Raw genomic sequence first — 139,019 nt, forward strand, 5'->3', positions numbered from 1 at the left:
GCCAGAGTAAAGTGTAGCTTCCACCGAAGTCCCAGTCAGCATCCGTGGCTGTGACAATATTGAAGTTGCTGGGGTATGGGTAGTGCTGAGTAATGACATTCAGAGCATGACTGGTGCATCTGAGTGTTATGAAAGGTGCTGCTCATAGGGTCAGTCGTGCTGCAATAGCACTTTCTGACCCAGTGAGGAAAGCAATGGCAAACTACCTCACTCCTCATCTTGCCTATACTGCTAATAACAAGAGTTGGTGTCTGACATTTCTTAGAGGGAGGTCCGTTTACTGCCTGCCGAGGCGGGATAAAGGGAGTGGCTGTTTGGTTGCCATGGAAACGAGGGTGGGGCGACTGCGGTTGCCATGGAAATAACACTTCAGGGCAGCTCGTCTTGCTAGGAGTTGCCAAACCTGTCACTGTCACTGATAAGAACCTGATTGTTTGTATAAGAGTGATCGCAAATAGGACGACACCGCCTGGCCAGGTAGTCTACAACAGATCACAGCGGTCAGAATGAAGGAGGGAACAAGTGAGCCGGAAGCCAGGGGTAAGAGTATGTAGAAAGGAATGCTGGAATGTGGCAACATCGTGAAATGGCACGTTCAGTGCTCCTCCCTCCAATCTTACCTGTCAGACACCAACTCTTATTATTAGCAGTATAGTGCGCCTCATTTTGGTGCTGGCATTGGTTTTTTGGATTTCCTTATAACTGCATAACCTTTGGTGGTGCTATTTGAGAATCCAACCAGCCTCTGGGCTGATGACTTAACAGACAGACGTACATACATGACAAAAGTAACATATCTTCAAGCAAACATGTTGATACAAAAGAGAGTACTAACAAGTTAATGTGTCAATCCTTATTCCACAGCCTATGCAGCTGAACGTTTCAACCATTACTTGTATTAGATCAAAACAGGTAACTGGAGCCTGTACACAACCCTGAGTCAGCGACGTGGAGAAGTACAAGCCGACTGAGGGAAAGTGACTTGAGCCCTCCTGCACAAGTTATCCTAGTAGGGCCACTGCGCTTACGGCGAGCAAGCCTTGACACACGTGCTAGAAATTAAATTTTTAGTACTGTATGAAGTTTACGAAAATTGTAATTTTGTTTGACTTCAAGTCATGTAAAAACCTTGTAGACTACCAGTTCAATTTTTGTTAGATATGTATGCCTGTATGCTTGCTTGTTTGTTTATCGAGTAAAACGACAGGACATACTCTTATAAAACTTGGCATAATCATTATCTTTCTTTGTTTACCGTCCGGGGTTGGTTTTCCCCTCGGGATCCCACCTCTATCGCCTCGAGGACAGTGTCTTGGAGCGTGATGACCAGTATCTCGCCCAGGCGGCCTCACTTGCTACGCTGAACAGGGGTCTAATTGGGGATGGGAAGATTTGAAGCTATAGACAGGGAAGAGGGAAGGGAGCGGCAGTGGTTTTAAGTACCATCCCGGCATTTGCCTTTAGGAGAATTCAGAAACCACGGAAAACCACTCTAAGGAGGGATCCCCTCCTCCTTCCCCCCTCTCCATCTCTACTCGGTGCACCTCCCGAGGTGGAGTGGACCACGTTCCAGTCCTCGTACCACTTTTCAAATTTCGTAACAGAGCCGGGAATCGAACCCAGGCCTCCGGGGTTGGCAGCTAATCACACGAATCACTACACCACAGAAATGGCGTATGGCTTTTAGTGCCGGCAGTGTCCGAGGACATGTCCGGCTTGCCAGGTGCAGGTCTTTTTTGATTTGACACCCGTAGGTGATCAGCCCCCGTGCCAGCGAAATTAACCAATGATGGTTAAAATTCCCGACCCTGCCGGGAATCGAACCCGGGACCCCTGTGACCAAAGGCCAGCACGCTAACCATTTAGCCATGGAGCCGGACACTACACCACCACAGAGAACTTGGCATACATATGCTTTAAAATACTGTCAAAATTCAGACGCTGGACTAATTGACAATAAGGAGAAAGGGGATCTAAAATGAGTGTTGAAATTTTGAAAACGGCCAGCTTCATTTATAAATGTTTCAAAACAAAACATAATTTAGATTTAATTTTGAACATTTGAAGTTATAGTGGTTTTTATTAATTGAACCAGGGGGGAAAATCCATTTGTTTACATTGGCGGAGAGAAAATAGATTCGTCTTGGGGCGGGGTTTGTCCTCAGATCAGATAAGAAACTCGCCTCTTCGCTACTTTAATTTAGGATAGTAACAAGGGTCATTTTGAGAGAAGTGAAACGAATTTTAAATTTGTTACTAAAATTGAGGTAGTAATTTAGAAAATGCCAAAATGTTAGCATTCAAGCAGGTGGTAAGTAAGCCATGTTTAAATTTTGTGTTCGGCTTATTGGTCCTTATAACGTGTTGTACGGCTAGGATGTCCAGGTTGGTACTCTGGATACAGAGTATCCTATATTTGGTCATCTTAGCTATTTTATTTATCTCAAATCTGATAGTCGGAGTACGAAGTCCGCGAGGTATCGTTCTATTAGATTTCGACAGTGTAGCTATTGTCATCATTCTTAAAGAAATGGAATCACAGATAAGGCATTTTCGGACGATGTTATGCTCTATTGAGCAGAAGTTTACAAAGTGGGTGCCGCAAAACCTAGGAGTGTTGAAACGTGAAGCGTGTTGCGAAGTCGATGCAGAATTTGTGACAAAACAAGTAGAATGCTTCCTTGATTTTCATAGTATTAGCAATACACTGACATTACTTCAAACAGTCATTTTCTACCGATATGTAGGCCTACTAACAGCACACCGTCATCTTAAATCACAGCATTGTGCCACCCGTGTAGTTACGGTATCTTTAAAAAAACACAACACCTCATATCCATAATATCATTTGGAAAGTAATACATAGCATTGCATTTCAATAAATAATAATTTAATGAATTTCGTGTGGCTATTTCTAGCCGAGTGTAGCCCTTGTAAGGCAGACCCTCCGATGATGGTAGGCGGCATCTGCCATGTATAGGTAACTGCATGTTATTGTGGTGGAGGATAGTGTTATGTGTGGTGTTGAATTGCAGAGATGTTGGGGACAGCACAAATACCCAGCCCCCGGGTCATTAGATTTAACCAATTAAGGTTAAAATCCCCGATCCGGCTGGGAATCGAACCCGGGACCCTCTGAACCGAAGACCAGTACGCTGACCATTCAGCCAACGAGTCGAGTAATAATAATAATAATAATAATAATAATAATAATAATAATAATAATAATAATGTTATTAGCTTTACGTCCCACTACTGTCTTCGGAGACGCCCAGATGCCAGAATTTAGTCCCGCAAGAGTTCTTTTACGTGCCAGTAAATCTACCGACACTGGGTTAATGTATTTGAGCACCTTCAAATTCCACCGGACTGAGTCAGGATCGAACCTGCCAAGTTGGGGTCAGAAAGCCAGTGCCTCAACCGTCTGAGCCACTCAGCTCGGTAATATTGTTTCATATTATTATTATCATTATTATCATTCTGCCACTTTTCTCACACCTGTGAGGTCGCGGGTGCGAACTGCGTCGCACATGTAGATTTGGCCCTGTTTTATGGTCGGATGCCCTTCCTGACGCCTAGCCTGTGTCCAGGGATGTAATCACTATTGCGTGTTTTTGTGGTGGTTGGTAGTGTAATGTGTTGTGTGAATATGAAGAGGAAAGTGTTGGGACAAACACCCAGTCCCCGAGCCAGAAGAATTAATCTGACGCGATTCAAATCCCCGACCCGGCCGGGAATCCGACATATGTTTCATATAAGGGCATAACATAATTAAATGTGTTCATCACGGCGTTTTATAAACTTATACAAAAGAAAATAGGCTATGATAAAAGTAACATCTCTTCAAGCAACAATGTTGATACAGAAGTATGCAAACGCACACTAACAAATTAATGTGCCCTCAACCACAGCCGATGCAGCTGAATGCTTCAACTATTACTTGTAGCCTATCACTGGTGGGCGTGCGCCGTGCACAGAACTGAGTCAGCAACGTGGGGAAATCAAGTCGATTGAGGGCAAACGATTTGCGCCCTCGTGCACAGATATTTCTGCGCTTACGGCGGGCAAGCTTTGACACCCGTGCCTTGACACTTTAAGACAATTACGCCCCTGCTTGAGAATTGGGGGGGGGGGGGGGGAGGGTTATGAGCAGTAGAAAAAGACTGCTCTGTAACTAAGATAGTAAAATTGGCTAAGGAAACACAATTGTGAAAGAATGATTATCCTCACGAATATTCAGAAATGGGTACCCACAACGGGGTATACGACTACCACCAAATGCCGAAGTACGGGAGCTCAGTAGCATAAGATACATACCTCTTTAGCACACAGTTAGCACTGAGTCTTAAAAGACAACCTTGACTGATACAGTTCAGTTTCTTAGGCTCCTATAACAACCCCAAGTACTTAGCAATGTACTATTCTATAAGAGTTTTAGATCCATTCCTCTTTCTGCTTCAGTAACTACACGGTTATGAATGGTAATGCTAACACTCCAGTTCGTAGTGTAATGTAGTGTCTTTGAAATAACCCAAGTTCAAAACAGGAAATATATGGCACAATTAAATCACCAATTATAAAGAGCGTTCGAAAGAACTGGGGCAAGAGACGTGCTAATGTTGATCAACGGGAGATGTGACGAAACTTTCTCACGCTATTGTGGAACACCACCATTAAATAAAAATTATTTCTGTGTGAATGGTTGAACGGGGACAGTTCGAGACAGCGAACAAGTCTCACGAAACAAACACGCGCAAATAACGCATAATACTGGATAAATACATGTTCCTCGATAAAAAGGGCTTGCCCCGTGACAAGACACACAGTCACACTCACATAAATGACTTAATTTATTTTAGGAAGTCCAAGTTTGTGAAGGTTAAAGGCCTACCTTGCTGCAGCAACCGCTGAAACTCACCCCATCAGAACTACACTAACACAACACCGGAGCAAAGAGTATAAACTGGAAAGCAATACCTGGCGAGGAGCTTTATAGTTCCGATGACGTCAGGTTCACGGCCCTAACGTGCTGCACTAGAACATGTTCATTTGTAAGCATGAATGATCCACAAGCGGATGAAGGATAATTAAATTATCCAAACAGTGCTGCTGACCGCCACATTAGCCTTATGCAATTTTACAATTTACTTGAAGCCGCACCGACACACATACGTCTTATGGCGACCATGAGATAGGAAAGAGCTAACAATGGGATGGAAGCGACCGTGGTCCTAATTAATGTACAGCATAGTGTGAAAATGGGAAACCAAGGGGACCATCTTCAAGGCTGCCGACAGTTGGGTTCGAACCCACAATCTTCTGACTGCAAGCTGACGGTTACTGTGCGTTACCCAAACCACGTATCCCCCCATTGGTCGCGGCGGTAGAATAACACCCACGGTATTCCCTGCCGGTCGCAAGAGGTGACTAAAAGGGGCCGCCGGGGTTCTCAAATTGGGAGCGTGGAGTTGGCGACCACCGGGCCCTTATCTGACTCTTGGCATTGCTTCCACTTACTTGTGCCAGGCTCCTCACTTTCATCTGTCCTATCCAACCTCTCTTGGTCAACGCTCGCTCTTCTCAGCCGGGCTGAGTGGCTCAGACTGTTGAGCCGCTGGCCTTCTGACCCCAACTTGGTAGGTTCGATCCAAATTCAGTCTGATGATATGTGAAAGTGCTCAAATACGCCAGCCTCGTGTCGTTAGATTTACTGGCACGTAAAAGAAGTGCTGAGATACTAAATTCGGACACCTCGGCGTCTCCGTAAACCGTAAAAGTAGTTAGTGGGACGAAAAGCAAATTACATTATTATAATAATATTAACTCTTGTTGTCCGACTCATTGGCTGAATGGTCAGCGTTGAGGCCTTCGGTTCAGAGGGTACCGGGTTCGATTCCCGGCCGGGTCGGGGATTTTAATCGCCTCTGATTAATTCTTCTGGCTCGGGGACTGGGTGTTTGTGTTTGTCCCAACACTTTCCTCTTCATATTCACACAACACACTACACTACCAACCACCACAGAAACACGCAATAGTGTTTACATCCCTCCATATAGGATTGGCGCCAGGAAGGGCATCCGGCCGTAAAACACATATGTGTGTGTGTGTGTGTGTGTGTGTGTGTGTGTGTGTGTGTGTGTGTGTGACACAGTTCGCACCCGCGACCCCACAGGTGTGGGAAAAGCGGTAGAAAAAGAAGAAGATTATTATTAACTCTTGTTCTTTTCCGACTTTGACGGTATTAGAGCACTCGAGGCCTAGGGAGTCTTTCATTTTCACGCCCTCCGTGGCCCTTGTCTTTCTTTAGCCGATACTTTCATTTTTCGAAGTGTCGGATCCCTTCCATGTTTTGTCTGATTAGTGTTATAGAGGATGGTTGCCCAATTGTACTTCCTTTTAAAACAATAATCACCACCACCCACCCAAACAGCGTAGCGGCTCTCCCGGCCGAGCGAGTATTTTTTTTTTTTTTTTTTTTTTTGCTAGGGGTTTTACGTCGCACCGACACAGTTAGGTCTTATGGAGACGATAGGATAGGAAAGACCTAGGAGTTGGAAGGAAGCGGCCGTGGCCTTAATAAAGGTACAGCCCCAGCACTTGCCTGGTGTGAAAATGGGAAACCACGGAAAACCATTTTCAGGGCTGCCGATAGTGGGATTCGAACCTACTATCTCCCGGAGCGAGTATTATGCCTCTTTTGCAAAAGGCATGTTGACATTTAGTGAAAAAGGTAGACCTAAGTCGCGTAATTTGAACTGAAGGTTGCCTAAGCACATGGCGCGCATTGATAACGCAAGACAGTAAAAGTAGTAGTCTTTTATAAGTTGGTGACTCTATGATTGTTTATTAATTAATTTATTTAGATAAACTCAGTCTCCCTTACCTAACAACACACCACCACCAATGTCTAGTTTTTTCTATAATTGACGTTTCAAGAGGATCAGCGGCTGATGATTGATTTGGCAGTATAAAAGTGTATATTGGCGGTTGTTTACGGGGTTATTCACCGAGGATGTTACACAGAAATAACGTCTAAACAATTAAAGATATCAGTATTCTGTTTTCATATTTGTAAATAATACCCAGGGGCTTGTAAAATAATGTGCCTACTTATTCTCATGGGGTGATTAATAATCGAGATATTGATACTAATTCCATATTCTTTAAATGAAACTGCTCAAATACATACAGCTGACCTAAAAGTCCAACTGCGTAGAAGTTCAAATATGTAAGTTTCATTCAAAATCGGACAGTTACGTTTTGAGACAACAATAAAAATAGCATTTGGGCTTTTGCGTGCCGCATCAGACGGCCAAGGACGTATTGGCACGCAAGTTGTTTCCTGGCATTGATTCCAGCCACAGAACGGATACCATGCATGTATTGTAAACTATCGTACACATCATGTGATGTACCGTACTGGGAGTGCAACGTTATTGTATGATTGGCGAACACACAAGGGGGAAGGGAGATTAAAGTTTTTTGTTTTGTTTTGTTTTGAAATTCATGTGTAACAGGTTGCGCTCAGTTTGGCGTTTTTCCCCATGGATGGGAATGGGAAGGATTTAGAAAGGACGTCGGCCGTGGCCTATCTCAAAGGTACCAAAGCATTTATTTTATACCTTAAACGTGTTCGGTCCACCTCCGTGGTGTAGTGGTTAGTGTGATTAGCTGCCACCCGCGGAGGCCTGCGTTCGATTCCCGGCTCTGCGACGAAATTTGAAAAGGGGTACGAGGACTGGAACGGGGTCCGCTCAGCTTCGGGAGGTCAGCCGAGTAGAGAGGGTTCAATTCCCACCTCAGCCATCCTTGAAGTGGTCTTCCGTGTTTCCCCACTTCTCCAGGGAAATGCCTGGATTGTACCTAACTAAAGGCCACGGCTTCTTCCTCCCTCTTCCTTGCCTATCCCATTCCAATCTTCCCATTCCCCACAAGACCATGTTAAGTACAGCAGGCGAGGGGGCCTGGACAAGGTACTGGTTGTCTAAAATATCTCACGCTCCAGGACACTGGCCTTGTGGCGGTAGAGGTGGGATCCCTCGCTGAGTCAGACAGGGAAAAAGTAACCCTGGACGATCATCATCATCATCATCATCTATAAAAACAGCTATAAAACTAACGGGCCAACGGCTTAGGGCGGATGAACGCCTGTAGGAAGGAAAGATATCCCGCAGTCGAGGAAATGCTACTGAAAATCCTCTAACCTGTAGCGTCTGTACTCCAGTGGAGAGGCTACAAAAGGTGTCTGTTCTGCATGTTAGGACCTTTGGTGCTTAGGATATTTTTTATATGGTTGCTACGGAGTGAGTAACGAGATATTATTTAACGTTTTTATATGAAATTTTCTGTAACAGTATTTTTTTATCAGTTTTGGATTAAATGGGTTAAATAATAATAATAATAATAATAATAATAATAATAATAATAATAATAATAATAATAAGTTCGAATAAATACTGAGAGATCCGACGCATTTTACAATTCATCTATTTATTCGGCAAATACACTACCTTTAACATTCTGAAATTTTCCAGTGTGATTGTTGAGTGTATTTTTGATGTGGCGATTTTCTGGCTACGTTGTAGCACTGGCCCGACTGTTGCGCTAGATAAACACCCGGTCACACAAGTGACCTTCATATATCTTATAGTTTGCCCGAAGGTGTGTGTGTGTGTGTGTGAAAGTGTGAAAGGTTGGGGGGGGGGGGGGGAACTCCTGGGGCTGGTCCTGGTTGTGGATAAAGGTTTCAGACAGTGTGTGTTATATGTTTTCTGGATATCTTGCTGTTATGTTTCTGGTTAATATGTTTTGTAACGGTGAAGTCTAGGAAGTTATTGATCTGTTGGAGTAATATTCTGCTGTTTGTGTGAGGTCTGTTGATGTTAGTGAGTAATTGTTGATATTGGCTGAAGTTTCCTTTCTGCAGGAGAAAGTTGTCATCAACATGCCAATGCCCGTATATTGTTTTCTTGTAAGCATGTTTGCAGTTGCTATTTTTATTACCTACCTACCATTGATAGGTCGACTATGCAGGTAGTTCAGGTAAATGGAAAATAGACGTTCGATTCACGGCTGGAGTGGAAGTATGATCGAATGCTGCGGCTAAAGGCAATGGCATCTTGTGAAATGTTTGATGAAATATAGCGGTACAGATTTTCACTTTCCACGAACGGTTCTAGCCTACTGTACGCTTGCGTTTTACCAACGCCAAGTTCAAGTACTGTATTATTATTATTATTATTATTATTATTATTATTATTATTATTTAATAATTTAATAATTTGGAAAAATCACGAGAAATAAGGAAACAAACACACCAAACACTGAGAAGAGTCAGAAGAGAACACCTTAGAGCAGAAGTCACAGAAATGGATGAGAACTTCAAGAAAAACAATACCAGATTATTCCATAGGGCCTTTAAAAATAGAATCAAAGGCTATATAGCACCGAGCCTGCATTTCAAGAAAACAGATACGAACTCTTGCCCTGAACAATAAAGATAATTGTGAGATCCTTGCAAAGTACTTTGAAGACCTCCTTAACTGTGAATCGCCACGGGAAAAATTGGAGATTGAGAAGGACATAATCCAGAACCCAGATTCCGAACCACCAGACGAGGAAGAAGTAAGGGAAGTAATAAACTCTCCAAAGAGCAACAAAGCACCTGGTGAGGATGGAGTAATAGCAGAACTGTGGAAGATAGCCAATGACGCCTTTATCACTGAAGCGACAGAACTGTTCCGGAATATTTGGAGAAATGAAAAAATACCAGAAGACGGGCTAGTGGCATTAATAGACCCGCTACAAAAAAGGGACCGAAAACAGACGTCAACAACTACCGCGGAATATCACTTTTATCTGTCACGTATAAGATTTTTTCTAAACTCCTATTGAACAGACTGACACCGCAAATTGAGCATAAGTTGGGAGAGTATCAGGGTGGCTTCAGGAGAGGGCGCTCTTGCCAGGATCAAATCTTGATTCTAAAAATGATAATCAGATAAGTATTACAATGCGCGACCAAAGAATATCTTCATATCTTTCGTTGACTTTCAAAAAGCATACGATTCAATAGATAGAGACACACTGATGGACATTCTGAGAGAATATGGCATCGATCAAAAAACACTCAACTTGCTTAAGTTAACACTAACAAACACCATATCCAAAGTGAAATTTCGAGCAGAGATCAGCAAACCCTTCCAGATAAAAGCAGGTCTGAGACAGGGTGACAGCTTATCAGCAACACTGTTCAACGTGGTTCTAGATAAGGTCACGAAAACACTATGGAAACATAATGACTCAGGTGCTATAATAGGTAGTAAAAATAAACATGTCAAACCCAAGTGTTTGGCCTTTGCTGATGATTTGGCAGTCTTCGCTGAGACAGAACAGGAAGCAATAACACAGATACAGTAAATGAACTACAGGAGATAGCCGAGAAAACAAGTTTAAATATCTCCTTCACAAAAACAGAGATGATGAGCACGGACAGGAATTATGTGAAAAGAACAATGAAGAGGAAATATGGCGAAGTGAAGGTCACCAAGCAGTTTAAATACCTGGAAGAGATTATCAGTAGCAACGAGGTGGATAAAGAGGCCATGGAAAATAGGAGACTTAAGTTGGAAAGGCTAAACACTGCCACCAAAGCCATTTACAACAAAAATAATCTTTCGATTAATGCCAAACTAAGACATTATGATGCTGTGGTAAAACCAGTGATTCTGTATGGGGTGGAAACAGCAACACTAACGAACCTGGAAAAACTACTAAAGACTGAAAGGGGAATATTAATAATAGGGCCTAATAATAATAATAATAATAATAATAATAATAATAATAATAATAATAATAATAATAATAATAATGTTATTTGCTTTACGTCCCACTAACTACTTTTTAAGGTCTTCGGAGACGCCGAGGTGCCGGAATTTAGTCCCGCAGGAGTTCTTTTAAGTGCCAGTAAATCTACCGACACGGGGCTGTCGTATTTGAGCACCTTCAAATACCACCGGACTGAGCCAGGATCGAACCTGCCAAGTTGGGGTTAGAAGGCCAGCGCCTTAACCGTCTGAGCCACTCAGCCCGGCGAAAGGAGAATATTAAGGAGAATTTACGGCCCAAGGGTGGTAGAGGAAAACTACAGATTACGATCAAATAAGGAGATATACTGTACAAAAGAACAGAAGACCTGGAAATAACAATACGGTAAGGAAAAGACGGTTGCGATTCTATGGACACGTGGTCAGAATGGATCCAGCAAGGTTAAATAAACAAATTTTTAATAAAATATACTACTTGAAGTGCCAGGGGGGATATGCCAAGCAGAAGAAGGAAGAAGTCAAGAGGTTAGGAATTGCAGATGAAGAATGTCGTGATGGAGACCAATTCAGGAAAAGACTTTCCAACATAAAAGTTCTTGTGGAAGAAAAGGAAGAGCGCAGAGGGGGAAGATGGACTGAAGAGAGAAGAGTGCAACATTCTGAAAGTATGAAGGCACTGTGGAGAAAGAGGAAGGAAGAAGGTATGATAAGAAGGAAGTGGAGTGATATTGGCGTGGTCGTAAGTTTGGCCGGTTCGCAAGAAAGAAAGAAATACCTAATAATAATAAGTTATTTGACGCTGGCTGTGCAAAAGATCTGGAGAAATTATTGAATGGTATGGACAGAGTCTTGGGGAAGGAATACAAGACAAAAATAAATAAGTAATGGAGTGCGGTCGAACAAGGACAGGTGATGCAGGAAGTATTAGATTAGGAATGAAGTCTTAAAGGAAGTAGATGACCGTTGTTATTTGGGTAGTAAAATAACTAATGACGGCAGAAGTAAGGAGGACATAAAATGCAGACTAGCACAAGGAAGGAAGGCCTTTCTTAAGAAAAGAATTTTGTTCACCACGAACATTGATATAGGAATTAGAAAGATGTTTTCGAAGACTTTCGTGTGGAGCGTGGCATTGTATGGAAGTGAAACATGGACGATAACTCGCTCAGAAAGAAAGAGAATGGAAGCTTTTGAAATGTGGTGTTACAGAAGAATGCTGAAGGTGAGATGGGTAGATAGAAATCGCGAATGAAGAGATACTGAATCGAATTGGTGAGAGGAGATCGATTTTGCTAAATTTGACCAGAAGAAGAAATAGAATGATAGGACACATATTAAGACACCCAGTACTTGTTCAGTTGGTTTTTGAAGGAAGTGTAGGTGGTAAGAACGGTAGGGGATAGACCAAGGTACGAATATGACAAGCAGATTAGAGCAGATATAGGATGTAGTAGATATGTAGAAATGAAAAGGTTAGCACAGGATAGGGTGGAGGCTGTATCAAACCAGTCTATGGACTGATGACTCAAACAAAAACAATAATATTATTTGCTTTGTATCCCACTAACTACTTTTTTACGGTTTTCGGAGACGCAGAGGTGCCGAAATTTTGTACCGCAGGAGTTCTTTGACGTGCCAGTAAATCTACCGACACGAGGCTACCGTGTTTGAGCACCTTCAACTGAACTAGGATCGAAGTTGCCAAGTTGGGGTCAGAAGACCAGAGCCTCAACCGTCTGAGCCACTCAGGCCGGCTCTATAGTTATCAGAATATGTTTGGTCCAGAGGAATGTCATGATGAAATAAAGTTATCTAACTCCCCGCCAATATTAAAACAGAGACTGTTTCACTCGATGAGGTAACACCCTTAGATCCTGCTCACGCCCGCTTTGGAAAACACATTACTTTCAAGTAGGCCTACCAAATACCAGTAACTCTTGTACTACGATAAACATGTGAAGACTAAGAGAGTGACTGCCTGGTTTGGGTCACTTAGCTGTCAGCTTGCATTCGGGAGATGGTGGGTTCGAATCCCAGTGTCGGCAGTCTTGAATATGGTTTTCCATGGTTTCACGTTTTCACTTCCTATTCATAGTCCGCAGCCGCTTCCTTCCACCCAGTTCCATTCCCCGCGGTGTAGATGTAGATGTACACGGAGGCCCCGGGTTCGATTCTCGGCCAGGTCAGGAATTTTTACCTGGATCTGAGGGCTGGTTCGAGGTCCACTCAGTCTACGTGATTACAATGGGGGAGCTATCTGACGGTGAGGTAGCGGTTCCGGTCTAGAATGCCATAAATAACGGCCGAGAGGATTCGTCATGCCGACCACACGACACCTCGTAATCTACAGGCCTTCGGGCTGAGCAGCAGTCGCTTGGTAGGCCATGGCCCTTCGGGGTTGTTGCGCCATGGGATTTGGGGTTGGGCTCGGGATCATTCACTTCATCTTCAATAGCTCCTTATTCAAGGTTCGCGTCAGGAAGGGCATCCGGCGTAAAACATGCGCTATCAATTCATCTCGCCTCATCCCCGATCTCGTATCAAGACCACAAACCTACTACGCTGCCGTAGCAGGGGGGAGAGGTGATACTCCCACGTGACGCGTCCCAGGTGGCGGATAGGGGAGTCCTAACCGGCTTGCCGGCGGACTTGAGGGAAATAGGCTAAAATAGCTCTCGTGGACCAAACACACAACCCCCTGTGGGTGGGGTACGCAGACGAAGCATACACCCACGGTAACCCCTGCCTGTCGTACGAGGCGACTAAAAGGGGCGACCAAGAGATGATCAAATTAGAACCATGATACTACTTGTAATTAGTATCACCACGCAGAGAACAACATGGGTCGCTTTTACTTGCGCTTATACCACTATGTTAGGTACAAAAGAGGTTTGTAATTAGTAGCGACAGTGTATGGCTCAAGATGCATTTTACAGTACCTGTGATTCGTATTCCTATATGAGCAACATCATGGTTCTGCCTTGCCTATGCTTAGTGCTCACTATGTGAGGAACACCACGGGATAGTGCGGGTCCCTGTGGTTAGTCCACTTATGTGAGGAACGCCATAGGTTTGCGTTGCCTGTAAATAGCGCCGCAGTGTGCGAAACACCAGGTCTGTGTTACGTGTGCGAATTTCATTACCTGTGAGTGGTACCACAATGTGTGGAATACTGCGAGTCTACGCTACTTTCGATTAGTACCGCAACATGACAAACACCATGATTCTACTTTCTTAGCGATAAGTACCATTATGAGGGGATTTTGGACCCGTTTCGACTACAAGCATCATCGATTCAGTATTATGCTTTAGAAGCAGTCCCTTGGTAAGTAATACTATTGTTTAACGCTAGTTTCTGAGAATGGGGGCATTGCGGGTCGGATCCACCGATTCGTTTAATTTCATATCTATCCATTCATTCTTCGTCCTCACGTTTTCGAATTTTGGTCAGTGGAGGATTATGGATTTTTAAATTGTCATAACATTTCGTACCATTGTAGGCCGATGACCTTGATATTAGGCCCCTTTAAACAACAAGCATCATCATCGTATCAAGAAACGGGACTAAAGGTGTATCAGTGGGTAGACATACAATGTACTGTACATACATACATACATAGTGACAATTTAAAAAATGCATTCTTATTTTTATCCTGGACATGACGACTCAAAAATACCTACTTAAAATCCCGTTATTTTATTTGTATAAATGGCCGATAATCATGATAGTACCCCAAGTTATTAAAACAAGGAGGTCTTTAAAATTAACGTATTAACTCCAGAGTCTTCCTGAAATATTTCGATTTTAAACATTTCTATTTCACTGTAAGTGCGAAAATTATGTCTCTAGTTCAATAAGCCAAATAATTCAAGGAGAGTTCCACATAAATATATATTTCCAACTAACATTGTGTCCGAAACCTCAAGAATCAACTACAGTATGCTTTCTTCATAGTTAGATGCAGTACGGCTGCGTTTAATTGGGAGTATATACACCACGCTCTTTTTCTCCGGCTGCTTTTTTCACATGCACTGTTGGGGTCGCAGGTGCAAACTATGACGCACATATGCATTTGATCAAGTTTTACGACCGGATACCCTTCTCGACGTCAGTAGTGGCGATTGGGAATTGGAAGTGGTGAGAGGGGGATATGTACTGACAACAAAAAATACTGAAAAATATCTACAAAGTAGTTAAGTTTTTTTATGCCCTCTGAGTGAATTTTAAGAGAGAGGTAAAGGTTGACAATTTACCAACTTAAGTGCGGTAATAATAGATTTTTGAGATTTTGATTCAATACTACACAACAAGGAGAGCCTCCGTGGCTCAGAAGGCAGCGCGTCGGCCTCTCACCGCTGGAGACCGTGGTTCAAATCCCGGTCACTCCATGTGAGATTTGCGCTGGACAAAGGGAGGTGGGACAGGTTTTTCTTCAGGTACTCCGGTTTTCTCTGTTGTCTGTCATTCCAGCAACACTCTCCATTCTCATTTCAGAGCATCTATCATTCATAAATTAATCACTTTGGGAGTGGCGACCCCATCGTACTAACAGCCTATGTCTCCTTCATTCATTACATTCCTGACCCGGTCAATGACAGGAAAACAGGTTGTAGGTTTTCATTTTCACTATACAACAAAACTGTCCGACTCGTTGGCCGAATGATCAGCGTACTGGCCTTCGGTTCAGAGGGTCCCGAGTTCGATTCCCGGCCGAAAATCGAACGCGGGATCCTTTGAATCGAAGGCTGCAGAGCTATTTAACCACAGATGGTGGTAGTGATAACTGTTTTAAAAGGAAGTACAAGTGGGCAACCATCCTCTATGAACACTAATGAAAATCCACAGCCTGTTTCCAGTCATTCGACTGGGTCAGGAATGGAACGAATGAAGCCCCCACGTAGCGGCGAGGGCAGGAATTATGCCGGCTGCCGAAGCCTGTCGCACTCCTCTGGGGCACTGATTAATGAATTACTGATGAAATGAAATTGGAGAGTGTTGCTGGAATTAAATATGACAGGGAAATCCGGAGTACCCGGAGAAAAACCTGTCCCACCTCCGCTTTGTCCAGCACAAACCTCAAATGGAGTGACCGGGATTTGAACCACGGAACCCAGCGGTGAGAGGCCGGCGCGCTGCTGCCTGAGCCACGGAGGCTCTTATGAACACTATTCAGAGGAAAAATCTAAGGGATCCGACAATTAGAACAATTAAGAAATCGGCCAAAGAAAGACAATGGCCACGAGGGGCGTGAAAATGAAAGACTCCCTAGCCCTCGGAACCTAATAGTGTCGGGTTCGGTAAAGAACAAGAGTTGACCAAGGGAGGTCGGATATTACAGATGAAAGTGATGAGCCTGGCACAAGTGGAAGCAATGCCAGGACGGCTAAGGGCCCCGTGGTCGATAACCCACGCTCCCAAGTTAAGAGTACCTGGGGCCCTTTTAGTCGCCTTTTACGACAGGCAGATGATACTGTCGGTGTTTTCTACCGTCCCCACCCACAGGGGGTTTAACACTCTCACTGCCAGACCATATTTATGGACCGATACATGTCATTGGAAACCAGGTATTTTCTACGATAATTACATTTATTTTGTGTTGTAATTATGCTATACACTATAATTAAACTGATATCATTTCGAACGTCTATTCTTCTGCAATAACACGTAAATAAATTTAAAAAACACAATTATTTCCAGTAACTATCAACATTTACGGGGAATTTTCAACTAAGTAAATGTCACAAAAATGTTCAACAGAGGATCACTGTTCAAGAATTGTATTTCACTTATTATCACTAAACCCATGGCGCAACAACACTGAAGGGCCATGACCTACGAAGTGACTGCTGCTCAGCCCGAAAGCCTGCAGATTACGAGGTGACGTGTGGTCAACACGACGAAACCTCTCGGCCGTTATTATTGGCTTTCTAGACCGGAGCCGCCTCATCACTGTCAGAAAGCTCCTCAACTGTAATCACGTAGGCTGAGTGGACCTCGAACCAGTCCTCAGATCCAGGTAAAAATCCATGACCTGTCCAGGAATCGAACCCGGGGCCTCAGAGTAAGAGGCAGCACATCGCGGGGCGGGCACACTTATTATGCGTATGGATTGAATTTACAGTATGTTTTACAACCATTATTATTAGTTTTAGGTACATTACTATACGGACTCATATTGCTTCTTCGTGTGATAAATTTTGAAGCAGGGCTCTATTCACAGCGCTACACCGCACTGCCCGCACTTGGGCGCGTCTCCTTTACGAGAAGCTTTCCCGCTTGATTTCTTACTTCTCCCGCTGTAAACGTGGTATATCCTAGCAGCATACTTCTTGGTTGTAGAAGAAAGTTTGATAATTTGTAATACCGTGCTTATTGTATATTTTTCTCAAGTATATACCTTCAAATACACCAGCATCTAATTCCTCATATTCCAAATTATCCACATTGTCTTGTATATTAGCGAAACAATTCTCAGTATCATGCCGCGATAAACTTTAGCGAGCATCCATTTCCACTCACGCGCGCTGTGGCGATAACACTGTCATGACAGAAGCGTAGCCTTGAAAATAACAGTGAGTTTCTCTCATGGGTTGGCCGACAGGCGCGTCCAGCTTATCTGCCTCCCGCTGACTCATCACTTCCCGTTACACAGCGCAGCGACAGCACGAGAATGCGCACAGTTGGCAGTTCAGGTTCGTGCTTAGAACGTGTATTAAGTGTTGATCTGTCGTTCCAACTGTTCTCGAGTTGTGAAGTGTTACTTCGGGTATAATTCTCATAATGCCTCCACATGTGTACACGGTAGAGGAAAGGGTATTTATGTACGATAATTATGTGAAAACAGAGTCTTGTAGGGAAGTTGTTAAGCGATTTGTAACACAATTTCCAGGTGTACGCCCTCCACACAGAGAGACCGTGCGGAAACTCGTAAAGAAATTGAGAGAAACGGGTTCTTTACTCGATAAGAAGCGAAGGCCAAAAAAACGTGTGCTTAATGAAGAGAAAGTAAACGAAATCGCAGAAAAATTAGAACATACGCCTACAAAATCCCTACAACAAATTGGACAAGAAACCGGGGTTTCGAAGAGCTCAGCATGGAGAGCTACGAAGCATATCAGGAGAGAAAAATAGCTTCAATTACCGAAGACGAACTTATGAGCGTAAATCGGAGTTTCCTGAGACGATGCCAGAAATGTGTGGATGCAGGAGGAGAACATTTCCAACACCTCTGTCATAAGGTACGAGCTTATTTTTAAATTTTTTATTGTTATCTCATGTCCTGCATAGATAAAGTGAGCAAAGTACTGTCCTTGTTGGTATGCCGCGGAGCGGGGAATGATGAGTCAACGGAGGGAGGTAAGCCTAGGCGCGCCTGCCGGCCAACCCATGAGAGAAACTCACAGGAGTGTCATGTCTTGCTCGGTATCGTTACTGACAGTATGGAGCATAATCCCCGATGTCCAGACCTGTAGAAACACTGCTTAACAATATAACATTCGTTTAAATGAGTGACCCCGTAGAAACTACGGGCTTGGCTCTTTTCGGGAGGAAGGTGGCCCATAAAATCTACGACCTTGGTAGCGAGAGTGTTAACGAGAAACGACAGAGCTGGACTAACGAAAGTACGTTCCTATGTACTGTAACTTATGGAGACAAGTGCAATTTGCATAATCACTGGGCCTATTAATTATACTAGGCCAGCAGCGTTACAAATAACAGATTAACATGACTGCTACTGTGTAATCTGTTCTGCAGAAGATGACATTGTTTCATAGTATACTTACTTGGCCAAGCGGGAAAAAATAATTACATCATGTATGACATACTCCAGTAAGCCAACCGGTTTCGCGGCGCGATACCTATCATAATGAACAAAGAGGACTGATAATGAAGTAGTGCAGACCGCTGCAAACGCGGGCACCATCTGTTGAGGGAACTTCGTAACAAGCTGGCAGTTGGGAATTGGTAGTGTTTCAGACATGGATCAATGTTTCTGGTTGTCGGCGGCAGTGCACACACATTTCCTTATTATGTGTTCGTAGTACGACTTCAATTGTGCGTGAATGGTAAAGAGAGAGGGGAGTGGAGTGGATATAAACACATTAATGTACTTCCCATCAGGTAGGCGTGAACAGTGATATTGATGTCATTGAGTGTGTGACGGGAAACCGAATCGTTATCTGTGGAGAGCCAATAAGCTGTCAGATTGATATCGTTTAACAACTGCGTGGTCTGAGAGGTTATATTCATTAGCTCATATTCCTAAGCCCCGAGATTTATTACTTATTTTGAATATTAATATAATTTTGAAGAGTTCTGACAATGATAGAAACATCAAATCCCTATCTCCTTACTATGAATTATTTAGTAAATTTCATGTATACATTCAGCTTTCCAATCATTTCACTGTCATATTCCGCTAATATGTTTTGTCGTAATGTTGTAATATAGGATATTTATCGCATACCTTCACCGTGTCATTATGTGATTCACTTCTTTTCACTGAAGTCTGACAAGCTCCTAACCGTGTTCTGACGAATCATAAGTATTTCAGGTGTTGAAATTAATTTATTGTGTTGCATATTGGAGGTTTGTAATCTCATTTAGGGTAATATAACTGTGCGTATTCTTTGTGTACGGATTTGTTTGGGTATATTTTGTATAAAAGGGGAAATATAAAGCTACGGTACTCATATCATTTGTGCTTTCCTGTCACCTCCCTGTTATTTATCCATTCATTTTAAACTTGTCAGTTTTGCAGAGCGAACGGTAGGCTTAATAAAGCCAGTGTTTTTCTAGATCCAGCGAATGTAAAGTACAAGTTTGTACAGTTGACAATATTTTTTCTTTTTTAAATATTTGACTATTGAGCACATGTGAGTAACTTTCAATGCAATATGATTATTTTCAGTCCCAAACTTCTTTACCACTGCCTATATCTGCTGTCAATGGGATGGGACAGGGCTAGCACTGGGAAGAAGTAACCGTGGTGTTACCGGTAATTAAAGCACAGCCCCAGCATTTGCTTGGTGTAAAAAAGGGAAATAACTGAAAACCATCTTCATGGCTGTCGACCTTGAGGTTCAGACCCACCATCTCCCCAATGCAAGCTCACAGCTATGTGACCCAGACTGTGTGGCCAACAGTTCGGTATTGAAAATACCATTATAATTTTATCTTCCGCAGCCCAACACTCGCTACATTCCGCTGCACGCTGTACGACTGTCGTTTGTTTGCACGCTCGGGTAGAATGTTGTCGATTCCTAAACATCCCTAGGTCCACTGTTTCTGATGTGATAGTGAAGTGGAAACGTGAAGGGACACGTACAGCATAAAAGCGTACAGGCCGACCTCGCCTGTTGACTGAGAGAGACCGTCGACTCTTGGAGAGGTTCGTCAAGTGTAACAGGCAGGCATCTATCCAGACCATCACACAGGAATTCCATACTGCATCAGGATCCACTCCAAGTACTATGACAGTTCGGCAGAAGGTGAGAAAACTTGGATTTCATGGTCGAGCGGCTGCCCATAAGCCACACATCACGTAGGTCAATGCCAAACGACGCCTCGCTTGGTGTAAGGAGCGTAAACGTTGGACGATTGAACAGTGGAAAAACGTTGTGTGGAGTGCTGAATCACGGTACACAATGTGGCGATCCGATGGCAGGGTGTGAGTATGGCGAATGCCCGGTGAACGTCATCTGCCATCGTGTGTAGTGCCAACAGTAAAATTCGGAGGTGGTGGTGTTATGGTGTGGTCGTGCTTTTCATGGAGGGGGTTTGCAGCCCTTGTTGTTTTGCGTGGCACTATCACAGCACAGGCCTACATTGATGTTTTAAGTATCTTCTTGCTTCCCACTGTTGAAGAGCACTTTGGGGATGGTGATTGCATCTTTCAACACGATCGAGCACCTATTCATAATGCACAGCCTGTGGCGAAGTGGTTACACGACAATAACATCTCTGTACTGGACTGGCCTGCACAGAGTCCCGACCTGAATCCTATAGAACACCTTTGGGATGTTTTGGAACGCTGACTTCGTGCCAGGCCCCACCGACCGACATCACTACCTCTCCTCAATTCAGCACTCCGTGAAGAATGGGCTGCCATTTCCCAAGCAACCTTCCAGCACCTGATTGAACATATGCCTGCGAGAGTGGAAGCTGTCATCAAGGCTAAGGGTGGGCCAACACCATATTGAAGTCCAGCATTACCGATGGAGGGTACCATGAACTTGTAGGTCATGTTCAGCCAGGTGTCCGGATACTTCTGATCACATAGTGTACGTAATGCCTGCCCACCAAGCTCGATAGCTGCAGTCACTTAAGTGTGGCCAGTATCCAGTATTCAGGAGATAGTTGGTTCGAACCCCACTGTCGGCAGTCCTGAAGATGGTTTTCTGTTTCCCATTTTCACTCCATGTAAATGCTAGGGCTGTACCTTAATTAAGGCCACGGCGGCTTCCTTCCCACTCCAAGCCCTTTCCTGTCCCATTATTGCCATAAGACCTATCTATGTCGGTGCAACGTAAGACTACAATTGTGTTGAAAGAAAAAGTGACACAAAAGTGTTTGACATGTGCAAGAGACATCAATTTTAATGGCCTCATGTGTAACCACAACATATTTCATCAATGCTTCAAGACGTGCTAATAGTTATATTAGGTGTTGGTGTTTTCAAGTTACATTTAATATTCTTTTCCATTTAGGCCTGTAGGCTAATTTAAGGCTAAAGATGACCCAATACAAGGGTTGAAACTAGTCCCGATGTAATAAATAACATTAACATATTATATACAGTGTTGAATAGGTGGACCTTTTCATCCTTGTTGATAGGGATGAATCATCAATACAGACCAGCATGAAATTAATTTCATATGAGGTGATTGTGTAGGTTTTGTAATTTTTCTCTGCAGGTTTTGTTGGCTACTCTTTTGTTGGCAATGCTTCCGATAATTTTTTATATTATTATTATTATTATTATTCACTACCAAAGGATTTGACCTCTTGAAGAATGATGGTACAAAGTAAGAATGTGTAAGGCATTGTTGGTGAGGGAGGTCATAGTTGACAAAGGAAGGTTGCGTGCAAGAGAAACAATGGACATATTTACTAGAAATTGGTCATAGGACTACGTATTTGGAATCTTTGATGGCCCTACCAATTTTTCAGAATTTGGGAGTCTCTGGGCAGGGGTTTATATAGACATATAACCATTCCTTTCCTCTCTCTTTGATAGCAATTTGTTTTTGTAGCTTTTATTTCTTTTCAGTATTTTTTTTTTGTGGGGGGGGGGGGGGGGGAGGGGCTTTGAAGAATTCTAAATTTTGTAACTGAGCTAACATCATATATGTACTGTTACTTGTAAGACCTTGGTTGTTGTGGGAATTGATAATTTGTAAAGGCCTTGTCCTAGTTACACTTGCAACCTGCAACATATTATCAGCACGTCCTACCGTAATGTTTTGAAGGTTGTTTTCAGGCATTGGTGCGAGTCCATGTAGGTGGTGAACACTTTATATGTCACAGTATACTTACATGAATTTTGACCTCAAAGTTTTTAGTTGCCACAGGAGGAGCTTTAAGTCCTAATACAGTTTTCTTCCTCTACCACTTTTCCCATACCTGTAGGGTCGCGGGTGCGGTTGTGTCACACATGTGGATTTGGCCGTGATTTACGGCCGAATGCCTTTCCTGACACCAACCCAATTTGGAGGGATGTAATCATTATTGTGAGTTTCTGCAGTGGTGGTTGGTGTGGTGTGTTGTCTGAATATGAAGAGGAGAGTGGTGGGACAAACACCCCATCCCCAAGCCAGAAGAATTAATCTTTGCAATTAAAATCCCCGACCCAGCCAGGAATTGAACTTGGGACCTTCTGAACCGAAGGCCTCAATGCGGACCATTCAGCCAAAGAGTCAGACTGAGTCTTGATATGACTCTTGGATAAAATTAGAAAACTAGTTACTTGGTGGGACAGTATTTCAGTGAAGTGAGGAATCAATTTGTTAAGACAGAAGGGAACTCGGAATGAGGAGATGAAGTCTCACATTGAAAAGGATCAACATCAGGCATCTGAAGTCAACCAGGAGAAGAACACCATTTATGAACCCTGTCTACTGTACCTCTCTGATCACTACCATGTCCCTTTGAAAAACTGGTGTGTGATAGGACTACCGTTTGGAAGTAGGGGTGCTGTGCCACTGTTGACCTGGAAAAATATTGAAAGCCTCGGATTGTCTTTAACTTGTCTAAATGACACTACTTTAAATTTCATATTAGAGCCCGTATTGTCAAAGTATCAACTTGTGAAAATTTAGATTTTATAATTCCACCTTTACAATACTGTAATTTTCACAAGTTGACTACTTTAAACATTATTAAGGATTCACTAAAAAATCTCCCATCATTTGTATTTCACTTGTTAGGGAGGCAGTCCTCTATTAAATCATGGATAATTGTATTTAACAATGCAAGAAATTGTCATGTACTACTGTATTAGTAAGCTGATATCTTTCTTGGAGAATAAATAAAATTAGGAACAAATTTGATGGATGAAACTGTACGCTTGAACCAGCTTTGGTGGTGGGGTGTTGTGACATGAGTGGAGGAGGATAGCTAGGAGAATAATAGACTTTGCCATGGAGGGTAAGAGAAATAAAGGAAGACTAAGGCGATGATGTTTAGGCTCGGTTTTTATTGCTAACAAGTGTAGAACTAAATGAGGCCACAAATTTAGTTGCAAATGGATGATTGTGAAGTCACTTAAGTAATTTACAGAGACTTGCAGACTGAACGCTGCAAGGCATAATAGTCTATAATGAAGATGCATGTTTTGTTCTTCAATAAAGTAAGCAAACCCTCTGTGGGTGGTGGGGGACGCAGACGAAGAATTCACCCTGCCTGTCGTAAGAGGCGACCAAGGGATGAACAGATTAGGACCATGAAACTACTTGTGATTAGTACTACCACGCGAGGAATACCATGAGTCGCTTTTACTTGCGCGTAGTACCACTATGTTGGGTACCAAATAGGTTTGTGATTAGTAGCAAACAAGAGCGCGACGCCTTTTACGGTACCTGCGATTAGTCGTAATCTATAATCTTCATTTCTGTATTGACAAAGTACACAATTAGAAATAGGAAAGAATTTCCACCTATCAATACTTGTTTATTGCACTTATTTTGCTACAGGACCGGTTTCGACCCTTTACATAAGGTCATCCTCAGCTGAACCATGCATACATATCAATGTGATGAAGCTATGATTAAGATAGTATTGTCAAAGGAATGCCATACAATAATAAAGGTGACATCCAAATGGGGCATGTCGTAACGTGAACTGGCATATATGTCACTATGTACAACAATGCATTGTATGTCTGTTTAAGATCTTAAAATTAGTTGATAAAACATATCTCACTTAAAACTAACATATATATATGTACAAGATGAATACAATATATGGGAGCACTTCATGCACATGAACGTCTTGCTTGTTGGCTAACTCCCGTGTTCAAGTCTTGTTTACACAGTTATACACTCAGCTGCTGTTCCTGGAGTTTAAATGATATGGTTTGCTAGTAAAATTGTATGAGTAAAACATTTTGTCTTCTTGTATGTACATAGAGTAAAACACTTTCCAATTTTAAAAAGGTGCCAGACGTATGGTTAAAATTAGGCTAAAATATGTTCAGCTCTGCTGTGTGTGTTGCCTTATGTTAAAATCAAAGATGTCCTGTGCACAGAAAGTTACGGAACCAACTAGAGGGAAGAAAATTTTAGATATGGTGCTGATAAAACCACACGAGTTTTACAGCAAAACTCAAGTCATACATGCTATACGTGATCACAAAGCAGTTTGTCATATTTAAAAATAAATGTGATAGAAAGGAAGGCTCTTAAAGCAGTTGTTGAGGAGTGTGTGAAAAAAAAGTATGTTATATTTAAAAGTGGTAAGGATGGGTGAAGACCATTATGTTATAACAGAGAAATAGAGAGGAAAGAGGAAATTGCATGAAGTTTAAGAGGAAATTGCATGAAGAAATTGAATTTAGCAAAAAAAAAAAAAAAAAAACTGAAAGGATAACATAATGGCAAGTATGAATTTTAGTGATTAAAAGAAAGGGTGTTTATAGTTACTTTAAGGTAGAAATGGGTTCTAATGACATTCCAGATTTTATAAATGGCCAAGGGGAGTGTATTATGTGAGGATTTACAGAAGACAGAAGTATTTAGTCAGCAGAGCAGAATGATAAAATAGTTAGCCTTGAGGATAATCTCCAAGTAGAGGAGGTGCCTAATACTAGTTAAGTACTGAAATTTGCCTAAATGATACAAAATTTGAAAGCCAGAAAAGCATCTTGGATTGATAAAATTAGTGGGAATATACTAACGGCAGTAGGGTTGGGATGTATTTATTTTATTACTGTTTGTGAAAGAAGCTATACCAAACGAATGGGGAGTTGCTGTAGTAGCTCCCAGTTTACAAAGGGAAGCGAATAACAACAGTCCAGTCAGCTTGACATGTGTTGCCAAGCAAGTTGACCATGCCGTTAGGGGTGTGTAGCTGTGAGGTTGCATTCAGGAGAAAGTGGGTTCGAATCAGATTCCTGGCAGCCCTAAATATGATATCCATGGTTTCCCATTTTCATACCAGGCAAATGCTGGCATTGTACCTTAATTAAGGCCACAGCCAATACCGTCCTAGTCCTTTCCCATCCTTGTGTTGCCAAAAACATTCAATGTGTTCATTGTTGTGTTGCATGTAAGTTCTGGCAAAGCAGTTTTTCTGATTATATCAGACACGTTTCAAAATTACCTACTGGTTTGATAGAAGGCAGTTTGGGTTTAGAAAAGATTAATTCAGTGAGGCTCAACTTTGTGGATTCCAGCAAGATATAGCAAGTATTTTAGATAAAGGAGGTCAAGTGGACTGTATTGCTATTGACCTCTCCAAGGCTTTTGATTTGCTAGATCATTGGAGACTACTGACAAAAGTAAGGCCTATTGGATTAGACCAGAAGTGCTCAGCTGGGTGCCTGTTGAGACTAGCCCAGGGTGGCCAAGCTGGCCTGACATAAATGCGGGCAGCTTACGTAGCATGCATACGTCACAGTGAAGTGAGAGAGCAAACACACTTGGCAGGGAAGTGAAGCAGTATCACTAAGTTTACACAAGGAGTAATTTATTATACCACCTATTCAATACAATTTATTCCACTATTGTGTGGTCAAATGAACATAGAAATTACCAGATTTTTAAGGTACATGTTTCGCCCATTTTTTATTGTTCAGTCTTAAAACAAACATTGGTCTGAGGACCTTATCAAATTACATAAATCATATTGATGAACTCTGACGCTGCAGATACATTACGACTCCTGTGGCCAAAGGCCAGCACGCTAACCATTTAGCCATGGAGCCGGACTGTATATAAATGAATAATGAGTAAAGAACTGGAATCACGGTTAAGGCTTTTTTTGTCGATGATTCTATTCTGTGAGGCGTAATATTCTTTCTTTATTCTTTATTATTTTTCTCCAGATCTACAGTAAATTACCCAATTGATCTGTTAAGTGAGAAAAATAACCTGTATAACCTAAAAGCCTAAAAACACTAAAATGAACAACACTGAATAAATAACATTCTTTCTTCCCATACATTGGCATATGGCCTCTGATCAACCCTTATTGGTGATCCCATAGGCCATGGCAATAGGCAAAAAATTAGTGTAAAATAATAATAATAATAATAATAATAATAATAATAATAGAACGGCATAGTCGGCACTTTGAGGTTTACAGGCCTCTACATTCCCTTCCGGCAGAGCTCGCGTAACTGGCACATTTCATGACTTCTATTTTCCATTCTCATTGACCTAGTCCAGTATGCTGATTCAGCCATAACATAACATCACGGTCCCGTTTGTGTGTCATTTCCTCTCACTCCAATCACATTATCTTAATTACATAATCAAACAGCCGGCCTCATCCTTTCATCACACCGTATTTACAATTACTCTCTTGCCATGATCCACTCATATAGTAATTAAATCTACTTATCATAATATTCATATACTCACAATATACCCTCGCCTTTTACCATTAACTGTCAACCACATCATCACTACATCACATATCCTTCAGACTTATAAACTTAGATCCCTCTATGACCAACCCTCGTACCATGCCAATCATCCTCTTATAAATACAACACATTTGTTCCAAAACAATTGATCCAACAATGACTTAAACTCTTAGCCACCATCACTCCCATCACATCATCTTCATATGACACTACCTCTCTTTTAATCTATCTCTCTTTCCTTCCAATCTTCACTTGCTAACTCTTAGCCATCATTATCTCTTTTATCAGCACTAATATCCTTCATATTATACGTTTAAACAATCAAGACACCACTGCATCCACTTCATGGCAATACCTCACTTGTCATCTACCTCTCTTTCCTTCCATCCTTCACTTGCTTACTCTTAGCCATCATACCTCACTTATCCTCGCTCATACCTTTCATATCACACGTTTAACAACCAAGATACTGCTCCACCATTCACTTACATTTCACTAATAATTACCCACACTTCATTCTCTATCAATACAGCTCTCTTACCATCATAACACACTTTACCAATATATCCAATACACTAATTTTACTCAGTATAATTTCAACACTCGCAATACACTTCAATATAGAAACTGTGATATCTAAACAACTCCAATTCGGCCACCGTATACATTTCCCTAATAATTACCCACACTTCAGTATCTATCAATACAACTCTCTTGCCATAAATACAGCTGCAAAACACCTTCAACCAATAATTTCATCATACCAACACGCTATCAATAAAGAAAAAAAAATCATTGGTTTATATCTGCCTAATAGAACACTTACCGTCATAACACACTTAAACCGCACATTTTTACACAACTAATAACACTTCTAACTCATCATCTACAGATTTTACAATACATCTTGACCATGATTACACCAATTCCACCTCCTCCATGATACATTTACTGTTAATAGCATTACACCACTCACTATACATTTCAATATAACAACTGTGATAGCTAGAGACATTGCGTTTCATAAATCACATACTTTTACATAACTAACTTAAAAACACCTCTCTCACTTTAAGTTTCCACCCTGTTTTCACCATTATTCCCTTATTTATCATTAATTTTTTTTAACGTTTTTACTTCGTGTTACGGTACCCTCGTCCTTGCTTATCATTCCCCACATATCTCTTAAACTCTTGCTCCTCCTTCTGGGCATATTCTGCTCTAGCTTCTTACAGGCTGCCTCTTCCAGTTCTCTTTTACTCTGTGTCTCCATTTCTTCCCTGTATTCACTTCTCTGCCTTTCCTCTTCTCTGGCTGTCTCAATAGCTGCACCTCTGGTCCTTCTTAATCTCGTCCCCTTATCCACTACTCCTTCCTTATCACTGTTTATGATCCCGCTTTCACTTTGCACCTCTCCCTGCCTTTCCTCATTCATCTTACCATTTCCCTTTGACTTTTCCTTATCACCTTCTCCGTCTTCTCTAGCAATGCTGTCTTCAACTTGTCTTACTTCCAAGCTATTGACCATACTCCTCTCCGTTACTTCCTCTTGTTTCAACTTCTCTTCTAGATCCAATAATTTATTCTCAGTCCAAATTCTACTCCAGAAGCCGTTTGTCACTACTAGCTCCTGTCCCCGTATGAATGCTCTCAATCCTTGAAGTCTAGCTCGTATAATATGTTTTTTGAGGATGTTTTCTTTCCTTATCCCTTCACTTCCCATATCTCTCTTGATCCATATTTTCTCCCTCTGAATGTTACACACATTTCCAACCACAATATCGGCCATCAGCGTGGAAAACAGTTGAACCTTAATAGGCCTGTTGCCTTTAAATTTCCCTATTCTCTCCACATTGTCTATGTCAACTTCGCTAAAATTAATTTTCATTTTCCCTTGAATTAAGTCAAGCACTTTGTCCTCTCTCTTCTCCTCAGGCACACCATATATAAACAGGCATTTCCTTCTCCTATATTGTGTACTGGCTTCCAATTCTGCTTTAAGTTGCAGCGTTTCCTCTTCTAATTGTCCTATCTTTTTTTTCAGTTGTGCAACTTCTTCATCATTGTTCCTCACTTGGGATGTTGTGTCTTCAGCATTTTCCCGAAAGCATTTCTTCATTCTGTTGAACTCCCTCGTTTGCTCCTGTATCATATTCTTGAGTTGCTCGAATGGGCAGACTTCTTCAACCACCTCTCTAACTACCCTCTTGATCACTTCAATGTCTTCCCAACTCATGTTTCCACTGCCAGTCGGACCGGGGTTTAGTTCAACACCCCCGATCCATAACATTACAATAATCACTGCTGCTGCCAGCATCACATCTCCCTTCTTTCCCATTTCGGTTTTACATCCTCCTAATTTCACTAATTCTTGCTTCCTTCTTCCCTGCTTAGTTTAGGTTATACTGGTGAGGCGTAATAAATAAGTTACAGGATTTTGAGCCACTGCAAAAAAAAACACCTCAAAATGTTACTAGATGGACAGCAAACAATGACATGATGATAAGTGGGGGTGAAAAGTTGGATTGTAAGTTTCACCAAGAGAAAAGGTCCTCTTAATTTTAATTACTGTGATGATGGGGTGAAAGTACCTTGTGGGAATCATTGTATGTACCCGTTGGTTAATATAAGGAAAGTTTTTCATTGGGGTAGGGTCAAATCAAATTAATGAGGTTGTAAATTAAGGTTACAGATCTTTTGATATGGTTTTGTTATTAGAGTAGTTAGGGGTAGTAAGGATGTAAAGGAGAGGACATGTTAGTCACTGATAGGACTCCAATTGGAATATGGTTACAGTGTATGGGACACTCACAAGGATTTGAGAACTGGAAATGATCCAAAGGAAAGCAGCACAATTTGTTCTGGGTGATTACTTTTCAAAATTGTTGCAAATTTTGGGCTGGGAAGACTTGGGAGTATGTTCGGAGATGCTGGTTGTGAGGTGACGTGGGATGTTATTAGAAGACCAATAAGCTTGAATGGAAGGTTTAAAAGTTGGAATTCAAGAGGACAAATTGGGGTAAATATTTGTGTATTGGAAGAGGAATTAGGGATTGGAATAATTCACTAAGGGAGATGTTTGATACATTTCCAACTTCTTTCCAACCATAAATTCAGGTCAAATGTGATTAATTGAATGATTGATTGATGATTTATTATAGGGTCTTCCAACAGCAAGATGTGTTACGTTAATTTATGGTCTGTGCATTTCATTGCTTCTATAGTTTCCTGTATGCTCAGTGTGTGATACTGATACTGACAACATAGATGCTGTAGTAGGCCTAGTTTTTCCTTGGTTGGTGGTATACCTTCAATGTTAACAGAGTTAATATAATGTTAACTATGATCTTGAAAAGTACTGGGATGTTTCTTTTATGAAAGTTTGAGCCACCATACTGCTGTTGTCCAGGGAATGCCGGTTTCTTACTAGTTGTTAACAAGTTAAAATCTTTGGGAAAGTAACTTTTGTGTTCAGTTATCCGAGGTGCCATCGGCCCACATTATCACATATAATCATGGTTCTACTGTATGTGGTCCTGTTCATGTTCCCGTTGTTCTATATATTATTTGATTTGTCACTTGTTTGTCCCTTTCCATTACTTAGTTTTCTAGTTTTGTTAATATTAAGATGTGCTTGAACTTTATTTCTTTTCTGTATAACTGGAAGACAGTTCATTCAATTCATTCAAGTGTAGTTGAACCGTATCTGTGATCTAATCTTTTACATTTGAAGAGAAGTATTGTAACTCTGTGTATGACGAGAAAGTAAACATACCTCCAGATTGATTGATTAATTGATTGATTTTTATTTTTTAGGTTTCCCTAGTCATTGAAGAGCGAGCTGGTGCTAGTGGAGCAATGTCTAACATTGACCAGCAAGGAATTGTCCAGGCCAAGCTGGGATCTGGAGAAAATGCTGTTGCAGAATCCTTTAAAAAATAAATATAAAAAAGGGTAAAACTCTTGAGGGGTGAGGATCAGCCAAGGTAACATTTGTTGAAACATTCTTGCCACGAATTAGTGATCTTTTATCACGAACCCTTTATCTTATAATTATATTGCTCATGAAACCTACACCATAACCCAAGGATATCTTGCTGGCACTGTGCAAATATCCAAACACGATGCCTCTGTAGAAACACTCACTTCATGCATTTTCTGTATTGTGGCATCTGAAATCAGGATTTTGCAATTGTTATGGTAGTATATTAGTTAGTCCCCAAAGTTGAAATGATGCGCATCTCCTCCAACTCTATTCAAGTACAAGTCTTTAATATTTACCCTTTATCAGTGTCACTTTGAGTGGGTTCTCATCCATGAAGAGTTTTGCTGAATCAAATTTTCATGTGCTTGCTGTTTATGACAAATCTTTATATCTTGCATTTTTTCATTCATTTTGATTGCTTTTATTTTTTCTTGTGGCAAAGATGAAACTCGCTGTACACTGGTATGGTATATAAATTATATTTTGTTAGAATATCAAGAGAAATGTATCAATGACCTTTATTGTATCTGTCTTTAGCTACTGTACTGTAAGCTTCCTCTATTGATTTATATTTGTTTATCTGATTGTTCTATTTCTAATACTTATAATAAAACTGTTGTTTCTTTTTCTACTTCTGAGTTTTATCTTGTGTTCCTAGTTCTCTACTATTTTTATATACTGGGTGTCCACAATTAAACTGACGGTGTTCAGCGTGGCACAGCATGGGCTGTTATGATCATAGGAGTCTGAAATTTCATAGATAAGCTAAGCAATGCAGTCGCAAATCATACCACAAAAGTTATTAGTTCAAAGTCTTGACTCCAGGCAAAAGTATGGCAATGCAAGCAGTCAGAACATGCAATTTTCCATAACTGACGTCAGAATGTTCTTCCGGTGGAATTGCGTTGTGTCAGTTCCTTGGTTGTTGCAGGAACAACCATTGTATTCAGCTTACATGAATGTTTGGTGCGGTTTTACAAGCTCTGTCATTCTTGGTCCGTGTTTCTTTGAGGAGATGACCCCTCGTGGGCCTGTTAATTATATAGGGACATCTGTATGTTATAGGGACCTCCTTATGCAACATGTAATTCCAGCTTTGCAAGAACACAACTGTGACCAAAAGATAATTTTCATGCAAGATCTGGAAACACCACACGTCGCTCACCAGACGAGAGATTTGCTGTGAGAAACCTTCGGTAATGACCACATAATCTCTGGGCATTTTCCAGATGCATGTCCTTTAATATCCCTCAACATGAATCCATGTGACTTCTGGTTGTGGGGATAATTAAAGGATCATATGTATCAGGATCATATCCGATCTCTGCCTGATCTAAAGACTCTTTATTTCACCTGACATGCTGCGGGCAACTGTCGACGATGCTGTGTTATGGATGCAGCACATTTCTAAGTTGGGAGGTCATATCAAACAGTGTTTGTAACCATAAATCCTAATAAAAGTGCCAGAACCATTGTTATCATACGTGTTTCATATTTCCTGCGTTTTGTGCGACCCTACACTGCTTGCAGCGCCATATTTTCACCTGGAGTTAAGGAACTAATAATTTTTGTGGCATAATTCACAAGCTCATTGCTTAATTAGCATATCTACAAAATTTCAAACTCCTATCATCATTAATGGTTACGAATTTCATGTTTTTGGTCCGTATTGAACTGAGAATAATATATAAGTAATAATAATAACAACGTAAACGTTTCCAAAACGTTTTCAAAAGGTGGAAACGTTTACGTTGTTATTATTATTACTTATATATTATTCCTATCATCATTACAGCCCATGCTATGCCGCGCTGAACACAGTCAGTTTAATTGTGGACACCTGGTACTTTTCTTCTCTCTCTCTCTCCTGCTTTCTTCTTGTATTTTATCTGGCTTTCTTTTTATCCAAGCCGGTCCCGCAGTGTAGGAGTAGCATGCCTGTCTCTTATTCTCACTCAGAGGCCCCGGGTTCAATTCCCGGCCAGGTCAGGGATTTTTACCTGGACCTGAGGCCTGGTTCAAGGTGCACTTAGTTTATGTGTTTACAATTGAGGAGCTATCTGACGGTCTAGGAAGCCAAGAATAACAGCCAAGAGGATTCTTCGTGCTGACCACACGACTCTTCTCAATCTGCAGACCTTCGGGCTGTGCGGCGGTCGCTTGGTAGGCCAAGGCCCTTCAGGGCTCTTGTGCCGCGGGGTTGATTTGGTTGTTTGTTTCTTCTTGTCCATTAATTCCCTCTTTGGAAAGAAGATTTCTTAAGAACATTCCTCATAACCATTCAGTTGGATCCATTCTCCAAGATGCTTAAATCAGTTATCTTGACTTTTACAAATCTTGTTTTCAGATGCATTTCTCTCTCATGTTTGTATCCCATGTATTTTGTTTTTTTGTAGGAGATCTTGAGTCCTCGTTTAAAAAAAATGTAATTTCATGTAGTTTTTCAAGCATTTTTTGAGTTTCTTACTTTCTGGTAGCAGTACCAAATTGTTAGCGAACACTAAACACTCCCCCATTGAAACCATGCTTATTCATTACTAAGCAAATCCCTTCTATTCCTTCATTTATAAATTCTGCCATGTATCCCTTCTCATTTTTTTTTTTCCAGGACGATGTTAAAATAATATTATTTCTCATGTAGGGTGGGGCAGAATTGAGCTGTGTTAATACTTGTAGACTAGAAACCTTAACCTATTTTTTCATTGGATGAATCTCCTTAACTCATGACATGTCCACGAGGCTAGCCTCATGCAGGGCTGGGTTCGCACGTCACGGATACTCGCCCTAGTAGAACATGACAACAACCACGTGTTGTTTGTGTTCTTAAGTTCTCGGGTACCTCCTCAGACCTTCTCGGATCTTACCATCGAGAGGATTCTACCCATCGATTCAGAATTCCGGTGCGAGATTGGTGAGTAGTTGTAATCTTACTTTATTTTAAAATGCTATTTAAGTATGTTGGATTCTTACTGATCTGGGAGATATAGTTCTTCAGGAATTGGATTGAATATTTCAAGGCAGTCACTACAACTTCTCTTATCAATTTCTGATCGAGGTTAAAAGATTTGCAGAACTTTACGATACTTGTCAGCGCCCACCAATAATCCGATGACTTTGATATCAACCAACGGGTATTCTTGTTGATAGAATGGCATGATTGGTTCATATGTTGTTTTCGTTTCCTCCTGTTCCTCATTGGGTTGTGTTTCAGATATTTTGAATCTGATCTTTGGATCTACTATAAAGCCCTTACTATGGTCTTTGAAGGCTATCATGTCAGTTCAACGGGTACTGCCTGTAACAGAGAGACCGTGAACTTCCTTAAAGAGTGTAAAGCTTGAATCCCTTAATGCTTGAGCAATGGCAGATCGTATTTTAAGATCCCTTGTATTTCGTAGAGCTTCCCCGTGCGAGTAGTAATTGAGGATGTGAGAAAGTGTTTCTACCATGTTGTAGTACTGACAACTAGCCTACTACTGTTACTACCATTGGACTCTGCTGACACTTCTCGGGCTATTTCATGCATTTCTCATCCTCCATTGGTGTATTTCTTTAGTGTGGAGATGAAAGTTGTGGTAGTTTTGTTGAGACACCAGGCAAATGCTGGGGCTGTACCTTAATTAAGGCCATGGCCGCTTCCTTCCAACTCCCAGGCCTTTCCTATCCCATCGTCGCCATAAGACCTATCTGTGTCAGTGCGACGTGAAGCCCCTAGCAAAAAAAAAAAAAAAAGTTTTGTTGAGAGCTATATTGCCTTAACAGTATTTGTTTTTACTAGTTATAAGGTTATAACCAACCATACATTTTTGTGAAATTACAATTTAGTTTAAGAGATTTGCTTTGGGACAGTATATTTATCTGTCTCTGCTGGACCGTAATGTGACTTTTCAGGTCCTCATGAGTAATTTTTAGCCCGAAAATAGTGTAACCATGATGAAAATGAAGGAAAACGGTTTTGTTTACTTGTTATGTACGTTAGATTTTTCTCATACATTTTGCGTGTGCCTTAAAGTTGATTTAATCGTGTCAGAAACATACATTATAACGTACAATAATGTTGTTGTTTGAGTCATCAGTCCATAGACTGGTTTGATGCAGCTCGCCATGCCACCCTATCCTGTGCTAACCTTTTCATTTCTACGTAACTATTGCATCCTACATCTGCTCTAATCTGTTTGTCATATTCATACCTTGGTCTACCCCTACCGTTCTTGCCACCTACACTTCCTTCAAAAACCAACTGAACAAGTCCTGGGTGTCTTAAGATGTGTCCTATCATTCTATCTCTTCTTCTCATCAAATTTAGCCAAATCGATCTCCTCTCACCAATTCGATTCAGTATCTCTTCATTCGTGATTCGATCTATCCATCGGGACAATAACAAATCTGGTACTATAACCATTAATCATTTCTGATGATGGCAGGTAACAATGTGATTAACCTCTACATAAATACAAATTTAATTAACTGTGGTGTGACCAATACGCGGCTAATTCACATGTTTCCTTGGTAGCGTTGATCACATTCTGGAGAGAGCAAGTAGTTGGATACAAGTTACGAACAAGAAGATTGCTCATTGTCTGTTCTTCACCACATTCACATAGAATGGAGTCACAGACAAAACCCCTTAAAGTAATTTGAGTGTATTGGGCTGCTGTTGAATCTTGTCAGCTGCTTCATGGGATATTTCTCAAAGGGATGCTGTGAGTTGGTGTGCAAGAATTAGTGAGGCCAGTTGTAAATATATACATCTAAGAAAACTTCAAATGAAGAAAAGGCATCTTATTGAGAAGGCAAATAAGTAGCTATGATTCTAAATGCCAGTATTGCAGGTGTTTTCGGGATAATAGTTCTTTTGAAACCTAACAAGCCAAGTGATAGACCTGAGTTACTGCTCGATTGCACTCCTAAACTGCTGTTTTGAAATTTTTGAGAGACTACTGTACAGTCATATTGCCCCTACAATAATGGATGTAATACCTCTGGAACACACAGACTTTCAGTCCGGCCAAAGCTGCCAAGATTGAGTACTAGCATTGATTACCCTCATTGAGCATGACTTCAAAAGAAGCTAAAAACATCAACAGCATTTATAGAGCAAAGAACAGTTTGAAACTGTGTGAATAAAAGGACTCATTTACTGTATTAACTACCATTAAAGTGGACCAATAACTCGCTGTTGGCAAGTCTGCTGTTCAGATAGAAGCAACATACTTCCGATTAAACCATGCTAAGAAAAAGTTTCTATTTTCTGAAGTAATCTCTTAATGTCAACAAGACCAAATACACTAGAGACAGTACTGGACACTTCCATATTCCCCCGTACTAAACTGAGAGATATGTTGACAGAGGTGCACCTGGCGGCTCGACCTTAAACATCAGGCGGCAAGATTGAAACTATAAAATTTGCATGTTAAAATTGATATAAATAATGAAACTCAATAATGATTTCGTTTTGTTTGAATCCTTGGCCGAATGATCAGCGTTAAGGCCTTCTGTTCAGAAGGTTACAGATTCGATTCCCGGCGGGATCGGGGATTTCAGTTGCGTCTAATTCTTTTGTATTGGGGACTGGGTATTTGTGTTTGTTCCAGCACTTTCTCTTCATATTCAGACAACATACTACACGTTCAACCACCACAGAAACAAGCAGCAGTGATTACTAGTCTTTGGATTTTTAGGTGATTAAATGTTATTTTAGCTGTCTAAAGTAGACTCTCAAATAGATTCTAAAATATTTTTATACAGCTTCAGTTTTATGTATTTTAATAGGCATCAATTAAAAACCATGTTTACTTTGCTAAATTGATAATAACTCGTTAGGGGGAAATATGAAACAAGTTTCACTCTCCTCTTTGCTGCAGACGTCACAGGATATAATTTTACCATCCAATGTAAAATGGGGAAACTCCTGTAACCACTTTTTAATTAACGACAACTTGGAACCTGACACTTTCCACATAATTCATAGTGTATAGTGTATTGTTACACTCAATTTTAAGGTCATCCCGCTAGGTGCGCTGGTAATCAATGTCTTGCGATATCTCGCAAAGTGTCACGTATTCTCTATAGTGTATTTGACAAGACTACTTACTATCGTGCAGTAAGATAGTAAATATAATTAATAACTTTCTGGGTAACAGATGGTACATCTAAGTAACAAAACCAGCAGGAAGTTCAGGCTGAACAATGGACTGCCCCAAGGATCAGTACTTGCTCCACTCCTTTTTAATTTATACTTGTATAACATACCACCAACATCTAACAGGGAATTTGGATATGGGACACATCAGTTTATTGCAGTGACCGAGGATACTTTGAGAGATGACCTGTCTACGTTAGATTACTTCGAGAAATGGAGACTTTGTCCAGCCTGGCTAAATCTGAAGTATGTTGCTTCTATCTGAATAGTATACTTGCCAACAGGGAGCTATCGGTCCACTTTAATGGTATGCAGCTTCATCATAACTGACATCCTAAATACCTGGGTGTAACTCTGGGCAGATCGCTGACATTTTGTCAACACCTTTCTAGAACAGGAGCTAAAGTGAATTAAAGAATGGTCCTCCAAGGCACCTCCACAGTGGTAGGCCATCAGAAAGCCGGAAGTTAGGCCCACAGAATTTCACCTACCCAGTCATCTTTGGGCTTGTCGTAATAGGGTGTGAACCAGTCATGGACGCTGTGCTGTGTCGGCATTAAAGTGGAGTTTGAAGCAGTCAGATGCCTGTGACTGTGGAAATGACAACCGGTCCATCAGTCATATTGCGTTTGAATATCCTGTGAGGACTTTGTCACCACTAAGGTAGTTCACTGGCTGAAAAATCCTGATTGGAGGGTGGCTGCACCATGGCCCACTGAATGATCTCCTTTTCATTTGTAAAACATGTATCTTCTTTAATTTTATTTTATCTGTATGCTTTGTACATCATGCAATTAATAAATAATAAATAATCAGGATGCTTAGTATCTAACTCGTGCAAATTGACTTAAAACAGCTTTTGTTTTCAAAGTTACTTATTCAGAGCCTATCCATGTCCCATGCACAACAACTGTCAGGCATAATTGGTCCATGCATCAGCCACTGTAAACTTACCTATTAAACTGTATGAATCAATTAAATTGAAATGATAATAGGCAGCTCATTATATGCGCCATGCTTGAGTTTGCAGTAAACTCTTGTTTGGTGGCTACTGTATTTATAATTTTCCTTCCCTTTGTGTTTTGAAGCAGTCAGATGCCTGTAACTGTGGAAATGGCAACCAGTCCATCAGCCATATTGCATTTAAATATCCTGTCAGGACTTTGTCACCATTAAGGTAGTTCACTGGCTGAAAAATCCTGATTGGAGGGCTGCTGCACCATGGCCCACTGAATGATCTCTTTTTCATTTGTAAAACACGTATCTTCTTTAATTTAATTTTATCTGTATGCTTTGGACATTATGAAATAAATAAATAAATAAATAAATAAATAAATAAATAAATAATCAGGATGCTTAGAATCTAACTTGTGCAAATTGACTTAAAATAGCTTTTGTTTGCAAAGTTAGGTATTCAGAGCCTATCCATGTCCCATGCACAACAGCTGTCAGGCATAATTGGTCCAGGCGTCAGCCACTGTAAACTTACATATTAAACTGTATGAATCAATGAAATTGAAATGATAATAGTCAGTTCATTATATGTGCCATGCTTGAGTTGCAGTAAACTCTTGTTTGGTGGCTACTGTATTTATGGTAATTTTCCTTCCCTTTGTGTCCTTTTTAAATATGTAAAATACAGGGTTTAAGTTACAGCAGATTTGTATAGTTTATTTTATTTATATTTGTGTCCTGTTGTGTATTTCCCCAGTTTAGATGAATTGTTGTAGATATTGTACACAAGAGATTAATTACGGATCCCTGTAATTTGGCACTATGCAATTTCTGATTCTGAATGTGTGTCCAGACGTTGTCCCGTTTCTGTATGAGGTCAGGTATGAAGAAGATGAATCTTTGTAGTGAGTTTTTACAATCGCCGTTCCTAACGTCAACCTCATCAGAGGAGTTTATCTGATCCTGAATGAATTAATAAAAACATTTTTTTATTTTCCCAAAGACATTAATTTATTAGCAGACACAGACCATGCCTCAACTGCTTAGGATCAGACAGGTGTAACTATCTTTTTAACCTTTTGTAGATACTATAATCATTTTGATCAGGAAATGCATATCTATCTTTGAATCAGACTCCATGATAGAATATTGCAGGAAGATATATGTTTGACTGATTCAAAGATAAAAATATGCATTTCCTGATCAAAACTATGATGGCCACAAAGAATATAGTTAGTCTGTCTGATCCTAAGTAGTTTTCATGGCTTGCCAGTCAACACCTTGGCTACTTCTGTAATAAACATTCAGCACGAAAGAAATTGATAATTTACTGGCATTGTAGTATGAGTCATAAGTGGACACTTTCATGTTGCCAAGCAAAACTTATTCCTCTTTTTTCTGATGAGGCCTGCTAAGGACCAGTTTCAATTCTTTCATACCTTCATGGATACTCTTTTGAATATTGTCCTGTATAATCTGTGTGTTTGTGTCATAAAATGTTAAGTTATCAGAATTTTCATGTTCATTGTTATAATATATTTTCCTGTTCTCTGGTTTCAGATCCAGACTGTAAACACCAAGATGGAGTTGACGTATACGTCAATATCTCTTCCCGCAAGGTGAAGCTTCTCTTTGAAATGATGCCTGGAGTCAAGACAAGTAGTTTTGTTGGAGAAATTTTCAGAGTGATTGAAGGTAATTTTCCTTTTTTTTTTTTTTTTTTTTTTTTTTTTGTTACTTTTTTTCCTTAAATCTTTCAGTTTGAAGATGCTTTTCTTTGAAACAGTCAGAGTAATGTAGTGAGGGAGAGGGGATTGTTGATTTGGAATATTTTCCTCCCAGTATGAATTGACATGCATGTGGTCTACAAGGCTGCTAACCTGTCTACTTAGGAGCTTAGAAACTAAGATAAGCACTAATTCGAATAGTGAATTACAACTTTTTTCCTTGCCATGTGGACAGTATGCACTGCAGCCACTTGAAGAGAGTGTAGCCCCAAAAGGGCCACTGTTCTCATGACGGAGATTGACTTAGGGCGATAGCAGCGTATTATTTATTTGTTCTTTTATTCTTCTGGGGTTGGAAACAGAATCTAATTATAATCATTGATGAGAATTACGTAACATCACATTTTACGAAGGCCAATAGGAATGCAAGTACAGTAGAAGGCCGTTATAACGAGAATTCATAACGGCGAAAAATTTACTCGCTATAGCGGATTATCATTATATCCAATTTTTCATAAAAGTTGGGAGAAACCCCATACACGCTAAAATCGGTATGAAACAGCAATAAGTTTGTTCAAAACTTGCGTTTTCGCGGATAATATCCACATTACGGCTTACTTGTTTGTTATTTTTCGAAATCTGATACTACGTGAGGGTTTGTACTTAATTTCATTCTGTAGCAAACGTCTCAGTTTTCTTCTCTAAACAGTGTCACCTAACCTAACCGTATATGTATTATGAAAACATATTTCAAGCGCACGTAGAGAAATGATAACTTCCTCGCTACAAATTTACATGGGAATAGCCTTTCCAAAATTTAACTAGATGCAGGAAAATATAAACTATCCTATGAAATCAGTGATGTACTCTGCCATATCTGGAGGTGTATCACATTCTTACTTAATTTCAGTATATAACATTAAAATTAAACATCGTTTACTTCAGCCTTTATTTCTAATGAGTTAACTACTGCTATTGGCCATGTCATTTATTATGACAACATGTTATGCTCTTTCATTTTGAATTTTCCTTTAGAGAACAGGTGTCGACAGAGAGCTTGCTAGTTGATTTAGCGAGGAAACAATACCAAAGATGATTGATCGCATGCAATATAATAGCTGGGTGCATAAATATCGGTAAAAGAAATAATCGCGCACCCTTAATCGCTCGTAAAAGTGGAAGTGTCAGTGATAGGGCTCTCGCTGTAAACGAAGGATAATACACAGTCTAATATAGGAATTTTGAAGGGACAGAAAAAAAGCTGATGATGTAAAAGGGTTCTCGTTATATCCGACACTTGCAAATAGCGGACTTCTACTGTAGCTATTTCAGCAATGGAGAATGGTGGGTGTTGCTCTTTATTAGGTTATAAAAGTAAATGTACTTCTGTGGGCGGACTGGTGGGTTCCTGGACATCTCAATGAATTCCAAGTAAGATTTGCATAACTTCTACTTCCTCTTCTTGTTCGAGAACACCATCATCTACTTGTTTCCCCTGATACAGTTGTTTAATATGTTCCTGCTATCTTTGTGCCTTGTCTTATTTTCCTAGAAGTGATTTTCCATATGAGTATAACATATATTTAGAAAATACCTTAAAAATAAAGCATTTATTAGCATATTTTGGTATTTTTTTTCAGGCATAATGTATTAATTTTTTCTTTTCAAGGTATTTTCTATATTTATGTTGTACTGAATTTGACAGACTGAAGAACTTCACTGTAATAAATTAACTAAGTCTAAACTGAAGAAAAATGACGTCCAGTTTAAAAAAAAAGAAGAAAAAATATAATGGATAATCGGATATTAAAACAGTAAAACTTACTTTATTATGGAAAGTGTTGAAAATGCTCCCCCTCAGCCTGTAGGCAAATGCTGTAGTATGTGATGATATTCCAGTTCTCTCTCTGCAATTTAGCTTCATAAATCTCCAAAATTTGGTGCAAATTTCATTTTAAAATGTACAGCAAAGGTGTTCAACACTTCAGTTCGAAGACATGATCAATTACTGCTATACAGAAGCTTATCCCAGAGGAGCTGAGACCATGACAATGCTGGGTCAGGTGGCTATTGCATTATCCTCTCACCCAGACACGACGCAGGGAAATAACTGTCAATTTTATTTTAGTTGTACATAAAATGTTAGACTGGTAGAGTGAAAAGAAGTACGGTATGTGGATGAATGGGTCATTCACTGTTGATAGAGAGAATGAATGAGCAGTGAGAAATTATGTATACATGTATATTTTGTGTAGTATTTTGTAAATCATGTATTGAAAATAATATCTAGGAAACATTTTATATGTATATGGGGGATCACCCCTTTTCATTAGACCTTCCATATTTTTGTTTAGAATTGTGGTAAATGAAATAATAGTAACTCGATTGAGGCTCGCACTTTGTAAAGCTTGATAACAAAAGGGTGTCGAGAGATCAGCATGAGAATTATATGACCAACTTCTGATTAGGTATATTGAAGTCCATCCTGTACAGCTGTGTTGATGCTCACTAGTCGCTCTTTAATTTCAGTATTCACAAAGCGCCGCGGCCCACCCCCAGACTTCCAGTGGTTACAAAAATATACTGGCCACAGTAACCGCGACAGCAGTGGGAGTTACGGCTCTCTCGATGGTGACTCGATAACAAATGATAAAGGAGAGGATGGCTTACAACAAGATGACTCTCCTGGAACTTCCGTGAGTTGTGCTGTTTCCTATGTTGTATTTTATTTTGCTGGTGTGTATTAATAAAATCCGTAACTAGCATTACCTGAGATTCCGCTCAAATTGAGGTCTGAATTCAGTTGGCAGTGGTGCACAGTCCAGTAATAAGTTCTGATCAACCTCTGTCATGTTTCCTCTCCCTCGACACCGTCTACATCAATTAGCATGTCACTTCCGAAAGCCAAAGAACATTACTTGTATTTGTAACAGTTCAGGCAATATATTCTATTTCAAAGGTTCCGGTCAGACATTTCCTTTCACCACTTCCACTTAACAAAGTTTCTCTCATACTTACTTACTTACAGCGATCAAGGACCTTGGAAATCATTCGTTGTCCCCACAGTTTGCCTCCAGATCTTTTGGTTTTGCACTGTTTGTATCCAGGTGTCGTGGACTTTTGAGGTCTTATTAGAGACTTGTATCTTTTGCATCCTTACTCCTCATCATCATCATCATTGTTGACCATCTCCAGTTAATCTTCTCCCAATCTTGTCATTTCTCCTCTACATCTTTCTTCACCAGATCGGTCCATTTTCCTCTGGGTCTACCCGCTGGTCTTTTTACTTCTCTTTCATATTCTCTTCTTGCATTTACTTGCATTTTATTAGTCATATTTTACTAGAATAACTTAATGTAAACATGATTACACGCCATAAACCATCAATCACTGGTCGTTTATCTTTACAAAGTCTGTTAGTTTATTTTGCCGTAGTGATTGGAACCTACTCGAAGATGCAGTGTTAAACCAGTGTCTCATAAACATCACATCAGTGGGTGTAGCAGCGGAGTGTTGCTCGACGTAGCGTATGGCAAATTCTAAGGCGGCCGCTGCAACTGAATGTGACACTAGTTGTTCAATGTGGTCTTCTTCATCGTCACTCTGTTCCTCATCAACTCCAGATTCTTTCTCCACCATAGCTACAATTTCTTGGTCTGTTTGTAATTGATGACAGTCAGCTTCCATCCACTCGCTAATTCCATTCGATCCTGGTTCAGTCCGGTGGTATTTGAAGGTGCTCAAATACGTCAGCCTCGTGTAAGTAGATTTACTGGCACATAAAAGAACTCCTGCGGTAGAAAATCTCGGCACCTAGGCGTCTCCGGAAACCATAAAAGTAGTTAGTGGGACGTGAGAACAATAACATTATTAGAAAATATTTTCCGGTTAATCCGAAAATTTCGTAATCCAAACAGACTCCGGTTCCAATTAGTTCGGATTAACAAGACTCTACTGTATATAAGAAAACATGAAGGTCCAATAATACTGACTTGCAAGACCTTCTCCCCCACCCCCCTCCCTCTTAAATCATTACAGGATCCGAGTTCTGTTTCCTAGGAGTTTAGCCACCCTTAAAACAACTTCTTTTTCTGGTCCAGTAGCTCTCATTTTCATCAGGACTATCCAAGGATCTACCCTGTCAAAAGCTTTGGACAGGTCGGTGGTGATACAGTCCCTTTGACTTCCTGAATCCAAAATATCTGCTACATCTTGCTTTAATCCTACAAGTTGAGCTTCACTGGAATAGCCTTTCCTAAACCCAAACTGCCTTTTATCAAACCAGTTGGTAATTTTGCAAACGTGCTTAATATAATTGGAAAGAATACTTTCCCATATCTTACAAATAACCCGTCAAGCTGACTGTCCTGTAATTATCCGCTTTGTCACACTTTCCGTTGTCCACTGGACTACAGCTGCAACTCTCCATTCATTTGGAATAGCTTCTTTATGCAAACATTATAATCAAATAAATATTTTAGATTGTGACGCTCATAGTAGTATTAGTTTTGGTGAGAGCTCTGTTAGCAAAGGTAAATTGCAATTAGCGATGAGCTCTGGTATAATCAGTACAGTTGCACTATTACTTTCACCAGTTTACAACAAAATAACAAAAAGGAGAGAAGTCTGGTATTATCATTGTCAGAATACAAATTTATCCTAGTTACGGACTCAATAGTTAGTAGCAGCCAACAGCAGTAATAATAATAATAATAATAATAATAATTCATTAACGTGCGAGCTAGGGAAGCGGCTGGGAATGAAGAGTCATCTGTGGTAGGTACACGGGCAACACAAGAAAAGTTGAGCAATAATCTCAATACAGCAAGCAGGGAAAATAACATGTACGGTAAAACCTTGATAATTCAAAGTGATTAGGACCAAAAAAATCAGACTTCGAATTATGTAGCTTCAAATTAAACGAATTTCTGCATAACAAAAAAATACTGAAAATATGTAAGTTATTGTTGTATTCATGACTCGAACCGGGATACCTCCAGTCCTCAGGGCGAATAAAGCAGAATTTGTAAGAAGGATAATAATTCCCATTTTTTCAGTCTAGAATACAACAAGAATAAAAGGAAGCTGAAAAAATTGTTGTACAGAGACTTACATAACAATAAAGAAGTCCAGGGTTCATCAGTCCTAAAATAGGCTGGCCCACTGTACCTGAATGTTTAGAACACACCTATCCATTATTTTGATTACATTTTCGTAAATACGAAACGATAAACTGAAGCAACAAGACTATTGTCAATCACCTGCTATCGGCAGAAATGGTGTGCGATTGTAGCAAATTCCATTAGACAACTGGAAACAATTCACAGGCGGTGTCTACATTCATGAAAAAAATACAGTAATAAAATGCAGACACAACAAGAACTTTGAAATTGACGAGTTATGCATGGTTGACAGGCCAGAAATTGGGTTAAGTGCGCCACCAAATCGTCGCCAGCGGGCGCGTGAGAAGAGACTTTGTTTCCGATGTTTAGTCCGCTTGCGATTCCATTATAAACAAGTTTAGACTCTACGAAACTTGAATAAAGATAACTCCGCAACTGTACCGTACGTGTACCTCACGACAATAATAAGGCTCGTTGACAATGTGATAAGAAAAAGTAACAAAGAAGCAGTAATATGAACTTTAATTCCTAAAAAACCTGAAGTAGGGCGTACGCGACAATGAGGGATACGAGATATTCGGTCATAGTCATTAATAGTTGTCTACAATGACTTTATTTGTTAGCTGCTCTGCAGCAACCAGATTACAGTACTGATTTCGAATTACATATTTTAGGGGTCTGATGAGAACTTCGAATTACATATTAACTGTGTTTTGAATTAACCGGCCAAAATAACACATGAAGGCCTATGTTTGAATTTGGGGAATGGCATTTACTTTGAAATATGCGTATTTCCAATTAACCAACTTTGAATTAATGAGTTTTCACTGTATTTAGAATTAGCAAGAAATAACCATAATATTAACGAGGAGGACAAAGCTTCAAAGTCTGTTCTGAGCATTAAACACGTGAATCAAGTTATTAGTGAACTAATGTTAAGATAAACCAGACACATATTGAAACGATTATTAAACCTGTATGTTCCAGTAGAGAAGAGTCAAATAACAAAGACTGAAAAGCCGAAGACAGTTCAACAGAGCACTGAACCGTAGAGTAAAGAAAGGGGAGGGAAATAGGATGGTTGTGTGATAAGAGAAATCGTACTGTAAAGGAATCTATAAGTTTATAAACGAATGGATGCTAAGCACTTCAATTCTCATTACAAAATCATCGTAAAGAATTACTCGGGAAGTTCCTAGCCACATGTCATGGGAAGGTCCACAGTTTATGTCCAAGACTTGCAAAGAACACGCGCCACACTCGCAGATAGTTTATCCCTTTCAGACCTGAAAGAAAACTGGCGGTGTGAATTTTAGTTTGTATGCCGAAAACTGACTAAAATGCTCTTAAATACATATATTTTTAGTTTATTCTATAAAATAAAAATTAACATCTGAAAAAAAAGCACCCGCACAATTGTGCGTGTCAGGACTTACTTCACTACTTACAAAAAATAAAAATTACCTCAGTGCAGGTGAATATACATATGTACATGATCAAATGTTCTATTTTACAGTGGGGAATAATTGAAAACAATTAAGTCTTCGTTCAAACACAAGTAAAAGTTACATTTTCCACATTGAGGAGGAGTTTTGCTATTACTGCCTTTTTGGCAGCAGCAGCTTGTCGTCAGACCTGAAGGAAATCTGGAGGTGTCTAAACGTCAAAAACTTACTAAAGTGCTCTTAAATACATGTTTTTACAGTTTATTTTACAAAATAAGAACTATCGGCTGAAAAACAGAACCCACACAATTGTGCTTGTCAGGACTTCATTCACTACTTGCAAAAAATAAAAAAATTCAACTCAGTACACGTGAATATGCACATGTACATGATCAAAGGTTCTATTTTACAGTGTGGAACGATTTTAAACAATTAAAATCTTATACATTACATATCTCATGTAGAGTATGAGTTTTTCTTTCACAGTCCTTTTTGTGACAGCACCCAGCACTCCTGCATGCATTGGCTGTAAGGAAACCTAGCTCGCACATTTGTGCGTATCAACATTCAAGACCTCATGGTATTACGTAAGATGTTGTAAGTTCACAATTTGCGTTTGCTACACAATCTACACACTTCATTGATTATATTCTAATATTCAGTAAAGCTTCTAGATTAATATGAATGCAATAAATAACTAAATAAATACTTACTTTAGGCATTACTGCTTCCTGCCCCCTGGTGGTCAAGTACTAAATAAAAACAGCTGAAGTACATGCTACGTGTCCCGCACAAGCACTGCAGTCCGGTCTAGCGCCAAGAAAACGTCAAATAACCTCAAACATAAATAAAATACGAACCCGCACAATTGTGTGTACACAGTCTGAAAGGGCTATGGGCACATTAATACTTAAAGGTGGCCCAAGTAAACTCAAAACTTGGAGCCTGAAGGACTCGGGAATCAAAGTCCCATATTTTATGGCTTTGCTCACCCAGTGTCACGATATAGCAGGAGCCCTCCATGCCACACAGGAGTCGAAACTGGACTGAGGTGCAAATGGAGCGGCTTCTTTTATGTAGTGACACTGAAGGAAAGCACTAGAATATGTCGAAGAATAAAATCTTTTCAAGAACATGCCATGACATCAGGATGACGTAGCAAGGAGCTGAGTAGAGAAGTGGAGCATTCAGTTGATTGCTGGCGGCCGATGATAGCAGTGGTGCGATGCGTAGATGACAAGGTAATTGAAGTAAATTAGCATATTCTTCTGGATGTGGTGGGGAAATGTTACAAGATATAGCACTGTATTCCAACCTATTGCCATTAGTATAACCCCTGAATACTTACCAATCCCAGTTGCTTTTGTAGCTTTCAGTATTTGTGCCTTATCTTCATTATTATATGTAAATTTCTGTACTTTGTCATTATTAGTCCCCTCCTGGAGCTGGACATTATCCTTATACCAAACTATATTGGCATACTGCTGACAATATATCTGCCTTCTGTAAATCCTCGCCTATACACTCCCCTTGTTCATTAATGATCCCTGGAATGTTGTTCCTGGAATCTGTTTCTGTCTAAGCATATCCTTCCATTTTTCCCTAAAATTCATTTGACTGCCAATTACCTTTGTTTGCCATTATGTTATCCTTAGCTGGAGTTTTTGCTAAATTCAATTTCCTAGCAAATTCCTTCAATCTGTCCTTATGTCCACAACAATTCCAAACTCTTGTTTCATTCCAATGTGCAGCTCCTTTGTAATCTCTTTATTTCCTGTTAAAATATAGAAGGTCTGTACCATTCCCTACCCTGTGTTTTCATACTCTTCAACAATGGCTTTAAACCCATCCCATAGGCTGTTTTATTTCTTCATAATTTCCCACTGATTATAATTGCTTTTTAAAATCTCCGCCATGGCTCTCTCTCATCAACCATAATCCTAATATATATCATAATTGTATGTTATCAGAGCACTTCTGTGCGTATATATAATCTTGTTTAATGCTAGCATCATGAATACTGGAGATAAGATAACTCTTTATCTTATGTACCTTTCAATATATCCTTGTTATGATTTCATGATAAACTGCAGGGTCCATCCTTGTTTACATTTCCCACCTCAATCCGTTTAAGCTTGCATGGAGTGAAGTAAAGTATTTGTTGTGTTGTGAGTTTCCCTGTGTTTTTAAATATGCACCATTTACCCTATTTGATTTTCCTTTGGTAGCCAGCATCCTCCAGCTCCAATCTTCCCATCCTTTCTGTGCCTCCATCACCTGAGAAAACCAGGGAAATCATGACCTTCTATATGAAATCATCACAAGGAGTGAGTATTGTCCACAGGTCTTAATTTTGTTTTTTTTAAATACTAATTTAAAAGGTTATGTATCGGGGTGTCTACCAGTGAAGGAAGTCAAAAATTTTTGCTATCACATTGATTGTTGAATTGTATTCCTCGTCTTAATTTATGAGGATAATTTCATCATCGAAATGAAAAGCTGCACTGAAAAAAAAACTGGATGTTGAGAAGCAAAATGAACAAAACAGAGTAGCCTGAAGACCTTACTGTAGCCATTGAAACTGTTTTTGTTTCAGAGAATATGAGATTGAAAATAACCTAAATATTTTTTGAGTAATTGTACTGAGTTCCAATCAAGATTTATTCACATTCGTTTCTTAAGGATTATGTGTGAAGTTTTGCAAGAATGTAATGGCCATTTACTAGTGGAGGTGGTGATTTTCCAGGATGAGGTCTGAAACATTAGTTTTTAATTATTTTTTTAAATTAATTATAGTTTGAACATTATAGTTTCTAAATTGACGTTTTGGCCGATTTTGGCTCCATCTGGTAGTTGTCCATGGAAACACAGACATCCAGTCTGATTTATATCAGTTGAACGCGATCTCAAAACCTACTTGCCAACTGTATTGTGTACATTCGCCAAATGGGTAAGCTACCTCGGTGTGTATGGTATTCGGCACGGTTTGCTATCTTTTGTATTTTCTTCAGTAATTTGTGTTTTCCATACTCCTATATTTAGGGGCTGCGTGGCCGAGGCGGTAAAGGCGTGCTCGGTTCACCCGGAAGGATGTGGGTTCGATTCCCCGTTAGGAATGAAGTCGAAAAATTTAAGAAACAAGATTTCCACTTCCGGAGGTGCACATGGCCCTGAGGTTCACTCAGCCTATACTAAAAAAGAGTACCAGGTTAATTCCTGGGGGCAAAGGCAGCCTGGCATAGAGCTGACTACTCTACCCCATGAAGTGCCGCGGTTACTGATGGTGGAAGCCTTTACCTTCCACCTCTCCAAGGGCCTTCATGGCCTGTACGGAGATGCTTTGCATTTTTATTCTCCTATATTTAGTCTTTATCTTCAATATAGTACAATAAAATGCAGTTTTACTGTACAGCAGAGCATTGATATAGATTTTTGTAGGTTTAACAGTTCATTGTAGCTGTGGTTTTATTTACATCCGTTTGTTGGTTTGTGTATAGGTCGTCTGTGTATGCCATGTCTAGTTCGGGAAAGACAAGCCCTAAGAATGTGAATCTGAGACAGTGGAGTGATGTTCCATTTGTAGGCCATAACCTCCTTGCTGTGTCAGCCATTAGCTGAGAGTAATTTGTTATTTCTTTTATTCCTTTTTTTTTTTTCTTATTTATTTATTTTTTTTGACTAGGGGCTTTACGTCACACCGACACAGATAGGTCTTATGGTGACGATGGGGTAGGAAAGGCCTAGGAGTTGGAAGGAAGCGGCCGTGGCCTTAATTAAGGTACAGCCCCAGCATTTGCCTGGTGTGAAAATGGGAAACCACGGAAAACCATCTTCAGGGCTGCCGATAGTGGGATTCGAACCTACTATCTCCCGGATGCAAGCTCACAGCCGCGCGCCTCTACGCGCACGGCCCACTCGCCCGGTCTTTTATTCTTAATAATGTATTCTCGTTTTAGTGCCGGATGCTGTTAGTAAGGTGCATAGAGCACCTTTTGAAGTTTTGATGAATTTGTTATCACTCATGATTCATTAACTTTTCTGAGTACGGTATTACGTTTTACAAGGGCTGTGTGCCGTGCTCGTATTGCATCAGCTGTTCTCGCAGCAGCAGAGCACTGGCAACATAGCTAAGGTGATGCTCGTGTGTTTTGCAAACTGTCGATTTAGAATTAAAGCTGTGCAGAGCATGGGCAAAGCAAGTCTGCTGTTTTTGTTAAAGTACAACTTCAGTTTTCATCTTAACCAGCCTTGTGATGTGGGTTTTCCATTTAAAAAATGTTCAGTTTCATAATTGTTCATTTTGAACTATACCTAGGTAGGAGCTGATTTAGAACAAAGGTCAAGAAAGGAAAAGTCAAGTATTTTGGTTTTGTTATAATATTCTTCTCTTCTTCATCCATTCCCTTTTTCAGATTCTCTCTGGGTAGGGTAGTGTACCTTACTCGATCTTTCCACCACTCCTCTTCCAGTACTTTGTTATCGACTCCTCTATTTGCAATACAGTCCACAACAGAGCTCCTCCATCTTATTCTAGGCCGTCCCCTAGGCTTCTTTGCAGTCTCTGTATCCATGAAAGTTCTCTTTGGTATTCTCTCTCCTGGCATTCTCATCGTGTGTCTAAACCATTTTAGCTTTGCTATATCAATCCCTTCTTGAAGTTTACACACTCCCACACTTCTCCTTATTTCCTTATTTCGTACTCTATCTCGTCTTGTCTTTCCCTGTATGCTCCTTAAGAACCTCATTATATTGGTGTACGTAAATCTGATAGCGGATACATTTTTTTTTTTTGCTAGTTGTTTTACGTTGCACCGACACAGATAGGTCTTACGGCGACAATGGGACAGGAAAGGGCTAGGAGTGGGAAGGAAGCGGCCGTGGCCTTAATTAAGGTACAGCCCCAGCATTACCTGGGAAAAAAATGGGAAACCACGGAAAACCATTTTCAGGGCTGCCGACAGTGGGGTTCGAACCTACTATCTTCCGAATACTGGATACTGGCCGCACTTAAGCGACTGCAGCTATCGAGCTCGGTGTACAAAATATTAGGTTGATGCCTAAGTCTTTTGAGTTGTGACAAGACATGTTAATATTATTACACATTTAATTGTTGCCCATTTGGGGTAGTGATATACAAGAGCATACAAACTACCGACTAGTGTCACCAATCATCATGATCATCATCAGTTACATAATGTCCGGCATTATCAATTACATACTAATCTCATGTTTATACCCGTATTGAAATTTGCTATAATATGCTTACAATATTGTGTTTTTTATTCCACCTTTTCAATACAATTTATTTTATGTTGTTAGAAAATCATAATGCTACAACACTATTTTATAGGGACATGTTTCGTTTGATTTCAAGCATCCTCAGCCTGTGTAATCATCTCAAGGTTAAGACCTGTCATTTTTAATTTGCGTTTTCAAATTTGTGCTTAATTATATTTCTAAAATTAAGTAGTAAAATACATAAACATAGGAATTCGTGAACACATTGATAGTTTAACAATATGAATGACTATACTAAAATTGGAATATCCGTTAATTCTAAAGACATTGACGTCCAAAACACAGCAATATCTTCAAAATGTTGAAAATTTGGCTAAAATGTTTTTTTTCCAAAGTTCTAGTTTATTAGAAACAATTGTAATTTGACTTCTATGTTAAAATTTGAGTCGTAATTTTTGATAAAACTTATTGGTGTCTCAAGATTAAAATCTTGGATACGTTGGAATTCTGCTTCAGGTATTAATTTTGAGGCATGCTACTGTAATTTATTAGTTTTGAACAGTAAAATGCTGAATTAGGTAGTTCCATCGAACTAGTCTTGTTTTGACGATCAGATTTTCCTTTGGTAGTAGTTTGTATTTATGAGGGTTTAGTCAAAAGGGCCATCAATCCAAAATCTTGAGGTGTTGATTTCTTTCACAATATTTGAATGATGGTGCGTCCCTTTGACTGCTACTACAAAACCTTGTGGTATTTGTGGTACCACAACAGATAACAGTCACCATCATGTAACAAATACCACAAGGTTTTGTAGTAGCAGTCAAAGGGATGCACCATCATTCAAATATTGTGAAAGAAATCAACACCTCAAGATTTTGGATTGACGGCCCTTTTGATTAAACCCTTATACATACAAACTACTACCAAAGGAAAATATGATCGTCAAAACAAGACTAGTTCGATGAAACTACCGAATTCAGCATTTTACTGTTCAAAACTAATAAATTACAGTAGCATGCCTCAAAATTAATACCTGAAGCAGAAATCCAACGTATCCAAGATTTTAATCTTCAGACACCAATAAGTTTTATCAAAAATTACGACTCAAATTTTAACATAGAAGTCAAATTACAATTGTTTTTAATAATAAGTTTTATCAAAAATTACGACTCAAATTTTAACATAGAAGTCAAATTACAATTGTTTTTAATAAACTAGAACTATTGGGGGGGGGGGGGGGAAATAGCCAAATTTTCAACATTTTGAAGATATGACTGTGTTTTGGATGTCATTGTCTTTAGAATTAACGGATATTCCAATTTTAGTATAGTCATTCATATAGTTAAACTAACAATCTGTTCACAAATTCCTATGTTTATGTATTTTACTGCTTATTTTAGAATTATAATTAAGCACAAATTTGTCAAAGCAAATTAAAAATGAGATGTTAACATAGGCTGAGAATGCTTGAAATCAAGCGAAACATGTCCCTACAAAATAGTGTTGTAGCATTATGATTTTCTAACAACATCTAATCAATTGTATTGAAAAGGTGGAATAAAAAACACAATATTGTAAGCATATTATCAATTACTTTCTGCCAATGATGGGGGCAATTTCACACCTGAAGAAATTACTGGTTTGGCATTAAAGAAGTTGACAAGCCAAGCTTGAAGATAATATTCATCATGAAAAGAGCTTTGGGACAGACAATGCATTCCAGTATCGGGATTGTAACCTTTCCACTTTGATAAACATGGTGAAAGATTGGAATTTACTATTCCTTCTCTCGTTGTAATGAAGTATTCTATAACATTAATAATGTTAGGGCACAGAAAAGTAAAAATATACAATTGTAAATATTTCCATTACTATTCATCATATGATCAGTTTGTACAGCACATGAGATTGGAAATTTTATTTTCTACATATTTTTGATAGGACCATAAATACAGTCAGGTATGATGAAAATGTAAACATTGCATTTCCTTCTTATTGTGGGCATGAGTGACACACAGTGTCAATATTAAATAAATTTTGACCGAAATACAGACAAAAATCTCCATTTATTTATATAGATTGTTAAGCAAGGTATTGTGTAATTTGCTAAACAGTGTGTTTATAATGTCCTTGACTGCTGAGAAACACTCTTTGTTGTGCTTCACATTGTTATGGACTGTTTAGGGTATCATAGTGATATAATTTTAACTCTTGTTTATTTCTTTTGTACCTATCTTTTTTTTCTTTTTAATATATATTTTTTACATTCCGTTTACTATCTCTCATTTGTGGACATGGTTAGGCGGGTCTCAGGGCTGCATCAGTTTGTCAAGTATTGCAGTCCATGTTTTCTACCCATCCAGGTTATTTTTGATTCTTTGAAAGTCAGTTATGGTATTAATTATTTTTTTTATTTAATTAAGTCAGAAGTGCCTTATATATATGTAAAATAAGTAGAATTATACAGCTCAGGTAAAATATTCTCTGTCCAGAAATGTGCCACTCCACTGTCATGATCCTCAATCATTTCCTGTGTTGTGCAAGAAAACGCACTCAGTTAACATCTGCACAGGTGTTGCATTGTTTGAGTCTGCTCTGTTCCATGTATCCCCATTATTTATGAAGATTAAATCTGCACCTTTCAGTGCGTCTCCACAGTCTGTTGGGGGACCTTCAGATATTCCAGTCTGTATCGTGGCTACCTCTGGACTCACAGTAAGCACTGCTGTGGTCTGCAAAAAACGTTTCTTGGATTTGATTTGTCTCCTTGGAGGCTGGTGACCACAGGGAGGATGAGTGTGGTCTGAGACTGACTTCATTTATTTGGTTTGTGACATGACCTGTCACAGGGCCTGTCAGGGAGAGATATTCCAGCCAGAGAGGAGGCTAGAATTTGTAGACAGTTGTTGATTTCAGGCACCCAGTGATAGTTCTACATAATTAATAATACAATAATAATAATAATAATAATAACAATACCTATTTGTTGTTGTCGCAGTCGTTACCACCACCACCACCACCACCACTGACCCTGAAAGTATAGTTTAACAAATGTAATCATCATCATCATCATCATCATCATCATCATTTCCCTTTATCCAGCTGTAGCCGGGTAGGGGCAAATATCGTTCCTCTCTACTTTCTTCGGTCTTTCCACCACTCCTCCTCCAACACTGTGTCCCAGTCCAGGTTTCTTTCTATAATGCTGCGTTGGATGGTATCCTTCCATCTCAATCGTGGTCGTCCATGGCCTCTCCTTCCTTGGATTTGCATTTCCATCACCTTTTTTGGCATTCTTTCGTCGCTCATTCGCTTTATGTGCCCAAACCATCTTAGTCGGCTCTTCTCTATTCTATCATTCATTTTTTCCACTCCAATTTCTTCCCGGATTTTCTCATTCCTTATTTTGTCTCCTCTACTCTTCTGTATCATACTCAAGAACTTCATTTCGGCTGCCTGTATTCGACTCTCATCCTTCTTTGTTATTGTCCAAGTTTTTGCTCCGTAAGTTGTTATGGGTACGTAATACATCTTGTACATAGTATCCTTTGCTTCCATTGGCACATCTTTGTCCCATAACATGTTTCTTACACTATGATAGAAACAACTTCCAGCTTGAATCCTTTTACTAATCTCAGCATCCAGTTGAGCATTCTCCATTAATTCACTCCCCAGGTATTTAAAAGTTTCCACTACTTCCAGGGGCTTGTCTGCAAGTCTAATCTGACCTTTTCCTTCTTTCTCCCCTCTAGTCATAAGAAGAGTTTTACTCTTTTCTACACTTATTTTCAATCCACATTCTTCAATCTTCCCATTCACCACATTCAACTGTTCTTTAACCTTCCTGTCGTCTTCTCCCCAAATCACAATATCATCTGCAAATAACATCATGTTCATTTCTCTTCCTCCATATGCTGCTTTTGCTGTTCTCATGATGTCATCCATTACTATTGTAAACAGGATTGGTGATAGAACACTTCCCTGTCTCAGCCCACTAGTTATTTTGAACCAACTTGTCCTGCCAACTTGTGTTTGCACGCAACTACAACATTCCTTATACAATGCCATGATCATTTTTATTAATCCCTGTCCAATTCCTTTTTGCACCAGACTGTCCCAAACTTTCATCCTGGGGACACTTGTCATATGCCTTTTCAATGTCAATGAATGTCATCACCATATCATTCCCGTACTCCCAATGCTTTTCCATTAGTTGTCTCATAATGAAAATGGGCTCTGTTGTTGACCTTCCACTTATGAAACCAAACTGATTTTCCTGTACCTGATTCTCAACCCTCAACCGTATTCTACTTTCCAGTATCCTTTCCATTATTTTAGCAACATGGGATATTAGAGTAATTCCCCTGTAGTTCTTCAAAACTTTCTTATCACCTTTCTTGAAAATTGGGATGATTATTCCTTTTTGCCAATCCTCAGGGACCTCCTTATTCTCCCAGACATTCCTGAGAACCCGATATGTCCACTGCAGGCCTACAGCTCCAGCTGCCTTTATCATCTCCACTGAAATTTCATCTATTCCAGCAGTTTTTCCATTCTTCATCTTTCTTACTGCCATTTCAATTTCATTCATTGTAATTTCTTTATCCATTTCTTTATCAACTAATTGCCTTTCCTGGTCGTCCATTGAATGACTGTCATCTGTTCTTATGTTCAGCAGCTTCTGAAAATCTCTCTCCATCTATTTCTTATTTCTTCTGGCTTTGTTAAAATTATGCCACCTTCATCCTTCACAAATCTGGTGTTTCCTTGATCTCTCTTTTTGTTTCTTAAGATACCATACAGTAATTTCTTGCTGCCCTGCATATCATCTCTCAATTTCTGTAAGTGAATAAGGCCCAGCTTTTCCTCTTTTCTTCCTCCACTACTTTCTTGGCCAAATTCTTTGCCTCCACATATTTTCTTCTACTTTCTTCAGTCTTAGATGTTTTTCATGCTTTCCATGCCATTTTCTTTTCCTTCACTTTAATCTTTACCCTATCATTCCACCAGTGTGTTTCTTTGTCTTTCACATTTCCTGATGTTCTACCACACACCTTTTCTGCACATCCAACCAGTGCTTCCTTAAATCTTTTCCATTCCTCTTCAACATTCCCCACCTCTGTCCTGGGTACCAAGGGTATTATTTCCCTTTGAAATTCTTCTTGTCTGCTTTTCTCCTTCAACTTCCATACTTTAATTCTTTTCTCTCTTCTTAATTGGGGTTTTTCAATCTTTCCAACTTTCAATTTTCCTATCACAACTCTATGATCTCCACCAAAGGCTTCTTCAGGCATGGCTGTTACATCTACAAGGTTCTTCCAGTGTTCTTTCTCTATGATTATATAATCAATCATGGTCTTTGTTTGTCTGTCTCCCCAACCATACCTTGTAATCTTATGACTGTTCTTCTTCCTAAACCAGGTGTTTCCAACAATCATTTGATTCCTCATGCAAAAATTATTGTACATAAATGTGGTGTCTCAGAAGGAGCACAAACCTTATTGAAACTTCAGCATTCATTGGTGGAAAGCTTTCCTTTTAATAGGAATTTCTTCCAGATGTCAAATATCGACATTGATGATGATGGTTCATAAGAAGAATTTCAAATGGTCAACCATCCTCCCCAACACTTCTTGTTCATGTGGTGCCTATCTGTTTCGGATGTTGGCGATCAGCATGGCAACACATCCTTTTATCACTTACAGATCTGAAAAGTCCCTTCGAACTTGTACTGAAACATGTTCTCAAGTTCTTCGGCCAAGAAATTCTTCTCTGTTTTCTATTTCCTTCCATCTGCCCCTGGAGAATCAACTGTAGTAAAGCATATCTTTGCCCGTTCCTCATGATTTGTCCTAAATACTCCAGTTTACGAGGTTTTACTGTCCAAAGAATCTCTGTCTGGTTTTGTATTCTTTCCAGAACAGAGTCACTGCTGATAATGTAATCTGTCCAAGAAATCCTGAGTATCCAATGATACAGCCACATTTCATGGGCTTCCGGTGCTGGTTTCACACTCATTGTTTGTGTCAAGGTTCTGGACTCAACTCCATGCAATGGTACTGGAAGGCCATAACTTCTCAATATTCTTATTTTACAAAATATCTTAAACATCCTCAGAAATGCTGCCCTGGACTTTTCTATTCAGCACTTAATCTCTGATGACTGATCCCAATCTTCATTAATATATATCGCCAGGTATGTACATTGTACCATTTTTTACTAGGTGATTATTATCCATCAGCTGTGCAGGATGACAGTCTTTATTTTTGGAAACCCTATAATATATATTTTGTTCTTTGCATTTTGAGCAACGGTGCATTAATATGACATGTCTTGACAACTTTGTTCATCAGTCTCTGCAGATCTTCCAGACTACCTGCAAACACTGTTGTGTCATCTGCATATTGAATATTGTTAAGGCATTCACCATTAATAAAAATAATGGTCTGTGTCCAGATCCTCCATTGCCTCCTCGGAAATTCTCACTGAATAGGTATTAATAATAGTGGCAACAGAACACACCTATTCTGGACTGCTCATTCTATCGTGATTCTCGTAACACCAGATGAAATAAATAGAAGAGGTCTGACCCTTCATAGAATGAAGAAGATAGGAAAGGGTCATGAAGAGAGTAAAAATTAACTCTCTAGACCTCGCACACCTAATACAGTCAAGGTTGGTGGACGAGAATTGACCAAGGAAGGTCAGATAGGACAGTCGATTGTGAGAAACCTGACTCAAGTTCGTGGAAGGAATGCCACCCATCCATGCTCCCAGGTTGATGAATACCTCTGTGGTCCCCCCCCCCCCCCCCTTTAAATTACAGACAGAGATGCACTTTCTGCAAGGGATCTTGGGTAAAACAAGGAGGGACAGTATAAGAAATGAAAAAAAAAATACAAAACATGCTACAGATCAGCCCCCTAAAAGAAACTATGAAGAGAAATAGGCTGAAATGGTTTGGCCACGTCAGAAGAATGGGACTAGAAAGATTACCCAGAAGAGCTCTGGAATGGATAGAATCTGGAAGAAGACAATTTAGAAGACCATGAACAGGGTGGAGAGATTAAGTGGAGGATGATTTAAATCGGAGGGGACTACAATGGGAGACAGTGATGAGCAATAGACTGTGGGGGGAAAAAAAGAGAAGATTGGAAGAGGCTCTGTGAACGACCCGCGTAAGCAGAAATATTCAGAAAGAAGAAAAAGAGTTTCTTTGGATGGACAAGGGATACTATTGATGTACTGTATACTACAGGGGGTATAAAAACAAAAACAAAAAAACTCCCTGAGTCTCTCACACTTGCATTGGGGATAGAAGATAAATTAGAGTTGGACAAACAAGTTCAGATAGTAATGAAGAAAGTGAAGTGCTAGGCAGAAGTAACTGGCAGACTCAGCTAAGGGGCTAGTGCTGATGAGCATGATGCTTTCATTTTCCAGAATAATGGATATACCGGGCGAGTTGGCCGTGCGGTTAGGAGCGCGCAGCTGTGAGCTCGCATCTGGGAGATAGTGGGTTCGAACCCCACTGTCGGCAGCCCTGAAGATGGTTTTCCGTGGTTTCCCATTTTTACACCAGGCTAATGCTGGGTCTGTGCCTTAATGGAGGCCACGGCCGCTTCATTCTCATTCCTAGGCCTTTCCTGTCCCATTGTCGCCATAAGACCTATCTGTGTTGGTGCGATGTAAAACAAATAGCAAAAAAAAGAAAGTATATGATAGTCTTTGGAGTTTATGCCAAGTGAAATGACAAAACATTTCTGGATTATGTCTGAGGAATGGGATAAAAAAAATCCATGAAATGCTATTCCTGTAGTTTTCTCTCATTTCATACAGCATAAATAAATAAAAAAATCACTTTTGCTTGTTTAGAAGAATGTATCGTTGGGAACACAGCAAATGATGTAGCTGAGATGCGTATGACACATTGATCTTGGAAGCCCGAGTGCTCCTAAATGCATACTGTCATTAGATCCCAACTCCTAGAGAACAAGTATCTCAAGCATAAAGAGGAAAGAGCCATCTTCATCTTAGATGTTCACTTGCTGACAAGTAAACAGATTGTCTTCTACATCTCTGTTTGCAGATGGCTAAAGAGAGCCATTCTGAAACTGCAGTCTTTGTTGCAATCTTGGCACATTTAATGTACCAAAGCTTATTGTTGCTGTTGAACCTGGTGTCATTTATCTGATTTTCTTGTTCTTTTCCACAATCTCTTTTATCGGACTCATGCTTTTGTCACTGTTGTTCAAAATGTTGTGGATCCTGATGGACAATACGTTGCCACATTGCCTGATCAGATGCTGCATCCTCCCAGTTGTCGATCTCAGTGTGGGATGTGTTCATTTTTTAATGTCCTTCTATCACTTTTGCTATTGTCCCTCCATCCTCCAATTAAGAAATACATCACTTGCTTTGGAAAGCACGTGTTATGAATGCAGGCGATTTGGCTGACCCTCCATAGTTGACGTTTGAAAATCCAGGGAACCAGAACAGACTGCAAATTGGAAGACTCCCTAGGCTTTGAAAAAATATGAAAGCTTGTAGTCTGAAGACAATGCCAAAGATACAGTCTGGTATGAAAATTATAAACCATGATAAAACATCTTCAGCTGTTAGCAACAGTGAAAGTCAGACTTTTTTCTGAATACAAACTTATCCTGATGAGTGCTATGACCTTCCTTAGATAGACTGTCATGGCCAGTCCAATATTGCTACATCCTTCTGTGCAAAAGAACTAAAGTCTTTTCATTTTTCCTGTTCATTCTCAGGGGCTGAGTCAATCTCTGGCATATTCTGCTACATCTTTGGAATTATATTGTACCACTTGAGCTTCGCCTTCGGCTTTGAAAGTTTACTATAGAGCTTTTTGTAGACATCTCTATGTCATCTCTAGTCTGAGTTCATCTGTGATGTAAACAATCATGGCAGAGAATTTATTTATTGTGATTTCTGATCAAAATTCAATCATCAAATTTGTGAAAATGCAAACTTTTATATTTGTAAGTGAGGAGCAACATGTTTTAGTTTACAGATTTTGGGGGATAATAATATTTTCGGTCCTTTAGCTTTTATATACATTAAGCGGGTGTGATTAGCTTAGATGCCTTACTGCTGGTTTCTCTCTCAGAATTATGAGGTTCAAATCCCAGTCGATGCTGGGTTGAAATTTCCAGATCAAAAACCACATGGCATTATCCAGCCTTAGACTTGTGGCCAAAACCAAAATAGCTGGGATTAGCTGAAGAATGCTTATATGAACATAACCTAGACATGGGCACAAAGGATTACATTTTAAATCTCTAAAAATAAATTCAAAACGTTTAGATTTGCATTTATATTAATAAAACCTCAATATTTCTTGACGTTTTAACCCTATCATTCCCTTTATAAATTAAAATTTGCAGCTCCTTTCTTTTTTTAATTTACAAATGAAAAACTTGGCACTGAGGTAGAAAAGAGTATATTGGAAACTGTGCATGAGTACTTGAGTTTTCTCTCATAGATTATTTTGTTCTTTCTTTCCTGTTTTGATCCATTATATAATGGGCAGTTTTGTGACTGTACTCTTCTCCCTTTTCTTAAGTTATTTGACTGTGAAGTGTGTTTGAAATAATCGCTCTCTCCATTTTCTCTTGTCTCATGCAGCATTTATCCTTTCATTCATTTGGTTTTTCTTTCTAGCCTCTACTTGTATTATTTTTCACACATATCTTATATCCTCTTGTCATTTCTTGCTTTTCTCTCTCTTACACACCTTGCTCATTCTGTCTTTGGATAGTCGGTGACTACAGACGGTTTAGTTTAAATTTTATGTGGAAACATTGGTAAGCAAACGGTTATTCCAAAGAAGTAAAGTACGTTGACTCAGAGATGAACGGGCGTATCGGTTTCAAATTACAACAGTATCATTTGATAATGTACCATTTTGTTTCTGTAGAAAAGTTCTGCTTCATCTTGACTGCCACTGTTGGTTTCAGTTATATTTTCTATCTTCACAGTTACTGGAGCTGGAGAGCCCAGACATCTCAGTTCCTCGGCAGAGCATCGCCAAAGGAGCGACTCCCATTGCTGCGAGGGAGAGTGTTATTCGGTATCAGATGGCCATGAAGGAACATCATTACACATACACTCAGGTTCTAAGGTAATTATCATAAATGAGCAGTTTGTTTATGGTCTGTATCATCAATCATTATCATGAGTCTCCTAGGGTTAGAGTACAGTCTTACAAACGCAACCCTTGGTAACTCTACATTCCATGAAACTCGACATCTGCAGAATTAATATTTTTCCTTCCCCATAGTGGATAAATCATTAAATTAGTCTTATTATTCTATTTCTGTACTTACACTGGTCAGGAAGTATAACTAGGGGCAGTAATTTTTTGAAATTACTGTAATACATAACATTCCTGGTGACAAATTACTTGTACAGGGAAATTCCTACCTGTCTCAAGGTAGCTGATTTTGAAGGTGGGACAGCTTGCTTCAATTAGTCATCAGTTCATCACTAACTGTATTCCTTTCCGAGGCTTCAGTACACTTGTCCTAAGTGCAAGAAGGTTTTATACTGACCTATGCTTCAGCAGCCTGGATGTTGACTAAGTGGAACCAAAGTAAGATACAAGCAGCTGAAATGAGGTTCTTGGGGAGCATACAGGGAAAGACAAGACGAGATAGAACACGAAATGAGGAAATAAGGAGAAGCATGGGAGTGTGTAAATTTCAAGAAGAGATTGATATAGCAAACCTAAAATGGTTTGGACACATGGCGAGTATACCAGGAGAGAGAATACCAAAGAGAACATTCATGGATATAGAAGACTGCAAAGAGGCTTCGGGGACGGCCTAGAATGAGATGGAGGAGCTCTGTTATGGACTGTATTGCAAATAGAGGAGTCGATAGCAATAGAGTACTAAAAGAGGAGTGGTGGAAGGATTGAGTAAGGTGGAGGGCTTTGGCACACTACCCTACCCAGAGAGAATCCGGAAAAGGGAATGGATGAAGAAGAAGAGAGAACTGTATTCCTCTCTATATTTTGTCAGTCATTACACCGAAAAATAAACAGTAAAGATTGAATGGCATGTGGTACCTGCCAGAATTTCTTTTATTTAAACTTTACGTTGATTGCATTTGCATTTCTAAGTGATTTGTTGTGCAGGAAAGTTTTCAAGTTGAGTGTCATGTATTTTTACCGGTGAGAATGTTGCTTGAGAAGAAGAGAAAACAAAACAGTGTGACTGTGGAGATACAACTGGATGTGTTAAAGAGAATGGATGAAGGGGAAAGTGTAAATAAAATTAGTTGTGGAATACAAGTTGTATAAATGGCTGGAAAGAGAAGAGATCAGATATTGAGTCTTGGTGCATGAAGGTACTGTAGTGTGCACTGGCCTCCATATGTTAATTTTTCAGTATTTTAATGTAACCTGAAATGAGGTTTATTTAACCCCTCCACAAGTTTGTGAAGCTCAACATTTTTGTAACTCAAACACTCCTTGCAAGAAATCAGCTTCATTTCCTGTATCAAATCTTATTTACATTGAATCATTAACAGTAAAGTTCCACCTTTTTGATACTTATATTTGCTTTAAGCAAATCAATTTATCATTTACAGTACATGTTTCGTTCCATTTGGAACATCCTTAGCTAGATTACAATGCTTCGTTGAAATTACAAAGTATATTATCTTCTTAAAAACATCTTAATGAGTACCTTGTTTTGCTAAAAATCTATGAGAATTAAAAAAATTAAATAATTAAAATCGATCTGGATGCTTGAATGGGCTGTTCTTTTGGGTTGATCAGTTGTAGGTCGTAATACATTGAGTTCAATTATTTATTCGGTGGTGGGGTCATGTGAGGCGAATGGAGGAGGATAGGTTACCTAGGAGAATAATGGACTCTGCTATGGAGGGTAAGAGAAGTAGAGGTAGACCAAGACGACGATGGTTAGACTCGGTTTCTAATGATTTAAAGATAAGAGGTATAGAACTAAATGAGGCCACAACACTAGTTGCAAATCGAGGATTGTGGCGATGTTTAGTAAATTCACAGAGGCTTGCAGACTGAACGCTGAAAGGCATAACAGTCTATAACGATAATATATGTGTGTGTGTGTGTGTATGTATGTATGTATGTATGTATGTATGTATGTATGTATGTATGTATGTATGTATGAAGAAGTAAAATACAATTTCGATGCTATGCCATCAGATTCTACGGCATTTCCATGCTGCATATCCATGCTGGAATTCGTCAAGCAAGGCGCTCTTAGCTAAATTAAGGAAGAAGACTGGATATACATTTGCATTTGCAGAAAGCATTAGAACTTCATGAATACTATTTGGAAAGATTTCAGGGAAGCTCTTTTAATAATAGTATGACAACAATCAGCTTCAGGGCTCCTGCATTAACTGAATTCAAGAGACACTTTTATAAAATTAAAATAAACAACATTCGTCTTGGAAATAGCTAATGAAAAGAACATCCTTGTAAAAAAATAGAACAGTGACAAAGAAGAATTAATTTTCAATAACGTTTTAATTAGACAACTAGAAAATCATACATCATAGTGAAAAAAGTGCTGGGAACAAAAACATTTTTTAACATCAGTTCAAATGAATGGATATAGTTTTAAAATAGGTTAAAAATAAGTAAATTCATTTTCCTTCCCATTTAACTGCCCCTTTCAATCATCCACATTGATTTTAATTATTTAAATTCACATAGATTTTAAGCAAAACAATGTACTCATTAAGATGTTTTTAAGAAGATAATATATTTTGTAATTTCACCTAAGCGTTGAAATATTGCTGAGGATCTTTCAAATGGATCAAAACATGTACTGTAAATGATAAATTGATTTGCTTAAAGCAAATATATGTATCAAAAAGGTGGACATTTACTGTTATTGATTCAATATTCAACACCCTGTCGGTCCACATTGGGTCGAGTTTGTGAGACTCGACTCGACTGTAGTACATTTACCTCTGTGGGTGGGAATGTAGAATTCATCCCCTGCCTGTCTTAAGAGCAATTAACTCCCACTCAAGTAGGAAGCGTGGGTTGACGATAACTGCTCCCCCTATCTGAGTCTGACATTGCTTTCACTTACTTTTGCCAATTTGACCTCCCTTGGAAAACTCAGGTTCTCTTCCGACCCTGACAGTAATAGGTTCGTGAGGACTAGAAAGCCTTTAATTTTTATGGACTTTCACTTTTCTTCTTCATTCTTTGATGGTTAAATCTCTTCTCTTCCCCTTTCTGATTACTATCAAAAAGGGGATGATTTTCTTGTACTTCCCTTGAAAACGATAATTGCCAATTTTGATAGCAATGCAGGTTTTATAGGAATGGTGGAAGTGAGAAGCCTGATGTTAGTAATAATGGAAGCAATGCCCCACACTGCTCAATTTGTTTGGTCCCCGATCTGAGGTCACATGTTGAGGACCCATAGAGAGACAGCATAAAGCAGGGAGAAACCATATTTTTCCCAGATCTGACTGTATCTGGATGATGATGATGATGAAGATACCTTTACTACATTATTTGCTGAGGCTTCCTTGGCACTTATATACTGTAGATGTTTTCGTATTCTGTGGTGTGTAATTCTCACTGTTCACACGGTGTCTGCTCAGAAGTGATCGACATCAGTTCGCTCTTCAGTGGCATGAGTGAGGTCTTGAAAGTGTGCAATTGCTGGTTTAAAGGTCTGGATATTCTACATGAAAGAGATAGGTTTCCATGAATTCATACATTGTTTAGGATATTGTTACCAAGCATTTTGTTAAAAACAATATACATTATATTTTCATTTTTTTAGCTTTGCAGTTTGTTGATGAACTTAAAGGTTATTTTGGTGCAATTACTCCCTGGCATAGATTTCTTTCATTTTGTATGTTTTAAAGTATTAGCTCTTTTTCAACAATGTCCAGTCATTGAAAATAATATAATGAATGAAATGGCGTATGGCATTTAGTGCCGGGAGTGTCCGAGGACAAGTTCGGCTCGCCAAATGCAGGTCTTTTGATTTGACACCCGTAGGCAACCTGCACATCATGATGAGGATGAAATGATAATGAAGACAACACATACATCCAGCCCCCGTGCCAGAAAAATTAACCAATTATGGTTAAAATTCCCGACCCTGCCGGGAATCGAACCCGGGACCCCTGTGGCCAAAGGCCAGCATGCTAACCATTTAGTCATGGAGCTGGACAATAATATAATAATGTTGTGTAACAGTTCCAGGTCATTGGCGACAGCAGGACTCCTACGTCCTTACCCAATTTCATTCACAGTCAGTGTTCTCCCTAGGATCTTTTTAATGGGTGCACCGCTCTGCCATTTTTACAGACCTCCCGGCTAAAATAACCTAGGGACTGTATATGCTAGTACATAATATTAATACATATTTGAGTCAATGGGTGTTCCAAATTAAAAAGTAAATAGTGTAAAACGGTTTATTTAAATGATAAATCTTCATTATTGTCAGCATAATTTCTTCAGTTTAGTTTGACTGACACGTAGTGTAGTGCGTGAGCGATGTCTGGAGTAGCATGGAATTACATCCGAGCACTCGGTTCCGCATGACGTTTCAAACCCGCATGGTACTCCACAGCAACAGAGTTGTAAGCTCCGGTGTTACATGATTATGAACGAGCTGTAGAACACACTGTTATGTCTCATTCGTGATAATACTAAAATAGTTCAATTATACTGTTAATGTTTAGCTGCTTGATATTATTGTTGATGTTTAGAAGGGAATAAATTGGAATGTTACCATATTCACTTTTTTTTTGCGTAGTTTACCCCACCTGGATACTCATTCCTGCCACCCAGCTGATGAAAATTTCTGCGGAGAACACTGACAGTTATTAATGTCATCTTCATTAGCTCCTCGGTTGAAGTTGACGTCAGGAAAGGCATCCGGCCCTACAAACATGCCTTTGAAATTCACCTCGCCTCATTCCTGACACCGTATCAAAAAACGGGACTGAGGGTTAGACCAACAACATTATTATTTTGTGTCTGAGCATTGATGGCTTTCGTAAGGTAAGGATATATCACAAAATTAACTGGTCACCGTTCACATGGTGTGTGCTCAGAAGTGATCTACATCAGTTCGTTCTTCAGTGGCATGAGTGAGATCTTGAAAGTGTGCGATTGGAGGGACAGAACAGACAGTTATATGTATGTGGGATAGTTTGTAGTCCCTTGTAGTTCCCCACAGTCACAGAGTTTGGGCATTATTCCCTAATATTCCCCATTTTTGAGATTATTTTGTTTTTGTTGGTGCTATTATTATTATTATTATTATTATTATTATTATTATTATTATTATTATTATTATCATCATTATTATTATTTATGTGTCTTTGATTAATAACCAGTTGAAATTTGATTCGGCTATGGGTTTCAATACTTCAATAGGTCATACCCTCTTCACTCTTATTTTGTTTCTAATTTTTAGTCCCTGTGGTGATTTCTCTTTATTGTTAACTTTCCACAGGTTTTCCCGGATATGTAGCCAAAGACAAGCTATTAAGAGCAAGGTGAAGAGGCTTCGGTAATTACCGTTTCGGTACACGTACGTGCGTGTGTTGGAAGTATGCCTCCCTACCCTCGCATGCTTACCCCAGTGCACCTGGGTATGTGCATGCATCCATGTTTGCATAGATTAGACCTTCTTGTTAATATCTTCTCTCTCCTCACACTATTGCATGGTCCCATTTATTTATTTTTCCTTCAGCTGATTGGACTGTTTTGTCTGTAACCTCAGCTGTGTTGTGGAGATGTTAGTTCTTCTGGTGTGATGATATGTGACTACATATAAGAGTTTAGTTATTTCTAGAAAAATAGCAACATGGAAAAGGAACACTCCTCCTCCTCCATCCTGTACCCTTGAGAGGGCATGGTGGCATTCCCTGTTTTTACTATCCTGAATTGCTTTCTTCAAGTTTGACAGTCTGTCGCTATAAGGGTAGGCTCTCCCCACCAGGGGCTGCAGCTGGTCCACCTATCTAATTGGGTGTCTTCCTCACAGTCTCTTGCCATTAACCTTTCCCTCCATTACTAGATTCTCCAGAGTGCCTGTTCTTCAGGTGATGTGTCCGAATAACTGGAGGTAAGCCTAACTGATCCACTTGATAAGCTTAGTCTGGATGCCTAGTTCTTCCAATACGGATATATTGGTTCTGTGTGCAGTCCAATAAATTTGGAGAATGCATTGGTAAACCCACGTCTCGAAGCTCTCCATTTTCCTTTTATCAGCCTATTTGATTGTCCAGGTCTCAGCTCCATAGATGGCAGTGTGAGGGAGTGAGCTAGTTGCAGTTTTGTGTTCTTTGTAACTGTACAATCGTTCCATATCCTACTTTGCTGTTTTCTTTTACCATGGTGGTTCTTCTTTTTATTTCATCTAAACACCCTGTGGTATTAGAAATCATGCAGCTGAAGGAGACATATTTCTGGATCACCTCAAAAGCAGCTATCTCCCTCACAGTGGGTAGGTTGGATTTCTGTCTGTCTATAGTCATCACTTTTGCCTTTCTTGATGTCCAGGTCATATTCCCTACTAATCAACATCAACTTCTCCATAAGGACCTTTAGTTCCTCTGCACTAGCTGCCAGAACCAGTTTGTCGAAAACATGACATGATAAACACTTTGACAGTTTGTTGTGATAATAGGAAGCTACAGAAGGAGGACACATGTACAATCTCTGCCTTTTCATATTCTGATGGTTTCACGTAGATATGCTTTCTCATCATCAATCCCAGTTCCTCTACATTCATATCTTTTCAGATCCTAACAAGTTTGTTTCTGCTTACTGGCTTTATCAGAATGGCAGGCACCAAAGTTCATTGAAAGCGCATCTTGACAGATCTTCGGTGTGATAAGGAGAAGGCTGGATAAAGAAAGGTATAATCAATATAGGTGATAAAAGACAAGAAACAGTTGACAAATCAAGTCTGACGAACATCTATTCCCTATTCTTACTTTTCTGGAAGTGTTGGCGTAAAGATAATGTTCGACTATGGCAGTGGTAATTTACTGGATATCCTGTGATATGTATGAAACTGATTGTATTAAGACTCTGGTGTTTTTTGTCTGTTGAATTGGGTGAGGTATGGTTTGTGATTTATTGATTTGGTCTTGAGAAATCATGTCATTCCCAGAGGAATGATGCTTTATGTCTGAAACTAGATTTGTCTACCCATTTCTGTTTTTTCTTTAAACTTATGTTTTAAGGTCGCACTAACTCGGATAGGTTTTCAGTGACAGTGAAATGGGAAATGGCTAGGATTGGGAAGTGGTTGTGAGCTTAATTAAGGAACAGCCTTAGTATTTGCCTGTTTGAAAACTGGAAATCACAGTAAACCATCTTCTGGACTGTCAGTAGTGGAATTTGAACACATCTCCTGAATGCAAGTTAACTTCTATGTAGTCCAAACCATGCTGTCAGCATCTCTTGGTCCACTTGTATTAAAGAAGTGTCTTTAGAATTTGCTTTACGTCGCACCGACACACATAGGTCTTATGGTAACGATGGTATTGGAAAAGGTTAGGCGTGGAAAGGAAGCAGCCATGACTTTAATTAAGGTACAGCTCCAGCATTTGCCTCTTGTGAAAAATGGGAAATCACAGTAAACCATCTTGGTTGCTGACAGTGGGATTTGAACACACTGACTATCTATCTATCTATCTATCTATCTATTTATTTATTTATTTATTTATTTATTTGTTTGTTTATTTGTTTGTTTGTTTGTTTGTTTATTTGTTTATTTATTTATTTATTTATTTGTTTGTTTATTTTTTTTATTTATTTATTTATTTGTTTGTTTGTTTATTTATTTATTTATTTATTTATTTATTTATTTATTTATTTATTTATTTATTTATTTATTTATTTATTTACGCACAAGATACAGCTACACTCAGCAAATTTCACTTGTACTGTCAACAGACTAATTAACAAGTAAAAACTTCCATAATCAAATACAACATGCATAATAAAAGATTACAAGATCAGGTACACAGTCTACAAATAACAACTGTCCAAATCGAAAACCATGAGAATGTCCATGTTCATAGCCAAGTCGTCGTGAGTCAAATTGGCGGTATGACCACTTCACATCAACTTATTTAGCCCCCTCTCGAATGTACATTTACTTGATGCTATATCAAGCTCTTGTCTCCTATTATTAGTGTTGAAGATCGTTGAAATGTTGAGTACTGTGTGTAGGATATATGGAGAAGGTCGTTGATTCCGGTGGAGTGTGAAGGAACAGGAGAGAGAAGAGAGACAAGATGTTCCTAGCAGTAATGGCCATTTAAGATCCTGTGAAGGAAACTCAGGCCATCTACCTGCCGCCTGGTGTGCAGCGGTAACACATTTATTGCCCTTAATACCTGCTGCTTAGACATATTTCTGAACTTGGGATTTCTGTTCCTTATAATTGTAGCAAAGGAGGACACTGCTGTGTCTAACTGGTTAATATTGGAGGGGGAAGCTGTTGTCTAAAAAACTATCTCCCGAATACAAGCTGACAAATACAAGCCCCAAACCTCGCGGCCACTCACTCTGTGAAATCAGTGCCAAGTTTTACCAAGGAATTATTTCTTTGAAGTATCCTAGTGGTGTAATTTTACACTCCACGACATTTAAGAACCTAGAAGGTACGTATGTCGAGTACTCAGCCTGCAGGCTGGTTTCATCTCCATCAGATACACCATCAGCTGTTATAGATTGCAGAGGCATAACTGAAGGTGCAGACTGGCCATTTCCTGTTGCTTTCCTCTCCAAGACAGTGTTGTTATATATCAATCTACCAAACCCACTGAAATGCACACATCATCTCACCCTATGAATAACACTTGCACACTGTTAATCACGGGTACAAGCTGTATAAGGAATGACGTTACAGGCATCGCTCATACCTCGATCATTTTCATACTGTCAAAGCAAAAGATGAGATCGAGACTGATCAGTGAAAGTAACACTCTTACCCATACTAGAAGATATAGTGCATTGTAAACTCGATATCTCTCCAGAGATTGGACCTTGTGTGTCATTAACGTGCAAGTGAACCATCTTACTTTACACCCATCGTGTGACGTATGAGTGCAAGACATGGGCTATAACTAAAGAAGATATGAACTTGATCAAGGCAGCTGAAATGGAAGAGTTTCATCAAAGTGGTAGCTCCCTCTGTGGACTGGTGGTAGTGTGTCAGCCTCTGGATCTCAAGATAGCAGGTTCAAACCTGGCAGAGGAAGTTTGATACTTTGTGCCATACGATGCCGGCATGTAAAAGATCTCTGTTGACACGTTTGGTGTTTACCAGATGAAATTAATTAAAGCCCAGCCATTGGCACTCAAAAGACATTCGGTTTGCTTTTTCATCTAGTCGGCCTGGAGGAAAACGAAAGATCAAATTTGACAAGCAGACAGCCAAAAGGCATCAAATTAAAAGATGCCTGCACACATAGTAGTTGAGGCCATATGATTATCATCATTATCATCATCATTCCTGTGAATGTTAGTTAGAGATCCAACATGGGGCACCTTGGGCGACCTCACAATAAACTCAACGGGCTTGTCAACAACAATGCATTATGCACAGCTACTGGATGTTTTTTTTTAAAATTGCCGTGCAAAAAGTATATGCCATGGCCATAGAAAAGAATCTCTCAAAGGGACTGTGGGTCCACAGGGGCCTCTGTTTTTGTGACAGATTTTCCTGGACACTCCTATAGTGACAAACATGGTTTTCTTATTTTCACTGAATGTGGTAGCCCTGTTGCTAGATATGATTTGTCCTCTATCGGAGGCAATATGAACACTACAGTCATCACAGCCGGCCAGTAACAACACAGAAAATAGTCGCATTTTGCTAATATACACGTCCCACTTTTAATTCATCTCTATAAGTAAGAATGGTTCTTGGGGCAGGTTGGTGAGTTCCTGGCAAGCATAAGGGAAGGATCTCTCCTCTCTGCTACTTCAAATATACAGGGTTATTCACCTAGAATGTTACACGCAAATAACTTCTAAACCATTAAAAATATCGGCATTCCATTTTTGTATTCATAAATGGTTCCCAGGAGCTTGTAAGATAATGTGCTACGTATTCTCATGGTGTGATTAATAAACTTGATATTGATACTACATATTTTTAAATAGAACGGCACAAATTCATACAGCTGGTCTAAAAGTTCAACTGCATACAAGTTCAAATACAGTATGTCAGTATTTTCAAAATCGGACAGTTAGTTTTTGAGATATCAATAAGAACAGAATGCACTGTTTTGCATGCCACATCAGACAGCGTGAAGTCAGACAAGGACACATTGATGCGCAAGCAGGTTCTTGGGTGTGATTTCAGCCCCAGAATGGATACCAGGATTGTAAGCATATCGTACACATGTGATGGGTTTGCGAAGTGTGTATGACAGGACAGGGAGGTGTGATGTTTATAAAAGGAATAAAATAATTACTTTGACTTCAAAGCTATAATTGTCACTGGTTTGAGTGTACAGTACATACTACGGTATGAATTGAGAAATAAACATAATACAGGACACCGGAAGAGCTCCTTCTAAGAAATAAAATTAATAGTGTCCGAATAATCTCCCTTCCCCGTTGTGTTTGCCAGTCATACAATATTGTTACACACCCAAGGTATGTTACGGTACATCACATTATGTGTACGGTACTTTACAGTACATGCCTGGTATCCGTTCTGTGGCTGAAATCAGTGCCAGGAACCAGCTTGCATGCCAGTACGTCCTTGGCCGACCATATGCTGTCTGATGTGGCACGCAAAAGCCCAAATGTGTTCGTATTGATATCTCAAAAGTAACTGTCCAATTTTGAAAATACTTACATATTTGAACTTGTACACATTTGAACTTTTAGGCATGCTGTATGCATTCCTGCCGTTCCATTTAAGAATATGGAGTTAGTATCAATATCTCGGTTATTACTCACCCCATGAGAATAAGTAGCGCGTTATTTTACAAGACGCTAGGTACCATTTACGAATATGAAAACAGAATGCCGATATCTTTAATGGTTTAGAAATTATTTCCGTGTAACATCTTAGCTGAATAACCCTGTATAACATAAATTTTTTAATAATTCCAGACATGGGGGAACAATACCAAAGCACCACCATCAGAATCGTTAACAAGACAGAACAATAAGGAAAAAGAGTACTTGTGGGACTTTGCCAAAGTTGACAGACTGCAGGATGGAATGACCATACTGTAGGCCTAACTGACATGGTACAGGTCTGGATTGTATACAGAAAAAAATATCTAGGAAAGGTTGTTAATGCAGAGGTTGAACTTTACCAAGATCTAAAACATAAGAGAATACATAAATAGAGATAGACTTGGACTTGATTTGGGCAACTGATATTGCTACATTGATTGTTGTTGCAAACATAGACATAAGAAAGCAATTTGGCATTTTGCTGATTGAGGGGAAAACGCTTGAAGATGACTGGTAGTTTGGACACATGCCATGAGCAGAAGCAAGTACAATTGCGAAGCTGGGCTATGTGGTCGGAAGTCGCCAGAAAGACATCTAAGGGAGGACCAGAGCAATGATAGTCTGATGCACTGCATGATAACATGAAGAAAGTAATCTCTACTCCGGCATGCCTCACGACTGGATGAAATGAAGACATTGGCAGGACAAACAGTGATGAATGCGATGACAATGATAGATATTGGTTAGAGGAGAAATCCCTAGGATAGCAGTTGGCGGAGTGGCTTTATTCAACATCATCTTGATTGGTTGGAATTACTGTATGGGAATGAAATGTGAGCAATACATGGTGCAGAAAGAAAGAGAATAGAAGTGTTCTAAATGTGGTTTTATGATGATGATGATGATGATGATGATGATGGTGTGTTGGGTAGATCGAATCACAAATGAGATCTGAATTAAGTTGGGGAGAGGAGAATAATTTGGATGAATTTAGTCAGAATAAGAGGTAATAGATATCGTTCTCAAATGCGATTTTATTTGATGGAAATAAATATCACACAAGAGCATGTTCACTTCCTTGTGAAAATTACTTTATTTTCACAGTAAGTCACAACACACAATTATACACACTAGCAAGTGACACTACAACACTTAATATCTGAATACCCTGAAGTCGATTCTGACAAGTACAGATATCAACAACACTGACTCGCGCAGTATAACATACGCTCTCTTCAACTCACCGACTCCACCTCGGAGCCCAACAGTCACTCAGAGTCCAACACTTGCCCTTGAGTCCAACCTGACTGACTCACTGACTGACAGCATGATATATATACTGTTCGATCAACCGTCTAGAATTATCGATTTCTGGAAGGGTTCTTACAACACTCTAATGAAACACACTCGAAACATCGATCGACGAGCTAGTCTAATGGAGTACTCAAACTTTCCTTACTGTTTACCAATACACATGGAAATTTCTCCAACATTCCTAATGTCTCTACATGTATCTGGATAATAAACTTACAGTAAGTTTCCAGAACCCTTTGTATATACCAAATTATAGTAGAATGAATCTAATATATGAATATTATAGAGTTTTTTACCACTTTCGACTATATAGATTTTGAGGTTAAACCTATACACAATATGTATTTGAGGTTATACAAATTTATAACACATATTTACAGGGAAACCGTGTATTAGTCATATTTAACACTTAATAAAAGATTATTTAGCATTTAATAAAATATGACCAAAATATACCACACAATAATTGGAGGTCGTACCTATGACATAGATAGGACCCCTCTCTGAGACATCCAGGACTTGTCCAGTTGGTTTTTGAGAGAAGTGAAGAGGGCTCTGAATGAATGGCTGGGGAAGACTTAAGACATGTACATGGCAGACAGATTAGAATAGAGTAGATGTTTGCTGCAATAATTTGGTAGAGATGAAGAGGTTAGGATAGGACAGGTAGCCTTGAGGTGTTGCTTCAAACCATTCTTTGGACTGATGATCCAGACAACGTCTGTTGTTGACTCTCTGAGTCAGATAATGTTCACAGTATTTCTCTTTCTGTGAATGGTATAGTGGCTCTGTAGTAATCTCTCTCTGGAAATCTAAATTTCTCAGTTGCACTGGCTCTGATGATGTTTTTGTTTATTTATTTATGTACAGTATGTATTTATTTACTTATTTAATTATTTTTCTTCTAGGATATTCATTGGTACTTGGAATGTGAATGGGCAGCCTCCAACGATACCTCTCCATGACTGGTTGGCCCAAGATCCTGAGCCACCGGACATCTACGCCATTGGCTTCCAAGAGCTGGACCTTAGCAAGGAAGCATTTCTCTTCAATGACACTCCACGTGAAGAAGAATGGCAGTAAGTGATGCAGTATTCATTATCATCGTATTCTGTTATAATTTTGTTTTTAAGTGTTCATTATGATTATTAAATCTGAAATATAAACCACTATTATTGGCTTCTCATCTGAGCACCTGCAGTTTGAATCTTTGGGCAATTCATGTGGGATATTCGAAATAAAAAGTGGCTTGGATTCCACATGAAACTAGAGGTCCCGTGATTGTGGCCACAGTATCTACAGACACGTAATGATTCAGGCTTGATGATGATGATGATGATGATGATGATGTTTATTGTTGTTGTTTTGTTTTGGCCAACTAAGGACCATGTCATTTCAGCTGTTTCCTTTGAGCTTGGAACGTGAATGGGCAGCCTCCAACGATACCTCTCCATGACTGGTTGGCCCAAGAGCAGATAGGATCTCGCAGAATTCCGTATTGATGTTTATTATTATTATTATTATTATTATTATTATTATTATTATTATTATTATTATTATTATTATTATTATTATTATTATTAATGAGAAAGTCAACAGATTCGAGTACCTGTGGGAATAGCTAGAACCTAATAACTCACAAGGGGCAGCACTAATAACCCGAATTTTCACATTAGAGTGTAGAGGTGTGCATTGAGTCTGGAGTGGGTTATTGCTCAAACGTAGTCTGTCTGATTGAGAAAGGTAAAAAAAGCTAATGAGCCTGGTGTGGGCTGGCGACAAAGTTTAGACAGGCCCAGAGCCAAATGGGCCTTATTAGGCTCAATTTGCCCAGATAAGCTCATAGACTTGAGCACATTGTGCTTGGAATGGATTTGAGCCAAGTCGGAGCAAGAGTCTAGTTTAGGACTTGCCAAGCTAGGAGATAAATGTTTGGTTGCCAGCTGAATTGTCAGTAATTGTATGTATTACATCACACAGTTTTCCCCTTCAACTACAAAGCTATTTATGGGGCATTGGTACATAAGAATGTTATTTTGTATATGAACTCAAAATGTTAATCAGAAGTATTTGGAAAATGCAGTGTGTAAACAGATATTAAAGTATTGTGGAGATGCGGATTTGAGCCAGTAACGATTGAGACTAGTATTGGTTGACTTACAATCATGGAGCGAAACAAACTCTGACCTGTTTTGAAGTTTACATTTTTTTTTTATTAATATCAGATTATACATACAGTAGTAAATTAACATTTTCAAATGTATACGACCAAGAAAATCTTCCTCATCATTATGAAACTGGCAAAGCAAAGTACGCTGGGTAGGCAGACATACAATGGGATTTCACAGAAGTCGGTATTGACCCCACTGGCTACTACTCAGGTTGATGATATCATCCGTTCAGTTGAATCCGACCATCGGCGATTCTATGAATTAGTGCTCTCCAAGTTGTCTTGTTCCACACTTCCTCCTTTAGTTGTTCCAGGGTGAGGGTTGTGTCTGTTTTAATGGTGTCTAACCAACGAGTCCTCTGGCGACCTTGTCTTCTTGTACCGCGGATTTGAGCCAAGTCAGAGCAAGAGTCTAGTTTAGGACTTGCCAAGCTGGGAGATACATGTTTGGTATATATATAGAGACAATAAATCAACTCGTGCAAGTTCACGCACAGAATGGTAACCAGAAATTGGAAACTCAAAAATGTGTCGATGCAAGAAAGAAATGGCGGGAATGTCCAAGGACATGTTCGGCTCGCCAGGTGCAGGTCTTTCGATTTGACATCCGTAGGCGACCTGTGCGTCGTTATGAGGATGAAATGATGATGAAGAAACACATACACCCAGCCCCTGTGCCAGCGAAATTAACCAATGATGGTTAAAATTCCCGAACCAGCCAGAAATAATTCATAGTGAGAGGATGAGAAAGTTTTGGGAAGATAAGAACAAGAAGACCAATGGTTCTGTGTGCTCCGTAGAGGGCAAGCTCATATTATTAATAATAATAACAAGAATAATATCATCCTATATGTGATGATTTATACATGATTTGTTTACATCTTTGGCTGGATACTGTTTCTTACACAGTTTGATATATTGCTTGTGTATTTTTAATTTTCTTCACAATAATTATACTGTATATAAGTACTTTAATTGTGCAATTACAGAGCTGCTGTGATGAACAGCCTACATCCCAAGGCTCATTACCACAAAGTGGCGTTAGTTCGACTAGTCGGTATGATGTTACTCATCTTCGTTCAGGAGCAGCACATGGCGTACGTTCGTGCTGTAGCTACAGAGACTGTCGGAACAGGCATCATGGGGAAAATGGTAAGTGATATTTTGTATTTTAATATTATTTGTAAGGAAGGGAACAAATGGGTGTTTGGTTGTACTCAAGAGAGGAAGATAGGATCATATACAGAAAGTAAATACAATACTAGGCTAGTGTAAAAAGAGAGAGCGACAGAATAAAGAGCCAATGACAGGCTCTGCATGTTCTCAATCTACTGCCGTCACAGATAGGCAGTCTCCTCTACATGCCTGATTCAGCCAGAGCCAGACATCATCATCATTATTATTATTATTATTATTATTATTATTATTATTATTATACACTGTGCATTTCACATACAGTACAAAACATACCCCTGGCCATAAACAGTAGTTGGATGAGGGGTGGGGGGAAGATTGAGTGGCATAGTTTAGCTGGTAAGATACTGGAGGTTAGATTTACCAACCTAACAAAGAGAAAACTTAACAAATATTCTGTTGGACATAATCAGTGGTTTTACGGTCCGGCTCCATGGCTAAATGGTTAGCGTGCAGGTCTTTGGTCACAGGGGTCCCGGGTTTTATTTCTGGCTGGTTCGGGAATTTTAACCATCATTGGTTAATTTCGCTGGCACAGGGGCTGGGTGTATGTGTTTCTTCATCATCATTTCATCCTCATAACGACGCACAGGTCGCCTACGGATGTCAAATCGAAAGACCTGCACCTGGCGAGCCGAACATGTCCTTGGACATTCCCGCCATTTCATTTTTTCAGTGGTTTTACAAATACATTTTATTTTCCTTGATTTTTAAAATTTTTCCTTCATCATCATCTTAACATTTTCCAACTATAGTTTCCTCGGTGTGGTGTAAAACTGCTCGCCATCTTTTCCTGTCTTCTTACTTGTTCTGCTCCAGGACATGTTCCCATCTGAAACCCCTCTTGTCCACATCTGACTTCACTGTCTCTATCCAGCATTTCCTTGGCTGTGGTTTTTTTCCTCGGACATTAAGCTTGAAGTATTTTCTGGCAAGTATCTTGCTCTTCATTCATAATATGCCCATACCACTGAAGTCCGTGCGCCTTAATTACATTGGTAATAGGGACCTCAGTACCAGCTGCACTCCTATTTACTTCATTCCTGATTTTGTACTTACACAGAAAGTGGACGTGCAGTTAGGGTCACGCAGCTGTGAGCTTGCATTCGGGAGATTATGGGTTCAAACCCCACTGTCGACAGCCCCGAAGGTGGTTTTCCGTGGTTTCCCAATTTCACGCCAGGCAAATGCTGGGGCTATACCTTCATTAAAGCCATGGTCGCTTTCTTCCCTATCCTAGTCCTTTTACGATCCCATCGTCGCCATAAGACCTCTCTATGTCGGTACGAAGTAAAGTTGATTGTAAAAAAAAAGATTTTGTACTTTCGAGTAGTTTGATTCTTAGTTTTAATGTATCTCATTTTTGATATCTGAATTCTGCTGTAGTGATTTACTAGAGTACATGCCTATAAACCATATGTGACAATTGGTGAAAAGTAGATGTGATATGTGGTTATTTTTACTTTTTGTGGTATTTTGCAGTCTCAGAATAGGTTTCTTTATATCCTTCATTATATGAGTTTTCATGCTGACTTAGTTTGCAACTATTTCAGGGCAATAAAGGAGGTGTAGGAGTGCGTTTGGACCTACACAGCACGTCGATATGCTTTGTCAATTCCCATCTAGCTGCCCACGTTGAAGAGTATGAGAGGAGAAACCAGGACTTCCATGACATCTGCTCGCGAATGAGCTTTACTCGTTTCCTGCCACCGAAAGGCATCAAAGACCACGAGTAAGTTCTAATTCTTTTTTAATTAATTTTTAATTGACTCTTTATCTCCAGTATGTCTGCTGCAGAATCCTCGGAAATCATAAAGCAGAGAGTGCCCACAACAATTGGAAGGAGACAGAGCTCATTTCAACAGCTCTATTTGAAGACAGAATGAGTTTCGTCAAATGTTCGTACTTGCAAAACGTCTACATTATGTCCAGGGTTAGATGTTTATTTTTTTTACTTTTTTCAAGTGTATCGCCGAACAGGTTTTCGGCATTTCCCTCAGGGCACTGTATAGTCACTAGGCTTTCAGGCAGGAATCGAAACTGCTCCTTATTAAGTAGCTCAAATTTAGTATTTAATATTATCGTATACGATTATGTTATTGAGACCAGAACAGATGTTGCACCTTATATACATAAAGCCATGGGAGGTTTTGGAATTGCCTATTACTGTTTTCGTCCTAATATTATAAGACTGGGAATTTCTTATTTTTGTGTTAAAGTGTTATAAAAACCGCAGTTGTTTTATTTGCTCACGTTACATTTAAAAACTTTGTATCATTTCGCACTTGCACCGACTTGTACAGCGAGCACACTTTCCAGATGAGCTCAAGGTCACGAATAATCGTAATTTCGGAAGTGTTAATGATATTTTTTCTCTTTCCAGTTTGATTGTGATTAGTGATGGGCAGAACTAAATATAATGCATTCGAGAACTTGAGGATTGACACTTTCAAAACCATATTCTCGAGCTCAACATAAACTTTAAAAGTCGATGTAGACCTAATATACGCGGTACAAGATTTCTATAAACTGACTAGGAACAGTTTACCAGTGACCAAATTATAATGGAAGATTAAAAAAAAAAAAAAAAAAGGGATTTTGCCATCATGTTGGACGCTTTTGTATCCTATGTGCTTTATTTTATTAGATTAGAGAATACAAAACTACTTGTGGTCGATTGTTGTTTGGCTTGGCGTTACGGGTATTAGATTTTTCGAAGAGTTTGGCTGATCGAAGTTGCTGAACTGAAAGAAGTTTTCAAAGGAATTTGACAAACTTTTCAGAGGAAACTGACAGAGTTTCCCCGGTAAAACTGAATGTAAAGTTTGGAGATTTTTAAGTCGCGTAGCATTAATTAACGTTTGAAGCCAGCCCCATGGTCTAACTTGCCTGCCTCTTGCCTGGAGGGCACGGGTTTGATTACTGGGCAGGTCAGGCATTTTTACGTGGATATGAGGGTTTGTTCCAGGTTCAGTCATTCTACGATTACCTTTAATTGAGGAGCTATTTAATGGTAATACGGCGACCCCTGTTTAGAGAGCCAGGAATAACGGCCTCGTAATCTGCAGGCATTCGGACAGAGGGCAGTCGCTTAGTAGGCGGAAGTAGTTTGCTTTGGTTCAGGGGCGTTTGTAAGATTATAAGTATACATATTCCATTCTTGTGATGTTTAGCCAAATTGTTGATGCTTCATTTGTTCCCGGATTTTTCGTTTTCCCGTGTTGTATGTTTTTTTCCGTGGTCCCTCCAAAAACTGAGAATCAAGGTTCCATTATATAGTTTTTATGTTTCTTTAAATTTTGTGTTTAGTTTTGCAAATTGTCCAGGGTTATTTCTAGTCCTTCCATGTCCTCTCTAATTTTTTTAATTCATCCTACTTGTTGCTTCAGATTCCAGAGTTTCTCTATATGTTTTATTGGTAATCTGGTTTCTGGTGTCCTTATAATGTGAATAAAATAAGAGATCCTCTTCTTCTGTATAGTAACTGTGATGGGCTCCAATTCTCTGTACGGCACTTCATTTGGCACTATCCACCATTGTCCATTTGTTGATGTTTTTTTATTTATGCATGTTCTAGCTATTCTACTCTCTACTTTTAGGATTTTGTCAATTCTGTTTCTCTGAGCGACTTTAAAAAGTCATCTCTGGTTCAACCACAGTCTTGTAATGATTTAATTTTGTTTTGATTGACAGATATTTTTTATTGTATGTAGACCATGCTCATTTTTGAGCTTTTATCATTTTATTAGTTCTTTCTTGCCATGCAGGTTTCTCGTCCAACTTGTATGCTATAATTTCTCCTAGGTATTTAAATTATTTAACTATGTTTACTTTTGTATTATTTATTGTTATGTGGTTTATTACTTGTGGATCTGCTACCATTATGTCAGGCTTAAGCCACACCTTATACCGTATTTACTCGTGTATTAGACGACCCACACCCTCCTGGTTTTTCGAGACAAAGAAAATGAAAAAAAGTAAATCTCGCATACAAGACCTCCCAACATAATTCATCAGAGAAGAACAATTATTCTACTTTGAAACAGGTAGAAGCCTTACTGCAGCTCTGATGACATCACACAAATTTGTGAATAGTTTCATCCTTACGACCCACACAATGAAAACACCGTTGAAGTCATGCGGTACATCTGTATTTCATAGTTAAGGAATGTCCCCCTCCATAGCGTGGGTCTGCTGCAGCTCTGATGATGTTGCACAATTAGGCGAATAGTTTTGTGTCCAACCCACACATTGCAAGCATGCATCAGTCTTGCTGTATGTCTGTGTTTTGTAGTTAACGATGTCTGCCAGCGTAATGGTTAGCACAATCTCGATCTCGGGAGTCTGAGTTTGATTACCGGAACCGTACTGCCAGAGATTTACGAATGGCAGGAAGGTTGATATGCGTTAAAAATGGTACATGTAACTCCCCTCCACTAGGGGTGTGTCTAAAAAGTGATGCACCACCTCGGGATCAGGAAACGAGTTTACTTTGGTTAAGTATTCATGGTTGTTCCTATTAATATAGCAGGCAAGGTCATTAACAAAGTGATTGTTTAGTATCTCGTAACTCGGTCCAATATAGGTATTTTTTTGTTGAGAGATGTAGGTTTAAAGTTAATTGTACAGAGGACCACATACCTCTGGCAGCCAAGTGATCCGTTCAGCTATGCGAAGTTACTCCGGACCCTAGAACTGTCAGGTTAAGTATACCAGACGTTAAGTCACTGAGGAATACCAGACAAATTTAACAACTGTAATTAACTATGTCTTCCATGCACACTCTCGATACTAAATATCCTGTGATATACCCAGAGGGTGAAACACATCTTGTAACTGTTCAAATAAATAAAATATAAAAAGTCATTGCTTTTGTGGAGGATAGAATGATACAGGGTTATGGAGGATGCTGAATTTTATTGCTTGAGAGGTCTGGGGATAGAGTTCATAGCCTGGGAATTTGGGTGGTTTAACCTCTGCCAGTAAAGGTCTTCCTGAGGTCATCATAGGAGGCAGGGATATTAGCGGTTGAACAAATTCAATTTACACCAGATAGTGTTGTTTGATATGGGTAAAAACTGTTGTAGGTGCTGATTGTTGGTAGTTTTGATGGAGATCGTCAGTATCGTAAAGTGAAAGAAGTAGGGAGATCTGGAATAATATTAATTAATATTAATCAAAATAAAATGATTGCTATAGAAACTGATCTGGTTCTTTGTAGCCAGATCTACTGGTTGGGAGACCTCAACTATCGTATCACCGACATGGATCCTAAGATCGTCAAGGACCACATCGAGCAGAACGATTTTCAACCCATACTGAAGTACGACCAGCTCCACCAGCAGCACAACATCCAGAACGTTTTTGTGGGCTACAAGGAAGGCACGTTAACATTCCGACCAACTTACAAATACGACCCTGGAACAGACAACTGGGACTCCAGGTGTGTAATAAGTCACTTTGCAGATCTGACTGATGGTATATTGGTTGTGCATGTAATTGCAAGGACTGCCTACATATTTCCATTGCCATCACTTGCTAAATTAAGCTGCTGAGTATGTTTCAACATAATTGTTTCCCCACACCAGTTTCCTAGGTATAGTTAACGAACACACTCCTTTTCAGTGTTTTCATTTACCACTCCTCTGTCAAGACTGTATCTGAGCTGATGGCATGATAGCAAAGTAATGTAGTCACTGGCTCCTGACAAAGGCAGCAGTGTATGAAGGTGTGAAGACTGTCTTTGTCTATTTGTGTTTTCTTTCTGTTTCTCCCTTTTTACTGTGTTCTACATATGACAATGACAAGTTAATGTGTGAAAAGGAAGAAGGCATTGCGAGAATAAGCAGGGATGTATTATGAGACTGTTGATATAGTGATCGTACAGTAGCTGCAGGACCTTCAATTTATATAGAATTCAAACGCTTGACTTTTCATCTTCAAAATCTCACATTCATTCGTTGGGATTTGTAGTGGAAAGTATAGGAACTTCCTGTTAAAACAATAACCACCACCACCAACAAGAAGAAGCATGATAGACAAAGGAAGAGACAAAAAAATATAAAGACAAATACAGATGGTAAACAACGAGGAATGCAAGAAAAATTAGAAAAGGAATCCAGTGGGTCAATATAAGATGGAAAGAAACAAATGAGTGCAAATTGAGTCATATGTGACATTCTTCAGGAAACCATACCTTAAGTCGCATGACCAAATTTTATGCTATGTAGGAAAAAGGCGGGAAGGGCGAGGAATATAGATTTTTTAGATTTGAGTGCCATCTGTTAGCGTGATGCTTGAACTAATTGATGAAAGGAGTGACAGTGATGTGACAGTACGGAAAAGTCTTCAAAATAACCTTGTAAACAAGCTGTGCAGTCTAACAAAATCCTACCTTAAGTTGCAGTGGGAATTGAACATTATACCAGTAATGTGAGTCATAAATTGGTTATCGATTATTGGCTGTGTGTAGTTTCAGAATGATCTTTAAAATATCCACATTATTATTATTATTATTATTATTAACATTAACATTAGTACTATTATTATAATTATTGTATCCTTATCTTACTTGTTCATCTTAAGACAGAACTTCTGCGCATATGAATGCCGCAAGACTAAAACATTTCTTTTTCACTTTTTTCAAATTTTTAACATGTTTACATACTTATTTCTGGAGAATCAAATTCCTAAATGAAAATGAAAATCCACAGTCTGTTTCCAGTCATTCTACCAGGTCAGGAATGGAATGAATGAAGACCCCATCTAGTGGCGGGGATAGGAATTATGCTGGCTGCCGAAGCCTGTCGCACTCCTCTAGGGCAATGATTAATGAATGACAGATGAAATGAAATGATATTGCAGAGTGATGCTGGAATAAAATATGACAGGGAAAACCGGAATACCCAGAGAAAAACCAGTCCCGCCTCTGCTTTGTCCAGCACAAATCTCGCATGGAGTGACCGGGATTTGAACCACGGAACCCAGCGGTGAGAGGCCGGCACGCTTCCACCTGAGCCACGGAGGCTCTTCAAATTACTAAATATTTATGAAAATTATTTTAATACGCAAAGCTAATATTTCTTTCTCCAGTGAAACAGATATATTATCGGGAGTACTATACCCTATTTTCCAATCAGTTTTCTAGATATTCAATAAATTCTGTCTTACAGCTACAAAGTTACATCAAGTGATCAGTTTTTAAGCTAGAGACTTCTGGTTTTCACAAAAATGATGCAAATTTATCTACTATTAAAATAGAAAATAAACCAAAAGGTATGGTTGGCTGCAGAGCGTCACATATACCAGGTGTATGCATACGTTTTTGTGGTTTTCGTGGTAAAGAAAATGCGTAATTTTCAAGGGAAATTCATTTTTTGTTTATTCAGAACGTCGTCCATCTTTCAGGTAAGTTATGAATACCATGCCACAAAAACTGCTCGTCTTTTGCAGCAAACCCTTCGTTGAGCCATTTTCCAATTTCCTCGAAATTGCTGAAGTACTGCTCCGCGAATGTGTGCGCCATTGATGCGAAGAGGTGATAGTCAGATGGCGCCAGGTCTGGGAAGTACGGCAGGCGCAGAAGGATGTCCCATCCAAGCGATTTCAAGGTATCTTTCACTGGTTTTGCTGTGTGAGACGGCGCATTGTCGTGTAAGAAAATCACTTTGCCATGTCTTCTGGCCCATTCTGGTTGTCTTTCAATCAATGCATGATTTGAATTAATCGTTTGTTGGTGATAGCTTTGTGCATTGACGATTTCACCGGCCTTCAGGAGTCTTCTCACTTTTGTGGTCTACCAGAGCATGCACTGTCTTTCACATTGAAATCACCACGTTTTAATTGTCTAAACCTTGTCTCGCATCTTCTAATTGATGGAGCGTGTTCACCACATGTTTCTACCAGCAAACTATGACTTTCTACAGCCTTTTTCTCTTAATTAAATAAGAAAAGCAGTGCATACTGCAAATGTTCTTTTTCAGGCGCAAGTGTCAACATGATCACTGAATGATACAACACAGACTCTAGTGTTTCGCGGACTCAATTTGTCTGTATTGGTAGTTTAATGTCAGACGAACAAATTGACGTATGTGTCATATTCATGCAGTGCGCACTGTTTGCTGGTGCCATCTGTTAGTGAAACTGGAAAAGACTTATGCATACACCTGGTATAGAAAGATAATATCATGGGTCACATGAAGACTGAAGTTCTGTCAACATGGCCCCTCAATGAGTGTTGATGCCTGCTCTCCTGATGAAACTGGAAAGCAGAAAGGACCTCGCTAGGTGCTGAGAAGAGATGGATATAGAAAAACTGGGATTGATGAGGACGAAGCCAGTGTATTGGAGGATGGCAGTGTATGAAAATGTGGAGAATGTCTGATTTATCCTTTCGTGTGTTTTCTTCTCTTTTTTTTTTTTTTTTTTTAATTTTTAATTGTGCTCCTGTCAATGTTTATATCTTTCTGTGTGATTTGATTACCACTTGTTTGTTCCTTTCCATATCGTGTCACTGTGTTTTTCATTAGTATATATTCCTAACTTCACCGTATTTTATGTATGATAGAACACTTGTTTTCTCCCTTACTTCTGCAGAATGATGCATGAATAATTCTCCGGCCACTCCTTTATCTGCAACTTGAAGAAATGGTTCATGGCACTTATGTACCACAGAGAGAAATTACTTTGTTGAGAGGGTGTGGCTTTTTAATATCAGGGATTTTAAACTGGAGCTAAGGACTGGTTTGAGGTCAACTCAGCCTGCATGAGAACATTTGAGGAGATAGTTGATGGTGAGTTCACGGCTCTGATCTAGAAAGCCAGCAGTAACAGCCGAAATGATTCATGGTGCTGATCCTGCAAGCCATCATGCTGTGCAGTGGTTGCTTGATAACTCGAGGCCCGTCAGGGCTACAGTGCCATGGATTGTTTGTCAGTAGCCTCTCTCACTAGGTTGAATATTCACCTTTATCAGATTATTTTAATTGATGTGTGTAACTGTTATGCGGTTAGGTTTCATGTACAGTTTTTCCAGTATGTGTTGGCATGTTTTTCTGCAAACACCAGCCCATTTGTAGTGATTTCTGTGCTAATTTTAAGTTTGCCGCCGATCGCTTTTCCAGTACAGTACTTGCTCTAATTATCGCAGTGAGGGTGGGGGCGTTAACAGCAAGATCCATAAGTATGCCATGGCCTTCCTTTCATGAGGTACAATTTCTTGAAAAACACTTGATTGAGGATTTAATGTTGATGGGACTAAAATTTCTGGACAGTTGATCTGGGAAATCGTTTCTTCGAAGAACGGATAATGCAGGATTTTTACAACGTGATTTAATTAGGATGCTTGTGGGACCACAAAATTTGAACATATATTCTGAGAAAATTTAGTTTCCGGGAACGGATAATCGAGGTTCCACTGTATCTGACAAAATTAAATTAGTCGTAAGAGGTGACTAAAAGAGGCCCCAGCGGCTCTTAACATGGGAGCGTGGTTTGTCGACCATGGGGCCCTTAGCTGAGTCCTGGCTAAATTAATTAAGAACTCTGGCATAGATTGTTCAACAGAGATCCAGTTTCTCTTCCATTAGGTAAAGTGAAAGGAAACATCCGAATTGACATTCAGGCAGTCTGAGTGGCATATTATCCGGTCGTCCACAGTTATAGCTGGCCCCGGGGTCTGGAAGTAGCACGTTTGCCTCTTGCACATAGGCGTCTGGTTCGAGTTCTAGGCCTGTTCAGTCTTTTTACTTGGACATGAATGCTGATTCGAAGTCCTCTCAGCCTACCGGGTATGCGAGAATAATCAGAAAGAGCTATCTGACAATGGTCAAGCAAGCCAAGAATAACGGCCAAGATGACCTTCGCACTGATCATGTGTCACTTTATAATCTGCAGGCCTTTCGGCTGAGCAACAGTCGTTTGATAGTTTATGGCTCGCCAGGGCTATAGCTCCATGTTTGTTTTTTAAGTATTGGAAACTAAAGTGAGTGCAATAAAGATAATTATGAAGAGATATACAATAAAGATTCTAATATTTGAATTTATTTTAATGAATATGGCATATTAATGTTATTTTGTTGCACCACAACATTCTGTACTTATATTTCTTTTGTACAATTTGTTTTACGTCACATCAACACAGATAGGTCTTATGGTGACGTATTCTGTACAGTTTCACCAGATAAGTGAGATTAGAGTAGACAAATGAGCTGAATATCCAAGGACAGATGGCTTCCAAACAAACAAGCAGACAAGTAAGGCAAGCATTGTACTCGACTCAGCCAGTGATTGGGAGGGAGGGGGGTGGAGGCAGCTTTTTCACATGTCGTCCAGTAAAATATTATCCACTTGTTATTGGAAGAATGGTTGAGACAACATCAATTGTAAATTTGAATGATTTTGCTTCCTTCCAGTGAGAAGAATCGTGCACCAGCGTGGTGTGACAGAATACTGTGGAAAGGAGATGGCATAGAGCAGATAGCATATCGAAGTCACCCGGAACTCAAGATCAGTGACCATAAACCTGTGAGTGCCCTCTTCAATTCCCAGGTGAGTAATATCCTGTAGAAACTGTCCAGAAATTTCAAAATTATTCTTTGTATTTAGAAATATAGCAAATGAATAGGAATGCAAAATGGGATAAACACAATGACAGATCAATGTGGAAAGATGGATGTACAGGAGGAGACAAGGACTTGCACTAGTATGAGACTGTTTATTTTCGTAAAATTATCACCACCAGTATGTAATGATTATCAACGTTGATGAATGTGTTTATTTAAGATCTTGTGAATTTTCAATGATACAGTTTATTGACATTTTAATGTTTCCAGATTCGAGTCATCGATACTGTAAAGTACCGCAAGATTCACGAAGAAGTGATGAAGAAGCTTGATAAGTTAGAGAACGAATTCTTACCGCAAGTCATGGTGGATAATACTGAAATTATATTTGATACTGTACATTATTTGGAGTCACAGACGAAGGATTTGATCATCGCTAACACCGGCCAGGTATGTTGTTGTCGCATAATAATAATAGTACGTAGTAATAATAATAGCTACGAATACATGAAAAATATATTGTGCTACTGAGTGAGTTGGCTATGTGGTTCTTGTCATTTAATTGTGAGCTTGCATTCGGGAGATGGTGGGTTCAAATCCCGCTGTCATCTGCCCTGAAGATGGTTAATGTGGTTCTCATTTTTACACCAGCCAAATGTTGGGGCTGTACCTTAATTACAGCCAACACTGCTACCTTCCCTGTCCTTATATCGCTGAAAAACATCAGTTAGTGCTGTTGAAACTCTAGCAAAAATGGGGGGGGTGGGGAGAAGAAAACTGTATCTTTTTCTAAATATTATACCATTGGTACAAGGTCCACTGTATGAATCAGTGAACACCACTTTCTTCTATTGCTTGCATGTCCTGGCCGCTTTTGACATTGTCCACACTACAGCATATTGTTTATACATAAGCATTAAGATGGTACGGCATGCATTGTCGACGATGGTGCCAGATGGCACCCTTAAGACATGTCCATGCCAACAAAGTCTGACTTGTGCATCAGTTCAAGAATTCATGCCACCCCTATCCTCATCTAATGGTTATATTACAGACATGATCATGCTGGGAAATTCCCATTGTCTCCCCATTAGACTCTCATTTCCAAAATATGGATAGAATGTTCAGTTCTCTTTGAGGTGGACCTACACTCTATGCTGTAAAATGCAACAATACATTATAATGTGCCACATGTCAGCCAGGGTAATGAATACAGAGAGAGGAAAGAAAACTTGCCTAGTTATGGACTTAAAAGAGGTGGTGGAGATTACAGTTTTAAGGGGAATTATCCAAGTAGCTTTCTAGCAGAGGACTCAACAATTGTACATTTGGGCAAGCATCCTCTGTGAAGAAAGGGAAATATTTTTATATAAAATGAATGTTTCAAACAAAATAATAAACTGTTGGCAGCCCTCACGATGGTTTTCCATGGTTTCCCATTTTAACACCAGGCTGTACTATAATTAAGGCCAAGCAGCCTTCCCAATCCTAGCCCTTTCCAATCTTTGCATCACCAAAAACCTTAGATAACTTAGTGCGACATTAAGCCACTATTACACGTTATGAGTCTCATTATGATAGCCGTATTGGAGTACAGAATGTAAGAAGTTTCAAACAAATTGTAAAGTATTGGATTGGTGGTTTTTAATAAATTTGTTTCAAACTTTTTACATTAAGCCACTAGCCAAAAAACAAAAGGTATAGAAGTACATAGAAGTAAGATGATTTTATATATAGGATACAGATATGAAACTCAGAGGATAGGAGAATACACAAGGGGGAATACAGCGGCAGGCCGTTGTGGGTTGAGACAGCAATAGAAGAGGTTGTTTCCTAACAGGTGTGCTGTGTTCCTTGGGAGTGGGGGGGAAGGGATGCACCGATAGAAAGGTGGGCAGTTTGTGATTTGTAATATTTCAGTTGTTAATTTTTTAATGTATAGTAATTGTGGGTAATTGGAAACCTCAAAAACTCAAAACATGGAAACACCCTGACTACACTAAAGGAGAATGGCAACTGGACCACGTCTGCATGGACAAATACCACCACAAAGAGATCTATAACGTCAAAGTCCTCCGAGGAATAGACACAGGTTCAGATCACTACGTAGTTAAAATTAAAATTAAACTCACTCCCCAGAGGAGACAACAAAAGCAAGCCCTTAAAACTAAAAGAAAAATAGATCCTACCCAGCTAATCAACAACAAAAATTACCAGAAAGCAACTGAAAAAATAAAAATCACAGACAAACTTGAAGACTTAGTACACAACCTTAAACAAATTGCAGAAGACCTAGCTCCAATTAAACCACGTAAAAAACACCAATGGTGGAACAGTGAATGTGATGAAACAGTGGAGAAAAGACATCAGGCATGGCTATTACATCAGTCCCAAAAGACAGAAATATCCTATCAAAAGCTAGTAAAACAGAGAAAAGAAACTACCCAAGTCTTAAGAAGAATAAAAAGACAACATCATAAGGACACCCTGCAGTTAATTGAAGAACAGTTCAGTAAAACTAAATCAAGGGACTACTACAAAACCTTCAGAAAGCAGCTCCAAAAATATGAACCCCCGACCCTACTGATCAAGGATGAAGATGGTAAGCTGGCCCATAACAATAAAGACAATGCAGAAATTCTGGCTAAACATTTCAACAAGCTTTTAAATTGTGAGGAACCTACAGAACTCCTTCATTTGGACACCAACACCCCGATAAAAACATCACCAGAAAACATCAATCCCCCCACAATAAAGGAAGTCTACCAGGCTCTGAATAAATTAAAAAACTACAAAGCGCCAGGAGAAGATCAGACCTTTGCGGAAATCTGGAAATATGCAGGAAACTCAGCAAAAGTTGCCCTCCATCAACAACTTGTCTCTATCTGGATTAAAGAAGAACTACCAGAACACTGGACAACAGCCCTCATTCATCCTCTGCACAAAAAAGGGGACAAAACCGACCCTAATAACTACAGGGGAATCTCTCTCCTAGATATAACATACAAAATATTTTCAATAATCATCCTTAATAGGATAAGTTTACAACTTGAGAAAGAACTAGGAGAATATCAAGGAGGTTTCAGACCCTGGAGGAGCTGTCCTGATCAGATCATGAGTCTTAAGTTGATAATGGACTATAACAGGAGAAGAAACAGAGATATGGTGATAACATTTGTAGATTTCAAGAAAGCTTATGATTGCATCCATAGAGAATCTCTGTTTAAAATTTTAAGACACCTCGGACTACACCCCAAATTAATAAACATGATAAAATTGACTCTCACCAATACCAAGTCAAAAGTGAAGTTTAGGGGTGAAACATCAGAGACATTTGAAATTAAAACTGGACTACGGCAGGGAGATGGGCTCTCACCACTATTATTTAACTGTGCTCTAGAAATGGTAATGAGGGAATGGTTTAGAAAATGTCCCCCCAAAATAAAGATTGGCCGAAAAATCAAAACAAATTGCCTGGGTTTTGCTGACGATTTAGCATTACTAGCAGTGGACATAAAAGAAGCAAAAACCCAGATATCAGAACTTCAAAACATTGCAAATAAAATTGGCCTCAAAATATCATTTGAAAAAACAGAAATTATGCCCCAAAAACCAACACAGCTAAAAGAAGTCACCATAAATGGTAATAAAATCAAAATAGTAACTCAGTTTAAATATCTTGGAGAAGTAATAACACATAACTTAAATGAAAAAATCTCAATCCAAGTAAGAACAAATAGATTAGCTAAAGCACAAAAATTAACATGGGATATCTACAAAAAGAAATGTCTATCAATAAATACAAAAATAAAACACTACAACACAGTTATAAAACCGGAAGCTACATATGCAGCAGAAACACTCTTTTACCTGAATAAACAATCAAAGACTGACAGACTTCAGAAAATTGAAAGGAGGATTGGAAGAACCTGTATCAACAAAAAATATCAGAAAGATGGACAGTGGCGGTTAATACCTAACAAAGTCGTGTACAAAGAGCTAGAACCCATTACAGATACTATGCGTAAGAGGAGACTGGGATTCTTTGGACATATCATGAGGATGCAGGACTCGAGACTTCTGAAACAACTAGTACAACACAATCTCGTCTCAAAAAATACCACAACAGGATGTAAATGGATCAGAGAAGTAAGAGAGGATCTGAAGGAAATAGGCCTTACAACAGAAGACACCAAAAATAAGATAAAATTGAATACAAAACTCAAGAATACAAACCTCCGCTTTACCCTTACACAAAACAAACCAACAACACGCACATTTTCAACTGAGGAAAGGGCACGAAGATCGGAGCGTCTGAAGAAGTACTGGGAGGACCGCAAAGCCCGAACAATCCCTTCAAAGAGACCTGAACGACGGACTGACTAAAGTGATCCTATGTGGTCATAAAAGAAGAAGAAGAAGAAGAATTGTGGGTTGTCATTAAATTTAAAAATGTAAACACAAACATTCATTTCGTACTGTGCTCGGAAGTATTGAAGGAAGAAACTATAGAATATTGTACAATGTTATCCTTAAATTCAATTTTGGCTATAAATCATAGTTTTTCTTTTTAATATTGAAACTATTATGTCTTGTAATTTAACTGAATTTTGTAATAATGATTAGATTATGTATGTCCATTTATATGGATCTAATATTTTCATTTACCCTTCTCAAATAGGCCTACTAAAAAAAAAAAAACTTGCCATAGCTAATAAATGCTATTTCCTCAAATAATTAATGCTATAATTTTGCACCTCTAATAATGATTCCATAGGCAGGGAAAATCATATAAACCAAAGCTGATTCATCACATTTTTATTATCTAGAGAACCTTTTGTCTTATTTTATTGCTAGTTGATAAATCATCGTCGTCTTCTTCTTTCAGGACTGCATAGGATCACTTTAGTCAGTCCATTATCCATTTTCATTTGTTCTGATCTTCGTGCCCATTCTGATGTTGAAAATATTTGTGTTGTTTCTTTCTTGTTTTTGTGAGTGTGAAGTGAACGTTAGTGGTCTGGATATTTTTGTTTAATTTCATCTTATCTGTGGTATCTTCTGGTGTAATGCCAATTTATTTTGGATTCAAATTTTCAGTCTTACTATGGCATCAGTTGTAATTTTGATGTTATTTTCTAGGTCCCTGTCACGTTCGAATTCATTAAGAAGTTGGACGACTCTAGTTATTGTAAAGATTGGTTGAACATTGAGCCCTATGCAGGATTCATCATGCCAGGTGAGATTTTCTCTGAGCACTTCAAGGATTCCTCCTGTCTTTGTAAATATTCATTGAGCATAGTTTGAGACCAGCATGTTCCTCTCCACAGGGGAGAAGTGTGATATCAAGCTAGAGGTGTTTGTCGACAAGAAATCTGCCTTCAAGCTGAACTCAGGAGAAGATAAACTCTACGATATCTTGGTGCTACATTTAGAAGGTGGAAAAGACATCTTCATTACAGTCACAGGTAAGTTATTGTCCTTTCTGACACATTTGTATATGTATATATTGTATTTATTCACTTAATGGATGCTACCTTATAATGGACATGCCCAACTTTTCCCCTTAAAATTTTGGAAACGAATTCCTGCTTAATAGACACATTTCATTTCAACAAAAAATCCTAGTAATATTTAAATTCTTAAAATCAGATGGATTGCAGTATGCCGTAAAACTAATAAATGAAGATTAACCACTGCAGACTCGGTTATGCTAACAATTTTGCAGAGGATAGCAGTTATTCCCATAGTATGTGTAATGTATTATAATAATAATAATAATAATAATAATGGCGTGTGGCCTATGAAGAGGCCTGATGCAGATCTTTCGGGTCGATGCTGTATGGGCCCTACTTATGATCTATTCTAATACTGAAGATGGCTCATAAAATTACCCCCCAGCCACTGAAGGTTAAAATCCCTGTCCTTGCCAGGAGTTATACCTGGGACCTCCTGTCCAAAGTTTAGCACACTAACCTTTAAGCCATGAAGATGGGCAGTTTTACTGTAATAGTAGTAATAAAATGTTGGTTTTTGCCATACTGCCACACTCTTCAACCAGATCATCGAGAACAAACTTCCCTTTGCATAGACAACCAGCACGACAATCCCAATCTGGAAGGGTAAAGGAGTCGTGAGCGACTGCTCAACATAAAGCCTTATTCGACTCCTCTGCCATACACTGAAGATATTCGAAAGAGTGCTGGGCAACAGGCTCAGAAGCATTGTCACATTAACATCCAACCAGTGTGGATTTGTTAAGGGCTGCAGCGCCATCCATGCCACACGTCTATTGGTGGAAAAACGTAGGGAAAGGCAGAAGAGTGTGCACATGGCATTTCCGGACCTAGAAAAAGCATTTGACCAAGTCCCACACATTCTTATCTGGCGAGCCCTTCGTAGTCATGAAGTCTCAGAAGCCTATGTAAGTTGGGTCCAGCTGGAATCTCCCCGCTTTTTGATATCACTGTGGGTGTACATCAGGGCTCAGCTCTGTCACCATTATTATTTATCCTCTACTAGGATACAGGAATGGCTGACATACAGACATTGCATCCCTGGACTCTTCTTAATGCGGATGATGTGGTACTTGCCCAACAAACATGCCTTGGACTCCAATGCCAGACACAAACTTGGAGCGACAAATTAGCTGAGAATGGTCTGCGCCACAACACCCAGAAAACCGAAGAGCTAGAATGTGGCCCCCAAACTAGCAGGACCATAAGGATCAATAATCAAGACTTGCAGAAAACCAAGCATTTTAAATACTTAGGGTCAGTTGTCACTTCGAACTGTGATGCCAATTTTGATACCCGAGTGTGGGTAAATGCAGCTTGACTCAAGTGGACACAAGTCACCGGACTCCTCTGCGATAAAAAGACACCTCACCATCTGAAGGCAAAAATTTACAAGACCGTGGTACGCCCAGCAGCTATTTACGGGGCAGAATTTCGTCCAGTGACAAAAAAGCATGTGCAGACTCTTCATACAATGGAAATGAAGATGCTTCGATAGACTCTTGGACTGACTCGATGTGACCACATAAGAAATGAAGATGTTCGACAAAGGCTTGGCGTCGCTGCAATTGTGGAGAAAGTAAGGGAAGCGTGTCTCTACTGGTACGGTCACGTTATGAGAAGGCAGGACGGCTCAGTTACTAAAACAGCTCTCCAAGTTGATCTGGGAGGAATATGACCGCGTGGAAGGCTTTTAAAGCAGTGGACTGACAATATCAAGGCCGACATATACGATGTTGGTTTAAAACCTGAAGATGTCAGCAGTAGGACGAAATGGAGGAGATGTAGCAAGACAGCGGACCCCATACTTTCGGATAAACGCTAGGAAAAAGAGAGACTCTGTGTACTATCTGTCATATGGGGATAAATCGTTACTTAGCGTCGTGAACCCATTTGACTTCACACAGTATTCTCGACTAAGCATCGCTATCTTTGACAATGTTCAGGTTGTCTTAACCCTTTGAGAGTCAGGTTTCTTAGTCCACTGCATACCCCAAAATTTAGGTTATTGCACATGTTTGCAAAACAACCCTCAGGAGGCATTATATTTTAATTAAACGAATGAATTTAACATAGTATGTTAACAAGACATCAAACAACTAGTTTGAGCACAAAAATTGTGAAACATCATTTTTAGTAATGTTTTTTGATTTGATAATCCTCAAAACAAGGTACAAGGAACAATTTTTACTTGCTTACTTAATCTGCTTACCCTCCAGGGTTGGTTTTTTCCTCGAACTCAGCGAGGGACCCCACCTCTACCGCCTCAAGGGCAGTGTCCTGGAGCGCGAGACATTGGGTCGGGGGATACAAGTGGGGAGAATGACCAGTACCTCGCCCAGGAGGCCTCACCTGCTATGCTGAACAGGGGCCTTGGTGGGGGATGGGAAGATTGGAAAGGATAGGCAAGAAAGAGGGAAAGAAGCGGCCGTGACCTTGAGTTAGGTACCATACCGGCATTTCCCTGGAGGAGAAGTGAGAAACCACGGAAAACCACTTCCAGGATGTCTGAGGTGGGAATCGAACCCACTTCTACTCAGTTGACCTCCCGAGGCTGAGTGGACCCCGTTCCAGCCCTCGTACCACTTTTCAAATTTCGTGGCAGGGCCGGGAATTGAAACCGGGTCTCTATGGGTGGCAGCTAATCACGCTAACCACTGCACCACAGAGGCGGACAACACTTTTTTGAAAATGTAAATTTCTGAAGAATTTTTTGTCAGTGAAACATTCTGAATTCCTGACTTACTGCCATCGAAGTTAAAAGTAGTTGGCATGAATTGGTTAGTTATAGTCTCGTCTTCCCAAACTCTGTGATTATTAGGCGCTTTATTTACGTTTGTTCGCTTCGGACGTGGCGGCTGTAAGACCTCATCCTCACTTTCATTTAAGTCTTCGCCACTTGAGTTATTTCCAAATATACCTCCTACATCGTCTTCATCACTGTCTTCAAATACTGAACAATCACTTTCAGCATTCATAAGAATTTCACAAACTGTATCGTCGCTTGTAAGCAAGTCAGCTCGACTTCGCGCAGCCATGTTCAACTGTTTGCAATTGACTCGATAAAGCTGAAGACATCCGCTTAAAAACATTTCATTTCCAGCGCTCCCCATGGTGATAACAATAACCTAACGACTTCAAAATATAGCCAACAGATGTAGGGAGCTATCCGTTTTTCAATCATTGTCTAAAGACATACAGTTACGAAGATATATCACTTCAAACTCCAACACGCTATATATTGCGCCGTAACCACAGCGGCACTTACCACTACACGCAATATATTGTGCCGTGACCTTCAAGGGGTTAAAGCCTGCTGAAGCCGACAGTGGGGTTCGAACCCACTATCTCCCAATTGCAAGCTCACAGCTGCACGCCCCTAACTGCATGGCCAACTTGTTCGATGAAACATAACATATAATGTCAAAGATATTAAAATAAAATACATCCAAAAATTGGTACTACAAGCATATTATCTTTTCTAGAGACAAGGTAGTATCTCATGATCCTACCTTACCCCATAAAATGTTAGTGTAGTTTGGCCGGTATCTAGCCAGTTTGCATGCTTCCTTGGTGACAGGAAGCAGTTTCTGAAGAGAACGTGTAGTTAGGCACAACTTGCAAACTAGGAGATTGTTCGTGGTCTGCTCTTCACTGCATTTGTATAATGTGGAGCTGCAGGCAAATCCCCAAATCCTCATGTTAAGTCTTTGATTTGCCAACTCCAGTGTGAAGCCTGTTGAGTGCCTTCCATGTTGACCAACTTTCCTCATGACCTGAAGGGAGGCTTTCAGTAGGTACCATCCATTCTGCGAGGTAACTGTATCTGGAACGCCATGAATTTACTCAAAATTTTGAAGGTGACTCATTGAGAATTTCTGTTGAATGAAGGAAGCTTTTTCTTGACTTAAGCCTTCGGTTTGCTGATTGATATCCATATACGGTATATATTTCCAGAAGCATACTGTAAATTCGTAAAAATGATGAATAATGGTAGTAATGCAGATATGTTTAATATGTTTGTTATGTATGAACACTACCCAGGGGTAGAAGTTCAATATTCCTTACAATAGACATGATATAGGTTTCCGGGCTTATGGCGTGTCAAGAAAATAAGGTGAAATTCTTAACGTTTTGCAGAGAACTTCGCTCTGCGTCATCAGGAAAAAATCTCGACTATCCACGAGAAAGCCTTTCTCATGTCTATAAGTACAGGCCGTGAAAACATCTACGGCAACGTTCCTTACAATCTTTTTTTTTTCAGGTACATATCAAAGGAGTTGTTTTGGATCATCCATTGAAGCTTTGGTCTACATCAGTGTTCCTGTCAGGGAGATCCCCGTTGGCCGCCTAATGGAACTGGTGAGTCTTGTCTTGTTTTTTCCTCGGTTGCTCCCATCGTGATTGAATTGCCCTTCTGTTTGTTTTAGAAATTGTTCTGTGCAAGATGATTGAGGAGAGGTGCTAGAAATCTATTTATTTAAAGTGATATACGACAGAGATTAGCCCCAATTGTAGCATACATAGAAAAATTTCTTGCATAAATATATTATTTTCTCAGGATACTTTTAAAAAAATATTTATTTACAACTTGCCTTATATCGTACCATCTCAGATAGGTCTTAGGGCGATGATGGGATAGGAAAGGCCTAAGAGTGGGAAGGAAGTGGTCATGACCTTAATTAGGGCAAAGCCTGGAGTGTAAAGGGGGAAACCATAGGAAACCATCTTCAGGGCTACATGCAGTGGGGTTTGAACCCACTATCTCCCAACTGCCTAAGGATATTTAAAACTTTGTTGTTCCTCGTAATCTTTTGAGCTCTTCTTTTAAAATCAGGTTATAAACTTCAGGGCTGATGTTGATAATCTCCTTTTCCCCTTAAAATGACTGCCATGAACGCACCAACAATTTTGGAGTCATTTTCGAATACAGCAGAACTTTGAATCATCATTTTTGATCAAGTTCTTCTAGAAAAGGCTGTGGATGCAGGAATCGAGAAGCTGTGCAATGAACCGTGTAAGGAAAAAATGTGCATAAATTCCATTTAATGAAGCTTGTGAATCTTTTACCAACATTGTGATGAATCTAAAAACTGAAATTATGTATATATATTCCAAGAAAGAAAAAGGAAAGAATGCTCTAATTTTGCTGATTTTCTTGTCATTTTATCTGAGTCTGTGTCCGTTGTCATGCCTCAATGACTAGCATGGTGGCCTTTGGTCCATGAGCTCCCGGGTTAGATTCCCGGGTGGATCAGGGTTTTTAACCTTCATGGCTCAGGGGGGCTGGGTGTGTGTGCTGTCTTCATCATTAGAATCCTTGCAGACGTGTAGGTCGCGTATAAAGTCTTTATCCATACAATTTGTTATGTCTCGTGCTGTATGTATCCTTATCTAGTTATCTCTCTTTCTCTCTTTTTCATTTTAATTCTAGCATATGCAAATTTCTAAGCTGTAGATGTAGCTGAATGCTGATTTCCTCTATTTCTAACTGCTAAAATTCTGTTCAATTGAAATGTGTTCTCTCCTGCTGTTAGGTGTAATGTATTGGACACTTATGTGATTAAAAGTATCTGAACATCATATCAAAAATGTCCTCTAAGTGTTCATCAGACAGTGCTCATTAGGTGATTTTAATACAGGCTTAGCATACCGTTTGCCTTTATATTACAACTCTGCTGGATGGACTGTCAACCAGGTGTTGAAATGTATCCGAGGTAATGCTTGTTTAAAGTTGATTCTTTAACTTGTAGCAGCTTGTAGAATTGTCTTGGTTCAGTCCAAAGGAAATATAAAGAATTTTATTCTGCTTTCAAGTATATACCAGGTACAACAAATATTCTTCTTGCAGCGCTGTAGAGTGATCTCTGTCGTAGTGGTCTGGAGCAATGTCGTCATTCTACCTCAACCCAAAGGTGTTAGATTGAGGTCAGGACTCTGCCCACATACCACTCATGAATATATGGTAGGGAGCATCATGCTGAAACACATGGGGGTGGTCTCCAAACAGGTCTTCTACTGTACACAACATGCAAGTGGTCAAAATGTCCATATATTCTTACCACTTTAACATGTTCTGTCGTTTTATGAGCAGTCTTAAGTTCCTTCAATGAAAAACACCCACCACAGTGTCACCCCACCTCCGTCAAATCTCACTGTGGGCGCTGTGCAGGTTGGCATGTATCATTTAACAGGATTCGTCACTCCAGATTACACATTTCCAGTTGTCCATGGACAATGGCAGTGCGTAAAGCTTGCTGATGAAATGTGCAATTTTAGGGGCAAGTGCCTAGCGTTGAACTCCAGTCACTGTACCTGCTGGTGCACAGTCACAGTGCTTGCTACAAGTAGTGCCAGTGTGGAATTTACTGGTGATGGTGTCACGTCATCATGCAGTTTTCCTTACCACCTTCAGTACCTGATAAACTCTATCAGTCAGCAAATTTGGCCTAACTGGATGTGGTTTTGTTGAGGTTGTGCTTTCCTGTTTCTATTTCAAATTCAAATCTCTAACTTGAGAAGGGTGAAAATAGCCCTGACTGATTATTTACTGACATGGCATCCAATAACCATTCCACATTTAAAGTTACTAAGCTCTCTTGCTCCACCCATTCTGGAGGTATCTCATAGCACGAAACAGTGTCAATCCCTCAGCTGCCTTCTATAGCAGCAGTGTTCGTAGCGACATCTGGGCGCTAGTTTGGTATATGAAGAGGGGTGTTCTGATACTTTTGATCTGATAAGAGTATAATTTGCATATGCCAGCTTTTTATATTTTTTCTCTTTATGCGATAAGTCTCTGGTATCAGCTGCTTTTTGTTCTGTTTTATTTTGTAGTGTCAGTTTTATGTGTTATTTACTTTTTCTGTTCCCTCCCTTCAGGCTTTACAGCAAGCGAGCACAGAGAGGAGCAATCACACGAATCACCAGCTAGATGTTAGTACCATTTTACATGTAAATTGGTTTAGGACTGTGCTTTTAAGGTGGAAAGTATAAAGAAAATTGTCATAACAATAGATTTTCTCACAAAATCCTGAATGCTTGTGCAAAGTTGTTTCCTGAAATTGTAACTGCTCATAGAGTTGTTTGTGGTTCAGTCCAAAGTGGAGATTAGGAAGAATTTTATTCTACTTTTGAGTATACATCAGGTGAAACAAAATTCATTACTCAAACTTCTAGGCATGATAGAAGAAACCAAAACAGATGTTTTATCAAATAAGCAGAGGTTCATAATTGATAGGGAGTGGAAAATTTTGCATTTTGCAATAGCCGCAAATTTTAAACCGACTTTCAACTGAAAGTGCAAATAATACTCAATTAGCAAATACTTGCAATCATCCCCTGTTCTTAGAGATGCAGGATCTTGTTTGTGAATGCCCTCTTCATCACTTCCCATCAAACCTTGATTGGTTTCATGTAAGGTAAACATGGAGTCAGAACTGTTCAGAATGCTCCTCAGAGCCAGGAACAATTTGGGACTGATGACAACATGCATTATTCAAAACAATGTTTACCTTTGTGATTATGCTGTCGTGGAGCATGGTTACTGTGCCAAAATTGGTGCATAATAAGTTAGGGCTTGCTTTCATATCGGTGAGATTTTCTGTAGAGATGAGCACGAACCACTTCTGTTCCTGCTTGACCTGCCTCATTGGCGAGTGCAGCAAGTTTGTGCCACCAGCCTCGACACAGGCAAGTCCCACACGGAACTTAGCAGTAGAATATTAAGCTATTTACAATGTGATTTATAAAGTTTAAAACAATAGAAGCAAATGTTTTCTTTTACAATGGAATAAATGATGTTTCCAGCAGGAAGCAAGGAGTATGGCAAAATCTTCTTAGACTTCTATGCCACATATTTCCTAATTAACAAGTATACCCTTTGATCATCAGTTCTCCGCTCCAGCAAGCTGGGTTTGTGGGTTTACGAGCTTCTTCCAGATCATCCTGGCCATCTATAGTCGATGTTCTGCTTTTTGCTGCCAATTTAAACACGTTTTGCAATATCTTTTGAAAATTTGCTTTTCCCAACCACAACGAGGTTTCCCTAAGGGCCTCTTACTAACAACATTCCTTTCATAGTGTGCTTTTGTGGCCCTGTTTGGAGCCATCCTTTTCATATGTTCATACCATTGTTATCTATTTAATTCTTAAGTTCCCAAAAGACTCTTGTCCAATCCAAATTGTTGCCAGATATTCTCATTCTGTATTTTGTTTCTCCTTGTCTTTTGGATACAAGAGCAAAAGTATGTCATCTCAGTGGCCTGTAGGTATATTTTGCAGGTCTAGTCAAAGTTGCTGCTTCCAGTCTGTATGTTGGAATTGATACAAGATGTGCTTTGTACAGTATGAGCTTGATAGCTCAAAATAGTTGATGAATGGAGCATTAGAATTTTGATGCAGCTTGTATCCTGATGCCTATTTCCTGGCTTATGGTATTGTCAGAAGAAGCAAAGTTCCCTAAATGTTCGAAGTTATTAATAATATCTACTTCTTCATTTTGCACTCGCATGTGGACTGCTTATGGATTTTGACTCATCACTAAACAAATGGTTTTAGTCCGGCTGATGATCTTTTCCATTTTTTCAAATTTTTCTTGCCAAAGATCTAGTTTAGCTTGAACTTCTGCTCATCTCTCACCCCATAGCATAACATCAGGAAATAAAAGTGCATTTGTTGTCTGACAAAGCAGATGCTACAGGAGATGCTGCAGATATTGTTAGATATAACTATTGGAGGAGTTTAGGAACTGGATAATTTCTTTCAAAGAGGCTTGTTTAAATGTAGTATATATTTGTATGAGACTTGTTTGTGGATTTTCTCATTTTCCTTGTACTGTTGCAACTACTTCCAGATTTTCTTTGACTGATGACAAATATGCACTGTGAATTAAAGTGAGTTTCAGTGTCGTGGAGATCGGAATGTTCAAGTTGATGGACCACTCCACACTCCTACGTACTGTATATTTAGCAGACTGAGTCTGTAGAACTACAAGATTTCTTGTGTGTTTGAGATGTCAGGGCGGGCTTGTAAATCAAACGAAAATATAATTCAGATCTGCCTACTTTGCTAAAGGTATCACTGTTGGACAAAGGCATTGGGTTTGAGCGCTGACTTCTTGTTCGTCTTTAATTTTCTGGTTCTGTCCATGTCTTCTTCCTCCTTCAACAATGATGAAACTGGGCACAGGTATGTTTCCTAATTTTCTGTTAAATAGTGACACAGAATGAGGAATCAACTTGTCAGCTGAATTGTTATTGCTAATCTTTCAAAAAAGTTCCATTGAAGTATCAATAAATAATTTGGCTCATACAATTTTGCACAAGCATTGAGATCTTTGTTTCATTGTTGGAAACTGATTTTATAATGTGACTAACAATGGTTTTGGTATTCTTGTTTTGTGAACATTTTTTGTGTTTAACCATCTTTGTACCCTTTTGTGCCTTAATGTTTATACGTAATCTTGAAAATGACTTCATCTCTCAGTTGTACGGTAAAGGTGTTAAGTCATACACAAGGTGCTGAGTCCAGTTAAATACACCACCATCTGGATGATTCACAGTAATTGAAGGCCAACTGAGTGGCTCAGATGGTTGAGGCGCTGGCGTTTTGACCCCAACTTGGCAGGTTCGATCCTGGTTCAGTCTGGTGGTATTTGAAGGTGTTCAAATACGTCAGCCTCATGTCGGTAGATTTACTGGCACGTAAAATGACTTCTGCAGGACTAAATACCGGCACCTCAGCATCTCCGAAAACCGTAAAAAAGTAGTTAGTGGGACTTAAAGCCAATAACATTGAAGTGATTAGTAATTGAAGGTGATGGTGTTCATTATTGTTTTAAGGGGGAGTACGGCAAAGCAACCATCCCCAATCATATTTAGATATATTGGATGTAACAAAATTGAATTTTCAAACTTCTGGGGATAATAGAAGAGACAAAAACAAAAAAGTTTAAAAAAAATAGATATTGCTCAAAAGTTCATAATTGAGGTACTTTTTGAAGTGTTTGGAAATGAAATCATTACATTTCATTTTAATTCTTTACAAAAATGATTTAAAAAAAACCAGCCTTCTGCTGCAATTAAAGCTCTGCGACAATGTGCCATTGCCTGTCATAGATGTTAAAAGATTCCAGGCATGTTCCGTAGAGAGTAAAAGCTGTAAGGACCAAAGTGACAAGCTGTTCCTCCAATTGAGTTAGTCTCTTGAAGCATTCCCACACAAAATAGTTAAGTGGGGTGAAATCAGGAGAACGAGCAGGTCATGTAGTAGAAGGCTGCGCTTTTGAATGGTTTTTATAAAGGATTAAATAGAAATGTAAGAGCATCATTCTCACTCATGTCAAAAGCACCCATCTATCGTCCCTAGAAGTTTGAGCATTGACTTTTATTACAACTGGTATGATAATAATAATAATAATAATAATAATAATAATAATAACGTTGTTTATTTAACATCCTTTTACCCAGAGTAACCTGTTGTGCAAACTGGCTGGTTCAAAGTGGGGTATTCGACCACGAACTATCCGGATGTGAGCAAGTACCCTTTATTACACTGCCACAGCGTATGCATGTCCAGTTTGGTACTAGTTGTCTCATGCCAAACAGCTGGATGTGGCTCTCATTGAGACCTGTTGGTTGGTGACAGGCTGTTTAAAGTCTACTCCAGTCAACAAGCTCTTGTCAGCTTGCAGGAATTACACCACCACATATCTCAACAAGGAGAGGACACGACTACATGGATATGTACCCCCAGCTTGGAGACTGAAGTCCAGGAACAGTCTTTTTATGAACATCTTGGGAAGTAGGTAATTGGATCAGCCAAAAGGACAAAATTACAACTGTCTAAATGTGTGTGATGTTAATCAGTGTAATTTTAACTGTAAATTCTAGATGTTTCTGACACGAGAATAATAACTGTGCTAGGAGGTGAGAATTTCTCCACACAGTAATTCATTAGCATGTCAGAAGTCAATGGCATGGAGTTGTGTACCCTTAAATGCCACTGACCTCAGCTGGATTCATATCTGCTGTCATGACCACTAAGGGCAACATCTAACAGACTGTACTTCTGAGGTGGCTATAAAATACGTAAATCTCTTGACTTGGTTGAATGTCTCAGACTAGAAAGCACTGGATCTCTCTATTATCATCATAATCATCATCATCATCATCATCATCATCATCATCTCTTCGCTCCAGCAAGCTGGGTGCGGTTGTGTATGAGCCTCCTCCAGTTTGTCCTATCCATCCACAGATGCTGCTTATATAATTTCAGAACTGGATCTCTCTATAAACAACAAATATAGATTATCAAAATCGGAAGTAATCAAGTTTCTAGTCTTCCTTAATCTTGAAATAACCAGCATTTTGCCCCTGTGTGACAACAGTTCGTTGGCCCCCGCGGACTAGTGGTAGCAAGTCTGCTTCTTACCCAGAGGACCTGTGTTTGTTTCTCAGCCAGGTCAGATATTTTTTCCCGTGGTTTGAGGGCTGGTTTTAGGTCCACACAGTCTGCACAATTACAGTCGAAGAATTATCTGAAGGTGATATGATGGCCCTGGTCTAGAAAGTGAAGAATAACATCCAAGAAGATTAGTTATATTGACCACTTGTCGCTTCATAATCTGCACCTCTTCAGGCTGGATAGTGGTGGCTTGATAGACCAAGGCCCATCAGGTTGTTGCGCCATGGGGTTGTTTTTTATTTGACAGCAGCTCTTCAAGATGTTGGCTAGTACTCTGAGGAGACACAACTGTAAGCCTCTGTCAGTATACTAACTGTTTTTACCTGCCTTTGGCTTTTATACTAAAAAATTAGGCATCTGTATTATTGCTATGCTGAGTAGAGCTCTGGCAGGTTTGATTCAAGCTCAGTCCGGTGGTATTTTGAAGCTGATCAAATACGCCATCTTGCCTTGTCCTGTAGATTTACTGGTATGTGAAAGAGCCCGTACAGGACAAAATCCCAGCACCGCACGCTCCAAAAACTATAAAAGTAGTTAGTAGGACATTATACCAATAACAGTATTATTATTATTAGTAGGCAATTATAATTTAATTTCACTCTCTGAGAATATCATATCAGCAAAATTGGAAGTCTTAAAGCTGTTTAGGTTTTTCGAATTGTGAAATTTTTTGTGATATTTTCGGTCAGTGAAATTAAATTTTAGTTTCCTTCTGCAAACTTAATTTTTGATAACAAATCATACAAATTAAAGAGCAGTCATAAAATTTAAATTGTTTATGCTGGCTTCATAATTTAATTGGTAGCAGTCTTGATTTTCATCACCAGTGGGATTCAGTGGGATTGCCAATGTACATGTCTATTTGCATGTAAATGGTTTTGGCAGCCCTTCTCTTTCCTAAGAGCCCACATGGTTGCCACGATTATTAAGGTGTAAAGTCTTTATGGTCAGACTCCCTGATTAGCCGTTTCGAGTCTCGGTGAGAAAATTTTCACCATTGAAATGTTGGTCGGTAAAGTAGGAGAGGTAATGGTATGCAGTGATTACTGTATTGCATATCGCTATTTGCTTTATGTCGCACCGACACAGATAGGTCTTATGGGACGATGGGACAGGAACGGCCTAGGAATGGCAAGGAAGCGGTGTGAAAATGGGAAACCACGGAAAACCATCTTCAGGGCTGCCGACAGTGGGATTCGAACCCACTATCTCTCGGATACGAGCTCTCAGCTGCGCGCCCCTAACCGCATGACCAACTCGCCCGGTATATGCATATCAAAAGCCTGGGTTTAATTTTAGAAACTCTCCCCAGTAATCATATATTGTCGGAGTATATGACTCTGTTGATGGCGATTCCTCCGTTGCATGAGGACGTTACGCCTTGAGCAGACCTCCTGTTATTTGATTTGATGCTTGTTTTTTAAAGGGGCCTAACACTTAAGGTCATCGGCCCTATAGGATTTGAGTACGCTATGTGCCGACACCAGATTTCACCCTCTCCCTACCTCATCACGCATCACACTGGAGCCAGAAACACGTTCACTGGCATAATGATCTTCACGTCTGAGGCTAGGTGTAACTAAATACCGTATTTACGCGAATAATCCCCGCACCTTAACTTTAGGAAGGCTGATTTTGAAAAAAAAAAAAATGCTAACATTGACGGAAAAAACCTGCACCCCAATTTCGTGCCTCAAATTTTTTTAAAAAAAAGTGCAGGTATTATTCGCATAAATGCGGGTATTTACGCGAATAATACCTGCCAACGAATAATCCCCACACCCTAACTTTAGGGAGGCTGATTTTGAAAAAAATGCCAACATTGACACAAATAAAACCTGCACCCCAATTTCATGCCTCAAATTTTTTTAAAAATGGGCGGGTATTATTCGTGTAAATACAGATATTTATGTGAATAATCCCCGCACCTTAACTTTAGGGAGGCTGATTTTGAAAAAAAAAAAAATGCCAACATTGACAAAAATAAAACCCGCATCCCAATTTCGTGCCTCAAATTTTTTAAAAAAATGTGCAGGTATTATTCGCGTAAATATGGTACTAACTCCTTGACCCTAGATGGTGCTCACAATAAATGTAGATCGCAAACTGTCCATCTTCACAGTACGGGACTTGTATCCAAGTGCCTAGGCATTAAAACTCACAACTGTTCCCTTTCCTAGCCTACAGTATAAAATATGTAACCACCTACTTAGAAGTTTCTGTGTAACTAACACATTATTTGGTGATACAGTGGTTGAGTAGTGAGAGTGTATGAATTTATTCATCTGTGATCATCCTGAACTAATTTTCAGGAGAACAGCAAAGAAATCACCAGTTCACAGGATCCTTATCCCATCCCGAAGGAGATTTGGTTCCTCGTCGATCACCTCTACCGCCATGGACTGAAGCAGGCACACCTGTTTGAGCAGCCGGGACTACACTCAGAATTACTCCAAATTAGGAACTGGTTGGATAATGGTTCACCAGATCCATTGCGTATCCTTTCTGCTATCAGTATACTGTGTAAATAAGGAAACATATTCAAGGACAGTTGTTTCTAGCATAGTTTGTTTAGTAAACATACCCCTGCCTCTCCACATATAGTCTGTACATATTTACTTAAGTAATGGAAAGGAACAAACAAGTGACAAATCAAGTTTTATATGTAAAGATATTATCATAAACAGATTGACTGGTCTTTGGTCTCGAGGTAGCATAGAAACTACCAAATTTTTTGTACAAGTTGCTTTACGTCACACCAACACAGATAGGTCTTATGGCGACGATAGGACAGGAAAGGGCTAGGAGTGGTTAGGAAGTGGCCGTGGCCTTAATTAAGGTACAGCCCCAGCATTTGCCTGGTGTGAAAATGAGGAAACCACGGTAAACCATCTTCAGGGCTGCCGACAGTGTGTTCGAACCCACTATCTCCCGAATACTGGATACTGGCCGCATTTAAGCGACTGCAGCTATCAAGCTCGGTCTACCAAATTTTAAGGTACATGTTTCGCCCCTCTTTTACCGGGCATCATCAGCCTTATTCAGTCCTAAAACAAACATTGGTCTTAGGACCTTATCCAATTTATATAAACTATGCTGTTAAATGCTGATAATACTGACACTGTGGTTCCTTATATTTAGAGTAAAAGGCTACCTAAAAACATATATCCAACATCAAAATAATTTTTTAAAATATTGTAATGTTCATCTAAAAGAATTTAGTACCACATTATTTCTTAAAAATATTCATGTCTGAAAGGGATCTTCTTCATAATCGCTTGAAATGTAAGCAACACTTGGGGACTAATGTGCTGAACCCTAGGCTATCAATGGAAAGGATCAGTGTAACACAACATGTGTATTGGGTGTGAGATCTGTTTTAAAAAAAAAGAAACATAAGGGTTAAAAATGAGGACATTTATAATACCAATATAGTTGGTCCGTTATTGGACATAATAAATTTTCCAGCTGGTTGCCAGCATTTTCGCCCCAGTGTGCCTACACAGTGGCCTCCATGGTATGCACTAGCCATGCGTCTTGGTATGTGTTCTATTTACCAACTGATGAGCCCAACTTAGCCAGGGATTTTTACCTGGATCTGAGGGCTGGTTCGAAGTCCATTCAGCCTACGCTATCACAATTGAGGAGCTATCTGATGGTGTGATAGCGGCCCCGGTCTCGAGAGCCAAGAATAACGGCCAACAAGATTTGTCGTGCTGACCACACTCACCTCATAATCTGCGGGCTTTCGGGCTGTGCAGTGGTCGCTTGGTAGGCCAAAGCCATGGGTTTTGGTTTGGTTTTAGCGTGTCAGTCTCAAGCCAGTTTTTTATGTGGGCGTGTTTGTTTGGATTGTACACCAGTAGCTTGTGTGACGTGTCGGTGCTTAATTTTACATTTGTAAGTGAATTGTGTAACAACGTATGTAAATTAGGTCTACTGTACATACATTTACAGCTGACGTGTTGGTGCTTAATTTTATGTTCAAAAGTGAATTGTGTTACAACGTACATAAGTTAGGCCTGCTGTACTTACGCACAGTGGTTTGCAGGACATTCAGTTATGGAGGAGAAGAAAGCTAGACAGTTTACAAAGGATGATAAATTAAAATTTATTGAGAATGCGGATGCTAATCCACACACGAAACTTGTGCAAATCGCCCAAATGTTTGACATTCCTACGATAACTTGAAACATAATTATAAGCAACATGTATAGTTCGCATCTCTAAGAAAATTTTTGCTTGTTGGTGTTCTTAAAAGGTATTATTTCATTATTTATTTAATTAATTATAATCGTAAATACTTGTTTCTTTGTTTTTATCGTAATTATGTTTACGTTCAAACCTAACCTCAAATTTAACAGCATAATTAATTTTTTAGCACGTTCCCTCTTTATGACTTTACTTTTTTTTTTTTTTTCGGTCCCTACCAATACGTCCTAACCAGTTTTGGCTGTAGTTTGATCCCAGATGTACTGATGGGTCTTACATGTATTGAACATTCCATGCAAGAAGGAGCTTCTTGGGGTATGCTGATATGTTCTGTTGCTGTGTGTTTCCCATGTATACTATCCAAATTGTAGAAAAAGAGTTCTGACACACAAAAAAAGCATATCCAGACCTGTTCCATATAACATTTTCTTCTTCTATGTGTGAGGAATGTGCCCTGTACTTTGCTAAAGACAGTGAGCCTGGGGCACCATTCTCTACTTTCTATTTCAGACATGCTGTATGTGGAGATGCTCAGCTGAGTTAGTAAACTCTCAGCCAGGGGCGAAACTTCAGGCTAAAACAGTAGTGTTGATGGTACAGAAGGGTGACAATCAGCCAAAAATCACGCTAAATGGCACTAAGCTGGACAGTGTCACAGAATTCAAGTATTTGGGTAGTATAACGTCCAAGGATAACTTAGCTAAATATGAAGTAAACAGTCGAATCAGCAAAGCAATACATTTTTACCTCCAACTAAGACAGCTACTATGAGATAAACACATACCACTCAAAACCAAGATGACACTGTATAAATCATACTACACACCTAACCTCACATACAGCCTGGAAACCGCTACATTAACAAGAAAGGACAACTCAAAACTCCAAGCAGCAGAAATGAAGTTCCTACGCACAATGATCCAGAAGACCAGGAAGGATAAAATCAGGAATGAAAAAGTCAGTGAAGATGTGGGACTAGAAGACTCCTTACTCCAGAAGATCCAAAAGGCAAGACTGAAGTGGTTTGGTTATGTGAAAAGAATGAGTGCCAATAGTTCTGCAAGAAAGGAGTATAAAAGGGAAATAAGGGGAAAGAGACCAGTGGGCAGACCTAGAGAAAAATGGGCAGACTTAGTGAAGAAGGATGTAGAGGAGAGAGGACAGGATTGAGAGCGGATTGTGAACGAAGAATGGTTCATGAACCGAACAAAATGGAGGGGACTCGTATACCACACCTGGGAAACTGGAGTTGGTCAACGACGACGGTGATGATGATGATGATGATGATGATGATGATGATGATAAGACACATCTAAAAATAAAATAATAATATTCAAATACTAAGTAACTTATAGCAAACTTACACCTAATAAATGAATGGTAGTATCAAAACCCTTCAAGTATATGAATTTCCTTGCCCGCCAATATTAGTTACGGAATTATAACCCGAACAACTATTGGCTTGCGTTCTTAAACTTCAGAGTGTGTGTACGGAAACAACAAAATTGCTTACCTTGATGCTGTCTATTCTGTGAACGTCGGTTTCTAGTGAATGCGCTATGAGTGCCTTGAAACAAACCTATTTAAGGAATTCAATGACCAACCAGAGGCTGTCTAATTTGGGAACTCTACCTATAGAGATAGAGAAGGTACTGCTGTGGTATCTTAGTAAGACGCCTGATTTCAAGACAAGAGTAATATATATATTTGCTGAAATGAATGACAGCCGGACTGAACTCATTTACAAGAATATTGTTTAAGGTGACTTGTACGAAAATCTATTCATTTTCTATTTCTCTTATTAAATCTACATAACAATGAAATATATTACTATTTTTTATTCTAAAAGTATGTTATTTGACAACTCCCCACTGCCTGTTTATTCTGTATTTAAAAATAAAATGAGTGCACATAGGGTAATAGGTTGTTATAGGTTTTGTCTTAGTTTCAGAGTCATTAATATAATAGTGAATACAGATCTGTATGCATCGAAAACAAAATTCCATATATAATATGATTAAAATAATTTAAATAAAAAACAAATCTCTGTCTACTCCCTTACTTAGTTTACACTTTGCCACTGCTCACAGCACCAGAATCTCTCTGTTTTAAAGGGTACATTTATTGTTACTTGCTACTACATTGTGATCCTTCCTTAACTGTGCTCAGCAGGTAGTGTTCACTCCGTAGCGGAAGCGTTACTGTTACTGCTGGAGTCAACAGCAGAGCCCATCATTCCGTACAACCTACATAATATATGTCTAGGAGCCTCATCTAACTACTTACAGTGCAAACAGGTAAGTGGCTGGTCTACATCGCTTTAGTATGTATTGAAAGCATTTGTTGGAAGTTTGATTTGCTATTTTAATCATAAGCCCATAAAATCCAGGCAGCTTGCATGAGATTTGTTTGGAGTATGCCCTGGTTTTTGCTGATGATGTAATGGTATTGGGTGAGACAGAAGCGGAAGTACAAACTAAACTAGATCTCTGGCATGAAGCTTTTACAACCTTAGGTCTCAAAATCAGCAAAACAAAGACAGTTGGCTTGGTGATGAGTAGAAACTCTCCAACTGTTCATTTAAGAATTGGAGATGAGGAGATGGATATTGTAGACGACTTCCAGTAGTTAGGTAGTGTTCTGTCATCAGACAATACCGTACATCAAGAGATTAGTAACAGAATACAGAAAGCTTCCAAATTCTATCACGCTGTACGTCAAATACTTTGGGATGAAACATTTCCGTTAGTTTCCAAGATCAGCTTGTACAAAATATATCTAGTACCTATACTGACATATGGCCTGGAAGCAGCAACACTTACTGGACCAACAAAGAGTCGTCTTCAGGCAACAGAAATGAAGTTTCTCCGTTCTTGTCTACAAAAAACAAAAATGGATAAAATAAGGAATGTGGATATCCGACAACAGCTTGGATTGGAAAGAAGCTTGCTGGAGACTCTAGAAGTGAAGAGATTGCAATGGTATGGTCACATGAAAAGAATGAACCCTCACAGGACTCCTCAAACGTACTGTGACCACAATGTTCCTGGGAAGAGACCAAGAGGAAGACCTCGTGATGTTTGGGAAAAACAGATAATGAAGGACCTTGAAATTAGAGATGCAAACTGGTGTCACATACATGAGCAGCATCTGTGGATGGATAGAACAAACTGGAGGAGGCTCGTACACAACCGCACCCGGCTTGCTGGAGCGAAGAAATTCTGATGATGATGTTGGGCAGCCTTACAGAAAAGAGGTGTTGAGAAGCAGACAGTAGAAAGAGTGAGGAAGATGTACCATGGGAGTGTCAGTCGAGTCAAAGTAGGAGGAGAGAGAACAGACCGGTTGAGCAAAAAAGTGGATTAAGACAAGGAAGTGCTCTGTCACCTTTGTTCTTCATTGTGGTAATGGAGGAGCTAATGACAAAATTGGGGAAGGAAAAATGAAAGTGATGATGTCGCAGATGACTTGTTACTCTGGGGAGAAAAGGAAGAGTATATCCAGGAACAGTTAGATGCATGGAAAGATGAGGTGGAACAGTATGGAATGAAATTTGAAGCGAAAAAGAGCAAAATAGTGATCACAACCAGAAAGGAGGAGATACCTATGATAGGGATAATGCTTGGAGGGGAACAGCTTAGGAAGGTAGAGAGTTTCAAGTACCTTGAAAGTATCATAGAGGAAAGTGGAAGAAATGGTAAGGAAATAATCGAGTGTGGAAGATAAGCAGGAGCATTCCTGAGAAGTGTCAGAAGCCTGGTTTGGAGCAAGGATGTCCACATAGAAGCAAAAGAATGATGTACAAGACGTACTATACACCTATTCTTACGTATGCAGCAGAAACTTGGGTGATGAGGCAGAGAGCTGACGCTAGGATACAGGCAAGTGAAATTAAATTTCTGAGAAGCAGGATAGAAGTGACAAGAATGGTAAGATGAGAAATGAGAAGGTTAGAGATATAGTAAAAGAAGAACCACTACAGAACAGGATAGAGGCATCTACAGCAGACTTAGATCACATGAAGAGAGTGACAGGGAAGGGTACCGAGGAGGAGGCATGAACTGGAGGTAACAGGAAAACAACAACACGAAGACCCAGAGACAGGTGCATAAAAGGAGTGGAAGAGTGTATACAGAGAAGAGGAGAGGACTGGGCAAGAGTGACGAGGGAGAAGTGGTGGGAAGACAAGAGGAGATGAAGAGGCTTATGTTCCAAGCAGACCTGAACAACAACTGGAAACTGCAGATGATGATGGGCAGAAAAACCCGATATGGCACAATAAGATATTCAAAGACATAAGCTTCATTATTGTTTCCATATTGAACGTAGATCACAGAGATAAGTTATTTATAAGGTTCAACCTGTTCAGTATAAATTACGTATTGTGTAGATGTTATTTACAACATTTATTTAATATGGGACCGGTTTCGACATTTTAAATGTCATCATCAGCCATAAACACAGTAATCCCCGAGCCGGGACATATTAATTAAAACTGGTGTAGTGACACATTGAAATATGTATATAGTTTTTACCATTCAAAGATTAAAATAAGGTTTTGATATGTTATCAAAGTACAGAAGTCTTTATACACCCATTCACACCTTTGTTAATAAAATAACAAGAACTTATAGCAATAATTAGAACTGGCGTAGTGACACAGAACCTGCTATTTATCTTTGATTGGTAAGAAAATTGTGATTTCTGAGATACGTTGGGTAAATTCGGTTCCTATTATCCCGGACAACATGACTGAAAGGGTGAACTTGCTCATCTGTTGAGTCTCCCAATAGCAGTCAGATTTTCTACTCTTTTTCCATTAACCATTAGAATTTCCACATGGATGTAGTTTACTTCTCACTAAGGCAGATGCAGTTTTAATCCCAGCTAGTACATGCACTATGAGATTTTTGAAATTAAAAAATCACAACCTTATGATTTGGAATCCACTTGAAACTGGAGGTCTTGTGGCTGTGTTCACTGTGTTAGCTGTTATGTAAAACTACAACCTGACTTAGATATTGGACACCACACGTCAGTAATGTTTTGTCTTTTCAGATCGTGATGCAGTTACCAGAACATCGCAAGAATGTCTTCCTGTACCTGTGTGCTTTCCTTCAGGAAGTTCTCAGCCACATGACTGACAATGGACTAGATGCGAAAACTGTCGGTGAGTTGTACAGTTTTTAAAAAATACTTCTCTGTATTCAAATATGCCACTTTGGTACATAGGAATGACATAGAGAAGAGAAATAAATAGGTGATCAAAGCTCCTCTCCCCGAGATCAATAGCTGCAGTAGCTTAAGTGCGGTCGATATCCATTATTCGAGAGATGGTTTCGAACCCCACTGCCGGCAACCCTAAGGATAGTTTTCCAAGTTTTCCCAGTTTCAAATAAGACAAATGCTAGGGCTGTGCCTTAATTAAAGCCACGGCAGCTTTATTCCCACTCCTAGCTCTTTCCTGTCCCATCATCGCCATAGGACCTGTGTCGGTGCAACGTACAGCCAATTGTAAAAAATATATATATAAAACAGACTACAAGAGCAGAATGTGTATATGGTAGAACTTAAAAAAATATTAATATTACCTCTGCTATCATGTGTTAACATTTTGATATGATGCCGTGTAGACTGCCTGTGAGCCAATTTTGATGTTCCATTTTACTTTACCTTATAGAAAAGAAACCAGAAATCTGTTTGTCGACATATTATTGATCTTTAATTGATCTTATGGCTTAAACACCAAATGTGTTACTGAAGGTCTTTTAAGTGCCGACATCATATGGTATGGAGTGCCTGCCTAATTGACAATGGAGTAGTGATCTTGTTGTTTACCTGAGAAAACTCATTAAAACTTGGCCACATGTTTTTCAACCTAGCTCGGATTCCCTAGCATCTGATAGAAGAAAACTGTATTCATGTTATCAGTGAATCACCACTGATCTACACTCAGGGCAGTCGCCCAGGTGACAAATCTGTCACCTACCTAGTCTTTTCTTAAATAATTGCAAAAAAAAAAAAAAAATTATAGAATTTCTCCTGTGGTAAATTATTCCAATCCTTAACTCCCCTTCCTACAAATGAATATTTGCCCCAATTTGTCCTCTTGAATTCCAACTTTATCTTCATATTGTGTTCTTTACTACTTTTAAAACCGAGCTCGATAGCTGCAGTCGCTTAAGTGCGGCCGGTATCCAGTATTCGGGAGATAGTAGGTTCGAACCCCACTGTCAGCAGCCCTGAAAATGGTTTTCCGTGGTTTCCCATTTTCACACCAGGCAAATGCTGGGGCTGTACCTTAATTAAGGCCACGGTCGCTTCCTTCCCACTCATAGCCCTTTCCTGTCCCATCGTCGCTGTAAGACCTATCTGTGTCGGTGCGACGTAAAAAACAACTAGCAACAACAACAACTACTACTTTTAAAAATACCACTCAAATTTAGACTAACACCACTAACTTCTTTGGCAGTTTTAGGAGATGCTGAGGTGCCAGAATTTTGTCACGCAGGAGTTCTTTTACATGCCAGTAATTCTACAAACACGAGGCTGACATATTTGAGCACCTTCAAATACCAGCGGACTGAGCCAGACTGAGTCTACTAATGTCATTCCACGTCATCTCTCCAGTAACAGTTTGGAATCGGAACAAATATTTCAGGTTCCCGATGGGAATCAACATCTGTATCATCTATCACTTAGTCGAGCAGCTCATCTCCTTTCTCCCAAGTTTCCCAGACCGAACTCGGCAACATTTTCGTAATGCCACTCTCGTAATATCTATTAACTTAACCGTGGTGGCCACTAATAGTCCGTATTGACTTAATTATAACAGTTAATCGTGTCCAGGTTCCACCTAGTCGATACAATTCAGAATGTATTATTATTTAAACTATCATTTACTTATATATACACTTATATACAGACACAAATACATGTTTTGAGAAAACAAATTCTCTTCATCAGCTTGTTAGTAAAATCACATGTATCAAAGACCTTATTTATAATGAACTATGTGCCGACAGATTGCGGACAAAATGACAATACATTAATACAACAATATTAGAAAATTCAAACATGAAAATCCTTTCATATTATATCCCAATTCTATGAAATGCCTGCGTATCGACGACCTTATTTAAAATGTACGATGTACCAACAGTATGCAGACAAAATGACAATTCAACAATGTTAAAAATTCAAACATGAGAATCTTTCATGTTATGTCCCAAATCTATGAAATACCGGGGTGCATGGATGTGAGCTTGCATCCGGGAGATAGTGGGTTCGAATCCCATTGTCGGCTACCCTGAAGGTGGTTTTCCGTGGTTTCCCATTTTCACACCAGGCAAATGCTGGGGCTGTACCTTAGTTAAGGCCACGGCCGCTTCCTTCCAACTTCTAGGCCTTTCCTATCCCATCGTCGCCATAAGACCTATCTGTGTAGGTGCGACATAAAGCCACTAACAAAAAAAAATGAAATGTCTGTTTATGATGTATTAAAATACAGCCGGTTGACTGTTGATCCATTGTATTTGCTGGGGTACTGCTTGTGTGTTTGAATTGTTTTGTATCATGAATAAAGACCTAAATCATAGCGTATGAATACAACTTTTCAGTGATTAGGCCTAGGTTTGGAGAATTGCATGTCATGTTGGGAATACAAAACTAGAACAGGTAGATCATTTCAAGTATTTAGGATGAATGTTCTCCCAGGATGATAGTACAGTAAGTGAGATTGAATCAATGTGCAGCAAATCTAAGGCAGTGAGCTTGCAGTTGTGATAGGCATTATTCTGTAAGAAGGAAGTCAGCTCCCGGATGAAACTGGTCTGTTTTCAGACCCACTTTGCTGTCTGTGAGTGAAAGCTGGGTGGACTCAGGTTATCTTATTCATAAGTTAGAAGTAACAGATATGAAAGTAGTGAGAATGATTGTTAACAGGTGGGAACAGTGGCAAGAGGGTGCTTGGAATGAGGAGATAAAGGCTAAGTTACAAATAAACTTGATTGATGAAGCTGTATACATACAGCAGGTTCAGTGGTGGGATCATGTGAGGCGAATGGAGGAGGAGAGGTTAGAGGGGAGAATACTGGACTCGGTCATGGGGGAAAGAGAAATAGAGGGTGTCCAATACTATGATAGTTAGTTTCAGATTCCAATGATTTTAAGATAAGGGGTACAGAACTAAATTTGACCACAGAGCTAGTTGCAAGTAGAGGATTGAGGCGGAATTTAGTAAATTCACAGAGGCTTGCAGACTGAATGCTGAAAGGTATAAATCTATAACGAATGTCTGTGTCTTATTTGTTGTTCCCGTTTCTAACATCTTTGTGATTGATGGGGCAAATCATTTCCTTTGCCTCTTATGGTAATAGTCTGTTAATATGTTTGCAGCCACTTTATTTGGAACAATATTCCTGAGAGACCCACCACGAAGTCGAGGCGACCACACCTCCCGAGCTCGGACCAACCAACAGGCACTAGATCGGAAGAAGGCTAGCTTCGTCTATCACTTCCTCGTTAATGACCAGAGCGACTTCATACTGGGCCGTTAAGAAACGTAATCGTAAAGCCTGTTCTCAGACATGGGAAATGAATTTTAGATATACCAGAATGGTATTGAGCAATTTTCTTCCAGATGAAGATGAAATACAGAGCACTACATAGTTGCAAGTATGTATACACTCGGTAATGGTTGACGTGTTCCTCTCGTCGTGAGGGGCTGTGCTCAACGATAGGAGCGAGTTCTTCCCTCTGTAAGTCAGAGTGTTAAGGTGTTTAGATGTAGACCTGTATGTACAATTTGTGATTGTGGGTGAAGGGCTTGTTTGTCCTTGATCTACAAATATTAAATAGGAAGCGATTGTAGACCGAGCAGGTCACAATGGTGAGGGCATTCTATCAACGATGGATGGCAAAATATAAAAACTTTCATTAATTTTGTTTTTATCAAATTTTATTTCTTTATCCATTTTGAGTGAAGTCATCAGATTTAGTTCAGTACCTCTAAGCCTCTTTTTACTTCATTTACTGAAGTTTTGTACCGAATACCTGTGTTGTTAGGTGAATAGCAAATATACATTCTTCCCGTTCAGTAGTTCCTGACATTTGAGGTGGTTATTTTTCTTCATTGTGTTGGTATTTTTCAGAAAAGAAATCAGAATAGTTTTTCTCTGTAATGTGGTGGTATTATTGTTAAATCCAAATATTTATGAAAATTTACTATCATGCTTAATCCAGATTTTCCCAAAGTTCGTCCAGAGGGTTGAGTAATATTAAGAGAGAAATTTGTTAATTATCTTGGGACTTATTTCCTGATTGTTGGCAGCATTTAAAGTTTAAATGTAAATAATCTGTTTCCTTCCACTATTAGTCTATTATGTCTGCTTTCTGGGAAATACAGCTTGTGAATTTTTTATTGCAAAAGATAATGTGTTTACCTGAATTTTGATAGGACTTCCTAAGATAATTTGTGAAATATGCAACATTTCTCTTATCTTAAATACCACTTGGAGTAAAGAAAATAGGCCACTTAAGTACCTGCCTGAGATGTTAATTTGCAGTTTTAAGACTCCCAAATTTAAAAGTTCAAAACAGAGTTTGTTTTATGTTAAGGTAAATATGGTTATTGATGATTAGCTTGGTTAATGACATATTAATTCAGTCTCTCAAACTTAGCAGTCGGTTAGATTGTGCTGGTAAAGTTCTAAATTATTTGGAGTGAGTAAATGAATTAAAGAGTCTAAAGAAAAAAGCTGGGAAGCAGAAATTAGTTGATCAAGGTCTGAGTAGAAATAAATCTGGAAGATTTTAATTTTATATGGGAAGAACTGTCTCTGAGAACAGCGGTATGTGAAGGTGTGGAATTATTCCCCCCTGTCTGTGTTTTCATGTTTGCCCTAGTCTGTCTTTCCTGCTGACTTCATTTTGCTCACACTGACCTTTCATTGTAGTTAACCTCAGTTGTGTTTCTATTCCTCCAAGTTTCATATCTTTGATGATCCGTATTTAGATACTTCGTTTTAGTGTTTTAGTTAGTACTTTTGGGTTTATGCTGTGTAAAATAAGACAGTGCCTAAAAGTCTTGGTGTTAGGCAAGAACCTATGTTTAGTTTCCTAAGAAGAAAAATCTGCAAACCTTAAATGTCTGGTCTGGGCTATGTTAGCATAAACCAAAAATGTGTTTATATTTTGCATTGAGAGAGTGAAAAGATCTGATGACTTCACATGAAATGGCTTTGTTTCTGTTTCATCAAAGAAATGAAGAAATGATAAAGACAGTTTTGATACCAGATTATAAAAATTTCCCAAACTTGACATGTATTTTTCTAGTCAAGACTCTGGTGGTATTTGGTATCTCTCTCTGTTTATTGGAGAGTATTTCTTTCTTGTACATTTCTTACAGTGTTGGAGCTGTGTCAAGTTATTTTCCTGGTGCATATCCAAGGAGAGCTTCAGTTATCCTCCTAATTTATTTTTATTTTCTTGTAAATGTTAGACATGATAATCTTTTGGATTTTTGCCTGTATGAAGCTGGACAAACTACCGAAAACCTGACATTTAACAAAGACAGGTTTTGTTTCCATAGGAGATTGATGACCAACGATTGTCATGTCTAGTATACTAGATCATGAGGGTGTAAGTGATCAAAAGAATTAAAAATAGTTTTGAGGAGAATTGCGTTTGGCTAATGTTGGTAACCTATAATTGTGCTGAATGAAAAACGTGAGAAAGTTATGATGAAATTGAGGAAAGAGTCTGTAAATAGGTGTTGTATTTCTCGATGTTTGTTGGGAGATGGAATAGACAGGTAACTGTCGCCTCTTCTAAAATGTTTTTTAAATTACTTTTTTGAATTTAATCATGCTTATGTCTTGTCATTTGCTTGCAGATCTGTATTTAGATAAGATTCAAGGGAGTTACGTCAATTGGACAGCTTCAACAAGGAAAACATTGATGCTTTGTCAAATGGGAAGGGAGCAAGTATATCAATTTTAAATCATAGAAAGCTAGGAAGGACGATAGGAACTTGACAGAAGAATAAACATAATGATAGGTTGGTGTGGAAAGGATGAGAGAGAAAGCTTGAAGACATAAAGATATATGTGAACAAACTCTTTTTTTATCACATACTGCAGTCTTCATGTAAATGAGTTCTCTCCATTTCAATGAAAACGTTAATGTGAGGACATAAACGTACGACGTTAACATGAACATTAAATAAGCATTCACAATGACGACAAACATTAATGTCAAAAAAGAAAGGGTTTATTAATAATTACTGCTTCCACTTTAAGTGACTATGAAGCAGTGCCATTTAGGTGTCTTCTGAATGTATTAGCTTGTCTTAAATTATCCTACATCTGAAAACAAGGAAATGTAGAATTATATGAAGACAATGGTGGGTTTGTTCATTGAACCAATGAAGGATTCTACAAGGAGATTTTCGTAACCTTGTATGTGAAATTCTAAACTGTGAGCCTGAACAATTCATGAGCTATTTGTTACCATATGTCTTCTTTCAATTAATTATGTTTATAGGATTTATATCTTTCATCATAAGGAATAGATGTTGGAACAAAATGACCAGTTTTTCATCAGACAACTCCATTTTAGTGTGTTCTGTTGTTTGTTCCTTCACAGGGCAATCTTGAATCTCATCTACGCAAATGTGAGAACTTGGAGTTTGAAACTGTCACATTAATGTCTTGAGTTTATGTTCATGTTTGTGCTCATGGCGTGTAATGACATAAGTAGAAGAATAAGCTTGAGTGGAGCTTTCAAAAGTAGGAAAGATATGAAGATAAAGGTGGAATTCAAGAGGACAGATTGGGGCAAATATTCATTTATAGGACGAGGAGTAAGGGATTGTAATAAATTATCAAGGGAAATGTTCGATAAATTTCCAAGTTTGTTGAAAATCTATATATATAAAATAACTTGTCCTGACTGACTGACTGACTGACTGATTCATCATCGCCGAGCCAAAACTACTGGCCATAAAGAAATGAAATTTTGGGGATACATTCATATTAAGACGTAGGTGCTCGCTAAGAGAGGATTTTTGGATATTCTGTCGCTAAGGGGGTGGAAAGAGGGATGAAATTTCAAAATGAGTGTATCTATATCTCAAAACTTGAAAAATGTACAGATGTAAAAATTGGTATTTAGAATGTTCTTTAAAAATAAGGAAACACTTTTTTTTTTTCCGGAGAATCCCAATAGGAGGGGTGAAAGGGGGTGAAAAAGGGGTTGAATGCCTTTAATGGGGATACTTATATCTCAGAAACTGAAGATATTACAGACCTGAAAATTGGTGTTAGGATCCCCTTTAAAAATAAACACGTATTTTTTTTGTTTTTGAGAAATCTAATTAATGGGGGTGGGGGTGAAAAGGGGGTGAATTTTAAAAATGAGTGTATCTATATCTCAAAATGTTTAAAGTTAATATATGTAAAAATTGGTATTTAGAATCTCCTTTAAAAATAAACACATATTTTTTTGTTTTCGGAAAATCCCAGTAGGAAGGATGGAAAAGGGTGAAAAAAGGGTTGAATGCCTTTAATGAGGCTACTTATATTTCAGAACCTGAAGGTATTACAGACCTGAAAATTGGAAAATCCCAATAGGAGGGGTGAAACAGGGGTTGAATGCCTTTAATGAGGATACTTAAATCTCAGAAACTGAAGTTATTACAGACCTGAAAATTGGTATTTGGTATCTCCTTTAAAAATAAAGAAACATTTTTTTTGCTTTTGGAAAATCCAGGTAGTGGGGGAGGGGGTAAAAAGGGGTTGGATTTTTAAAATGAGTGTATCTACATCTCAAAACTTTAAAAGTTTACACATGTAAAAATTGATATTTAGAATCTGCTTTAAAAAATAAAGGAACATTTTCTATTTTTTTTTCTGTAAATCCCAGTATGAGAGGTTAATTGGGTGAATATTGGGTTGAATGCCTTTAATGAGGATACATGTATCTCAGAAAGTGAAGATATTACAGAACTGAAAATTTGTATATGGGATCTCCTTTAAAAATAAAGAAACATGTAATTTTTGTTTTGTTTTTGGAATATCCAATTAATGGCGGTTAAACAGGAGTGACAAATTTGGGTGAATTTTTTGAAAGACTACATCTACAGAATATCTGAGAAACGTAGAATGTTACCAACGTAAAAAGTGGTATTTGGAATCTCCTGTAAATGTAAAGAAACGTAGGTGATTTGTTTTTGGAAACTCCTCTTAAGGGGAACTAAAAAGGGGGTGAAATTTTAAAATGAGAATTTATACAGTATATCTCAAAAAACTTAACATGTTAGAGAAGTGAAAAATGGTATTTTTATCTCTATTAGGTATTAAGAAACGTGTATTTTTAGTTTTCGGAAATACCACTTGGGTGGACGGCGGAGGGGGATAAAAGTGACCGAAAATGGTGTTGAATTTGTTTAATTAGGCTACTGTTATTTCAAAAATGAAGATGTTATAGATGTGAAATTTGATATTTGGAATCTGCTTCAAAAGTAAAGAAACACCTATTCTCGGAAAATCCAATGAATGGGGGGAGGAGGGAGGTGAGGTGAAAAAATTTAAAAATAATTGACTTAATTTTATGAGAATACTTACATCTAATAAAAATTTAAGTTATTAGGGCCTACAGACGTGAAAATTGGTATTTGGTTCTCCTTTAAAAGCAAAGAAAAATCCGTTTGGTGGTGGGGGAATCATCTTGGGGGGCGGGATTGAAAAGGAACTGAATCCTTTCATGAGAACACATAAATAAAAAACTGTAGAAGTTAGATCGTGATAATTGGTATTTAGAAAATCCTTTACTATTAAAGAAACAAGTATTTTTTGCCGGAAAATTCACTTGGGGGGGGAGTGTGAAAGTGAAAAAAGTTAATTATTTTTATCTCAAAACTGAAGGTAATAGACATGAACATTGGTGTTTGGAATCTCCTTTAAACATAAAGAAACACGCCTTCTTTTAGTTTTTTTCGGGGGGGGGGGGTAAACAAACTTAACGGCGGTGGGGTGTAAAAGGAGGTGAGACCAACTGATTTTACTGTTCATAATAAAAACTAAAGTTGTTAGGAGCCTCCGTTGCTCAGGCAGCAGCGCGCCGGCCTTTCACAGCTGGGTTCCGTGGTTCAAATCCCGGTCTCTCCATGTGACATTCGTGTTGGACAAAATGGAGGCAGGACAGGTTTTTCTCTGGATATTCCAGTTTTCCCTGTCATCATTCATTCCAGCAACACTGTCCAATATAATTTAATTTCATTTGTCATGTATTAATCATTGGCCGAGAGGAGTGTGACAGGTTTCGGCAGCCGGCACAATTCCTACTGTCACCGCTAAATGGGGGCTTATTCATTCCACTCCTGACCCTGTCAAATGACTGGAAACAGGCTGTAGATTTTCGATGTACTTATTCTGATCATAATACGATGATTTTTAATCTTTCCTGGGTTCGTTTTCAAGAGCCATCTTTTCCTTCGGAGAACGTTCTTAGATTAAAGTAGATTCTCCTGGCATATAAATAAAAATTTAAACACATTTGAAATAAACTATATGAATGAGATTGACCGTCCAATGTTCACCTCTATAATAAGGTCAATAATGCACGGAAGTATGTCGTTCGTATCGCCAGAAATGCCGCACACTTGCCTACGCGCGACAGTGGTGCTGGTCACATTCTCAACAATGACAATGGCAGCAGATGTACGAGGCGTGTTTTTTAAGTAAGGTCCGTTTGAAAATAAGTACACAACGAAAGGTTATTTCAAAAAAGTAAATTTATTTTCAGAAAGTACATACTTCACTCTATTTTTTGAGATAGTTGCCAAGTTTGTTCAAACACTTATCATACCTCGTAACCAGTTTTAAAATACCTTCTTTATAGAAACTTGCCGCCTACTCCAATAACCAAGAGTTCACTGCCGTTTTCAGGAAATTCGTTTGAGAGACCTGTTATTGTGAAGCGCCAGTTCTCGTGAATCTTCGGTTCAAGTGAAGCCACCAAATCGTCTGTAATCAAAGTAGGGCGACCGGAGTGGTCCTCATCATGGACATTGTCACGGTCATCTTTGAATTGTCGTACCCACTTACGCACGTTGTTTTCAATCATAACAGTATCACCGTACACTTCACAAATCTGTTGATGAATTTCTGCGGCAGACAGGTTCCTTGCTGACAAAAACTGTACCACTGACCGAACCTCATACGCGGCGGGCGAGTTGATAGTCTTAAACACTTTGAAAGCACAGAACAGAACCGTACAGGTTAGCTACAGAGCTGAAACTGAGCACATTTGTTCCGGAGGCATGCCGGTACACGACACATGCACTCGGTGCGATATGCGCGTGAACTACTAGTGTCTACAATAAAACAGACCTTACTTAAAAAACACGCTTCGTAATTTGCCGCCAAGTAATGGTCTTGCATCTTGCTGTGGGGTCCAGAACATATAATAATAATAATAATGTTCTGGACCGTTGTCAAATGTGCGGATCGCACTGGAAACAGGTCCTGGATGGGTAATGATTAAGAATGCAGTCCGGCCGCGGGTTCTGTATCACCAAAGCACCCAAGACAACACCACGCTGGATCTCCTGAAGGATTTGATCCATATTAAAAATGCTTATAGGAAAAGATGGTAAAGATTTAGGGACCCAACTGACCGGGGGTGGAATACCTGGACCTAGCCCGGGAAGTACCAAATCGATTGCTGGAAAGAAAGATTGAAAAATGGGAGGAAACTTGCCGTAATCTATTCGAAAACAAATCAGGTCGCGAATTTTGGCGGATGCTCTCAGAAAACGAGCCAGATCGCAAATTTCGGCGGATTATATATATAAAAAAATAAGCATTCAATTCTTAACTTCAGTATAATAGCGTAGCAAAGCACGGGTATCTTGCTAGTATTTAATAAAAGGCTAGGTAAACAATTAATAGGGAATCTGCCACCTGGACGACAGCCCTAAATGCAGATCATTGATTGATTGATTGATTGATTGATTGATTGATTGATTGATTGATTGATTGATTGATTGATTGATTGATTGATTGATTGATTGATTATGTATTTTGTTGTGAATGCTTTCATTTAATATCATGAGTGCATGGTTTCATGTTGATTTTTGTTTGTATTTAATGTTCATTGTAAATAGGTCTTTACACTTTCCATGTCAAAATTGAAATGCTCTCAACAGTGTCCTCTTGTCTGAGCTGGGAAATAGAAGTAAGCTCATTAGATGCTGAGAAGAATTAGGTTGAGAAAATCTAGGATCAGTGAGGAGAAAGTCTATCTTTGTAAAGACCACAATGTATCTTTTTCTGTTGCCTATTCTCTTCTTCCCATTCACAATGAATATTAAATGCAAATTCAACATAAACATGAAACCTTGCACCCATCTTATTTATTGAAAGCATTTACAACATAATACGTAAGTTCACACGTGAACGTAAACACAAGGATGCTGATGGGAGAGTTTGCAAACTTCAAGTTTTCATGTTTTCGTTGATGGAAGTTGAGAATAAGCAGTGTCTCCCTATCACACTGTGCAGGAACAAACAAGAGAATGCACTAAAATGGAGTTTCTTTAAATCGAGAAACTGAATAATTTGATTCAAAATCATCTTTGTCTTCATGACAAAAGACATAAATCCTGTAAAGATAATTTATTCAAAGAGAACATAGAAGCAAATAGCTCATGAATTGGTCAGGGTCATTATCTCACATTTTGTGTAGAAGGTTATGGCAATTGCCTTCCTTGGAAAAACCTTTCTTGCTTCAATGGACGAATGAATGGAGAAATCATAAACATCAGCGGAGGGCATCTGTGAGCTTGCATTGGCAAGATATTGGGTTCAAACTCCACTGTCGGCAGCCCTGAAGATGGTTGTCCTTGGGTTTCCCATTTTCACACCAGGCAAATGCTGGGGTTGTACCTTAATTAAGGCCACGGCCGCTTCCTTCCCGTCCCTAGTCCTTTCTTGTTCCATTGTCGCCATAAGACCTATCTGTGTTGGTGCAACGAAAAGCCAATTGTGGGAAAAAAAAAAAAAAAAGAAATCAGATGTGCTGATGATGCAGGCTTTCTTGCAGTGTCAGATCTATGACCATAGCATATCATTAGCTTAGTTAACACAGCCAGTTCAAAACACTGTCTAAAAATCAACACTGAAAAGAGTCCATTTCTCGTTCTCAGCAAGAGTAACAATGTTCCATTACCAGTTAAAATACAAGGGGCAGTCAAATGAAAACTGAACACCCGCCATAACGCACATTTTGCGCAAAAGGTGGCAACACTGTTGTTAGGTTTCGATACTGCCATCACTGTGGTGAGAGAACGGCATAGTGACAACTCACAGATGCACGCAGTTGTTGGGTTATGTCTTTGTTGGTGAGCGGATTGGACTAGTGTGTTCGTCCAGCTGTAGAATTGGAGTCGAGCAAAGAAGTGTGGTTCGTTTTCTGGTGATGCAGTGGTATGAAGACACTTTGCAAAAACTGCGACGCGCCAGAAAGTCGAAATGCCTTGAAATGCTGTTGGACGGAGGCATCCTGTTTGCCCCTATACTTCCAGTGTGGCAAAGGCTACGCTTCAGCGATTTGGTTGGGATACACTTCAACATCCTCCGTACAGTCCAGATCTTTCACCTTGTGATTTTCACATTTTTGGCAACCTGATGAAAGACATTCATGGGCATAAGTTTCTTTCAGAAAAGGAAGTGCAAGAGTGGGTGCGGTTGTGGATCCGTCAGTGACCTAGCTCTTTCTACAAAACTGGAATTGATCGTCTCATCTCCCATTGGGATAAATATATTAACACTTTTGATAATTACTTTAGAATAAAACCATTCCATGTCACCTTGTAGCATTCTAGCGAAATGCTTGATAGAGTAAACGGAATTGAGTAACCCAGCTACAGGATCTCCGGACTAAGATTGAGTTAGTGAGAAGCGAGAGTATGCGAATGATGCAATTGCCCTGTGTGACCCCTGGCTTAATTTAAATCTGTGAATGAGATTTGTTGAATACTAAGTCTGGTCTGTCTTCCTGCATGGGGGAGAATCATGAACTCTCAAAGATTTTTATATGTGAGTATATTGATGTATGCCGAAAATACTTTGGACAGTACAAATGACCAACCAAGAAGTCATATGCAAAGTAGAATCAAAAGGAGAGCACACCATTAAAATAAGAAAAACAGCATTTCTTGTTTACATCCGTAGGCATGATAAGATACGAATTGCCTGAGCTTATAGTGGAAGGGCAGGAGAGGAAAAGGCAAGAAAGACTTCTGGCTCTTTACTATACTACACCATCCATTTTCCTCGTCCATCTTCCATTGGGTTGGGAAATGTTTGGCATCTTTCTCTCTTCCTCTATCCAACTACCATTGTTCCTCCTTAACTATGTTCCAAACCAGGTTTCTTCTAATTATAATATTCTTGATAATTTTCAGCCCCATCATCTTAGTTTGAATCTCCTTCTTGCCCTTTCTTCCGTGGGCACCCATATGACAGTTTATAAGGGGGGGGCTAGACCTGCTGGTATGTAGTATTTTTAGTATTTTGGAAGATGAATGACGACTTGTATTCTGCGGTAGAATAACACCCACGGTATCCCCTGCCTGTTGGTGGGGGGGCGGTACTACCACTTCTACGTAATACTGACTTTTAAATCATTTTCTTGAAAGAAAAACACTTCACCACATTAGATTTTGTCCTTTCCCTGAGAGCTAGAGGGGGGCTGCGGCCCCCCCTTGTCCCCGGGTATGGGCGGCCTTGCTTCTTCCTTCCATCTGGGTCTCCCATCATCCACTGTGGCATCCTTCCGTCTTTCATCTTTTTAACATGTTCAAACCGTCTTAAGTGTATCACTTTCCATTCTGTCGTAAAGATTTTCCACTATGATTTCCTTCCTGATGTCCTTACTCCTTTCTTACTCTGTCTGGATCTATAATAGTTTATTAGAACAGCTCAGGACATAAATAATTATAATATTATACAAATACCCAGCCCCAGAGTCAGATGAATTAAAAGGGCCGATGACCTTAGATGTTAGGCCCTTTTAAACAACAAGCAGATGAATTAAAAGTTAAAATCCCCAATGATCCAGATGAGAATCGAACTGGGACTTGTACCAATGGCCAGTATGCTAACCATTCAGCCATTAAGTCGTGCAGGACAGAAATGCATGTGCCATAATGATTGCCAACCTTTGTTAAGGAGACGGCACTAGAAGTACATCATTAATTATTGTAGAAGCATCCATTTTTACTTTATACTTTTGTTTTGGCGTTAATGTTTGTCATCATTGTGAAAGATTAGTTCATGATTACATTGATGTCATACGCTTATGTCCTCACATTAACATTTTCATTGTTAGTGAACCTGTACTCCCTCATTTTACACCAACTTATGCACTACTGCTATCACAACTTTAGAGTCTGCGCATGTTGCCCTTTGCGGGCCAATTCAGTAATTCAGTGAATATTTAATTTTCACAACTGTGTTCTACTCAAAATACACTTTCAACTTACTAGGTCGTGTTCAGTACGTACCAAAGATGTGTGGGTTCGGATCCCATTGGTGTCAGGTTGGCTATTTTTGTTCTGTACTCATCTCTTTGATACGTAGTATATGTGTTGAACATGACCTAAAATGTTGAGAAAGTTTATTTAGAGGATAATGGGATTGTGGAAAGTCTATATTAATTATAATTGTTCCTTACATGTGTTTCTATCCACTTTCCTGGTCCTTTTGTCTTTGACTAGGCAATTAATGGTGCAGTACTTCATTAAAAAAAAGCTATTCTGTTTAGGTATAGATTATGCTTGTTGTACAGCAGTATTCAGTTCCTGAAGTAGTTTGTGATTTTTTGTTCTTGGTTCTTTGATTTAAAAGTATTAAGGTCCAGACTTAATTTATGAGTCTGTTGAACTAAAAGTCTAAACTTGCAAAAGGTGGATGTATAGCATTAACAACTCCTGTATTCCGTGATATAATCCAATGAGAGCAGTTTAACTAAGAACCTGCTATGCAGTGGTGCTCCTATCAGCAAGCGTGACTGTTGTTGCTGTGTGTCGACAGAGTTCAACGGTATGGCAATCCTCCTCCTCCTTCTTCTTCTTCTTGTACCATATCCTCATTGGATGTCGGCTGTCATCAGGGCGATCTGATTCTTGTTCTCAGCAAGTCTGAAAAGTGTCGGGGTACTAAGTCCATACTATTCTCATAGATTCCGTAGCCAATATATCTTCCTTCCTCCTCTACTTCCCCTTCCTTATCTTGTAAAATAAGCTAAAGGAGTCTGTACTTAACATTTCAAACGATATGGCTCAAGTACTCAGGTCTCTTCTTCTTGATGTTGTGCATGACCTCTATGAACTAACCCCTTCCCAGTGTCAACCGCTTATAAGCGTCGAGGTAATTATTCTCAAGTTGCGTGAAATGCTTATAAGCGTCGTCCAAGTTCGTGTGTTTATTACAGATTGCGTCAACCACTTATAAGCGTCAGAGATGTATAGAGACTTCTGACATCTGTTGGCCTTCTTTTGCAACAAAGTATTACATTTTATTTCCGTGGAATGTTGTATTCCATGTAGAATTCATGTGGCCGTGCACAGGTTTTCGTGTAGTCAGCAGTCAGAGTAATATTGCCTCCGCACTATAACCCCCGAGTGCAAACAAAGTACCGGTAATTTAGCAGTGATATTGAGCGAATGCTCTTGCTTTGCGATGAATGTGACAGTTATTCTTCTGAATTGAGTGACGATTCCATGATGACAGACACAAATGTGAAGAAATTGAAGACGTTCAGACTGGCTGCGCTACGTTTGGAGGGCCGTGCAACAGATTCGATTTTACCAGCAATAGTGGGATTCATGCTAACTTTGGGGATAATCCCGAACCATTGACAAAATTTTAACATTTTGTTCGGGATGAAAAATTATCTGAAGTAAAAAAAAAAATATATGCAACACATGAAAAATGAATGGTCAGTTAAAGGGTTAAAATGTTTGTTACTTACCAAACTTACCAGTGTTATGCTGAAACTACCTGCCTCATTGTCCACACATTTTTGATACTCCTGTAAGAAACTACAGCACTTGTGGTAGTTAATGTTGTTGATTTCCTGGTGGATACTTTGTTTCTGTTCTTCTAGGGTGTGCGAATTTGTCTTGCATAGGCTATGAGGTTTTTTAAAACTTACTATAGAAATAAAAGTCACAGGGTGCAACTACGTACAGGATCACCTAGTCAAAGAACATGTGCCATTTTATTTGGTTTTTAACTTCAACAACATGTGGTGCAAGATGCCTGTGAGGTCTTTTTGGAAAAATTTTCAAACAATGTCAGTGAGAACTCTACAAGTGTTGTCCATTTGGTTTCTTAGGTTGAATACTTCCTGTTGCCTGAAATTTATTATAAAGAGCGTGGATTGTTGTATGTCCTGGAACTTTAATACTCGGGGAATATCTTTCTTGAGAGGCTGACTGAGTTAACACACATGCATAATAAATAATGGTGAAATTATTATCAGACAACAAGTAGCAAAGGTAGGGCTACACATTTCACTTGAGGAAACACAATACATCACAAACATCAGTGAATCTCCTTGTACACTGCATCTGGAGCAAGGAACGATCGAGAAAACCAACAGGTTTAAGTATGTGGGAGAATGGCTGGAACCCAATCTCTCTGAGGGAGTAGCAGTACCAACTCGAGTTAATAAGCTAGAACTGGCAAACCAACTGACCAAGAACACCTACAATAAAAAGTGTCTCTCCCGAAACACGAAAACAAAGCACTACCAGACGGTCATCTGCCTTGAAGCCTTACGTGCTTCAGAATGTCTAATATTCTACAGGAAGGGACTCGCAGACAAGCTCGAAATCCAGGAGAGAAACATATTGAGGAAGATATGAGAGCCAATCAAGGAAGGGAATGAATTCAAAAGGGGACCCAGTCAAGAGTTCTACAAATACTGTGAAAAAATCAGGGACGTATCCAGGAAGAGACGCCTAGCATTTTTTGGACACGTCTACAGGATGCATCGTACCGCATTGACCAACCAGCTTCTTGTTTATTGGCAAAAGAGGAAGACCAAGTCACCGTGGTTGATGGAAGTAAATAAAAAATCTGCAGGAAGTGGGAGGAACAAAAAGAGACTTAAAAGACCGGACATCTTTCAGGAGGATGCTTAACGAAATGAGGTTACAGGTCAAACCATGAAGAAGGAAGACAGGTACTCTCTGAACAAAGGAGAGGAAAGAACAACACAGCCAGAGGATGTGTAATTAATTGAATATTGTGGTCCTTAGTCGACAGTGAGAGTTAATGGCGACCTCTCAGACGTCTTTTCTACTTGTGCTGGAGTGCGACAAGGTTGCATTCTTTCCCCCCCTACTATTTAATGTATACAGTGAGTATATTATGAGGGAGATTCTCGAGGACTGGAGTGACGGCATCACAGTTGTTGGCAGGAAAATTGACAATCTCAGATATGCAGATGACACTGTGATTATTGCAACAGATGACCATGAACTAGAAGCCATCATACGGAGGTTAGACGAGCAAAGCAGAGAATATGGTCTTGAAATCAACAATAAAAAGACCAAAGTGATGATTGTAGACCATTTTAATAACAACAGGCCTGCCATAACAAGAATTGCGGATTATGAGGTTGTCAGTCGCTTCAAGTATTTAGGATCTATTGTCACAAATACTGGAGACTGTGAACCTGAGATCCGCAAGCGCATTGCGATTGCGAGAAATTCAACAGCAAAACTTACTCGCACCTGGAAGGACACCTCCATCACTTCGAAGACAAAGCTCACCCTCATGCGAACTCTGATCTTCCCTATCGCGGCCTACGCAGCAGAAACTTGGACGATGAAGACGGCAGATCGCCGCATGATTGATGCTCTAGAAATCTGGTGCTGTAGGAGATTACTGCGAATACCATGGACAGCACACCGTAGTAATGAATCGATCCTGCAACAGCTCGGCATCAGAACAAGACTGTCGACCTTATCAACCAAAAACAACTCAGATATTTTGGTCATATTGCCACAAGACAGGAGGCAATGGAAATACTTATCATAGAGGGAAAAGTCGAAGACCTAGAGGACGTGTGCCGTTACGATGGATGGACCAGATCAAGTACTTGACCAGGATGAGCTTACAGCAAGCAAGTTACCTTGCCCAAAGCAGAGACTCCTGGAGGAAGATCACCAAAAGGATTGTCGTGTGATGCCACTTCACCCTTACGAAGGGTTGGACTAAGAGAGAGAGAGTTGGCCTATATGAAACAAGATGATGATGATGAAGTTATTACTACTTGCAGACGATTTTGTGGTCTGGGGAACGAACAGCAAAGAAGTACAAGAACAGCTTGATGCACTGAACAACAAAATTGAAAAGTATGTTATGAAAAATCAGCGCAGAGAAAAGCAAGACCATGGTGATATCAAGAGGAGAAAGACGAGGGAAAGGCATTATTGAATATTGGTAGTCAAAGCCTTGAAATTGTTGACATTTTCAAATACCTAGGGAGTGAATTAATGCAGAATATAAGGCTGGACATGGAGATTAGCAACAGGGCAATGCATTCTACCAGAGTGCAAGAGACCTTTTCTGGACCAAGGAAGTGTAAAGAGATAATGTACAAAATTTATTATGCACCTATATTGACTTATGCGGCTGAGACCTGGACAATGACAGGTAGGGAGGAGAGTAGAATTGAAGCCAGCAAAATGAAATACCTAAGATGTATGATAGGAAAGATGTACTGAGAAACGAAGAAGTGAGAAAGGAGGTTGGAATGGAAAACCTAAATGAGAGAATAAACTAAGATGGCGTGGACTTGTAAAGAGGATGGAGGAGAAAAGAATAGCAAAACAGATGATGGAGATGAAGCGAGAGGGAGACCTAGATCAAGGTGGATCGATTCAATAAGAGCAGTGCAAGAAGAAGAAGAAGAAGAAGAAGCCTGGATTGCAACAGAATGATGGAAGGAGAGATGAAGGTGGAGAAGTGCCATAAATTCCCTGACCTCGCAGGAAATGGATAAGGGGAAAGGAGGAGGAGGATGCACAGTACTGTAGCAAACTTCATGATTTAATACACAAAACAGAAGAGCAGACAACTCGCTAACAAGCTCACCTCGTTACCAAGGCCAGGACAGATGCGTGCCCACCTTCCAGTAGAAAGTAGGTACTCTGATTGTGTGTTGTTAGTATATTGATGTTGAATTTTCTTTTTATGTTTCTTTTATTGGCAGATTTTGGATTCTTTCTATTAATCTTCTGGCTTCTCAATATTGCTGTGACAGGTTTTTATTCATTATCTGACTAGAGATGTCTGATGTGCCAATGATGTTGCTCATACATCACATACAGCTTACGGAATGCTGCAAACACTAGCAAAAGGACAGTGATGTCAAAGATTACCCATGAAGAGATAATGAGACTGAAACATGTTAATACTTAATTCAAGAAGAAGAATAGGGTTTAAAGGGAAAATGCATTAAGTAAGGGATTTTGGATAGGAAAGATGAAAGAGAGGAACCTAGAACAAATAAATTGTAATGCCGGAGCTGCTAATACTTTTGGGAAATTTGACTTCTGGTTGGACACTGCTATGAAACAGTCATTGTTTAAGAAGCCTTTCTCGTGGACAGTCGAGAATTCTTCTGAGGACGCAGAGTACAGTTTTCTGCGAAACTTTAAGAATTTCACTTTATTTTCTTGACACAGCACAAGCCCAAAAGCCTATACAATATTAGCCATTTGTAATTTGGACGAAAGGCATGTTTTGCATTGTACAGAAGTCTAATTCTTCTGGCTTGTAATGTTTATCCCTCAGCCAGTCACTTTATTGTCCCACTTGTATATCTGCTAGTAATAGCATCATCATGCTCTAGAAATCTTGTGTTGACCAGCTCCCATTACATCTGCTGAGGATACAAAGTGAGCTCTCTATAAAATGTCAAGAATTTCCGACTTTATGTTTCTTTTACTAGACTTGCCACATCGTTGATGTTGAACTAATGTGTGAACTTGCACACCCAAGGATAATCTTCTTGCCTACGTCCAAGTTTCACTTTTATGATCAGTTGCTTCAGGCTGTATTTGTCATTTCAGAAGATGGCTCACCAGATGGTGGTGAATGAACATACTACTTCCGTTCTGTTATAATGTCTGAATTCAAACTTCATTCTTTGAGAAGCCTTTGTCGTGAACAGTCGAGATTTTCTTCTGAAGACGCAAAGTTCTCTGTGAAACGTAAAGAATTTCACCTTATTTTCTTGACACGGCATAAGCCCAAAAGTCTATATTTTGTCTATAAGTACGGGCCGTAAAAGCATCAATGGCAATATTTTATTTTGTGTTGGTTTCAACTAACAGGGTTGATCACTGGTGTTGTCTAGCTTTCATGACTTAAATCTTTGTGGATACAAAACCACTGCCTGTTAGGAAATTCTCTCAAATGGGCTCTAATTTTCGCCATTTTAGCATTTTAGTTTTCAAAGCCGGCCCTTGCCTCATATCCAGAGGCCCTGGGTTTTATTCCCAGCCAGGTCAGGGATTTTTACCTGGATCTGAGGGCTGGTTCGAGGTTTACTCAGCCTACATGATTACAGTTGAGAAGCTATCCGATGGTAAGATAGCAGCCCCAGTTTAGAAAGCCAAGGATAATGGCCAAGAGGATTCATCATGCTGACCACACGACACCTTGTTATCTGCATGCCTTCAGGCTGAGCAGCAGTCGCTTGGTAGGCCATGGCCCTTCGGGGCTGCTGCGCACTGGGTTTTGGTTTGGTTTGATTTTTAATTCTCAAAGCCCAGTTATAAGACAGCATTCAGAGACTTATTCCTGTAGCATAGTGGTCAAGAGCCTGACTCTGTAACACATGATGCACGAGTTGCCATCGAACCTCCCTTTCCTTTTTACCTTTCTGTATTTCTTTCTCTCTTTTCCATTTCCTTATATAAATATCAGTGAAGTATTCTTTTGCTTGTACTACGTTTTTGCAGTTTGTGACTTTACAGAACTCTTTTCAGGGCAAAACAACTATCATTCTAGAATCTCTTTTAAGATTACCACTAATTGAAGGTATAATTAAGCATACAGCATTATAAATTAGTTGCAACTTAAGCCACTATGCTTTTAAGCCCTCCATTGAAAAGAATGGCCTCAATTTTGATCATAGTGCTATTGTTATTTTTGATTCATGTATCCATGTTTATGAGGGAGAAAAGTTATCACAAATCAGACCCTACTATTTAAACAAGTTACCATTTATACTCATAAATATAATTCACTTTATTTTTAGTAAATTATTGTAAAACACCTTCGACCTCCATATTCACTCACATTGCACTTTCATGATATTTGTAAATATTACCATTCCTGGGGCTAATTTTATGATGACTTTTCATCCTCACTTGAAATAAATAAAGGGTCATTCATTTATTTGACCACAGACTGTGGTGGCGGTGGCAGCAGCAACAACTCATGACACAGCAGCCCAGACTCTGTCCGTATATATATTCAACGTTACACATTACTATGAATAGAGAGCATCTGAGATGAATGTTAAAAAGACACCTATTTAATCCTTAACTATAGTCGTGCAGTCACACCGCTATGAAACAAAACTGCTTATTATCACAATCACAACAAGCCAACAAGATAATCGTGAGTGATGGACCTGATTAAGGCAGGAAGGCGTTATTAATGAGCAAATCCTGTGAGGGATAAGTAAGGAAAAGGACTAGTTTATTTTTCTGTCATGGTCATACAGACGCACAGTGGAAAGAAACCAATCCTATAGTACTGGTATCATATAACAAAAGACAAACAAATCTAATAGTCAAGTTAGAATGATAAAAGGCAGTGATTTCATTCATAGTTTGCAGTTTGAACAGTCTGTTTGCAGAGATCAAAATAAGAATTCCCTTTTGACTCAGTTTGCTAATATTATATCCTCCGGAAAAACATTGTATTTAGCAATCGCTGTGATGTTACGTCCATGTTTCTATTGCAGATAACCTATGTCCATTGTTCTGGGTTAATTGAATATTTTTATAACTTAAAGAGAAATGAAAGGTTAGTGTGTGCCTAAAATGCTTTGCCAGTAGATGTATTTTGGTTCTGTATCGCCCTCGTTTCATAGGCAAGTTTTAACAGAGAATGTACCAGCAGTTTTTCTTAAGGAATTAATATCTTAAATCCTTTCTTTTGTTAGGAGGTTAGATCTTTATTTCAATAGCTCAAATTTAGTGTGTCTGCCTCATTGAAGATTTTCAAGCTGAATTGCTCAGGTTGTAAAAACTCTTACTTTCTGAACCCAAGTTACCAGGTTTGATTCCATTTCAGTCTGCATTACTGATCGCTGAACTGAATCGGTCTGGTGTTCATTTTCATGTGACTACTGGACTTGTAAGGGCTGCTTCATGAAGTAAGTGGAGCTGAAGTTTGCCACAACAGCTCTGTGGCCGCAAGCGGAAACAAATGAGTGAATGGCCTGGTACAAGTATTTTTTTAAGTTACTGTCCTATATATTATCTTAAGGTCTCTGTAAGTGCATTTGTTAATAGCAAATAATATTCGTTACCTTGTATGGCAGTCAGTACTATTATTTGCTTATGTTGAAGAAGAATGAATTGTATATTTTCCAGATAAGCTGTGCAATAACAGTTCTCCAAAGAAATTATTTTCTGCTGTTAATGTAGTAAAGAAAATTATTATTATTAAAAATGAACTGTAGTTTTGTTAGTCGGAGCTGCTCTTTTATTCAATACCTTTCACATAATTTTTGTTTGGGTAGTCTGAGCAGCTGAATATTTTCCAACAGGGTTGTCTCAGAAAGATGTACGGTAAGTCACTGTGTCTGGTGGCAATTGTGACTGAATGTCCAATCAGATTAGTTGTCCACATCATGCGTATGCCTGACTGCTGGGCATCTGAAAACAGAGATCCAGTGGTGGTTGGGGGGATTGTTTTAAGAGAAAGTACAAACGGGCAACCATCCTGTATTAACACTAAGTCAGAAGGAAAATGGAAGAGGTCCAAACCTTCAAAAAAGAAGGTATCGGCAAAAGGAAGAGAAAGACCACAAAGGGCATGGAACTGAAATACTTCCTAGACCTCGCAACCCAATAGTGTTGAGGTAAGAAGAGAACAAGAGTTGACCAAGGGAGTTGACTGCACACATCAGGCCATGCAGCTGTTAGCTTGAATTTGGGAGATGGTGGGTTCGAACCCCACTGTTGGTAGATCATGGTTTCCCATTTTCACACCAGAAAAATGTTTGGGCTGTACCTTCATGGTGCTACCCCTGTCCTATTCCATCGTCACCATAATACCTGTGTGACTCGGTGCAATGTAAAACAAATGGCAAAAGAGAAGTCCAATGTCATCATCATCGATTTTATGCTCCAGCAAGCCGGGTGCAGTGTTTACGAGCCTCTTCCGTTTCGTCCTGTCCATCCACAGCTGATGTTCTACCTTTTGCTGCCAATTTAAATCACGTTTGGCAAGGTCTTTGAAAATTTGCTTTTCCCAACGATCACGAGGCCTCCCTCTTGGCCTCTTACCAACAACATTTCTTTCATAGTATGCTCTTGGGGTCCTAATTGGAGCCATCCTTCTCGTATGTCCGTACCATCATAATCTGCTTAATTCTAAAGTTTCCAACAGGCTCCTGTCCAATCCAAGTTGTTGCCGAATACTTTCATTCCTTATTTTGTCTCTCCTTGTCTTTTGGAGACATGACCGAAGAAACTTCATTTCAGTGGCCTGTAGGCGACTTTGTGCAGATCAAGTCAACGTTGCTGCTTCCAGTCCGTATGTTAGAATTGGTACAAGATATGTTTTGTGCAGTGTGAGCTTGCAAATTTGGGGAAATGAGTCATCCCAAAGTAACTGACGGAGTGGTAGAATTTTGATGCAGCTTGTATTCTATTGCCTATTTCTTGGTTTATGGTGTTGTCAGAAGAAACGAAGCTCCCTAAGTGTTTGAAGTTATCGATAATGTCTACTTCTTTATTTTACACTCACAGGTGGTCTGCTTCAGGATTTCGACTCGTCACTAAACTGACGGTTTTAGTTTGGCTGATGATCATTCCCCTTCTTTCAAATTATTCTTGTCAAAGATCTAGTTTAGCTTGAACTTCTGCTTCTGTCTCACCCCATAACGTAACATCATCAGCAAATACAAGTGAATTTGTTGTCTGATCCTTCATTTTCACTGCTTTTATAATCTCCTCCATTATAAAAATGAAGAGAATTGGTGATAGACAACTTCATTGTAGGACTCTGTTCTTGGTTTCAAAACAGTTTGACCTGCCTCCTTGAATTTGCACACAGCTCTTTGTCTATTGATATAGTTGTTTTACTCAAGCTATAATCTCATCTGGCACTTCTTTACGTCTTGGACATCCCCTTATGTGCTTACATGGTACATGGATCATATGCCTTCTCAATATCCAAGAATACAACTATAACCGTTTTATTCTTATCCCAGTATTTTTCAAAATCATTCTTGTCGAAAAAATGAGGTCTAGCGTTGATCTCTTCGCTCTAAATCCATGTTGTTCTTCCTCAAGTTTAGGTTCAACAAATTTTCTGATTTTTCTCTCCAGGATGGTCTCATATATTTTTAACCCATGAGATAGAAGGGTTATGCCTCTATAGTTGTTACACTTCTTTCGGTCACCTTTCTTAAATAGGTGAATAATCACTCTTGCCTCCAGTCACTGGGGATTTCATTTTCTTCCAACAGTAAACATGAAAGTGAGGAGACTGGCACAAGTAAGTAAAATCAGCACTAGGATCAACAAGAGGCCCTATGGTTACCAACCCATGCTCCCAAGTTGAGAAGTATTTTAGTCGTCTCTTACGACAGGCTGGAGAAAAAACAAAAGTATTCTGCCACCCCCATCCACAAGGGAAAGCAATATGGTGGACACCACCTAGTGGTCCGATCTTAGAAGACCTTGTGTCACTTTGGATGAGGATCTCAACACCATTACA

The 139,019-nt window shown here is 39.3% G+C and overlaps 1 protein-coding gene and 1 long non-coding RNA gene across 7 annotated transcripts in view; one reads left to right on the plus strand and one right to left on the minus strand.

The window, feature by feature from the left end:
- LOC137502374 (uncharacterized) overlaps positions 1–5,011 on the minus strand; it is a 288,122-nt gene extending 283,111 nt beyond the window's left edge. The window contains exon 1 of the long non-coding RNA XR_011018753.1: positions 4,892–5,011. This is a non-coding gene — a long non-coding RNA (uncharacterized lncRNA). The remainder of the gene's footprint in view (positions 1–4,891) is intronic.
- Positions 5,012–18,721: 13,710 nt separating this feature from the next.
- Ocrl (Oculocerebrorenal syndrome of Lowe) lies at positions 18,722–120,828 on the plus strand. 6 transcript variants are annotated; one of them, XM_068229397.1, is made up of 20 exons: positions 18,722–18,948; positions 30,731–30,838; positions 33,630–33,810; positions 39,556–39,690; positions 42,252–42,418; positions 61,533–61,675; positions 74,755–74,925; positions 77,006–77,168; positions 78,764–78,942; positions 82,432–82,653; positions 87,623–87,758; positions 88,043–88,222; positions 92,915–93,011; positions 93,103–93,240; positions 97,553–97,650; positions 100,171–100,224; positions 107,067–107,250; positions 111,136–111,263; positions 114,025–114,136; positions 117,364–120,828. In XM_068229397.1, the coding sequence occupies exons 2-20, from the start codon at positions 30,773–30,775 to the stop codon at positions 117,522–117,524; spliced, it is 2,715 nt and encodes a 904-aa protein (XP_068085498.1). In that variant the 5' UTR covers positions 18,722–18,948; positions 30,731–30,772; the 3' UTR covers positions 117,525–120,828. The 6 variants fall into 6 exon arrangements, with proteins under 6 accessions (XP_068085498.1, XP_067010519.2, XP_068085500.1 ...); XM_068229399.1 differs by lacking the exon at positions 18,722–18,948 and adding an exon at positions 18,954–19,066; XM_068229400.1 differs by lacking the exon at positions 18,722–18,948 and adding an exon at positions 19,267–19,381.
- The last annotated feature ends 18,191 nt before the right edge of the window (positions 120,829–139,019 follow it).

The sequence above is a fragment of the Anabrus simplex genome, chromosome 10 (genome assembly GCF_040414725.1).
Source record: "Anabrus simplex isolate iqAnaSimp1 chromosome 10, ASM4041472v1, whole genome shotgun sequence".
Classification (NCBI taxonomy): domain Eukaryota; kingdom Metazoa; phylum Arthropoda; class Insecta; order Orthoptera; family Tettigoniidae; genus Anabrus; species Anabrus simplex.

Bases quoted from the DNA above. Each gene is read 5' to 3' on its own strand.
- Ocrl (XM_068229397.1), top strand. From the start codon at position 30,773: ATGTCTAACATTGACCAGCAAGGAATTGTCCAGGCCAAGCTGGGATCT. The intron at 77,169-78,763 runs GTAAGTGATATT...CAACTATTTCAG, and splicing joins CAGGCATCATGGGGAAAATG to GGCAATAAAGGAGGTGTAGG. The intron at 78,943-82,431 runs GTAAGTTCTAAT...GGTTCTTTGTAG, and splicing joins AAAGGCATCAAAGACCACGA to CCAGATCTACTGGTTGGGAG.